Source organism: Castanea sativa, chromosome 4, assembly GCF_040712315.1.
Source record: "Castanea sativa cultivar Marrone di Chiusa Pesio chromosome 4, ASM4071231v1".
Lineage (NCBI taxonomy): Eukaryota > Viridiplantae > Streptophyta > Magnoliopsida > Fagales > Fagaceae > Castanea > Castanea sativa.
This window is the reverse complement of record NC_134016.1, coordinates 1,209,421-1,353,599: the sequence shown is the minus strand read 5'-3', so window position 1 is coordinate 1,353,599 and position 144,179 is coordinate 1,209,421. Positions and strand designations below refer to the sequence as shown.

The 144,179-nt window shown below is 34.1% G+C and overlaps 10 protein-coding genes and 6 pseudogenes across 10 annotated transcripts; 1 reads left to right on the top strand and 15 right to left on the bottom strand.

Annotated features, from left to right (window-relative positions):
- LOC142631414 (probably inactive leucine-rich repeat receptor-like protein kinase At5g48380) overlaps nt 1–2,395 on the bottom strand; it is a 2,464-nt pseudogene extending 69 nt beyond the window's left edge.
- A 511-nt stretch (nt 2,396–2,906) lies between these two features.
- On the bottom strand, nt 2,907–12,249 carry LOC142631413 (probably inactive leucine-rich repeat receptor-like protein kinase At5g48380; annotated as a pseudogene).
- A 2,792-nt stretch (nt 12,250–15,041) lies between these two features.
- LOC142631406 (uncharacterized) lies at nt 15,042–15,988 on the top strand. Its single transcript, XM_075805572.1, has 2 exons — nt 15,042–15,589; nt 15,655–15,988. The coding sequence occupies exons 1-2, from the start codon at nt 15,042–15,044 to the stop codon at nt 15,986–15,988; spliced, it is 882 nt and encodes a 293-aa protein (XP_075661687.1).
- A 4,305-nt stretch (nt 15,989–20,293) lies between these two features.
- LOC142631405 (probably inactive leucine-rich repeat receptor-like protein kinase At5g48380) lies at nt 20,294–21,392 on the bottom strand (annotated as a pseudogene).
- Nucleotides 21,393–31,434: 10,042 nt separating this feature from the next.
- On the bottom strand, nt 31,435–32,039 carry LOC142631404 (probably inactive leucine-rich repeat receptor-like protein kinase At5g48380). The gene is made up of 2 exons (XM_075805571.1): nt 31,654–32,039; nt 31,435–31,582 (listed from the first exon to the last, which is right to left on the bottom strand). Exons 1-2 carry the CDS (start codon nt 32,037–32,039, stop codon nt 31,435–31,437), a joined length of 534 nt encoding a protein of 177 aa, XP_075661686.1.
- Nucleotides 32,040–36,141: 4,102 nt separating this feature from the next.
- On the bottom strand, nt 36,142–39,381 carry LOC142632111 (probably inactive leucine-rich repeat receptor-like protein kinase At5g48380). The gene is made up of 2 exons (XM_075806528.1): nt 38,350–39,381; nt 36,142–37,242 (listed from the first exon to the last, which is right to left on the bottom strand). The coding sequence occupies exons 1-2, from the start codon at nt 39,208–39,210 to the stop codon at nt 36,232–36,234; spliced, it is 1,872 nt and encodes a 623-aa protein (XP_075662643.1). The 5' UTR covers nt 39,211–39,381; the 3' UTR covers nt 36,142–36,231.
- A 10,159-nt stretch (nt 39,382–49,540) lies between these two features.
- On the bottom strand, nt 49,541–51,104 carry LOC142631403 (uncharacterized). Its single transcript, XM_075805569.1, has 2 exons — nt 50,009–51,104; nt 49,541–49,661 (listed from the first exon to the last, which is right to left on the bottom strand). The coding sequence occupies exons 1-2, from the start codon at nt 51,102–51,104 to the stop codon at nt 49,627–49,629; spliced, it is 1,131 nt and encodes a 376-aa protein (XP_075661684.1). The 3' UTR covers nt 49,541–49,626.
- Nucleotides 51,105–55,932: 4,828 nt separating this feature from the next.
- On the bottom strand, nt 55,933–76,051 carry LOC142631402 (probably inactive leucine-rich repeat receptor-like protein kinase At5g48380; annotated as a pseudogene).
- A 724-nt stretch (nt 76,052–76,775) lies between these two features.
- On the bottom strand, nt 76,776–79,634 carry LOC142632229 (putative inactive receptor kinase At1g27190). The gene is made up of 2 exons (XM_075806654.1): nt 78,667–79,634; nt 76,776–78,047 (listed from the first exon to the last, which is right to left on the bottom strand). The coding sequence occupies exons 1-2, from the start codon at nt 79,558–79,560 to the stop codon at nt 76,941–76,943; spliced, it is 2,001 nt and encodes a 666-aa protein (XP_075662769.1). The 5' UTR covers nt 79,561–79,634; the 3' UTR covers nt 76,776–76,940.
- A 4,745-nt stretch (nt 79,635–84,379) lies between these two features.
- Nucleotides 84,380–93,702, bottom strand: LOC142632080 (probably inactive leucine-rich repeat receptor-like protein kinase At5g48380; annotated as a pseudogene).
- A 5,289-nt stretch (nt 93,703–98,991) lies between these two features.
- On the bottom strand, nt 98,992–100,417 carry LOC142631401 (uncharacterized). The gene is made up of 4 exons (XM_075805568.1): nt 100,010–100,417; nt 99,803–99,883; nt 99,409–99,624; nt 98,992–99,300 (listed from the first exon to the last, which is right to left on the bottom strand). Exons 1-4 carry the CDS (start codon nt 100,415–100,417, stop codon nt 98,992–98,994), a joined length of 1,014 nt encoding a protein of 337 aa, XP_075661683.1.
- A 4,903-nt stretch (nt 100,418–105,320) lies between these two features.
- LOC142632214 (probably inactive leucine-rich repeat receptor-like protein kinase At5g48380) lies at nt 105,321–110,083 on the bottom strand. The gene is made up of 2 exons (XM_075806635.1): nt 109,184–110,083; nt 105,321–106,325 (listed from the first exon to the last, which is right to left on the bottom strand). Exons 1-2 carry the CDS (start codon nt 110,081–110,083, stop codon nt 105,321–105,323), a joined length of 1,905 nt encoding a protein of 634 aa, XP_075662750.1.
- Nucleotides 110,084–113,831: 3,748 nt separating this feature from the next.
- LOC142631399 (probably inactive leucine-rich repeat receptor-like protein kinase At5g48380) lies at nt 113,832–115,216 on the bottom strand. Its single transcript, XM_075805567.1, has 2 exons — nt 115,054–115,216; nt 113,832–114,379 (listed from the first exon to the last, which is right to left on the bottom strand). The coding sequence occupies exons 1-2, from the start codon at nt 115,214–115,216 to the stop codon at nt 113,832–113,834; spliced, it is 711 nt and encodes a 236-aa protein (XP_075661682.1).
- Nucleotides 115,217–116,323: 1,107 nt separating this feature from the next.
- On the bottom strand, nt 116,324–116,803 carry LOC142631397 (uncharacterized). Its single transcript, XM_075805565.1, has one exon. It carries the CDS (start codon nt 116,801–116,803, stop codon nt 116,324–116,326), a length of 480 nt encoding a protein of 159 aa, XP_075661680.1.
- A 4,712-nt stretch (nt 116,804–121,515) lies between these two features.
- LOC142632117 (probably inactive leucine-rich repeat receptor-like protein kinase At5g48380) lies at nt 121,516–126,523 on the bottom strand. Its single transcript, XM_075806534.1, has 2 exons — nt 125,578–126,523; nt 121,516–122,687 (listed from the first exon to the last, which is right to left on the bottom strand). Exons 1-2 carry the CDS (start codon nt 126,475–126,477, stop codon nt 121,683–121,685), a joined length of 1,905 nt encoding a protein of 634 aa, XP_075662649.1. The 5' UTR covers nt 126,478–126,523; the 3' UTR covers nt 121,516–121,682.
- Nucleotides 126,524–138,145: 11,622 nt separating this feature from the next.
- Nucleotides 138,146–143,214, bottom strand: LOC142631396 (probably inactive leucine-rich repeat receptor-like protein kinase At5g48380; annotated as a pseudogene).
- Between the last annotated feature and the right edge of the window lie 965 nt (nt 143,215–144,179).

Here is a 144,179-nt window from a genome sequence, read left to right as displayed (position 1 = left end):
CTCAGTATCATTATTTATGAGGCCATAATTCTCTCCAAGGATGCTTATCGCATGGTACAATCCAAGGGTTGTGGGTCTTTGACAAGATAAGGGCTTAATGCATGCACTGGCAGTCTGGCAATTCTGAGCAACTGAAAATTTTCATTATCAAAACCTAACCCAATCAGAGATTTATCAATGAAATTGCACATTAAAGAAGGGCAAGTCAAAAGACAAGTAATCCAATCAACGTAACTCCCATCCAAACGGTTCGAATAATTATATATTTGAATGGGTGTCTTTCCTATAATTAGCTCAAGAAGCAGAATGCCAAAATCATAGACATCCTTTTTTTTAAAATCCAACTCCCTAACCCCACTGCCATCAAAAACTCTATTGCTCAAGTCATTGTCACTTGAGTTCACAAACATTAGCCCTCCAGGTTTCAATATTATTGCCTCTCCAAAATTTGATATCTTGGCCACAAAATTCTGATCAAGTAAGATTGCATTCGAACTCAAGTTGAGATGGACTACTGAGAAATGACAGTTATGGTGAAGGCAGGCTATGCCTCTTGCTATCCCAATGGCAATTTTAATCCTTGAAGTCCAATCCAAGATCTTATCCTCGTCTTTCCCAATATGTAGCCAGTCATATAGGTTACCATTTGATATATATTGGTATATTAGAAGCATTTCCTCCCTATCTCTACTGTAACTCGAGGGAAATTATGTTATTGTGTCTCAATCTAGCCAAAACCGATAGCTCGGATTTGAATCGTTTCTCAAAAGACTGAGAGCCATATATCCTCTTATTGCAAGGGGACAACCATTTGGAAGCACTGCCTTGTACATTATCCCAATCTTTCCCAACCCAATTTAATTGTGTCTGCTGAAATTGCCTGTTGCTTCTTTAAGTTCCACAAAGCTCACTCTTAACTTTTCTGCCCAACTGAGAAATCTATGGATCAATAATCATTTGCCACTCTGGGTTAGTACTAATCAGAAATTACAACAGTATTTAACAACATTTATATTGTTATTTAGGTGGCAATATTGCTTGCCCACAACTGACACATTGAGAGAGGAAGAGAAATTGGGTTTCTTTTGAACTGTACTCTAAATTAGTGGATTAGTATTCAATGAAAATATTCTTAGTGGATTAGTATTCAATATTTTCAGTTTTTAATTTTCAGTAATAAGTTCTATCTAAACGGACCACAAATATGAAGCAATTATTCTTGGCTATAAAAGAGAAAGGGCGTGGTCCCTCGCATCTAGAAAAAAGGACAAGCCTCTTACATGACGGGGTATATCCTGTACCCGGCATATATACATATATGCTCATCCTACATACTCTAACAACATTTTCTTCTAAAGAATAGTCAATTACAGAGTCAATGTGGGTCACAATCTTTATAGTTACAAAGAAATGAAGCCGGCGTATAACAAAAAGATCCGTGTGGACTGCAGAGTTTGCATATCAAACACGCCCTCAATCAAGGAATCAACGTGGGTCACAATCTTAATTTTTCTTTGATGAATTTGAGCCACAATCATTGAATGGCTACTCTAAATCTAGATTTCCTATCTTTTTCCACTGCTAAAACAGTCATTCTTGTTGGGCCATGCTACTGTTTGTGTAGTTGAGCATTTTTTGTGTTATTTGTTGGTGGTTAGCCTTATTTTTATAGTTACAAAGAAATGTAGCCCGAGTCTAACAAAAAGATCAGTATGGGCTCAAGTTTCTCCTCATTAGGTGGAGCCCAATACATTTTTAGAAAAAATATCTATTTTCGAGCCCAACACATATAAAGTTGTTAACTTTTTTTTTTTTATTATTATTAAAAAAAAAAACCCATAAAGTTGTTAACTTTAAATGGGTATACTATATCTTTTTTTTTTTAAATTTTTTTTTATATAAGATAGAATTCTACTCTAGCCTAATCTAAGTATATATGTGTGTGAAACTCCCTCCTAGAGACTTGAACCTGACCCTTACCCCCAACACTCCACAAACACTTATACTTGTATAGTGACCATCGCACTAAGGGTGTGCGGTGGTTAAATGGATATACTATATCAAAAACCTAAGCACATTTCATACTTTTTCAGTAATAAAAATTTATTATTGTATTTATGCTTTTTTTTTCTTTTTACTATAATTTATCATTATATTTCTTTGATGAATAATTTATTATTATTATTATTTATGCTTAATAGTATATTTTTATGTCCATGGCATTTTTGAAACTTTGGGATGCAATCTTTAAACGGATGTTTCTTTTGTCAAGACCAATTGCAAATAAAAAATTACTAGGTTCCAGATTTTTTAATCTTACAACAAACATAGTGCTTTCCTTGCAATGTTGTAGCAATATCTTCTTCTTCTTCTTCTTTTTAAATAACAACGCCATTATGATATATGAGATAATAATCATATAGTTACAAAAGAGCTCGGCATTGTCAAAGGCCAGCAAATTCCCCATCATAGATAGTGTGTTACCAAATAATTAGTACATTGAGAGGCGCCGAGCTTAGTGAGTGGGTTAGTACATTGGTTAGCATCAACAAAAGAAACATGTAGCAATTTCACTAACTCGCTTGTGCTTATATCAATTAAACGTACATTTCCGAATATAATAATTAACAGCGTATTCCTTCCTTCAGATAATGAAACTCACATTTTATATATAAAAAAGTACATTATTATTGCACTCCTAAAATTTTATATAATTTTTCTTAACATAACTAATGCCTTAATTATAATGTATAGATAGAATATAACTTTATTTCCCCATTTTTACAAAGTCACAGATTACCCTCAAATAAAAAAATAAAACCAGTAAAGGACAATAAAAAATTATTATAGAAAACAATCATAAATCCACATCTATTACAGACTTTGGATGCCATGCTATAATCCACCTATGTAATTTCAGCCTCTACGATTTCACCGAAGTTACTTGCAGTGGCAATTTCAGATTGACTCAATATCTCAGAGTTGCGTGTGAGGCGATCTCTCTCCCCAAAAATACGAATTGTATTGTATAGTTCAAGCGTCGTTGGCCTTTGACTAGGAAAGAGCTTAAGACAAGTATATGCAATTCTAAGTAACTCAAAGATTTCATCTTCAAATCCTCAGCCAATCAAAGATTCATCAATCACATTGTAGAGATAAGAAGAGCTAGTTAAAAGATGAGCAGTCCAATCAACCAAACTCCCATTTGAATTGTTGGCAAAATTATTTAATTTCAATGGATTCCTTCCCTATAATTAGCTCAAGAAGCAAAATTCCAAAGTCGTAGACATCCTTTTTTACAAGCCCCAACTCCCAAACATCACTGCCTATAAAAATGTTATTGCCTCTTGGGTTCTTGAACATTTCCCCTCCAAAATTCGATATTATTGATTTACCAAAATTCGATATCTTATGCTTAAATTATGATAAAGTAAGATAGAGTTTGAACTCAAGTTGAGATGGACTGCATGGAAATTGCAATCATGGTGAAGCCATGCTAGGCCTCTTGCTATTCTGATGGCAATTTTAATCCTCGAAGGCCATTCGAAGATCTTAGTCCTAACTTTTGCTGCATGTAACCAATCATAAAGGCTACCATTCGATGTATATTTGTACTCCAAAAGTTTTTCCTTCCTTTCTCTGCAATATCCTAACAGGGGAACTATGTTATTGTGTTTCAATATACCTAGAGCCAAAAGCTCAAACACATTGTTTCTCAAAAGATTTAGACTCATGTGACCTCTTAATCGCATGGGGCCAACCATTTGGAAGCACCGTTTTGTACATCATTCGAACTTTCCCAATCCAATGACATTGCCTCTGTTAAAATTGCCAGTTGCCTCGTGAAGTTTTGTAAGGCTCATTCTAGTAACCATTTTCTCCAACTTGAAATCTGTGGATCAAAATAATTTGTCATGATGTTTTTACCTATCACTAGTAAGGGATGTATGGCATCATAAGGGTGTAAATTTTATTTTCTTATTTTAATGTTCTTCGTACTTAATATAGAGTTCATATATATATGCAGTGGTGAAGCCTGGAATTCGTCTTTGTAGGAGTTGAATAAAAAATGAGCGTGTAGATTTTTTTAGCTATACATATATATATATATATATATATATATATATATATATATATACATATATATATATATATATTGTATTAATACCATATACAATGGTCTAAAGTAGTATTAGAAATTTAGAACCAAAAATATATTATATTCTAAATTATCAAATTTCTTTCTTTTAAATAATGAATTAATAGTTTTTTTTATTTTAATTTTCTCCTAGATTTTCAACTTAAATTATAAGCCATCAAGTAAGGACTAGGATAAAAGAAATTACTAAATAGGTTAATGATTGCTAATGGATAGATTAATAATCATTGAATTAATTAAAAAAATCAAATCAAATCAAATAACAAAATACATATTACATTATATTATTTATAATATATTATAATTAATTTTAATGATTTATTATGTCTATATCTTATAATATATATATATATATATGTTAGAAATACCGAATGATTGTATTGTATTTCTCACTAAAAAAATATACATGAGTGCCTTTATATAGGAGGCATATGAGTGCAGTATAAGTAAATATGAGTGTAGTACAAGTAAGAGTGCTATACAAGTAAACTAGTTAGGCCTAAAGCCCACAACATTATACATTTTAACAGCCCCCTCAAACTCAAGGTGGATGTGAGACCAATTTGAGGTTGTCAACCAAAGTACGAAGGCGTCCCGTAAGATGTGACTTGGTGAAGATATCTGCAAGTTGATTTGTAGAGGAGACTGATATTAGCTTGAGAGCACCATAGACAAGATGATAACGGATAAAATGACAATCGATCTCGATGTGTTTAGTCCGTTCATGAAAGACATCATTATGATCAATATGAATGGCACTCTTATTGTCACAATAAAGAGGAGTAGCAGAGGATGTAGACACACCTAAGTCTTTGAAAAGCCATCGTAGCCAAAGAACCTCAAATGTGGTATTAGCAAAGGCACAATATTCTACTTCAGTACTGGAACGTGCCACATGAGTTTGTTTCTTGCTTCGCCAAGAAATCAGAGAAGAACCAAGAAAAATATAATAACCAGTGGTGGACCTGTGATCAGTGGGATCTCCTGCCCAATCAGCATCATAAAATGCACGGAGAATAAAAGGAGACTGAGCAGAGTAGAAAAGACCATGGAAGAGAGTGCCCTTTAGGTACCGAAGAATACGCAGAATAGCAGCATAGTGAGTTGATCATGGAGCAGACAGATATTGGCTCACCTGCTGAACAGCATAGGAAATGTCTGGACGAGTAACAGTGAGATAAACTAGGCTGCCAACTAAGCATTTGTAAAGCGAGGGATTAGACAATGGTTTCCCCTCTGAAGGAGTCAGATGCGCATTAAGCTCAACTGAGTGTCAACAGTCTTGCTATCAGTGAGTCCAGCTTTAGACAAAAGTTCAGAGGCATACTTGGCTTGAGTAATGTAAAATCCATCTGTAGAATGAATGATTTCAAGACCCAAGAAGTAGCTGAAATGTCCAAGATCTTTCATCTCAAACTGCTGACAGAGAAAATTCTTAAGTTCTTGAATGCCACTGAGGTCATCACCAGTTATGATCATATCATCCACATACAGGAGAAGTAAAATAGTGTATTTGTCAGTGTGATGAAGAAATAAAGTAGAATCATAATGACTGGCCATGTAACCCAAGCGAGAGATGGTAGAGCTGAATTTGGCAAACCAAGCTCATGGAGCTTGTTTAAGGCCATAAAGTGCATGTCGAAGGTGACAAACCTTGTTTGATTCAACAGAAAGACCAGGAGGAGGTTGCATATAAACTTCTTCACTTAAATTCCCATTAAGGAATGCATTTTTAACATCCATCTGGAAAAAATCCCATTTACTGACAGTAGTAACAGCTAAGAGGGCACAAACAGATGAGATACGATCAACCGGAGCAAAGGTCTCTTCATAATCAATCCCATACTCCTGTGTAAAACCTTTTGCAACAAGACGAGCTTTGTAGCGCTCGATGGACCCATCAGAGTGAGTCTTAATCTTGTAGATCTACTTATAACTAACCACAGATTTTCCAGGGGGGGGAGTGATTAAGTCCCAAGTATGATTTTTAGAAAATGCATCAAGTTCCTCTTTCATTGCAATCTGCCATAAAAGGTCAGTGGAAGCCTCACGATAGGTGTAAGGCTCGTGCAGTGTATTAAGGATAGTGTAACAATGATAGTCAAGTAAATGTACAGGAATGGACCTTACCCGAGTTGAGTGATTAGGTGGAATGTCTTGTGCATGATCTTCAGGCGGAGCAGGAGCAGGGGACCCAAGATCAGGGTTAGGTAGCTCGTCTTCGACCTATTCATCTTCCACTTGTTCATTAAAGGGGGAACAAGGAAAGGGATCAAAGATATCTGGTGGTTGGACAGAAAAGTCAATAGGAGAATCAGGAGCAGCTACAGGAGGATCAAGATCAGTTATAGAAGGGTTAGGAGAAGCTATAGAAGAAATATGTGTCTCATCTGGAAATAAATCTAAGATAGAAGAGGAAGATAGAGAAGCACGGAAGTGAGAGAGCTCGACAAAGAGGCGATGTTCCCAAAAGACAACATTGCGGGAGATACAAAGACGATGAGAAATAGGATCATAACACCGATACCCCTTTTGAGTTTCGCCATAACCAAGAAAACAACAAAGTCTTGACTTAGGCTCAAGTTTGTTATGCTCATATGGCTGAAGAAGAACGAAACAAGCAGAGCAGAGCAGAATGAGCAAAGGTGGTGATAGTCTGGAGGTGACCCAAAAAGGCGCTCATATGGAGTTTGATTTTGGATGACAGGACTGGAAATGCGATTAATAGCATGAATAGCATAAAGAGCAGCTTCGCCCCAAAAAGGAGCAAGAACTTTGGCAGAGAGAAGAAGAGCACGAATAGTGTCAAGAATATGACGAAGTTTTCATTCGGCTCTATTATTTTGCTGAGAGGTACCTGGACAAGTTAGTTGATGAACAGTGCCATAGGAATGCAAAACAACTTGGAAAGCATATTGAGTGTACTCAAGAGCATTATCAAATCGAAAATTTTTGATACGTTTGGAAAATTGAGTTTCAACCATTTTTACAAAATTAGAATATACTTGCAATAATTCAGAACGATGTTTCATATTAAAAATCCAGCTATAGCGAGAGTAATCATCAACAAAGACAACAAAATATCGAGATCCACCAATATTAGAGACAGAGAAAGGTCCCCAAACATCAGAATGAATAAGGTCAAAGATATCAGTGGATATTGATTCACTAGTATTAAAAGGCAAAGCTGATTGTTTTCTTAATTGACATGAAACATAATCAAAATTTTCTGTAGACATTGAACCTAACAGACCTCTAGAAGCCAATTTTTGTACACAAGAAGAAGATGTGTAACCAAGATAAGCATGCCAAAGTGCAAGGGAAGGAATAGAAGAAACTGCAGCAGCTGTGGCAATAGAAACATGAGCAATAAGTGGAAGATGAAGGTTGTCCACGGGAACATACGCCCAACTCTGGGACCGGTCCCTAGCTCCTGTCCCGTCCTTGGATCTTGCACAGTACACCCAGAATAATAAAATATAATTTGATAACCCAACTTAGCTAATTGTCCCACAGAAAACAAATTGTAAGAAAGGTCATGAACATTAAAGACCCTAGAAACTGAGAGGTTGGAGGTTGAAACGGAACCTATATTATGACCAGACATTGTGGAACCATTTGCTGTGCAAATAATAAGAGGGTGTGGTGCAGGTTTAAGTTCAGAAAATAAGGACGAGTGAGATGTTAGGTGATTGCAACAAGCAGAATCCATAAGCCAAGAGAAAAGAGACATACCAGATAAAGCTGAGAGAGAAGAGGAATAAGATGCATTACCAACCATACGAATGACATTGGCGATGATGCTTTTAAGGTCATCTGTGGACATGGTGAAAGTGCGACCTGAAAACTTAGACTATGCAGAGACGGGAGCCATTGGTTGGACACTCTCAATGTTAGTAATAGTGGCAGCAGAAATTAAAACAGCTGATTTATTGCGTTGATAGCAAGTCTCAATATTATGGCCAAAACGTTTGTAAAAATTGCAAAAACGTTTGCTGGATTGTCAGCGGCGATTGTTGCAAAAGGAAGAAGACCTGTTCTTATTCTTCATTTATTGGAGCAAGATGCATGGCAGAGATAGGAAGTGCAGTAGTCTGTGTGGTGCGGTACTCCTCAACGATGGCGGCTGCAGGTCCGGAACCCAAGGACAACGACTGGAAGACGTCGGAGGTTCTATGGCAAAAAACTGCGTTGGTTGCTGTGATGGTAGAAGCGATGTTGAGAATATAGTACGACCAATAAAGACAAGATTGCTAAGAAAAGGTCAGAGCAGTGGCTCTGATACCATGTTAGAAATACTGAATGATTGTATTGTATTTCTCACTAAAAGAATATACATGAGTGTCTTTATATAGGAGGCATATGAGTGCAGTACAAGTAAATATGAGTGTAGTACAAGTAAATATGAGTGTAGTACAAGTAAGAGTGTTATACAAGTAAACTAGTTGGGCCTAAAGCCTACAGCATTATACATGTTAACAATATATATATATATATATATATATATATATATATATATATATATATTAATTTGATAGAAAATTAAGAAGAGAAGAAAAGTCATCCCTAGAGAGTAGTACTTTACTTTTGCTTTCAAATACCATACACGCGGTAGAACCAAGAGCAAACCATATCATGCTAAGAAACAACTACTTGACATGTACACCATACTGTCTTGGACTAAAAAGAAAAGAAGAAAAGTCATAAACAACTGAAGTGGGAAGAAGAAGTAAAGAAGGTAAACAAAATTAGAAGAGATTGGCCTAACCCTTGGTCTACCGAAATTGCCAAAACAGTAGAGAATTCAAATACAAATGTTCTTCTTGTTCCAGCCTTTACCCATTCTTTATAAGCCACATTTTCTACAAAATTAAACGCTCAATTCTCATCTAAAAATTGAGAAAAACTCAGTTAATTTTGAGAGTTATACACCTAGCCTTTCTCTCTAATTTCTCCATCTCACCATAGCCAAATTCTTGAGAGGAGATCAATTTCTTCGATCCTATCACTATCTTTGTGTTATAACTTATAAGGGTTGGTTGAAGTTCTTAGAATCGTTAAAGCACTACATTTTCAGCCAAGGAAACTTCGAGATTGCAATTGGAGTTCAATTTTAGATCCAATAACTAGATTAAAGAAGGGGTCAAGGAGGCAATCACTAGTAGGATTTTGAAGGGCTTGAGTACATAAATACTGCTGGACTTGGAGGGTTTTGTGTGTATTATATACTAAAATTATTCATTCTAATGGATTATTTTGACAATAGTTTTACAAAGATTTTTTGCTGCTCAGTTTTTGGGTTTTCCTCTTTGATAGCATATCAGGTGCTATTTTGTGTTATTGTATCTTTCATTTTATACTGCTTGCTATTTTTATATGATCTAATGTGTTTACCCATGCATATGTCCATGCTTATATCAATTGGTTAATGTTGGTGCAAACACAATGATAATGAAAATAGCATAAAGAGAAACTGAATAATAAGTCTGAATTTAATTTTTTTAAAGAGAGGAAGTACACGACACTATATGGACTGAGGCGTGACACTCGCTCTCTTTAAGGAGATTCAAGCTCATAGTTGGCTAAACTTTGTAACTGGTGCAGACCGTCTGTAACTTGTCTCTCCCAAGATACAACAGCCCAACAAGTATTGTATGTCTAGAACAACCTCTGCATAAGGTATTCAAACCCAAAACTCCACCAGAAAGAACACCCTTCCTTGCCAAGAACCTCTCAAAATTTTTTGTTTTTGTTTTTGTTTTTAGTGTATATTGCAGTAACTTGAATTAGGTCTGAATGAGTCTATTTATAGGCTCAATGAGCCTAACGAAATTAGTACCCAAATTAATCTAATCAATTAGGTACATTATTTTGATGTAGTGGGTATTACAAGATTAATTGTTGGATATTAATCTGATGGGCTGGAGTTACACAATTAATGGTGAGATAAGGAGTTTCTGAAGAATGAAAAATGCCCAAACAGATAGTCCATTAAGTGGGTTAATGGCTCTTCATTTTCCATAATAAAAATGGAATATTAATTCGGGTCATTTACTCACCTACGGATATGGTAATTATTCTGAATGGGTTGTCAAGTAGAAGGATCCAAGAGGCTGATTCATTTCCATTTTTAATACCTCCACCCTCCACCTCCCCTTTACGCACGTATCTAACCCAATATCTGAGACAATTTATGTCAGCCCATTAATCACTACAATTAAAAAGAATAAAATAGTCTCTCTCATTTTCAATGTGAGACTAAACATTTTCACTAATTCCTCATCTTCCATATTCACTTCCATATTTTTATATTTATATTGTAACATTTATTCATTTTAATTATTTAATATTAAAATGCTCCAACAATTCCCCAATCATTTTAATATTAAATTTTAGTTAAAGAGAGATTACCAGGAAAAGATGGGTCACTATGCATCATGAAGGCGTACTCTACATTGAACCTTCACTTAGTAAAATAGTGATCTCAACTCCAGAGTCGTAGTGATCAATGACTTGAACTAGGACTGCTTTAGGGAAATTAAGCGTCACTGCTTACACATAACAACCTAGGTGTTGACATAAGCTTTTATAGCTAGCACTTTACAGCCGTGTGCTGATTCCGGTTTCATGAGTGTATTTGAGATTAAGTCCATATCTCATAGGGAGCAGCCCCACCCCCACACTCACATAGGTGAAATTTTGTCAAAGGTGCTCTTGTAATTCTGACACCCCACTCATATGAGTTACAAATTTCATTAAGAATTTTTTACTCAACCTCTCCACATTACAATATAAATGCACTTACATCATAGGAATGATCAATTAAAAAATTATTTACAAAACAAATAATCAAAAAAAATTGTGCATTTCTTACAACCATCGTATGATTCGTCCCATTGAACCCAATTTTCAGGATCTCTAGTCCTTGGGTTGGATATTCTCATACATGGCTCATGATTCTATGGACTTTAGTCCCATCCCCTTCGATGTATTCCAAACTCTATCTTTTGCCAAGGTCTTGGTAAATGGATCTGCAAGATTATCATTAGATTTAATATAATCCACTGTTATGATGCCACTACTCAAATAAGATCGCACGGTACTGTGCTTTCTTCTTATAGGCCTGGATTTGCCGTTGTAGTAACGATTTTTAACTCTACCAATTGTGGCAATGCTATCACAATGAATTAATATAGGAGGAATTGACTTTTCCCAAAGTGGAATTTCATATAACAAATCTCTAAGTCAATTTGTCTCTTCACTAGCTGAAGCAAATGCTATTAATTTAGCTTCCATTGTTAAATTAGCACTTATTGTTTGCCTTTTAAATTTTCAACAAATAGCATTACTACCTAAGGTAAAAATATAACTAGTGGTAGAGAGAGAATCACCTGACAAAGTATTTCAATCGACATCACTAAAAGCTTCAATCACAGTAGGGTACTTTTTATAAAATAAGCCATAGTTTTTTGTACCAATTAAGTATCTTATGACTCGCTTAATAGCTAGTCAATGATCTTTACTAGGCTTGCTAGTAAATCTGCTTATTACTCCTACTGCATATGTAATGTCAGGTTTAGTACAATCAATAGCATAACGCAAACTATCAATGATGCTAATATAATCATTTTGATTAAAAATCTCATCATCGTTATTCACAGGAAATAAATGAACACTAGAATCAAAAGGAGTAGCTACACTTTTATAATTATGAAAATGATATTTTCTCAATATTTTCTCAACATAATGTGATTGATCAAAATATATTCCATCACATGCTTTTGTAATTTTCATGCCCAAAATAAAATTAGCCTCAACAAGATCTTTCATATCAAAATAGCTTTTAAGCATATTTTTTGTCTCATTTATAACATGCATATTTGAGTCAAAAATCAACATATCATCCACATAGAGGCTAATAATAACATGTAAATTATTCCATGATTTAGAATAAATATATTTATCACATTCATTTGATTTATAACCATTCTCAGTCATGCCGGAATCAAACTTTTCATGCCACTGCTTAGATGCTTGTTTTAAGCCATACATGGATTTAATTAGCTTACATACCTTGCTTTCTTGTCCATGCTCTATAAAGCATTTGAGTTGATCCATATAAATCTCTTCCTCTAGGTCTCCATTTAGAAAAGCAATTTTTATATCCTCTAGAAGAACTAGGTTGTGACAAAATATTTTCTTCACCCCCATTATCTTTAAATTTAAAAGGAAATTCGTCTTTATGAAAAATTGCATCACCAAATTTTAAAAAAAATTGTTTTCAAGATAAAAAATTCTATATGTTGCACTGTTAATTGCATAACCAAGAAAAGCACATGTTGTAGTTCTTCTACCTAATTTAGGCATTTTAGGGTCAGTAAGCCTTGCATAAGCAAGACAACCCCATACTCTCAAATATCCCAAATTTAGCTTATGTCCTTTCCACATCTCAAAAGGTGTGGTATGTGACTTTTTATGTGGCACTCAATTCAAAACATGACATGTAGTTAAAATAGCTTCACCTAAAAAATGTAAAGGTGCACCAGATTCAATTAACATGGCATTTGTTAACTCAATTAAAGTTCTATTTTTTCTTTCAACCACACCATTAGAAGCAGGTAAATGTGGTGCAGTAGTTTTATGGATAATTTCCAAAGACTAAACAAATGAGTTGAATGTACTTGATTCATACTCACGGCCTCTATCACTTCTTATTCTTTATATTTTTCTATCCAATTGATTTTCAACTTCTTTTAAAAAATCTTGAAATTTTTCAAAAGCATTACTTTTATTTTTCAACAAATAAATAGTTGTATATTTTGAGAAATCATCAATAAAAAATGATAATATATTTATTTCCTCCACGAGTTAAAATTCCCTTAAATTCACATAAATCAGAGTGAATTAACTCAATCAATTCGGTATTTCTTACAACACTTTTATGAGGCCTTTTTGTAATCTTAGCTCGACTACAAGTTTCAAAATTTTCAAAATCTTTTAACAATCTTAGAATTAATCATAAACTATTCATGATTCTCACATATCTACTATTTATATGACACAAATGAGCATGCCAAAAATTAATAGAAGAAAGCATATAAATTGAACTAGTAGATACTTTATTATTCTCAACATTCAATTTAAACATTCCATCACAAGCATAACCCTTACCCACAAATAATTCCTTTTTAGTAATTACATAATTATCAGATTCCATAGTTTGCTTAAAACCAACCTTGTTAAGCAAAAATTTTGACATCAAATTTCTCCTCATAGATGGAGTGTAAAGTACATCTTTCAATGTTAGCACACATTCAGAATTGAATTTCAATTCAACCTCACCACTCCCAAGAACATTGGTTTTGCTAGAGTCACCAAGCTTAACAGTTTTTTCTTCTTCAAAAGGAGCGTACAATTTGAACCAATTTTTTCCATAACAGACGTGCCTATTAGCACCGAAGTCTGCCCACCACCCTTCAACATATTGCACCATATTGATGTTTGTAATCATGCCATTAAAGGCTCTTCGGTTACGTTAGCCTGCGGGATAGATTTACGTTTTCGAAATTTGCAAAATCAAGTAATATGCCAACTCTTGCCACAAACAAAACAGGATCTATTAAATTGATCTTGTGAAGGGGGTCATTGGTTCTTATTGTAATTTTTATTCGGGTTTCCATCCAAAGCACCGGGACTGATGGTATGTCACCCTTCTTTTTTCAAAAATTCTGGCATATTGTAGGACATAATGTAACTACGGCTATATTATTTGTTTTACACTCAGGGAGATATCTTAAAAAATGAACTATGCACATATTGTACTCATCCACCAAAAAAATGAGCCAGAATACATTACGGAGTTCCGACCCATTAGTTTGGGTAATATTGTATCACGGATTATATCTAAGGTGCTAGCCAACCGGCTAAAACCAATACTACCTAATGTAATTTTTGATTCACAGAGTGCTTTTGTGCCTGGTAGAATCATTATAGATAATACTACAGTTGCTTTTGAAATGCTCCATTGTATGAGAAATAAGACCAAAGGAAAAAAGGGCCACATGGCGGTGAAATTTGACATCAGCTAGGCATATGACAGAGTGGAGTGGGAATTCCTCCAACGAATAATGCAAAAGATTGGCTTCCCTGATAAGTGTGTCAACCTAGCCATGGAAATTGTGCACACTGCATCATTCTCGACCCTCATTAATGGAGAACCAAGAGGCTTCATCACACTGACCCGTGAAATTAAGTAAGGGGACCCTTTATCTCCTCTACTGTGTGCAGAAGGGCTTTCCTCCCTCATACAACGAGCAGTAGATAGCCATCTTTTGAAAGGAGTGGTGTCATGCCGTGGAGGAGTAAGGGTTTCAGACTTATTGTTTGCCGATGATAGCCTTCTATTTTGTGAGGCAACAACTGAAGTATGCCAAAATCTACTAAACATACTAGCAATGTATAAGAGAGCATCGGGTCAAGCTCTCAATAAACAAAAAACAACACTTTTCTTTAGCCTGAACACAAAACAACTGGTAAAGCTAGCTATTGGATATATGCTTGGTGCTCAAATCATGACAAGCTGTGAGAAGTATCTTAGTTTACCAATGGTGGGAGGCAAGTCCAAGGTGAGTACTTTCAGGGAGGTGTAGGAGCGAGTAACAAAAAAAGTGATGGGATGGAAGGAAAAAAATATCTCCAAAGCCGGCAAGAAGGTCCTAATCAAGACAATGACACAAGGTATCCTAACTTACTCCATGAGCATGTTCAAAATCCCTAAAAGGATTTGTGATGACATTAACTCGGTATTAGCAAAATATTGGTGGGGCCAAACTTGAGATGAGAAAAAGTTCACTAGATCAATATTCATGCCTTCAATCTTGCTATGCTAGCCAAACAAGCATGGCGTTTGATCCAAGGAGGCCACTCATTATTTTTCGGAGTGTACAAGGCTCGCTATTTTCCTACTTGCTTTTTCATGGAAGCTGGTTTAGGCTCCAACCTATCATTTGTATGGCACAGTTTGCTAGAAGCCAGGGAATTGATTAAAGCAGCTATGGTTTGGAAGGTGGGTGATGGGAAGAGTATCAAACTGGAGGACCACAGATGGCCACCCCACCCCTCTAAATTCCAACCCAATGCAAATATGAGTTTGAGGGTGAGCGACCTCTTTGACCCATGCACAAAGCAGTGGCACACACATGTCCTTCACACGAACTTCATGCACTCTACTGTGGAGGATATTCAACGGATCAATCTCAAGGATACACACACCAAGGATGAACTACTCTGGAAGGAAAATAAGAAAGGCATTTTCTCGGTTAAAACGGTGTACCGGTCCACCCAAAACAATAGGAACAAGGGGAGCATTCATCAGCTCGGGATGATAGGAAGATGTGGAATCGTATATGGCAGCTACACATACCCCCTAAGGTACAAAATTTTGTTTGACGGGCATGCTCTGATATACTCCCTACCCGCACAAATCTTTGTCGTAGAAAGGTGCGATTGGACCCAGTCTGTGGAATATGTCAGAAACAGAATGAGACAGTGACCCATGCACTTTGGAGTTGTCCTATGGCTAGGAATGTGTGGGCGCTGGTGGCAGGAAAACTACAGAAGCGTAGCTCGAAGGCGGAGGACATCTACGTACTGGTGCGAGAATTGATGGCTGTGCTCTCGACCAAAGAACTGGAGGTATGGGCTATAGTTTCCTGGTCCATATGGAATAATAGAAACAGGTGCCTTTTTGACAAAAAACAAATTCAACCTTGCGAGATCCTGAGAGGTGCGATGACTCTGTTACAAGACTACCAGCGACTCTGTCAATGACTGCGTACAATTGAGAAACAACGCCAACGGAAAGGTCCTGTAGTTTTAGACAAGTACTTTAAGCCTAAATTGTGTTCGTTGGGGTCTACACGTGACCACGGTGTGTTGTTTAGTCGGGGGACATGGAGCTGCATACATAGGCCCACGTATCTCCCACTAGTGTGCTCTGGTGGATGGTTATGTAATACCTATACTAATAGCTTGAATAAAATTCTATCTTTTACGTTCAACAAAAAATAATTATAGTTAAATTTTCAACTTGAATTGTTTAATATAGCCGTGACATTAGATAATCAGTTACCTCCACCTAAACCGATACCCTTGCTAACATGCTATAAATAAATATGACCTTTTATATGTTTGCATGTACGATACTAGAACCAAGGCAGCATATCTTGCAGATTTTAATTATTTAGGGAGGTAAATTTTCCTATAACCCCAACTATTTTTGTTTTTTGTTTTTATTATAAATTTGCTTATAATGTATGCACTATTAGTCAAATATTTTCCTTTGACAACCTCCTGAATCTTCATATGGATTTTGACATAAAGATGCGTTAGTTGATAGCTACCCTACATTTTTTGGGAACCCATCCTTCAGTCAAAATCGGCACAAGGCAACCGCTGATATCTCTTAAAAGTATGCCTTTTGCGCTGAGGGACATAGGCATAATTAATTAATATATCTTGTCTGGGATCTGAAAGACATGTAAACAGGAAGGTTCACATTTGCTTTAAACTTACAACTGCATGGATATATATATATATATATGCAAGATTCAACCCATGAATTTATGATGTCCCTGTGCAATCACTCATTTTTAATTTTATTTGTTGAATTATTAGTTATTGATTTATTAATGATTCTTGTTGGGAAGCCTAATCCTGCATTATTTTTTATGTTTATCATAGATTACGTGACTTCATCCTTCGGCCATCGTTAGACATGGCCTTCATTCAGTTTATATTCCTCGCTAATTACGTTCAACAAAAAAAATTGTGTAACGTTTATGAACAAAGAAGGAATTTTTTTTTTTGATTTTACATCTCCTTTTTTTCCCTAAAATCAATATTTATGTCATAAAGAAATAAAAAAAATTGAAGTTTATATGATGTGCCAAAACATTAGTATTTTACTAATCCTACCAATCCTTGCACCAATGAAAAGATGGAACAAAATCCACCTAGGTTTATGATTAGCAGAATATGACGCTTGTGCTAGATGGAAGCATAAATGCATTGCGCTCATTTTTCCTGAAACCAAACCATTAAAATTGGGAGATTTTTTTTTTCAATAATATTTTGGTCACAACTTAATTTAAAACACAAAAAAACAACCACCAGCCAATTAAAATTTGAACCTTGATAAATCATTCAACCACAAAGTCTCTATAAAATTTTGGACTAATAACGGGAATTAGAAAAACTTACCCCACGCTAAGCAATATAGAAATAACACAAAACATGGTTAGTTTTGCTTAGAGAAATTAAGCTTTATGTATGGGAAATCAATATTAGGAAAGTAAGATAAAAGGGCCTTTTCATTTTCATTGATATATATAATGGGTATGACATGTGAGAATAAATTATAATAAAAAAGTAATTTAAGAAAAGAGAGAGAGAAAAAAAAAGAAAAAAGAATTAGCAAGGATTTGGTAGGACGTGTGGGCTTCAATTGTTTGATTCCACTCGCCACTGCCATGCCTCCAAACCACCCAAATTAGAAAAGAGCAAATAGTTTGTTTGGGGCTTTAATTGTGGAGAGAAAGATTTAAGTGTAAAATTTTAGACCCCTTAACACAGTATAATTAAGCAAAGTTGATTAACAAGTTTGTTAATTAACACTAGATTAAACCAAAATGTGTAAAGCAAATATAATGCAGAAATATAAAGAACATAAAGACTTGATGACCCAAGAAAACCAAACTTGTAAAAAACCTAAAGAGGATTTAACCTAAGTATCCTTAAGGTAAAACAGATCCACTCTGAAAGAATTGAAGTTTATATAATAAGACTTAGACCAATAACATTCTATTGCTACCTCGAGTAGAAAACTTACTATCATGACCACGTGACAGCTCCGAGTCCACAGACTACTTTTTTCTTTGATTTACTACAATCACAAGGTCTCCTACTTGTGAATCTTGATTTTCTTGAATGTTCTTTGTGCAACAATTGAAATGATCACCAAACTCTTGACATCAATCTCGATCTTGATAACTCTAAGTGCGTATGAAGGTAAACACTTTTAAATCTCACAAGAGATTCAAACACACAGCATATCAAAAGCCTAAGAGAGCTTTTGGGTACAAAACCCTAGATCTACAAAAGAGGCACAAGATGCACTCTAATCTCTCTCTTAAAAGCCCTATAAAAACATGCTTATGATTTCCTTTATATACTAGAAGAAGTAGATTTAAAACTCAAATCCTTAATGGGCTTGAACTGTTGTTTGGGTTTAATTAAAATTCTGCAGATACAAATCTTGATCGATCAAGCTTGTCTTTCGATCGATTGAACCAGACAAAGTTTCTGAACTCTTCTTTCTGTAGCATTGTCTAATAATACCTATAGACAATGTATCACCTTCAGCATTGTCTAATAATAACTATAGACTCTAGGATCTATATCTAGACAAGTTTGTGTTCACGATTTGCCAATTGTTCTAAACTTTTAGAACCTAACATTAAGGCTATAAACTTTTAAGATGGTGCAAAAGAAATATGAGTTACGTTTGGTTGGTTAGTCCATGTAGAAAAAAAAAAAAATTAAATATTGTTGCAAGCAGCCAAAGGCACACACCCAAACAACATTTCAATATATCAGAAGAAATAGAAGAGAGATAAAAAGATAGAAAAAAATGCCACTTACGGTTGCTGCCTGAAAATCAGTCAATGAGTGGGAGAGATCTTGGACCTTGCCATAGGTAAACAAATGTCACAAAATAGAACAAAGAATTAGAATTGGGTTTTAATTTTTAGGTAAATATAGTGGTATATTTTTGTTTTTAGCATTACAGAAATGAGTTTCTTATTCAGAAGGAAACCAAACTCCCCATTCTTCTAGATCATAATTTGTGCAAGCAAGCATGTGAAAAATAGCTATGAAGAGCCATTTGCTAGTCAGTGCTTCGCAAGAAAACGAAGGCGTAAAAAGCCATATATGTAACTACTTAGAAAGAGACATTGAAACAAAATCCTTTCCAGGAAATTTCAGATTGGAAAATGGATCATTTCCATTAATTCTTGAAGCGTCAATGAATGTCTAAAAATTGGATCCAAATCTGTACGACTAGATAAGTAATGAGGGTTTTTAATTACCGTGTACTAAAGTGGTTGCTGAGTCAAATTTTCCAAGTCTTTGTTAAGAGTGAAATGTTAGGGACACACACTTTTGCATAATTTTGTGCCACAACTCGTCACATGGTGAGTTGTGATTGAGGCCAAAGTTGTGTAAAAGTGTGTCCCTAGCATTTTCACCATTAAGAACGCTAGTTGAGACTCCAGAGAATGGAAAACGAAGTGCTTAAACAACACCGTCAAATTAATGTATGTAAACGCAATTCCTATGTGCTTGTCCAATAATTGTGTGAGTGCATACACTGAAAGGACGGTTGGTTTCGTGCAATTTGGGTAGAGGATATGTCTCCACCAATTGTTTTCTTTTGTTCCTATTCGTTTTTATCCTCGAAAGTTTTTAATCTACAGAACTTCGTAGGCAGAGTTAAGTTTCTTTAAAAGGGGCTTTATGTTCAAATCCTTTTTGTGATTTATAATGTTGAAAAAATCTTATTGATTCCATATGGAAAATTCTATTTTGACCTCAAATAATAATATAGCGGATTTATTGATAGATCACACAAATTTATTAGGAATTCCACACACAAAAAGATAATTAAAAAAGAAAAAGAAAAAGACTGCACCTAGTGCACAAAGCAATAACTATAACCAAGCACAACGTTTTGGTAAATGGAAATCCAATGAAGAATTCTTTCAAAGAAAAACCACTCCAGATTCTCCAATTGGAATTGGATAGAAAATTCACTGGAAGAACCAATTACAATAGTCTACTTGCAAAACATTTATACAACTAGTCTCTCTATGTAACCTCAACAAATGTCCGGTTTCCCCTTTCCACTGCAGTGGCTCCAAAACCTCTAGAATCCTTATTACATAAAGATAACAAAAAGACAGTGAAGGGCAGAAAAAATATTACATTAAGAAAACGTAACCTAAATAACGTTTGGGACAGCAAATATGTTACATATATTTCGAAATGTGAAAGCTACACTTTGTATATCAGGCTTCAATTGGTCTGGGCAATTTCTAGCTCAACAATTTCATTTGAGCTACTTGCAATAGCAATTTCAGATTGCATCAATATCTCAGAGTCATTTGTGATGTCATATCTCTCCTCAAAAGTACATATTGTATTAATTTCAATTGAGCTACTTGCAATAGCAATTTCAAGTTACATCAATATCTCAGAGTCATTTGTGATGCCATCTCTCTCCCCAAAAGTACTTATTGTATTGTACAATTCAAGCCTTGTTGGCCTTTAACTTGGGAAGGGGTTAAGACAGGTACATGCAATTCTAAGTAACACAAAGATTTCACCATCAAATCCTTTGCCAATCAGAGAATTATCAATAACACTGCAATGATCAGATGAATTGCTCAAAAGGTGAGTTATCCAATCAAGTAAAATCCCATTACAACCGTATGAAAAGCTGTTAATTTCAATGGGTTCCTTTCTTGTAATTAGCTCAAGAAGCAAAATTCCAAAGTCATAGACATCCTTTTTAACAAAACCCAACTCCCATACGCCACTGTCTACGAAAGAGCTATTGCTTGTGTCGATGAGATTTGAATTCATGAACATTAACCCTCCAGAACTTGATATTTTTGCCCCACCAAAATTTGATATCTTGGGCTCAAAATTCGTATCGAGTTTGAACCCAAGTTGAGATGGACCACCCGGAAATCATACTTATGGTGAAGCCATGCTAGGCCTCTTGCTACCCCAATCGCAATTTTAGTCCTCAAAGGCCATTCCAAGATCTTATCCTTGAGTGCTCCTTCTCCAACATGTAGCCAATCATAAAGGTTGCCATGCAATATATATTTGTACACTAAAAGTTTCTTGTTCTGTTCACTGCAGTATCCCAAGAGGGGAACTAGGTTATTGTGTCTCAATATACCCAGAGCTGATAGCTCAGATAGGAATTGTGTCTCATAAGATTGACAATTATTTAGCCTCTTAACTGCAAGAGGCCAGCAATTTGGGAGCACTGCCTTGTACATCATCCCAATTTTTCCCATTCCAATGACATTGTTTGTGTTGACGCCTCACTAATTTCTGTAAAGCTCATTCTAGTAACCATTCTCTCCACGTGTGAATCAAATCATTTGCCATTTTTGCATTAGGGCTAATCAGAATTTATAAAACAAAATTCAACACAAATGTTTCTTTTAAGTAGTTGTATGAACTGTCTACTCATGACAAATTGAGGAGAAAGCATCTCATTGGAGATCATTTCCTAGAGGTGGTATATTGTATTACAATTGCATACAATACACCTCTCACATACAGATGCGTCCCATTCTTGCAGGGTCTATGCCCATGTGAGAGGAGCATTATTTGCAAGTATTAAACAAGTAATAAATCTCATCTCATGAGGCACCCGTCTCGTATTTGGTTCTTCCCTAAATATCTATGGCATCCAAATGTGAGAGGGGCTCTCATAACATAATTTTTCAAAGGGCGAGAAGCAGAGAGTAAGGATGATCATTTAATGTTGAATCGAAAGGATCACGAACATGCAAGTAAAGCTTTCTCTGTGGCAGCGTAAGAGGGTTTCTTTGATATTTTAACATTGTTTTGGATTGTAATTAGGAGACAAATATATTTGTCATTTTTTCGTTTGAAAATAGTCTATTGCAATCATGTATTGGACAAAAAGAAAAATGAAAATGGAAACAAACAGTCTCTAAGAGATTACCATCATGTTCTTGCTTCTTTCATCAATCTCTAATATATATTTAGCAAAATATATATTCGAGCCCAGCACATAAAGTTGTTAACTTTAAATTGGAATTATAAAATAAAGTATAATATATCAAAGACCTAAGCTCATTCATATCTTTTCAGTAATAAAAAATTTATTATTGTATTTATGCTTTTTTCTTTTTGCTATAATTTATCATTATATTTCTTTGATGAATAATTTATTATTATAATTTATGCTTAATATTATATTTTTATGTCTATGGCATTTTAGAAACTTTGGGATGCAATCTTGCAACGGATGTTTCTTTTGTGAAGACTACTTGCAAATAAAAATAACTAAGTTCCAGATTTTTTAATCTTATAACTAGCATAGTGCTTTTCTTGCAATGTTGTAGAATTTTTTTTTTTTAATTTACAAAAACAACTCCATTATGATATATGAGATAATAATTATATAGTTTCAAAAGAGCTTGGCATTGTCAAAGGCTAGCAAGTTCCCCATCATAGATAGTGGGTTTTCAAATAGTTTGTACATTGAGAGGCCGAGCTTAGCCAGTGGGTTAGTACATTCTCACTCGTGCTTATGTCAATCAAACGTAAACAGCGTATTCCTTTCTTCAGATAATGAAGCTCTCATTTTATATAAAAAAAGGTACATTATTATTGTACTCTCGGCCCATCATGTGCAGCCCAGCCCGCCTCTTGCCCTTTATCTACATCTGATCAGGATCACGCCTCCTCACAGTTTAACGCTGAGACATCTATTTTGGATCTTCCTTCTCTCAGTTAGCCCTCTGCTTCTTCACACCCAGATTTGCCTTCTCATCCTATGACTACTCGCTCCAAGAATCACATCTCCAAACCTAAGTCCTTCACTGATGGGACTGTTCGATACCCGCTGCCTCGTGCTCTCCTCGCAAATGGTGTTGATGTGAGTGTCTCGGCTGAACCAACTTGCTACACCTCGGCGATGAAGGATCCAAAATGGCGTGTTGCAATGAATCTTGAATTTGATGCATTACTCAAGAATCAGACTTGGGATCTTGTTCCTTCTCATCTTGCTCGGAATATTGTTGGCTGCAAGTGGGTGTTTCGGATTAAAAGGCTTGCCGATGGCTCAATTGACCGATACAAAGCCCGTCTCGTTGCCAAGGGCTTCCATCAAGTTCTTGGCGTTGATTATGGTGAGACTTTCGGCCCTGTGATCAAGCCCACTATGGTACGCACCGTCTTGTCTCTTGCTGTGTCTAGAGGTTGGGTTTTACGTCAATTTGATGTTCAAAATGCCTTTTTACATGGAGAGCTGTATGAGAATGTTTACGTGTCTCAACCTCCGAGGTTTTCTCATCCTCAATTCCCTAATCATGTCTGCAAATTGAAAAAGGCGCTCTATGGGTTAAAGCAATCTCCTCGGGTGTGGTTTTCTCGCCTCAGCTCTCGGTTACTTGCATTGGGTTTTCAGGGTTCACGGTCTGATTCATCCCTATTTATTTATCATAGTGCTGCTGTCACTATTTACTTTCTAATATATGTGGATGATTTAATTGTTACTGCATCTCACCCTTCAGCCATTGATACTCTGCTTCGTCACTTGCAACTTGATTTTGCTATTAAAGATTTGGGCAATTTGAATTTCTTTCTTGGTGTTGAAGTCTTGCCTAGTACCAATTGATTGTTGTTATCTCATAAATGATATATCATGGATCTTTTAGGCAAAACAAAGATGCTGGAAGCAAAGCCCCTTAGTTCTCCAATGGCTTCCTCCACTAACCTCTCTGCCTTTGAAGGGGATCCTCTTCCTGATGCTACCTTATACAGAAGCACTGTTGGAGCCTTGCAATACTTGTCTCTCACTCACCCTGACATTAATTTCACTGTCAACAAACTTTCACAATTTATGCATCGTCCAACTACCATTCACTGGCAAGCTGTCAAGCTGTCAAGCGACTTCTACGTTACTTCAAGCAAACCATTCATTTTGGTTTACAGTTGAAGCGATCAAAATTTCACTCTCTTCAGGTTTACTTTGACGCGGATTGGGCTGGATGCCGAGATGATCGACGTTCAACTAGGGGCTTCTGTGTATTTCTTGGTGAAAATCTCATTTCTTGGGGCTGCAAAAAACAAAAGACCATTGCTCAGTCTAGTACAGAGGCAGAATATAAAGCTCTTGCTAATGCTGGTGCAGAAACTAAGTGGCTGTGTGCTCTTCTATTTGAGCTTCGTGTTCCTGTTACTTCCTCTCCGATGCTATGGTGTGACAACATTGGTGCCACTTATTTGTCCTCAAATCTAGTTTTCCATGCTCGTACAAAGCATGTTGAGATTGATTTCCATTTTGTTGAGATATGGTTGGTGATGGTTCTCTTGTGGTTCGCTTTCTGTCTAGCAAAGATCAATTAGCTGACATCTTTACAAAGCCTCTCTCTTCTTCACGGTTTGCTCTGCTTTGGACCAATCTCAACATTCTTCCAGCACGGTTGAGCTTGCGGGGGGGTGTTAAGGATAAGGTTGCCAGCCAAAATAGTGGTGCCGTGTAGCTGTGATGCAGCTGCATAATTTCAAATTGAAATCAGATCCGTGTGACCAGTTGTAGATAGATATTTCAGTTTTGATTTAAATTGTAACAAGTTCTAGTTTGAGATATGATAAGATAGGATAGGGTAGAGTTACCTATATTTTGAACTTCCTTTGTATTTGAATTTGTATAGTTGTTTAACTCTATAAATGATAAGTCCCAAATCAAATTGGATTGAGTTTTGCAAATCACATAAGATAATATTGCTTTTACACCGGAGAGGTCTAACTCTTGTTAAAACTAAAAATTATCTTAAATTCTCACAATTTTTAATCTGAAGTTTTAAAATTTAGATTTTACCCCCTAACATTAGGGATATTTGGATTTTACCCCCTATATTTCAAGAGTAATTGGATTTTACTCCCTAAAGTAATAGGAGATTATGGAATTTGACACCGTATACACGGGGGTTTGTTCTTGATGTTATGAAATTGTTGAAGGTACTAAAAACTCTAGTTTTATTAGTTTGCAAGTCATATTCTTTAAGCGTGAAAAGTTTACACTAGAAAACTTTTATGTTCCTACAATAAATGTTTTGGAGAAAAAAATGTTAGCCCCCTCATCCCATTGGAACCCTCCTATTTATACAAAGGAAAAATGGTCCAATATTCCTAAGTGTGACTTAGTTTCAAGGAATTTTTGTGTAATTGCGCCTATATTTATTTTAAAATTTTAATTATAATTTTATACTCTAATTTGGTGATTTTTATTTGATTTTTGTGGTTTGCTTTTGAAAACATCACATTTTTAAGGAATAATTTTACTTTTACACAATAGATAAATTAAATTGAAATAAATACGTTCATATCTAAATACGCAATAAATAAGTAATGAAATGAACATAAGCCCTAAGCAATTTTTAGGAATCAAGAGTCTTATAAAGCCAATGCAAGGTCCCATTTGAACAATAAACCATACATACTTTTTCAAAAGCACAAAGAAAAAAGGGGAAGCTAGTCTAACTTTGTTGCTCAGATGGACCGCGTTGAAAGTTGAAAGCCTTTGGTTGGCTTCGTGGGAATTGGGAGATTGTTGGAGACTTGGAGTACTGGTCATTGAAGAAACACTACCAAATTATATGCAAAGACTATTACAGCTAGAAACTTCATAGTAAGATCATGTTCCTATACCTATCCGAACCGCTTGTGAAGTTCAAATCTTTTGGGCTTTGTTTTCGTTTGGGCCTAAATAGTGAATGAGTAGGCTGAATTATGCCAGATTAATTCAAGGCTTTTGACCCAGAAAAGCAGCCCATTAGATATCTTTGGCATAAAAAATAATAGTAATCATAATAAATAGAGCATGTGGTCTAGTAATGGATTATCGGACCCATCAAAATATTAAGGAAGAATTTTTTTTTTTTAGAAACAAAATATTAAGGAAGAATAATCAGTCTAAAATGACCCTATAATTTAGTTAATGATATTTTTTTTGTTAAAGGCAAAAATAAAGTGAGAAGACTTATAATTTAGTGGCATGATTTAATCTCATTTATTATAAGAAGAATTCGAATTAAATCATCTATCTCTCTTATTGTAACAATTGAATATAAAAATAAAAATAAAAAGTTAAAAAACTAATCTAATGTTTTCGAAGATTAAGTGAAATACTTGCATTATTGAAATACACATTTCTCAATTTGAGAATTTAATATTAAAACACTCAAAAGCAGAATGCTTTATAAGAAAACAATAATTTAAAACTCAAAATATTTAAAAAAAATCCACTAACACATGTCAGCCACACTTTGTATGTGAGTTATCATCATTTTTTTAAACCAAAAAAAAAAAAAATTTCAAGTAAAAACAAAGGACTCTAACACTGAATGTCTATTAAAAATGTATAAAAAGTATTACATCAATGAAACCTTCTGCGGTGTTGCTGAAGTTCCATGAATCTTTTAAGTGGTTGTAAGGGTCTTCTAGTGCAGGGATGGAACTATATGTTGATTAGGGGGCCAATGGCTCCCCTAAATTTTTTTTAATATTAATATATTAATAGGTATTAATTTTAGCAATTTTATTCAATAAAATTACATTTTGCCCCCTTAATAATGCTATCAATTCTTTTAAGAGTGATGTTATAGTCACCCAATTTTTTTAACAATATTTTTACAAATTATTGAGGTAGTAAATTCTTATTGGCTTGCACACTTATATTACTTTTTACTTACCAATAATCACTTACCACATTAGCAATTTGAAATTTTTTTGTAGATTTAGCATTTTCCACCTTTTAGAGCTCATAAAAATTAATAGATTAAATCTAAAACAAAATATACAAGTTCAAAAAAATTGGCCTAACAACAAAAATTACCAATAATAAAGCTAAAAAAAATTAAGCCCAATCAATTTATTTTTCTCAAAACAAATAACATGGCCATATAAAAAGTTTTAAACAAAAATCCTTATTGATAAAGTAGTAGAGTTAAAAGCCGAAACTGCCAGCAAACAACAAAGTTGCCCCCCTACCTCCAACTCCAACCTCCGTCCCTGTTTTAGTGACTCTTAAATGGGCCTTAAGCAGTATATATCACTCTCAATGCCATTGCTAACTTGAAGAAGGTCCAGAAACGACCAAGCAAATATGTGAAGAAGAGCTGTGAAGACTCTGATACTATGAGCCATTTGTATGTGAGTGCTTATCAAGAAAAGACAGAATTAGAAAGATTAATATGTAATTAGTTAGAAAGCAAAAGATAAAAACAAAGCCTAATATTCAAAAAAAAAAACATTTTAAGAAAACTGGTTTGGAAGACATGGCTGTCTAAGTATTACGAAAGTGTAAAAAAAAATGACAATCGGACCTAGTATCAGTAAAGTGGTTGGTACGGCTGAGTCAAACAGACATACCAGTCAAGAACGCAAGCTAGTAATCTACTAATGGACCATCAGACCTAATTTTACATTTAAGGCTTTCGACCCAGAAAAGTAGCCCATTAGAAAACCTTGGCATAAAATTGAAAAAAGGAAAAAAAGAAAAAGAAAAAAAAAAGAGCCTAGACTCTAGAGAAGTGGAGCATGTAATCTACAAATGGACTATCGGACCCATAAAAATATGAAAGGAAGAATAATTTCAATAGTGAAGGATCTAAAATAACCCTATAATTTAGTTAAAGATATTTTTTCTTAATGGGTTAAAAAAAGGAAGAAGCAAAAAGTCTTGTAATTTATTGTAACAATTGATTTATTAAAAAGAAAAAAAGAAATATACAGATTGTAAGAGTAATTTAATGTGTTTCAAGACTAACTTGAATACTTGGATTATCCAAATACACATTTTCAATTTTAGAATTTAAAACACTCACAATCACAGCCATGTGTATTTCAAGAAAGAAAAAATTTTAATTCGAAAAATATTAAAAATCTGCTAACACATCTCAGTCACATTTTGTAGCTAGATATTCATCATTCATTTTTTTTTTAATCTATAGATAAAAGAGAAAGATTTAAACGCTAAACATATTTATTAAAAGCATTAAAAAAATATTACTATATTATTGGGGCCATGAAGTAACTGTAAACCATTATATTCGTTGACTAAATCTAATGGCAGTGGGGGGGAGGAGATGGGGGTGTGGTTGGAGGGGGAAGGGCAACAGTTTTTTGTAGTGAGTTGTGCAGCACGCTAGTATCACCAATATTACACTGGAGGGTATAGGAAAATGAGTACGAGATCGTTTCCTCGTGTTCTTGGCTTCTTGCTCCTTTTATATGATTTTATGTTCTGTTTTTTGATAAGAATAAAGAATAATAAAAAGTACTTAAAATTCATATTTAATTGATTTTTTGAATGATTTTATGGATCTATTTGACCTTAATAATGCTATACATAGATATAATTTCTAATTTTCTTGAACGGTACAAGAAGAAAACCGCTTATACTCTTCTAGGGGTATTTATTCATCTATATCTATCTCATTGGGTGATTTATTGAATTGTTGACGGTTATCTAAAGTACAAATGTAGTGGCTCAAAAGGAAGTCTTGCATTCTATGGAATCCCACATCGTCTAAGGAAGTACAACGTGCTTAAAAGGAGTGACCTCTCTTTAATATGTAGAGGTATTTTTCCCAACTGCAATGTACTTTAAAGAGAACAAAATTGTGAGGGATATGGGCCTTAAAACAGACAATATCTACACAATTGGGGTGGATTTGTTACATTAAATGTCACCATAACAAATTGACTTGTTATCAAAAAAAAAAAAAAACTTTGTTTCTTTGAAGTTTGAACATCCCTTGTGAGAAAATTGCTAGCACATGATTTGGTTTGTTGGGCTTTCGTTTGAAATTGAAGAGGCCTATGAAGATCCCCAATCTCTCACATATAGGCCGATGTAATAGTGAAGCGGTGTTGTGTCTTATACTTTACAAAAATGAGGTCTTGTCTGAGGGCGGTTAGGGGGTGCCACTGTCAATTTCTAACCATTTTTTGGTTACCAAAAAGAGGGGGGAAATTTTTTTAGTGGAGAACATCAAATAAATTACAAAAGTTAGTATTATGTCATTGATATTTACATGTGCTAGTATGTCACCGTGTGATGTACAAGATTTTTATTTATAACAATTTCATAAATAATCTATAAATTTAATTTTAAGTATTTATTTGTTTCTAGAAATAGATGAATAATGTAGTTGTTGTAAGTAAACAATAACTAAAAAATATTTTTCAGGTTATATTAACACCTAATACAAATTAAATAGGTGTTATAAAGCTATTATAATAAAACTAGTCGTAGACCCACACAATGTGTGAAAATAAATAATTATTTTTTAATTGTAATATATAATGTATAATTTTTTATCTATAATTTGTTGAAAATAATTTTTTCTTCCTAAAAATTAAACAATATCTATTCAGTTCAATTAGATCTACTTTGGTTTCATTCAGCTCAATTTAGTACACTTGGTCCACTGAGTCAATTTCGGTCCCCATTGGTCCATTTTGGACTAATTGTTCCTTTAATTGATTCCTTTTGTAGGTTGACTTTTCAAGTTTAGCTCAAAAATTCATTTTTTGTATTAATTTTTGGGTTAAAAAGCTGAATATTTTTAATATTTGGGCTAAAATCTTTAGTTCTAAGTTAAAAAATACAAAAAAGAAGAAGAAACATTAGAAATTAGAAATATCAGCCTTAAAAATGAAATAAAAGTTATATTTATTCAAAAATACTATTTGGTCCATTTTGGTCCCATTCAATCCACTTTGGTTCTATTCGGTCCACTTTGGTTATATTTGCTCTACAATGGTCCTAATGTATTCACTTCAGTCCTATTTAGTCCACTTTCGTACTATTCAGTCCACTTTGGTTCTATTCGGTTCACTTTACTCCTATTAAGTCTACATTGGTCCTAATGTATTCACTTCAGTCCTATTCGGTCTACATTAGTCCTCTTTAGTCCAAACTGTCTACTTTAGTCCACTTTAGTCCTATTAAAGCCATTCAATCCACTTCGGTCAATTCTGTCCACTTTGGTCCCATTCAATAAATACTGGTCCTATTCGGTTCACTTTAATCCTATTTGGTCCACTCTGTCCTATTTGGTCCAATTCTGTCCACCTTGCATTCAATAACTTCAAAAAAATGCAAATCAAAAGGAATTAAAGAAAACAATTACGAATAGAGAAATTTACATGTACATATTGAGGATCATCTACCCTTTTGAATCTCCAACAAACCTTTTGAAATTACTGACTTTTTAGAGAAAAAGTAGAAAGGAAAACCTGGCAATAAAGATAAGATTATCCCAGTCCAAGACTCAATGTCAGCTCTTTGGTGTATAGTAACTAAATTCGAAAGTGCTAATGAATTTTGATTGTGTATCAAGAGAAAATTAAGTGCATGATGATGAAGTCCGGGCAAGACCTGCCTATCAAAATTTTGATGTCTACCATCAAAGGCCTTATAAATATTCCAAATGAACACGTGTGTTCATTTGAATTATTTGCCCCAAAAGAACACTGGTTATTTTAGTTAAGATCAACCAAAGAACTGGTCATTGGTCAATTAAGAAAAGTACAAATTAACTACCATGACGCATCATGATTAAATAAATACACAAACCTTCCTTCACTAAATAGAATGCATGGAATGATTAATTATTAAAATTGTTTGCTTGACTACAACAAGGATAACTATTATGTCCCCATCCATAAGAGCCAATTTCTTTGTTTTGTTCGGAAAATTATGTTACCAATGGTTATAGCCTTACAAAAAGAATGTTGTAGATAGAAATGGTCATCCATATGCAAATGTACAAAGTGTGAGGTCACTCTGTATCGACACAATGGTTGACTGTTTTGTATTAGTTATAAAATGAAAGGTTCTTGCTGACAGCAGCCTATACAATTTGTTCATCAACAAAACATCAAGATGTATGGAGTTCAGGTGATAGTCCAATGGTAATGTTATTCATTGTGGTGCCTCATGTTTGTGATTCAAACCCTACATTCCACCTATCCCACTATTTATATATATATATATATATATATATATATATATATATATATATATATATATATCAAGATGTACCTGATTTCTGCAAGAACTACAACATTTTTTTTGGGGGGAAATTTGAACGATTATTCTAAACCCTCATCTCATCATGACTAGAATAACAAACACGGATAAAAATGAAGAACATTTTTTTTTCAATGGACCATGCATTCACAAACATAGAAATTTCCAGTTTTTTATATATTTTTTTAAGGGGGAAAACGGTGAAAAAAGACCATGGTTGACAGAAAAAGATTATAGCTAGCAAACTGCAAACATAAACCCAAAAGCAATTCTGTCTACAGTCTACATATATTTCTCAAGGAAAAAGATACACTTTCTATGTCATACATCAATGGGTCTATGCAATTTCTACCGAAACAATTTCATTTGAGGTACTTGCAGTAGCAATTTCTGTTTGCCTCAATAACTCAGAGTCATTTGTGATGCCATATCTCTTCCCAAGAGTACTTATTGTATTGTACAATTCAAACATTGTTGGCCTTTGACTAGGAAAGAAGGTAAGACAGGTAAAATAGAGTTTGAACTCAAATTAAGATGCACTACTCTGAAATCCCACTTGTGGTGAAGCCATGCCAAGCCTCTTGCTATCCCGATCACAATTTTAATCCTCAAAGGCCATTCCAAGATCTTATCATTATCTTCCTTTGCATGTAGCCAATCATAAAGATTGCTATTCGATATATATTGGTACACTAGAAGTTTTTCTGTCTTTTCCCTGCAGACTCCCAAGAGGGGAATTATGTTATCGTGTCTCAATCTACCCAATGCCAATAGCTCACATATGAAGTTTTTTTCAAATGATTGACAACCATGCAACCTCTTAACTGCAAGGGGTGAACCATTTGGAAGCACTGCTTTGTACATCACCCCCATCTTTCCTAGCCCAATGGCGTTATCTGTGCTGAAATTGTTAGTTGCCTCGCTGAGTTCCCGAAAGTTCATTTTAGTAACCATTCCTTCCAAGTGAGAATTCTTTGACAATTTTTCTTTGATTCCTTTTTAATTTCTATATTGTGTTGGTTTAAATGATTTTTTTTTTCCTGAAGTTTTAAAGGATGTACTTTAGAAAAGATGTTTAACTTTTGTATGCCAAGCATTAACTGTGAGTCTTATATATGGAACAAATCGAGATAAGAAATTAAGAATATAGTCAATTTTGGTCGGGCTTAACTTGATTTGTTTAGAGGTAAATTTTCTCTCCTGCCAAAAGTCCAACTTATTTTAGGTGGAAATTTCATTGATTAATACTTTTATACAAAATTCAAGGATCATAAAATTGGAATAAGCCCCTTGCTGACCTAATTAATTGCAATATGATGAAATTTCTTCCCATCCACACTAAATGCTTTGTACACTCCAAAATTTTTCTATATCTCAAAATGATACGTTGTGGAAATGTGTCATCCAAGTCCAACATGATTGAGAGTTGTAGTTGAGACTATGGCCCAGAAGCTTTACTATTCAATACTTTGCGAGAAAAATTAAACACTCATTCTTGATGTTGTGAAATTGTTGTAAATACTAAAAACTCTAGTTTTATTAGTTTACAAGTCATGTTCTTTAAGCGTGAAAAGTCTACAATAGAAAACTTTTATGTTCCTACAATAAATGTTTTAGAGAGAAAATTGTTAATCGCTCATCCCATTGGAACCCTCCTATTTATACAAAGGAAAAAATGGTATAATATTCCTGAGTGTGACTTAGTTACACGGAATTTTTGTGAAATTGTGCCTAGATTTCTTTTAAAAATTTAATTATAATTTTAAACTCTAATTTGGTGATTTTTATTTGATTTTTGTGGTTTGCTTTTAAAAACATCACATTTTTAAGGAATAATTTTACTTTTACACAATAGATAAAATAAATTGATATAAATACGTTCATATCTAAATACTCAATAAATAAGTAATGAAATGAACATAAGCCCTAAGCAATTTTCATGAATCATGAGTCTTATAAAGCCAATGCAAGTTCCCATTTGAATAATAAACCATACTTTTTAAAAGCAAAAAAAGAGGGGAATCCAGTCTAACTTTGTTGTTCATATGGACCGCGTTGAAAGTTGAAGGACTTTGGTTGGCTTCGTGGGAATTGGGAGATTGTTGGAGACTTGGAGTACTGGTCATTGAAGAAACTACGAAATCATATGCAAAGACCAGTACAGCTAGAAACTTCATAGTAAGGTCACGTTCTGTTCCTATCCGAACTGCTTGTTAAATTCAAATCTTTTGGGCTTTGTTTTTGTTTGGGCCTTAATAATGAATGAGTAGGCTGATTATGAAAGATTCATTCAAGACTTTTGACTCAGAAAAGCAACCCATTAAATATCTTTGGCACACAAAATAATAATAATAACTAGAGTACGTGTCCAGATGTTCTTCTATTTTTTTGATAAAATTTAATAATTTGTATCAATTATAATTTGAAATTACTATATTTTTCAATCACAAAATACATAAGGGTATGATGAATAAAATTATTTTAAATAATTTCTTTTAAGTCATCAATTTTCTAATGAAGATTTATGTGCAGTGAAGCTGTCAAATGAAGTAACCGTGTTTGGGACATATTCCTATTAAGTTATAATTCTTTTTCTCATGACACAGCTCCAATAATTGATTCTAAGAAATGTTGTGTGATGCATGAACCTCTTAACTGCCATGGAAGTACCGTCCACATGGTTTTGAAACACGGACCGAACCATATGGTCCGACTAGGTTAACCGAAAACTGGACCATATATTCCTAATAAGTAAATAATTCTTTGTCTCTCTTTCTTTCTTTCTTTCTTTTTTTCTGCGTTTTTGCTGTTTCTGCATTTTTGCTCTTTCTGAAGTCTGCTATTCTTTGCCCGTTTGTCGATGATGAAGATGAACTTTCTACTTTTTTCCATCAGTCTTCCACAAGTCAATAGATGATTGGTTGTCAAAGTGTAAAGTATCAACCCTTTCTTCTTTTACTTGTACCAGATGCTTGGCTGTCAACCATTTACTTGGGTCTTGTATTAATATTTATTATTTAACTAAATTTTTAATGGGCAAGTTTGCCACTCTTCTGGTTTTAGTTTTACGGTTTATTTTTTAAAAATTTAATACATAGTTGACCATTTAAATGGACTTGGGCTGTTGGGCATAACATAAGATTAATTTAAAATGAGCTGAATGTTTCAGTCATGACTTCTTTTTAAGCTTTGAGTAACCTTGAGCCCAACGTGATGTGACATGATATAATATATGTGTATAGCCAATTTGCCACAAGCCCACAAAGTTCTTATATAATAATAATAATAATAATAATTCGTTTGTTAGCACATGATTTGGTTTGTTGGGCCTTCGTTTGTTATTGAAGTGAGCCTAAGCTCATCCCCAAACTCTCAGATATAATGTTGCTCGACTTTGTAGGAGATGGACACGAATATAGGCCTATGTAAAATGTTCCCCTCCCCCTTATTAGCTGCTTTTGTTTTTTGTTTTTTTCATCTTCCATTCAAGCATGCTTTATATTATCAACAATTTTTTTGTCAGACTCAGATAAATTACAGAGGTTGGTGTTATGTCATTGGTATTATATATGGTAGCTTGTATCCAGAGTGATGTACAAGATTTTTATTCATAACAAATTTCATAGCATTATAAATTTTAGTATTAAGTTTTTTTTTTTTCCAGAAATAAATGAGTAATATAGTTGTTGTAAGAGAGCTCAAATAAATTGTTTGTAGAATAAAAAAATAAGTAAACAATAATGCATTAATACTCAAAAGGTTTTAAGATGCATAATTGTAGTAAATAATTTGTTTAAAAAAAAACTTAGTTAAATAGATTATATTAAACATGTATGTTGCTATTGTAATCAAATTTATGAGTTAAAACATTCTAAAAAATATTAACACTTAATACAAATTGAAAATTAAATGGGTATAAAGCTATTATAATCAAAACCATAAAATTATTTATAGTATTTTTTAGGTTAGATTATTTATTTTGTACTTAAAATATTTCACAAAGGTGCTTATCATCATCTAGTGGAGGAAATATTACGGCATAGAAAACAAAGTTCATGAAGTTGAGGTCATTTTGATTACGTGGAGCCTATGGTATGGATTGATTTTTCTTTGATAACAATATTTTCCATTCATCAAATGACGACAATGACTTTTTGAAATAATTTTGTAAGTACAAGTTAAGGACCACATATATTATGGTTGTTAAAACTCAACTTCAATATGGTTGCGAGAGCAGAAACCTAGTCTACAGAAAAAGAAAATACATCCTCTATCTTGATGAACCCGTGAGCACAAAAAAAGATATTTATATTGGGTGTGACTTGCGAGCCTAAACTTGTAATCATAGAGCTTCAAATTAAACCATATCATAGCAAAGTTTATTGCGGCAAATTTTCACAGAGGTGCCTAAGAGTTGAGCAGAGGTTCTGGTTGTTAACGTGAATGAGTCATTTGTGAAAGGGTCCATGTACAAGAAGTTCAAAAGTGCCGAAGCTAGGTTCATCTATTGAGAGTATCTATTTAGTAACAAAGGTTTATTTGTGGTGTGTCACCCTTATAATATGTTTTCCTTTGGAGACATTAATTCTCCATTGGCTTTTAAGTTATAATGTAAAAGACTGACTGTGATTAATAACTTTTTGTAATGTCCAATTGTCCTTTACAACAAAACAACTTGATCTATTCTCAACAACAACAACAAATAAACACAACTTGATCAATTAATCCGCTTCATAGTTGTTTGGGCCCTTTGGGGTTTTTTTTTTTTTTTTTTTTTTTTTTTTTCAGTTATGAACTGAAAGACTAGCTCACAGCAGCCATACAAGTTGTCCACCAATAGAATGTCAAGATGAATGTACTTTATTTCCACAAGAAATATCAATATTTTTGGCAATTTGAAAAAATTTGCTAAACACTCATATCCTTGTGAATATAATAATCGATGACAGATAAACATTGTGAACAATTTATTTAGTCGTAATAAATAAATCTAATATAACTTTCTTTTATTTCTGTTTCTCAGGGGCAATGATGTCAAAAAGACAGGAAAAGATTATAGCAAGCAAACATAGCCCAAAAGAAAATCAGTTTCCTGATTTTTCTCAACATAATTTTGCACGTCGTATGAAATGCTTCAATTGGTTTTGGTAATTTCTACCTCAACAATTTCATTTGACGTACTTGCAGTAGCAATTTCAGACTGTCTTAGTATCTCAGAGTCATTGGTGATGCCATATCTCTCCCCCAAAATACTTATTGTATTGTACAATTCAAGCATTGTTGGTCTTTGAGCAGGAGAAGGCTTAAGACAAGTACATACAATTCTGAGGAACTGAAAGATTTCACCATCAAATCCTCGGCCAATCAAAGATTTATCAATAACACTATAGACGTCATAAGAACTTGTCAAAAGATGAGTAATCCAATCAACCAAACTCTCACACAAACTGTTTGGATAATTATCGATTTGAATGAGTTCATTCCCTGTAATTAACTCAAGAAGCAAAACTCCAAAGTCATAGACATCCTTTTTGACAAAACCCAACTCCCAAACCCCATGGTCTACAAAAGAGCTATTGCTTGAGTCAGTATCATTTGAATCCATGAACATTGCCCCTTCAAAAGTTGATATTTTTGCCCCTCCAAAATTTGATATCTTGGGCTCAAAATTGCTATCAAGTAAGATATAGTTTGAACTCAAGTTAAGATGGACTACTCGAAAATCGCACTTATGGTGAAGCCATGCTAAGCATCTTGCTATCCCCATGGCAATTTTGATCCTCAAAGGCCATTCCAAGATCTTATCATTGTCTTCCCTTACATGTAGCCAATCATAAAGACTGCCATTCGATATATATTGGTACACTAGAAGCTTTTCCTTCCTCTCTCTGCAGAATCCCAAAAGGGGAACTATGTTATTGTGTCTCATTGTACCCAGTGTCAATAGCTCACATATGAATTGTTTTTCCAATGATTGACAACCATGTAACCTCTTAATTGCAAGAAGTGAACCATTTGGAAGCATTCCTTTGTACATCACCCCAATCTTTCCCGGCCCAATGGCATTGTTTGGGCTGAAATTGTTAGATGCCTCACTGAGTTCTGTAAAGTTCAATCTAGTAACTTTTCCTTCCAATTGAGAATTCTGTGGATCAAACAATTTGCCACTCTGGATTAGTACTAAATTGAAATTCCAACCAAATTTATCACATGGATACTTCTTTTTAAGGGGCTGTATGATTGCATTATTTTGATCATTGTTGCAGTTACCATTTTGTGTAACGTGCTACACATTCATGAAAACAAACACTAGGTTATGCATATGATCACAACTTTGCATGCTATTTTCATATAAAATAGTACAAAATGAGGTGTTAGACTCAAAACCTGTACATAGGGGTGGTTTTAGGATTTTTTTTCTTTCTATGGTGGCCATTAAAAAACTTAAATTATACAAAATCTAATAGAAAGAGAACTTTATATATTGACAAAAAAAGAAAAAAAAGAAAAAACACCACACGCACATGTAAAGTCCTACAATATTCTTATTTTGAAATTGTTGTATGATATTCTCATTATCAATTATATAAGCTATATCTCTTTCAAAATTCTTAGTTCAATAAAATTTTCCTTGACTTTTTTTTTTTTTTTTTGGTAAGGGCTTAATGTATTAAGAGGACCGAAATTTAAGGACAAAGTTTAATTACAAACAGAGTTGTAGTCTAAGACTACACCTCTTACTAAACAAATTAACATGACTACATATTTGAAAATCTAATTATTAAATTGCATATTCTTAAAACACGTGTCAAATTTCATGTCAATCAGGTGTAATTTAAAATTAGATCCATAAAATTATTTTTTATGTATAATTTTAGACTACAAAAACTCAAAATTTAAACAGTTGATTAATGACATAACTATTAACTATTAATTTTTTATCTTCTTGAAATTTTGCGAGTATAAAGAATATAAGAAGAAAATATGATTCAATAATGAATTCGTTTGAATTTAAATCCAATAAAAAAAAAGTAAGTGGAATTGTAGCTTTAGGCCCTTAAAGAATATTTGTGGCCACCTTAAACTTTTTTAGGGTGGTTACAAATTTTTTTTTTAATGGTAAAAATATCATAAAAGGGATTCTGTGTGGCTCGTTCCTATGTTTTAAGGAAAACCCATTTATATTTTTCCAAAAAATATTTGAAACCAAAGAATTGAAAGAAGTTTCTTAATTTTCGTAGTGAGAGAGTACCTTTTTGCTCCCTTCTAGCAGGAGCCCTTCAGTTGGCGGCTGGTTAACTTGATCAGCTTCTTCGTTCTTGTTCTTAGCACGTCGCTTGTCATTCATGCAAGCCACATAATGGGACCGGAACATAAAAATAGTTATTACTGAAACTGCAGAAACCGCGTAACCAACTTGAAACCCACCTTTGAATGAACTTTGCTTTGGAGTTGGACAGGATTCCAAAGGCACTCCACAAAGTTTCGCGTTGTTAGCATAGCTATCGGCTGTAATAGAGGAATTGGGACCAAAGTAAGGGACAGGCCCTGACAACATATTGTTAGAAACATCGAATTGTTTCATACGAGCGAGGAGGGATAATTCTGCAGGGATTTCACCAGTTAGACGGTTGTGGTCAAGTTTAAGGACATTTAGATAAGTGCAATTGGATAAGAGCACTGGAATTTCACCAGAAAAATTGTTGCTGGAAAGGTCGAGGCTTGTGAGAAACCCAACTAACAAATATATGTCAAATGGGAGGGGTCCTGAAAGTTTATTATTGGAGAGGTCTAACCCTGTTAGACTAGTGCAGTTTTTGATGCCCCGAGGGAACTGGCCCCTGAGCCCCATGTCGCTTAGTCTGAGATTTAAGACCTTATTCTCATCGGGGTGCCAGCATTCGACCCCTGTAAATTTGCAGATGAAACCTTCGGTGTTGTTATTGAAGTTCCATGAAGTATTAAGATAGCCGTATGGGTCTTCAAGCGAATGTTTAATTGACTTCAAGCAGTCGATATCACTCTGTACGCCATTGCTTATTTCAAGAATATCTAGAAATAAGCAAGCAAATATGTGGAAAAGAGCTGCGAATACTCTGGCATTAAGAGTCATTTGCTTGTGAGTGCTTAGCAAGAAAAGCCAGAACTAAATAGCCATATATGTAACTATTTAGAAATAGAAAGATCGAAACAAAATTTAGAGTTGCGACATATTTTCACAAAAAATTTCAATAGTTCTTGAATCTTCAAATAACATATTAACTGTTTTTGGAAGACTTGGCTGTGTATCAAAATAAGTTAAGAGTTGCAACATATTTCACAACCACAAAATAGGGTAAAAAGAAGAGAATTAATGGCCCTACATTAAAGTAGCTGGCTGTCTAATTTTCCAAGTCATGTAGTCATGCCCCGTGAAGAACGTTAGTAGAAAATTTAAAGCCTGCAAAGCAAAGTCAAATGGGTTTAACTTTATTTATGCCCTGTATCATACGTCAAGAAAAGAGTATTGGGCCTATTGTGTTATTGTACTTGCCCTGCACTCACATTGCTTGTACCATATAATACACACATAATGTGCCTATATAAAGGCATTCCCTAGTACTAGTAGAGTTTTATATACAGTAATACACTTAAGACATACAAAATTCAGTCTTCGACACTCGCAAATGGGCATTATGTTCAACTCATTTTATAATTTATAATGGGTAAAATGAACGATCCTATAGTAAAATAGTTGGCTGATTAATTTTTCGAAAACACATCATGTTTTCGTAACACTATGCAAATGCAGCACTATTTCAGCTAGAACCTTCATAGTAAGATTACGTTCAGATACTTATCCGAACGTTTTGTGAAATTCAAAACTTTTGGGCTTTGTTTTTGCTTGGCCTAAAAAATAAATGAGTAGGCTGAATTATGAAAGATTAATTCAAGGCTTTCGACCCAGAAAAAAAGGCCATTAGATATCTTTGGCATAAAAATAATAATAAAAAAAAAAAATTATAAGCATAGATTTTTTTTTTTGCCTTCATTTATTTTTTTAAATATAAAAATGGTTATTGCTACTATGTTCATCTTTATTTACGCACATATTAAATTTTCATTATTTTTGACAATTTTTCATTGATTCCTTTTTAATTTCTATATTGTGTTGGTTTAAATGAATTTTTTTTTTCAAGTTTTCAGAGAATGGACTTTAGAAAAGTTGTTCAACTTTTATATGCCAAGCATTGACTTTAAGTCTTGTACATGGAAAGGCCCCTTACTGACCTAACCGATTGGAATATAATGAAATTTCTTCCCATCCACACTAAACGTTGTGTACACTCCAAATTTTTTCTACACCTCATATTGATACTTTGTGGAAAGGTGTCATCCAAGTTCAACATAATTGAGAGTTGTAGTTGAGACTAAGGCCCAGAAGCTTTACTATTCAATACTTTGCAAGAAAAATTAAACACTCATTTGATGTAACAAGAGACTATGAAATTTGACACTGTATACACTAGGGTTTGTTTTTTTTGTTGTGAAATTACTGTAAGTACTAAAAACTCTAGTTTTATTAGTTTGCAAATCATTTTTTTTAAGCGTGAAAAGTCTACAATAGAAAACTTTTATGTTCCTACAATAAATGTTTTGGAGTAAAAATTGTTAACCCGCTCATCCCAATAGAACCCTCCTATTTATACAAATGAAAATGGGCCCAATATTCTTGAGTGTGACTTAGTTACATGGAATTTTTGTGCAATTGTGCCCAAATTTCTTTTAAAAAATTAATTATAATTTTAAACTCTAATTTGGTGATTTTTATTTGATTTTTGTGGTTTGCTTTTGAAAACATCACATATTTAAGGAATAATTTTACTTTTACACAACAGATAAAATAAATTGATATAAATACGTTCTTATTTAAATACGAAATAAAATAAGTAATGAAATGAACATAAGCCCTAAGCAATTTTCATGAATCGCGTGTCTCATAAAGCCAATGCAAGTTCCCATTGGAACAATAAACCATATATACTTTTTCAAAAGCACAAAGAAAAAAGGGGAAGCTAGTCTAACTTTGTTGTTCACATGGACCGCGTTGAAAGTTTAAAGAATTTGGTTGGCTTCGTGGTAATTGGGAGATTGTTGGAGTACTGGTCATTGAAGAAACTACCAAATCATATGCAAAGACTATTACAGCTAGAAACTTCATAGTGAGATCATGTTCCGATACCTATCCGAAGCATTTGTGAAATTCAAATCTTCTGGGCTTTGTTTTCGTTTGGGCCTAAATAATAAATGAGTAGTCTAAATTATGAAAGATTAAAATTCAAGGCTTTTACCACCGCTCCCCTTGGTGCGGTGGTCACTCTACAAGTATAAATGCTTGTAGGGTGTGAGGGGTAAGGGCCGGGGTTTAAATCTCCAGGAGGGAGTTTCACACACATATACACTTAGATTAGGCTAGAGTAGAAAATTTATCATATAAAAAAAAAAAAATTCAAAGCTTTTGACCATAAAAAGCAGCACATTAGATATCTTTGGCATACAAAATAATAGTAATCATAGTAAAAAGAGCATGTGGTCTATTAATGGATTATCGGACCCATCAAAATATTAAGGAATTTTTTTTTTTTGAGAAACAAAATATTAAGGAAGAATAATCAGTCTAAAATGACCATATAATTTAGTTAAAGATATTTTTTGTTAAAGGCAAAAATAAAGTGAGAAGTCTTATAATTTAGTAGCATGATTTGATCTCATTTATAAGGTGAATTCGAGTTAAATCCTCTACCTCTCTTATTTTAACAATTGAATATAAAAATTTTAAAAATAAAAATAAAAGTTAAAAGAGTAATTTAACCTTTTTCAAGATTAAGTGAAATACTTGCATTATCGAAATACACATTTCTCAAATTAAGAATTTAAAATAAAAACACTAAAAAGCAAAATGCATTACAAGAAAACAATAATTTAAAACTCAATATTAAAAAAATCCACTAACACATGTCAGCCACACTTTGTATGTGTTATCATCATTAAAAAAAAAAAACATTTTAAGTGAAACAGGGGATTCTAACACTATGTTTATTAAAAATATTTAAGAAGTATTTCATTTTAGGGACATCTTGGCCCATTAAAATATTCCAATCCAAAGTAGCTACGAATTATTTATATATTCATTGAAATCACAATGACAATGTAATCTAGTGAGAGCAAAGGCAGGAATTTTTTGTACTGACTCGTGCTGCATAGACTAGTGTCACTGTTCACTAGTATAATTGATATTTGAAAATGAAATATTTGAACTCTGAATGTATTTCTTACAAATAGAAAGGAAGAAAAAAAAAATACTTCATTTGTTAGCACAAGATTTGGTTTGTTGGGCCTTCGTTTGTTATTGAAGTAGACCTAGGCCCATCCGTAAACTCTCAGACATAATGTTGGTCGGTTCTGTAGGAGATGGACACGGATATGGGCCTATGTAAAATGTTCCCTTCCCCCTTATTAGCTACTCTTTTTTTTTTCATCCTCCATTCAAGCATGATTTATGTTATCAACAAATTTTTGTCAGACTCAGATAAATTACAGAGGTTGGTGTTATGTCATTGGTATTATAGATGGTAGCTTGTATCTAGAATGATGTACAAGAGTTTTATTCATAACAAATGTCATAGCATTATAAATTTTAATATTAAGTATTTTTTTTCCTAGAAATAAATGAGTAATGTAGTTGTTGTAACTTCTAAGAGAGCTCAAATAAATTGATTGTAGATAAAAAAAAAAAATACTGCATTAATACTTTAAAAAAACTTAGTTAAATAGATTATATTAATTTATTAAACATGCATGTTGCTGTTGTAATCAAATTTATGTATTAAAACATTTAAAAAAAATTAACTCTTATTAATACAAATTAAAAATTAAATAGGTATAAAGCTATTATAATCAAAACCATATAATTATATATAGTATTTTTTAGGTTAGATTATTTGTTTTGCACTTTAAATATTTCGCAAAGGTCCTTATCATCATCTAGTGGAGGAAATATGATGGCGTAGAAAACAAAGTTCATGAAGTTGAGGTCATTTTGATTACATGGAGCCTATGATATGGATTGATTTCTATTTGATGACAATAACCTCGCTTTGGACAGAGTTCCAAAGGCCCTCCACATAGTTTTTTGTTGTTAGCAAAGCTCTCGGCTATAAGCAGTCCATTGTCAAAGACAGGGACTGACCCTGACAACTGATTGTTCGAAACATTGAGGCGTTTCAAACGTTTGAGTTTGCCCATTTCAGGAGGGATTTCACCGGTGAGCTGGTTGTTGTCAAGTTTAAGAGCATTAAGATAACTGCAATTGCCGATACTCTTTGGGATTTCGCCAGAAAATTTGTTGGCGGAGAGGTCGAGTGATGTGACATACGGTAAAAACTCAGCTATGTCAAATGGAAGGGGTCCTGAAAGTTCATTACCGGAGAGGTCTAAAGTTCATTACCCCCAATATTTCAAGAATAATTAGAATTTACTCCCTAAAGAACAGGAGACCATGGAATTTGACCCCGTATACAATAGGGTTTGTCCTTGATGTTATGAAATTGCTATAGGTACTAAAAATTCTAGTTTTATTAGTTTGCAAGACATGTTCTTTAAACGTGAAAAATCTATAATAGAAAACTTTTATGCTCTTATAATAAATGTTTTGGAGAGAAAATTATTAGTCCCCGCTTCTCATTGGAACCCTCATATTTATACAAAGGAAAAAGGGTCTAATATTCCTGGGTGTGACTTAGTTACATAGAATTTTTGTGCAATTGCCCCTGGATTTATTTTAAAATTTTAATTATAATTTTAAACTCTAATTTAGTGATTTTTATTTAATTTTTGTGGTTTGCTTTTGAAAACATCACATTTTTAAGGAATAATTTTACTTTTACAGAATAGATAAATTAAATTGAAATAAATACGTTCGTATCTAAATACGCAATAAATAAGTAATGAAATGAACATAAGCCCTAAGCAATTTTCAGGAATCAAGAGTCTTATAAAGCCAATGCAAGGTCCCATTTGAACAATAAACCATACATACTTTTTCAAAAGCACAAAGAAAAAAGGGAAAGCTAGTCTAACTTTGTTGCTCAGATGGACCGTGTTGAAAGTTGAAAGCCTTTGGTAGGCTTCGTGGGAATTGGGAGATTGTTGGAGACTTGGAGTACTGGTCATTGAAGAAACTACCAAATCATATGCAAAGACTATTACAACTAGAAACTTCATAGTAAGATCATGTTCCGATACCTATCCGAACCGCTTGTGAAGTTCAAATCTTTTGGGCTTTGTTTTCGTTTGGGCCTAAATAGTGAATGAGTAGGCTGAATTATGCAAGATTAATTCAAGGCTTTTGACCCAGAAAAGCAGCCCATTAGATATCTTAGGCATAAAAAATAATAGTAATCATAATAAATAGAGCATGTGGTCTAGTAATGGATTATCGGACCCATCAAAATATTAAGGAAGAATTTTTTTTTTTTTTTTAGAAACAAAATATTAAGGAAGAATAATCAGTCTAAAATGACCCTATAATTTAGTTAATGATATTTTTTTGTTAAAGGCAAAAATAAAGTGAGAAGACTTATAATTTAGTGGCATGATTTAATCTCATTTATTATAAGAAGAATTCGAATTAAATCATCTATCTCTCTTATTGTAACAATTGAATATAAAAATAAAAATAAAAAGTTAAAAGAGTAATCTAATGTTTTCCAAGATTAAGTGAAATACTTGTATTATTGAAATACACATTTCTCAATTTGAGAATTTAATATTAAAACACTCAAAAGCAGAATGCTTTATAAGAAAACAATAATTTAAAACTCAAAATATTTTAAAAAAATCCACTAACACATGTCAGCCACACTTTGTATGTGATTTATCATCATTTTTTAAACAAAAAAAAAAAAAACATTTCAAGTAAAAACAGAGGATTCTAACACTAAATGTCTATTAAAAATGTATAAGAAGTATTACATCAATGAAACCTTCTGCGGTGTTGTTGAAGTTCCATGAATCTTTTAAGTGGTTGTAAGGGTCTTCTAGTGCAGGGATGGAACTATATGTTGATTAGGGGGCCAATGGCTCCCCTAAATTTTTTTTAATATTAATATATTAATAGGTATTAATTTTAGCAATTTTATTCAATAAAATTACATTTTGCCCCCCTTAATAATGCCATCAATTCTTTTAAGAGTGATGTTATAGTCACACAATTTCTTTTACAACATTTTTATAAATTATTGAGGTAGTAAATTCTTATTGGTTTGCACACTTATATTACTTTTTACTTACTAATAATCACTTACCGCATTAACAATTTGAAATTTTTTTGTAGATTTAGCATTTTCCACCTTTTAGAGCTCATAAAAATTAATAGATTAAATCTAAAACAAAATATACAAGTTCAAAAAAATTGGCCTAACAACAAAAATTACCAATAATAAAGCTAAAAAAAAATTAAGCCCAATCAATTTATTTTGCTCAAAACAAATAACATGGCCATATAAAAAGTTTTAAACAAAAATCCTTACTGATAAAGAGGGCGTTTGGATCCAAGTTTTTGCGTCCACGTCCGCATTTTGCTTTTTTTTTTTTTAACCCAGCCGCAAGGTTTGACTTTTCAGCCATGAACAGTGCACAAATGCACTGTTCATGGGTCCTACAAATTTTACTTTTCAGCAACTTTTTCATTAAAAATGGGTCCCACGGTACTATTCACACATTTAAAAATTATTTTGCTACAGTGTTTTCAGTTTTCAGTTTCAGCAAAATAAGTTCTATCCAAACGGACTCTTAAATGGGCCTCAAGCAGTAGAGTTAAAAGCCGAAACTGCGACACACAGCAAACAACAAAGTTGCCCCCTACCTCCAACTCCAAGCTCCGTCCCTGTTTTAGTGACTCTTAAATGGGCCTCAAGCAGTATATATCACTCTCAATGCCATTGCTAACTTGAAGAAGGTCCAGAAACGACCAAGCAAATATGTGAAGAAGAGCTGTGAAGACTCTGATACTTTGAGCCATTTGTATGTGAGTGCTTATCAAGAAAAGACAGAATTAGAAAGATTTATATGTAATTAGTTAGAAAGCAATGTTGAAATCAAGATGCAAGCTCGAAGGTTCATCAATGGAGGAAATGACAGACATGCAGAGAAAGAAAGAATGAACATTACGGAGCTTGAAAAGAATGATTTCTATATCTCTTAAATATCTGGCTCTGTTTCTTTATATACCAGAAACAGAGTAACAAACAAGTCAACCTATACAACCAATACAAACATGACAAGTGGCAGTAAACAACTAACTGACTATGCTCTGTAAACTACACCGTATATTGCATTATAAGCCTATGCTACTGTAGCTTAGTCAACTAAACAGAACAAATAAACAAGTATCTAGATATTCTACCCTTTAACAAATATCTACAAGTCTCAAATATCTACAATTTACAAGATATTTAACACTCCCCCTCAAGATGAACTATATATGTTGACTAAGTTCATCTTGGATAACAAATAGTGAAATTGTTTATACCCGAGTGCCTTAGTAAAAAAATCTGCAATCTGGTGTCTAGTAGGTACATGGAAGGTCTTTATCACTCCATCTTGAATCTTTTCTCGGATGAAGTGGCAGTCTATTTCTATATGCTTTGTTCTCTCGTGGAAAACTGGATTGGCAGCAATATAGATAGCTGCCTTGCTATCACAGTAAAGAGATGCTGCATGATTATGCTCTAGTCCAAAAGTCTTGAGCAAAGCTATCAACCAAACAACTTCACTTGTGACTGCAGCCATTGATCTATACTCTGATTCTGCTGAAGATCTTGATACAATTTGTTGCTTTTTACATTTCCAAGAAATCAAGGATTCACCAAGAAAAACACAAAAACCTGATATAGACCTTCTAGTATCTGGACATGCAGCCCAGTCAGCATCACAGTAGGCCTTAAGTTTCAATTCTGAGCTGGCAGAAAGAAATAAACCCTGACCTGGTGTCTTCTTTAGGTACTTAAGAATTCTATAGGCTGCTTGCAAGTGAGGCACCTTGGGAGAGCTCATGAACTGACTAAGTTTGTGTACTGAGTAGCATATGTCTGGTCTGGTGAGTGTCAAATAGAGTAATTTACCTATCAACCTTCTATACAAAGAAGGATCAGGAACATCCTCACCCATTGAACTACTGAATTTGGCAGATTGCTCCATTGGCACATTAGTAGGCTTGCTAGCTAGCAAACCTGTATCAGACAATAGCTCCAAGGTAAATTTCCTTTGACATAAACTAATACCCTTCTCAGTTCTAGCAACTTCAAGGCCTAAGAAATACTTCAAAGTGCCAAGATCTTTTAGCTTGAACTTGTTGTCCAGAAAAAGCTTAAAGATATTCACAGCATCCACATTATTGCTAGCTATGAGAATGTCATCAACATACACCAACAAAATGATGATTGAACCTTTGTGGACCTTGGTGAAGACAGAATAATCAGATTTAGATTGAATAAAACCCTCAGCAATGATAGTAGCAGACAACTTAGCAAACCACTGTCTACTAGCTTGTTTGAGACCATAAAGAGACTTTGTGAGTTTACACACCTCCCCCTTGCTGCCAAATCCAGGTGGAGGAACCATGTACACTTCCTCATCTAAATCCCCATGAAGGAAGGCATTGTTGACATCCAATTGAGAGAGATGCCAACCATAAACAGCAGCAAGAGCCAACAATGTTCTAACAGTGACAAACTTCACCACAGGAGAGAAAGTCTCATAATAATCAATGCCCTCAGCTTGAGTGAACCCCTTTGCAACCAATCTTGCTTTGTACCTCTCAACAGACCCATCTGACTTGAGTTTAATTTTGTAGACCCACTTGCAGCCAATGGGAACCTTGCCAGGAGGAAGTTTGGTCATAACCCAAGTGTTGTTAGCTTGAAGAGCATCAATCTCAGCCTTCATGGCAGCTTGCCACAAAGGGTCAGTCAAGGCTTGAGCATAAGAAGTAGGTTCTTTGGCAACAGTTAAAGCAATGGCAAAAGCCTTATGTGAAGTAGACAATCTATTATATGAAAGAGTAGAAGATAGAGGGTAAAGAATACCTGGACTGTCAGAAACAGAAGAATCATGAGATTGAGGTAAAGAAGCAGTGGCCAACACATGAGCAGATGCAAGATTACAATGGTAGTCATGAAGATATGAAGGAGGTTTATGAGACCGAGAAGATCGTCTAACAAGTGGGAACTCAGGCATAGGAGAAGCAACAGGGTCAAGAAGATTAGGAGGATCAGAATAAGCAAGAACAGAAGGAAAAGGAGCTGAATCAGAAGGCACAAGGTCAGGAAATTCATCTGGAGGAACAGATGGTTCAGCAGAAGAAAAAGGAAAAGAAAATTCTGCAGAAACAGAAGAAATAGGATCTGGAACAAAATTCTGAGGTGGAAAAATAAGAGAAGAATGGGAAGTAGGGGCTGTGACAGATTTAGAGGTCCAATGTTTAAAAGGAAAAATGAACTCCTTAAAAATAACATCCCTAGACAAGAAAACAGTCTTGGAAGCCAAATCATACAATTTATAACCCTTGGTACCAAAAGGATAACCAATGAAAATGCATGCCTTAGCCCTAGGATCAAATTTTGTTCTATGTCTAGTTAAGGTTGAAGCATAGCACAAACAGCCAAAGGATTTAAGATGACTATAGGTAGGTGGATGACCCAAGAGTTTCTCATAAGGAGTAAGATTTTGTAACAGTGGACTAGGAAGCCTATTAATGAGATATGTTGCTGTCAAAACACAATCTCCCCAAAATTTCAAAGGCAAATTAGCTTGAAATCTTAAGGCTCTAGCAACATTTAAAAGATGCCTATGTTTTCTTTCAACCACAGCATTTTGCTGTGGTGTTTCAACACATGACAATTGATGAATGATACCCTTAGACGCATAAAAAGAAGAAAGGGCAAATTCAGGTCCATTATCTGATCTAAGCACTTTGATAGGAACATTAAATTGTGTTAAAATCATGTGAAAGAAGGATTGAATCAAGGCAGAAGCATCAGACTTATGCTTCAACAAATATACCCAAGTACACCTGCTGTGATCATCAACCAAGGTAAGAAAATACTTTGATCCATTCAGGGAAGGAGTGGAATATGGTCCCCAAATGTCAGCATGAACCAAATCAAAGCAAGATAAAGAAGTGTTAGAAGAATGAGTAAAAGGCAATCTATGTTGTTTAGCTAAAGGACAAATGTGACAATCAAAAAGCTTTGTTTTATTGCAAGAATTGATTTCAGGTACAATATTATTCAACAAAGTCAATCTTTGTGCAGATGGATGACCTAATCTATAGTGCCATAGTCTAAAAGCACTATCAGAAGAATCAAGACTACAAGAATTAACAATTTTGCCATGAAAACAGGATGACAACATTGACAAAGCTTCAGAAACAGAATTTGGTAGAATGACCTGTGGAGTGCACTGCAGTGTGTAAAGACCTCCTTGCTTTTTACCCAACCCAATCATCTTCCAATGCTGTAAGTCCTGGAGAAAACAATAATTGGAGAGAAAGATACAGCAACAAGAAGGATTTTGGGTTAGTTTGCTAATAGAAATAAGATTGAAGGAAAAACTAGGAATGCAAAGAACATTCTCTAAGATTAAAGAGGCAGAAACTTGAACAGTGCCTATATGAGTCACCTTGACCATATCACCATTGGGTAATCTAACAGAAATCTGAACTGAAGATGTAATGGACTTAAAAAAATGAAGAGAGTGAACAATGTGATCAGTAGCTCCACTGTCAAGAATCCAATCAGTGGAGCCTATATGTGAAGTATTGACACTTGAAGAAAAAACGGAATACTCAAAGGATGGATAGAACCAACTACCTGACAGCTCTTGACCTTGAGAACCAAATGGAAGCCGAGAACCAAGAGTAGGCTGAGTTATGATATTAGCAACCTGGTGAGTAGTGGTCAAACTTGCTTCTGGTGGGGCTTGAGTACCAAAATGACATTGTGAATTCAGCAAACCAACCAACTGTTGATACTCAGCTCTAGTGAGGGAGACAGATTCATTGGAACTATCTTCAGTTGCAACTAGATTGCTTGCAAAGGTGTGAGACTTAGACTTGAATTTGTACCCAGGAGGATAACCATGTAGCTTGTAACACTTATCAACTACATGTCCCATAGCACCACAGTGAGTGCATTGAGGTCTGCCACCAGCCTTTTTATTGAAATTCTTAGCATAACCACCAGATTTGGATCCCAATGCTGCCAATGCAGCTGCTGTCTCATGCATAACACTCTTACCAGAACCAACCTTTCTTTGCTTCTCATCTTGAAGTAAAAGAGAGAAAACCTTACTCAAAGGAGGTATAGGATCCATAAGAAGAATCTGACTTCTGACAGCTGCATAAGTCTCATTTAACCCCATTAGGAAAGACATAGTACAATCCTCTACTTGATGTCCACAAGTACATGTCCTATAATTGGTAAATTCATCCCAAAGACCCTTAAATTTTGTGTAGTATGCATTTATGGTGAAATCATCTTGAGTAAAAAAACTAATTTCCTTCCTCAACTCAAAGATTTTAGGCCCATTGCCCTGCCCATACCTGTGCTGCAAGTCAATCCAGACATCTCTAGCAGTCTTGAAATACACTATACTTGGTTGTAAATCCTTAGAAACAGAATTAAACAGCCAGGCTAGGACTGTGCTGTTGCATTTACACCAGGCTGTGTAATAGGGGTGATTAACAGATTGAGGTTTAGGAATGGAGCCATCAATAAATCCTAATTTGGTCTTGGCATCCAAAGAGATGAGGATTGCCCTACTCCAAGTGTTGTAATTCTCCTCAGTAAGGGGTTGAACTACCAATGAAACACCAGGATTATCTCCACTGGATAGAAAATATGGACTGGATGAATTTTCCCAAGGTTGTGCAGTAGGAACACTTGCACTGGATGTACTTTCAGTCATACTGAATGCAATGATGAAGATACAGAATCCCAAACAAGGATTAACAAAAGTAAAGAAAACCAGAATTGACTTCCAGAGAGCCTTTTTACGAACAAGTAATGAAATTAACAATCTTGATGTGCAACCAAATCAAATCAAGATTCAATATACAATCTTGATGAATTCACAATCAGAGGTGTGAATTGAAACCCTAAGATTGAAGAAAAAAACAGATCAAGTTTCAATTTACAATCTTGATGAACTCAATGCAAAATGGGAATTGAAACCCTAAAATTGGAAAGAAATCAATGTCCAATTATGAAGAAAGAAATCTAGGTTTCAAAATGTTAAAGAGATCAAAACCTAGAAGAAGAAGATCTTAGTGCAAGAATCAATCAGGACACAATGAAGAAAAAAATTCTAATTGATCCGAAAGAAACACCAAGGAACACGGAAGAAAAAATTGAACTAGGAAGAATCAGAGAATACCAGACTTGAACGATTCCCTGATCTAGTTCAGCTCTGATACCATGTTGAAATCAAGATGCAAGCTCGAAGGTTCATCAATGGAGGAAATGACAGACATGCAGAGAAAGAAAGAATGAACATTACGGAGCTTGAAAAGAATGATTTCTATATCTCTTAAATATCTGGCTCTGTTTCTTTATATACCAGAAACAGAGTAACAAACAAGTCAACCTATACAACCAATACAAACATGACAAGTGGCAGTAAACAACTAACTGACTATGCTCTGTAAACTACACCGTATATTGCATTATAAGCCTATGCTACTGTAGCTTAGTCAACTAAACAGAACAAATAAACAAGTATCTAGATATTCTACCCTTTAACAAATATCTACAAGTCTCAAATATCTACAATTTACAAGATATTTAACAAGCAAAAGATAAAAACAAAGCCTAAGATTCAAAAAAAAACATTGTAAGAAAACTGGTTTGGAAGACGTGGTTGTCTAAGTATTACGAAAGTGTAAAAAAAAATGACCATCGGACCTAGTATCAGTAAAGTGGTTGGTACGGCTGAGTCAAACAGACATGCCAGTCAAGAACGCAAGCTAGTAATCTACTAATGGACCATGAGACCTAATTTTACATTTAAGGCTTTGGACCCAGAAAAGTAGCCCATTAGAAAACCTTGGCATAAAATTGAAAAAAGGAAAAAAAGAAAAAGAGCCTAGGCTCTAGAGAAGTGGAGCATGTAATCTACAAATGGACTATCGGACCCATAAAAATATGAAAGGAAGAATAATTTCAATAGTGAAGGATCTAAAATAACCCTATAATTTAGTTAAAGATATTTTTTCTTAATAGGTTAAAAAAAGAAGAAGCAAAAAGTCTTGTAATTTATTGTAACAATTGATTTATTAAAAAGAAATATAAGATTGTAAGAGTAATTTAATGTGTTTCAAGACTAACTTGAATACTTGGATTATCCAAATACACATTTTCAATTTTAGAATTGAAAACACTCACAATCACAGCCATATGTATTTCAAGAAAGAAAAAATAATTTAAAATCTGCTAACACATCTCAGTCACATTTGTAGCTAGATATTCATCATTCATTTTTTTTTAATTTATAGATAAAAGAGATAGATTTAAACGCTAAACATCTTTATTAAAAGCATCAAAAAAATATTACTATATTATTGGGGCCATGAAGTAACTGTAAACCATTATATTCCTTGACTAAATCTAATGGCAGTGTGTGGGAGGGGGGGGGTGGTTGGAGGGGGGAAGGGCAACAGTTTTTGGTAGTGAGTTGTGCAGCACGCTAGTATCACCAATATTACACTGGAGGGTATAGGAAAATGAGTACGAGATCGTTTCCTCGTGTTCTTGGCTTCTTGCTCCTTTTATATGATTTTATGTTCTGTTTTTTGATAAGAATAAGGAATAATAAAAAGTACTTAAAATTCATATTTAATTGATTTTTTGAATGATTTTATGGATCTATTTGACCTTAATAATGCTATACATAGATATAATTTCTAATTTTCTTGAACGGTACAAGAAGAAAACTGCTTATACTCTTCTAGGGGTATTTGTTCATCTATATCTATCCCATTGGGTGATTTATTGAATTGTTGACGGTTATCTAAAGTGCAAATGTAGTGGCTCAAAAGGAAGTCTTGCATTTCATGGAATCTCACATCGTCTAGGGAAGTACAATGTGCTTATAAGGAGTGACCTTTCTTTAATATGTAGAGGCATTTTTCCCCACTGTAATGTACTTTGGAGAGAGAAAAATTGTGAGGGATATGAGCCTTAAAACAGATAATATCTACACAGTTGGGGTGGGTTTGTTACATCAAATGTCACCGTAACAAATATACTTGTTATCAAAACAAGTATTAAAAAAAAAAAAAAAGAACTTTGTTTCTTTGAAGTTTGAACATCCCTTGTGAGAAAATTGCTAGCACATGATTTGGTTTGTTGGGCTTTCGTTTGAAATTGAAGAGGCCTATGAAGATCCCCAATCTCTCAGATATAGGCCTATGTAATAGTGAAGCGGTGTTGTGTCTTATACTTTACAAAAATGAGGTCTTGTCTTAGGGCGGTTAGGGGGTGCCACTGTCAATTTCTAACCATTTTTTGGTTACCAAAAAGAGGGGGGAAATTTTTTTAGTGGAGAACATCAAATAAATTACAAAAGTTAGTATTATGTCATTGATATTTATATGTGCTAGTATGTCACCGTGTGATGTACAAGATTTTTATTTATAACAATTTCATAAATAATCTATAAATTTAATTTTAAGTATTTATTTGTTTCTAGAAATAGATGAATAATGTAGTTGTTGTAAGTAAACAATAACTAAACAATATTTTTCAGGTTATATTAACACCTAATACAAATTAAATAGGTGTTATAAAGCTATTATAATAAAACTAGTCGTAGACCCACACAATGTGTGGGAATAAATAATTATTTTGTAATTGTAATATAATGTATAATTTTTTTCTCTATAATTTGTTGAAAATAATTTTTTCTTCCTAAAAATTAAACAATATCTATTCAGTTAAATTAGATCTACTTTGGTTTCATTCAGTTCAATTTAGTACACTTGGTCTACTGAGTCAATTTTGGTCCCCATTGGTCCATTTTTGACTAATTGTGCCTTTAATTGATTCCTTTTGTAGGTTGAATTTTCAAGTTTAGCTCAAAAATTCATTTTTCGTATTAATTTTTGGGTTAAAAAGCATGAATATTTTTAATATTTGGGCTAAAATCTTTAGTTCTAAGTTAAAAAATACAAAAAAGAAGAAGAAACATTAGAAATTAGAAATATGAGCCTTAAAAATGAAATAAAAGTTATATTTATTCAAAAATACTATTTGGTCCATTTTGGTCCCATTCAATCCACTTTGGTTCTATTCGGTCCACTTTGGTTCTATTTGCTCTACAACGGTCCTAATGTATTCACTTCAGTCCTATTTAGTCCACTTTCGTACTATTCAGTCCACTTTGGTTCTATTCGGTTCACTTTGCTCCTATTAAGTCTACATTAGTCCTAATTTATTCACTTCAGTCCTATTCAGTCTACATTAGTCCTCTTTAGTCCAAACTGTCTACTTTGGTCTACTTTAGTCCTATTAAAGCCATTCAATCGACTTCGGTCAATTCTGTCCACTTTGGTCCCATTCAATTAATACTGGTCCTATTCGGTTCAATTTAATCCTATTTGGTCCACTCTGTCCTATTTGGTCCAATTCTGTCCACCTTGCATTCAATAACTTCAAAAAAATGCAAATCAAAAGGAATTAAAGAAAACAATTACGAATAGAGAAATTTACATGTACATATTGAGGATCATCTACCCTTTTGAAGCTCCAACAAACCTTTTGAAATTACTGACTTTTTAGAGAAAAAGTAGAAAGGGAAACCTGGCAATAAAGATGAGATTATCCTAGTCCAAGACTCAATGTCAGCTCTTTGGTATATAGTAACTAAATTCGAAAGTGCTAATGAATTTTGATTGTGTATCAAGAGAAAATTAAGTGCATGATGATGAAGTCCGGGCAAGACCTGCCTATCAAAGTTTTGATGTCTACCATCAGAGGCCTTATAAATATTCCAAATGAACACGTGTGTTCATTAGAATTATTTGCCCCAAAAGAACACTGGTTATTTTTGTTAAGATCAACCAAAGAACTCGTCATTGGTCAATTAAGAAAAGTACAAATTAACTACCATGATGCTTCATGATTAAATAAATACACAAACCTTCCTTCACTAAATAGAATGCATGGAATGATTAATTATTAGAATTATTAAAATTGTTTGCTTGACTACAACAAGGATAACTATTATGTCCCCATCCATAAGAGCCAATTTCTTTGTTTTGTTCGGAAAATCATGTTACCAATGGTTATAGCCTTACAAAAAGAATGTTGTAGATAGAAATGGTCATCCATATGCAAATGTACAAAGTGTGAGGTCACTCTGTATCGACACAATGGTTGACTGTTTTGTATTAGTTATAAAATGAAAGGTTCTTGCTGACAGCAGCCTATACAATTTGTTCATCAACAAATCATCAAGATGTATGGAGTTCAGGTGATAGTCCAATGGTAATATTATTCATTGTGGTGCCTCATGTTTGTGATTCAAACCCTACATTCCACCTATCCCACTATTTATATATATATATATATCAAGATGTACCTGATTTCTGCAAGAACTATAACATTTTTTTTGGGGGGAAATTTGAACAATTATTCTAAACCCTCATCTCATCATGACTAGAATAACAAAGACGGATAAAAATGAAGAACATTTTTTTTTTCAATGGACCATGCATTCACAAACATAGAAATTTCCATTTTTTTATATCTTTTTTTAAGGGGGAAAACGGTGAAAAAAGACCATGGTTGACAGAAAAAGATTATAGCTAGCAAACTGCAAACATAAACCCAAAGGCAATTCTGTCTACAGTCTACATATATTTCTCGAGGAAAAAGATACACTTTCTATGTCATACATCAATGGGTCTATGCAATTTCTACCGAAACAATTTCATTTGAGGTACTTGCAGTAGCAATTTCTGTTTGCCTCAATAACTCATAGTCATTTGTGATGCCATATCTCTCCCCAAGAGTACTTACTGTATTGTACAATTCAAACATTGTTGGCCTTTGACTAGGAAAGAAGTTAAGACAGGTACATGCAATTCTAAGAAATTGAAAGATTTCACCATCAAATCCTCGACCAATCAGAGATTTATCAATGACACTATAGAGATCGGAAGAACTACTCAAAAGATGAGTAATCCAATCAGCCAAACTCCCATTCAAGCTGTTCGAAAAATTGTTGATTTGAACGGGTTCCTTCCCTATGATTAACTCAAGAAGCAGAATTCCAAAGTCATACACATCCTTTTTAACAAAACCCAACTCCCAAACACCACTGTCTACAAAAGAGCTATTGCTTGAGTTAGTGTCATTTGAATCAATGAACATCATCCCTTCAGAACTATATATTTTTGCCCCTCCAAAATTTGATATCTTGGGCCCAAAATTCTTATCAAGTAAAATAGAGTTTGAACTCAAATTAAGATGCACTACTCTGAAATCCCACTTGTGGTGAAGCCATGCCAAGCCTCTCGCTATCCCGATCACAATTTTAATCCTCAAAGGCCATTCCAAGATCTTACCATTGTCTTCCTTTGCATGTAGCCAATCATAAAGATTGCTATTCGATATATATTGGTAAGTTTTCCGTCTTTTCTCTGCAGAATCCCAAGAGAGGAATTATATATTGGGTCTCAATCTACCCAATGCCAATAGCTCACATATGAAGTTTTTTTCAAATGATTGACAACCATGCAACCTCTTAACTGCAAGGGGTGAACCATTTGGAAGCACTGCTTTGTACATCACCCCCATCTTTCCTAGCCCAATGGCGTTATCTGTGCTGAAACTGTTAGTTGCCTCGCTGAGTTCCCGAAAGTTCATTTTAGTAACCATTCCTTCCAAGTGAGAATTCTTTGACAATTTTTCTTTGATTCCTTTTTAATTTCTATATTGTATTGGTTTAAATGAATTTTTTTTTCCCTTAAGTTTTAGAGGATGTACTTTAGAAAAGATGTTCAACTTTTGTATGCCAAGCATTAACTGTAAGTCTTATAGATGGAACAAATCGAGATAAGAAATTAAGAATATAGTCCATTTTGGTCGGGCTTAACTTGATTTGTCTAGAGGTAATTTTTCTCTCCTGCCAATAGTCCAACTTATTTTAGGTGGAAATTTCATTGATTAATACTTTTATACAAAATTCAAGGATCATAAAATTGGAATAAGCCCCTTACTGACCTAATTAATTGGAATATGATGAAATTTCTTCCCATCCACACTAAACGCTTTGTATACTCCAAAATTTTTCTATATCTCATAATGATACGTTGTGGAAATGTGTCATCCAAGTTCAACATGATTGAGAGTTGTAGTTGAGACTATGGCCCAGAAGCTTTACTATTCAATTCTTTGTGAGAAAAATTAAACACTTATTCGATATAACAAGAGACTATGGAATTTGACACCGTATACACTAGGGTTTGTTCTTGATGTTGTGAAATTGTTGTAAATACTAAAAACTCTAGTTTTATTAGTTTGCAAGTCATGTTCTTTAAGCGTGAAAAGTCTACAATAGAAAACTTTTATGTTCCTACAATAAATGTTTTAGAGAGAAAATTGTTAGTCGCTCATCCCATTGGGGCCCTCCTATTTATACAAAGGAAAAAATGGTCCAATATTCCTGAGTGCGACTTAGTTACATGGAATTTTTGTGAAATTGTGCCTAGATTTCTTTTAAAAATTTAATTATAATTTTAAACTCTAATTTGGTAATTTTTATTTGATATTTGTGGTTTGCTTTTAAAAACATCACATTTTTAAGGAATAATTTTACTTTTACACAATAGATAAAATAAATTGATATAAATACGTTCATAATTAAATACTCAATAAATAAGTAATGAAATGAACATAAGCCCTAATCAATTTTCATGAATCATGAGTCTTATAAAGCCAATGCAAGTTCCCATTTGAACAATAAACCATACTTTTTAAAAGCAAAAAAAGAGGGGAATCCAGTCTAACTTTGTTGTTCATATGGACCGCGTTGAAAGTTGAAAGACTTTGGTTGGCTTCATGGGAATTGGGAGATTGTTGGAGACTTGGAGTACTGGTCATTGAAGAAACTAGGAAATCATATGCAAAGATCAGTACAGCTAGAAACTTCGTAGTGAGGTCACGTTCTGATTCCTATCCGAACTGTTTGTTAAATTCAAATCTTTTGGGCTTTGTTTTTGTTTGGGCCTAAATAATGAATGACTAGATGCTCTTGGCGCACAAAATAATAATAATAACTAGAGTACGTGCCTAAATGTTCTTCTATTTTTTGGATAAAATTAAATAATTTGTATCAATTATAATTTAGAATTACTACATTTTTCAATCACAAAATACATAGGGGTGTGATGAATAAAATTATTTCAAATAATTTCTTTTAAGTCATCAATTTTCTAATGAAGATTTATGTGCAATGAAGCTGTCAAATGAAGTAACCATGTTCAGGACATATTCCGATTAAGTAAATAATTCTTTTTCTCATGACACAGCTCCAATAATTGATTCTAAGAAATGTTGTGTGATGCATGAACCTCTTAACTGCCATGGAAGTACCGTCCACATGGTTTTGAAACATGGACCGAACCATATGGTCCTACCAGGTTAACCGAAAACCGGACCATATATTCCTAATAAGTAAATAATTATTTGTCTCTCTTTCTTTCTTTTTCTTTTTTTTTTTCTGCGTTTTTGCTGTTTCTGCATTTTTGCTCTTTCTGAAGTCTGCTATTCTTTGCCCGTTTGTCGATGATGAAGATGAACTTTCTACTTTTTTCCATCAATCTTCCACAAGTCAATAGATGATTGGTTGTCAAAGTGTAAAGTATCAACCCTTTCTTCTTTTACTTGTACCAGATGCTTGGCTGTCAACCATTTACTTGGGCCTTGTATTAATATTTATTATTTAACTAATTTTTTTATGGGCAAGTTTGCCGCTCTTCTGGTTTTAGTTTTACGGTTTATTTTTTTGAAATTTAATACATAGTTGACCATTTAAATGGACTTGGGTTGTTGGGCATAACATAAGATTAATTTAAATGAGCTGAATGTTTCAGTCATGACTTCTTTTTAAGCTTTGAGTAACCTTGAGCCCAACGTGATGTGACATGATATAATATATGTGTATAGCCAATTTGCCACAAGCCCACAAAGTTCTTATATACTAATAATAATAATAATTCGTTTGTTAGCACATGATTTGGTTTGTTGGGCCTTCGTTTGTTATTGAAGTGAGCCTAAGCTCATCCCCAAACTCTCAGATACTTTGTAGGAGATGGACACGAATATAGGCCTATGTAAAATGTTCCCCTCCCCCTTATTAGCTGCTTTTGTTTTTTTTTTTTTCATCTTCCATTCAAGCATGCTTTGTAAGAGAGCTCAAATAAATTGTTTGTAGAATAAAAAAATTAGTAAACAATAATGCATTAATACTCAAAAGGTTTTAAGATGCGTAATTGTAGTAAATAATTTGTTTAAAAAAACTTAGTTAAATAGATTATATTAAACACGTACGTTGCTATTGTAATCAAATTTATGAATTAAAACATTCTAAAAAAAAATTAACACTTAATACAAATTGAAAATTAAATGGGTATAAAGCTATTATAATCAAACCATAAAATTATTTTTAGTATTTTTTAGGTTAGATTATTTATTTTGTACTTTAAATATTTCACAAAGTTCCTTATCATCATCTAGTGGAGGAAATATTACGATAGAAAACAAAGTTCATGAAGTTGAGGTCATTTTGATTACGTGGAGCCTATGGTATGGATTGATTTTTCTTTGATAACAATATTTTCCATTCATCAAATGACGACAATGACTTTTTGAAATAATTTTGGAAGTACAAGTTAAGGACCACATATATTATGGTTGTTAAAACTCAACTTCAATATGGTTGCGAGAGCAGAAACCTAGCCTACAGAAAAAGAAAATACATCCTCTATCTTGATGAACCCGTGAGCACAAAAAAAGATATTTATATTGGGTGTGACATGTGAGCCTAAACTTGTAATCATAGAGCTTCAAATTAAACCATATCATAGCAAAGTTTATTGCGGCAAATTTTCACAGAGGTGCCTAAGAGTTGAGCAGAGGTTCTGGTTGTTAATGTGAATGAGTCATTTGTGAAAGGGTCCATGTACAAGAAGTTCAAAAGTGCCGAAGCTAGGTTCATCTATTGAGAGTATCTATTTAGTAACAAAGGTTTATTTAGGGTTTGTTCTTGATGTTGTGAAATTGTTGTAAATACTAAAAACTCTAGTTTTATTAGTTTACAAATTATTTTTTTTAAGCGTGAAAAGTCTACAATAGAAAACTTTTATGTTCCTACAATAAATGTTTTGGAGTGAAAATTGTTAGCCTGCTCATCCCATTAGAACCCTCCTATTTATACAAATGAAAATGGGTCTAATATTCCTGAGTGTGACTTAGTTACATGGAATTTTTGTGCAATTGTGCCCAAATTTCTTTTAAAAAATTAATTATAATTTTAAACTCTAATTTGGTGATTTTTATTTGATTTTTGTGGTTTGCTTTTGAAAACATCACATTTTTAAGGAATAATTTTACTTTTACACAACAGATAATATAAATTGATACAAATACGTTCTTATCTAAATACGAAATAAAATAAGTAATGAAATGAACATAAGCCCTAAGCAATTTTCATGAATCGCGTGTCTCATAAAGCCAATGCAAGTTCCCATTGGAACAATAAACCATATATACTTTTTCAAAAGCACAAAGAAAAAAGGGGAAGCTAGTCTAAACCATATAGCTAGTATATAAACCATATATACTTTGTTGTTCACATGGACCGCGTTGAAAGTTTAAAGACTTTGGTTGGCTTCGTGGTAATTGGGAGATTGTTGAAGTACTGGTCATTGAAGAAACTACCAAATCATATGCAAAGACTATTACAGCTGGAAACTTCATAGTAAGATCATGTTCCAATACCTATCCGAACTGTTTGTGAAATTCAAATCTTTTGGGCTTTGTTTTCGTTTGGGCCTAAATAATAAATGAGCAGTCTAAATTATGAAAGATTAAAATTCAAGGCTTTTATCACCGCTCTCCCTTGGTGCGGTGGTCACTTTACAAGTATAAATGCTTATGGGGTGTGGGGCGTAAGGGTCGGGGTTCAAATCTCCCGGAAGGAGCTTCACACACATATATACTTAGATTAGGCTAGAGTATAAATTCTATCTTGTATTAAAAAAAAAAAAATTCAAGACTTTTGACCATAAAAAGCAGCACATTAGATATCTTTGGCATAAAAAATAATAGTAATCATAGTAAAAAGAGCATGTGGTCTATTAATGGATTATCGGACCCATCAAAATATTAAGGAATTTTTTTTTTTTTTTGAGAAACAAAATATTAAGGAAGAATAATTAGTCTAAAATGACCATATAATTTAGTTAAAGATATTTTTTGTTAAAGGCAAAAATAAAGTGAGAAGTCTTATAATTTAGTAGCATGATTTTATCTCATTTATAAGGGGAATTTGAGTTAATCCTCTACCTCTCTTATTTTAACAATTGAATATAAAAATTAAAAAAATAAAAATAAAAGTTAAAAGAGTAATTTAATCTTTTTCAAGATTAAGTGATTTACTTGCATTATCGAAATACACATTTCTCAAATTGAGAATTTAAAATAAAAAACACTCAAAAGCAAAATGCATTACAAGAAAACAATAATTTAAAATTCAATATTAAAAAAAACCACTAACACATGTCAGCCACACTTTGTATGTGTTATCATCATTAAAAATAAAAAATAAAAACATTTTAAGTGAAACAGGGGATTCTAACACTGTGTTTATTAAAAAATATTTAAGAAGTATTTCATTTTAGGGACATCTTGTCCCATTAAAATATTCCAATCCAAAGTAGCTACGAATCATTTATATATTCATCAAAATAACAATGACAATGTAATCTAGTGGGAGCAAAGGTAGGAATTTTTTGTGCTGACTCGTGCTGCATAGACTAGTATCACTATTCACTAGTATAATTGATATTTGAAAATGAAAGATTTGAACTCTGAATGTATTTCTTACAAATAGAAATGAAGAAAAAAAAAATACTTCGTTTGTTAGCACAAGATTTGGTTTGTTGGGCCTTCGTTTGTTATTGAAGTGGGCCTAGGCCCATCCCTAAACTCTCAGATATAATGTTGGTCGGTTCTGTAGGAGATGGACACGGATATGGGCCTATGTAAAATGTTCCCCTACCCCTTATTAGCTACTTCTTTTTTTTCATCTTCCATTCAAGCATGATTTATATTATCAACAAATTTTTGTCAGACTCAGATAAATTACAGAGGTTGGTGTTATGTCATTGGTTTAGTCATCGTAAAGAAGAGAATTAATGGCCCTATAGTAAAGTAGTTGGCTGTCTAATTTTCCAAGTCATGTAGCCATACCCCGTGAAGAACGTTAGTAGAAAATTTAAAGCCTGCAAAGCAAAGTCAAATGGGTTTAAGCCAAGACAGATAAAGGACTGTTGAGTATTGTTTCCTAATAATTTCAGCGAAAGATGTGTCCGGCAACCCCTATTGCATCGTCATTTTGCCCATTGCACATTGATCCAAAAATATGAAACCCGTGAGGAACTATAATCAAATGTGTGCCGTGGATACTAATGCTTATTTGCAAGTTTATATTTATGAATTATCAAATATTTTTAGAAAATATTTTATTAACATTAATGTTATTGTAGCTTGTGGAGTATGTTTGTTTGATTTATTTTTTGAACTAAATTTTGAAAAGATAGAGCTATATAATATGGAAATAACGAAACTTTTACTTGAATTATTGATGATGGGAAAATTATTTATAATTTTTTTTAAAAGAGAAAAAATTACAAATAATTTGAAGCTGATCATAGAACATTGCCTCTAGTGATAATGTTCCAATTCATGAAAATTTTCAAACAAAATTCCAAAAAATTACCACCAATTAAGTTAGTATTCGGTCCAAATTGTGAAAATAGGAGATTATAACGTTAATGAATGTGATAAAATTCAACAAAACTTGAGCAGATGTTAGTTTTGATTTTTATAAACTTTTTTGGGTTTATACTTTGGCCTCCAACTTCAAATTCTGGTTTCGTCCCTGCACTTAAGACATATAGAATTCAGTCTTCAACACTCGCAAATAGGCATTATGTTCAACTCATTTTATAATTTATAATGGGTAAAATGAATGATCCTGCAATAAAATAGTTGGAAATTTCATAGTAAGATCACATTCCGATACTTATCCAAACCGTTTATGAAATTCAAAACTTTTGGGCTTTGTTTTTGCTTGGGCTTAAAAAATAAATGAGTAGGCTGAATTATGAAAGATTAATTCAAGGCTTTCGACCCAAGAAAAAAGGCCATTAGATATCGTTGGCATAAAAATAAAAATAATAAAATATATATTTTTTATAAGCATAGATTTTTTTTTTTACCTTCATTTATTTATTTTTATATATAAAAATAGCTATTGCTACTGTGTTCATCCTTATAAGAATTTATGCACAAATTAAATTTTCATTATTTTTGACAATTTTTTTTATTCCTTTTTAATTTCTATATTGTGTTGGTTTAAATAATTTTTTTCTCAAACTTTTAGTGGATGGACTTTAGAAAAGATATTCAACTTTTATATGCCAAGTATTAATTGAAAGTCTTGTACATGGAACAAATTGAGATAAGAAATTAAAAATATGATCTATTTTGGTCGAGTTTGGCTTGATTTTCAAGGCTTTTGTGTAACAACGTAGAAAGCGAATTAAAAGATACAAACAAAATCAATTTCCAGGAAATTTCATTAGTTCTTGAATCTTGATACTGGTTGGAAGATGTAGTTGGCTAAGTACTACAGAGTTAGTATAGTAGTTGGCTCAGTGTACTGTGTAACTTGCCAAGTCAAGCAGAGATACCAGTCAAAGAACGCAAGTAGATAAATTCAAATGCTGCATACGAAGTCAATCGGTTTGAAAAGGAGACAAAGACATGGGCAGCCGCGGAGCCAGAGGGGAGCCAGACTTTTTGAAAATTCCTACTAACAGTGCTATTAAAACTAAAAATTATCTTAAATTCTCACTAATTTTGACTTTGAAGTTTTAAAATTTAGATTTTACTTTCTAACGTTTAGGGTATTTGAATTTTACACATTGACGTTTTAAAATTTAAATTTTACCCCCTATATTTCAAGAGTAATTGGATTTTACTCTTTGAAGTAACAGGAGACTATAGAATTTGACACTGTATACACTGAGGGGTTTGTTCTTAATGTTATGAAATTGTTGTAGGTACTAAAAACTCTAGTTTTATTAGTTTGCAAGTCATGTTCTTTAAGCGTGAAAAGTTTACAATAAAAAACTTTTATGTTCCTACAATAAATGTTTTGGAGAAAAACTTGTTAGTCCCCTTATCCCATTGGGACCCTCCTATTTATACAAAGGAAAAAGAGTCCAATATTCTTAAGTGTGACTTAATTACATTGAATTTTTGTGCAATTGCGCCTAGATTTATTTTTAAATTTTAATTATAATTTAAACTCTAATTTGGTGATTTTTATTTGATTTTTGTGGTTTGCTTTTGGAAACATCACATTTTTAAAGAATAATTTTACTTTTACACAATAGATAAATTAAATTGAAATAAATATGTTCATATCTAAATACGCAATAAATAAGTAATGAAATGAACATAAGCCCTAAGCAATTTTCATGAATAATGAGTCTTATAAAGCCAATGCAAGTTCCCATTTGAACAATAAACCATATATACTTTTTCAAAAGCACGAAGAAAAAAGGGGAAGCTAGTCTAACTTTGTTGTTCAGATGGACCGCGTTGAAAGTTGAAAGACTTCGGTTGGCTTCGTGGGAATTGGGAGATTGTTGGAGTACTGGTCATTGAAGAAACTACCAAATCATATGCAAAGACTATTATAGCTAGAAACTTCATAGTAAGATCGTGTTTCGATACCTATCCGAACCGTTTGTGAAATTCAAATCTTTTGGGCTTTGTTTTTGTTTGGGCCTAAATAATAAATGAGTAGTTTGAATTATGAAAGATTAATTCAAAACTTTTTACCCAGAAAAGCAGCACATTAGATATCTTTGGCATAAAAAATAATAGTAATCATAGTAAAAAGAGCATGTGGTCTATTAATGGATTATCGGACCCATCAAAATATTAAGGAATAATTTTTTTTTTTTGAGAAACAAAATATTAAGGAAGAATAATTAGTCTAAAATGACCCTATAATTTATTTAATGATATTTTTTGTTAAAGGCAAAAATAAAGTAAGAAGTCTTATAATTTAGTGGCATGATTTGATCTCATTTATAAGGAGAATTCGAGTTAAATTATCTATCTCTCTTATTTTAACAATTGAATATAAAAATTTAAAAATAAAAAGTTAAAAGAGTAATTTAATGTTTTTCAAGATTAAGTGAAATACTTGCATTATCGAAATACACATTTCTCAAATTGAGAAATGAAAATAAAAACACTCAAAAGCAGAATGCATTACAAGAAAACAATAATTTAAAACTCAAAATTAAAAAAATCCACTAACACATGTCAACCACACTTTATATGTGTTATCATCATTAAAAAAAAAAAAAAAAACATTTTAAGTGAAACAGGGGATTCTAACACTATCTTTATTAAAAATATTTAAGAAGTATTTCATTTTAGGGACATCTTGTCCCATTAAAATATTCCAATCCAAATTAGCAACGAATCATTTATATATTCATCGACTAAATTTAATGACAATGACAATGTAATCTAGTGGGAGCAAAGGCAGGAATTTTTTGTACTGACTTATGCTGCATAGACTAGAATCACTATTCACTAGTATAATTGATAGTTGAAAATGAAAGATTTGAACTCTAAATATATTCATTACCAATAGAAAGGAGGGGAAAAAAAAATACTTCGTTTGTTAGCACAAGATTTGGTTTGTTGGGCCTTCGTTTGTTATTGAAGTGAGCCTAGGCCCATCCCCAAACTCTCAGATATAATGTTGCTCGACTCTGTAGGAGATGGACACAGATATGGGCCTATCTAAAATGTTCCCCTCCTCTTTAGAGCATCTCCAATAGCTTAGATAAAGGCAAAATATTGTCTATAATAGAGAATGAGACCATAAAAATGGTCTCCAATGGATTCTCTATACATGATTTTTTTTTTTGCTAATGAATAGTAGCCCATCAATTATTCTTCAAATGTTTTTTTCTATTATAATAATCAGATATTGAATAAAAAATGTTGGAAGATGTGTAGTTGTTAAAAAAAGAATAAAGAATGAATGAAGGAATAATATTTAAATGAGATAAAGAATGTGATAGATAATCGGTTGGAAAGTGTATTTGAAAAAGTGGGTTGGTAATAGCTAAATGTTACTGTTCATTCTCCAAACAGTACAAAAATTTGGAGAATTTGCTGGAGATGCTCTTATTAGCTACTTTTGTTTTTTTTCATCTTCCATTCAAGCATGATTTATATTATCAACAATTTTTTGTCAGACTCAGATAAATTACAGAGGTTGGTGTTATGTCATTGGTATTATATATGGTAGCTTGTATCCAAAATGATGTACAAGAGTTTTATTCATAACAAATTTCATAGCATTATAAATTTTAATATTAAGTATTTTTTTTTTCTAGAAATAAATGAGTAATGTAGTTGTTGTAACTTGTAAGAGAGCTCAAATAAATTGATTGTAGATAAAAAAAATTAAATAATACTGCATTAATACTTAAAAAAAACTTAGTTAAATAGATTATATTAATTTATTAAACATGCATGTTGCTGTTGTAATCAAATTTATGAATTAAAACATTTAAAAAAAATTAACTCTTATAAATACAAATTACAAATTAAATAGGTATAAAGCTATTATAATCAAAACCATATAATTATTTATAGTATTTTTTAGGTTAGATTATTTATTTTGTACTTTAAATATTTCGCAAAGGTCTTTATCATCATCTAGTGGAGGAAATATGATGGCGTATAAAACAAAGTTCATGAAGTTGAGGTCATTTTGATTACATGGAGCCTATGATATGGATTGATTTCTATTTGATGACAATAACCTCGCTTTGGACAGAGTTCCAAAGGCCCTCCACATGGTTTTTTGTTGTTAGCAAAGCTCTCGGCTATAATCAGTCCACTGTCAAAGACAGGGACTGACCCTGACAACTGATTGTTAGAAATATTGAGGCGTTTCAAACGTTTGAGTTTGCTCATTTCGGGAGGGATTTCACCGATGAGCTGGTTGTTGTCAAGTTTAAGAACATTAAGATAACTGCAATTGCCGATACTCTTTGGGATTTCGCCAGAAAATTTGTTGGCGGAGAGGTCGAGTGATGTGGCATACGGTAAAAACTCAGCTATGTCAAATGGAAGGGGTCTTAAAAGTTTTACCAGAGAGGTCTAAAGTTCATTACCCCCGATATTTCAAGAATAATTAAAATTTACTCCCTAAAGAAATAGGAGACCATAGAATTTGACATTCTTAATGTTATGAAATTGTTGTAGGTACTAAAAATTCTAGTTTTATTAGTTTGCAAGACATGTTCTTTATTTATGAAAAGTCTATAATAGAAAACTTTTATGTTCCTACAATAAATGTTTTGGAGAGAAAATTGTTAATCTCCTCTTTTCATTGGAACCCTCTTATTTATACAAAAGAAAAATGGTCCAATATTCCTGAGTGTGACTTCATTACATAGAATTTTTGTGCGATTGCGCCTGGATTTATTTAAAAATTTTAATTATAATTTTAAACTCTAATTTAGTGATTTTTATTTGATTTTTGTGGTTTGCTTTTGAAAACATCACATTTTACTTTTACACAATAGATAAATTAAATTGAAATTAATACGTTCATATCAAAATACGCAATAAATAAGTACTGAAATGAACATAAGCCCTAAGCAATTTTCATGAATCATGAGCCTTATAAAGCCAATGCAAGTTCCATTTGAGCAATAAACCACATATATTTTTTCAAAAGCACAGAGAAAAAAGGGGACGCTAGTCTAACTTTGTTGTTCAGATGGACCGCATTGAAAGTTGAAAGACTTTGGTTGGCTTCGTGGGAATTGGGAGATTGTTGGAGACTTGGAGTACTTATCATTGAAGAAACTATCAAATCATATGCAAAGACTATTACAGCTAGAAACTTCATAGTATGATCATGTTTCGATACCTATCCGAACCGCTTGTGAAATTCAAATCTTTTGGGCTTTGTTTTCTTTTGGGCCTAAATAGTGAATGAATAGGCTGAATTATGCAAGATTAATTCAAGGCTTTTGACCCAAAAAAGCAGCCCATTAGATATCTTTGGCATAAAAATTAATAGTAATCATAATATATAGAGCGTGTGGTCTAGTAATGGATTATCGGACCCATCAAAATATTAAGGAAGAATTTTTTTTTTTGGAAACAAATAATTAAGGAAGAATAATCAGTCTAAAATGACCCTATAATTTAGTTAATGATATTTTTTTGTTAAAGGCAAAAATAAAGTGAGAAGACTTATAATTTAGTGGCATGATTTAATCTCATTTATTATAAGAAGAATTTGAATTAAATCATCTATCTCTCTTATTGTAACTGTGGGGGGTAAAAACTATTGAATAAACGTTTGGGTCTTGGGCTTGATCGGTAGGTACCAGTTTATTTTTATCAGGGGGCCTCTAGGCCCACAAGTCAGTTTACACTGCAGAGATCCGAGGAGTTGTCCGAGGAGGAATGTCTCCTCGAACAAGCTTGGCAATGATCCTGGGACTTGCTAAAGGAATTAGAGGCAAACTTCTGGAAAAACTGATGGGTAAGAGGGTGATTCAAGCACCCTTTAGAAGTAAGAATGTGTGAGAAATATCTAAGGAAAAAACTGCTACCATCACATTAAAGACCCTGCATCTACCTCCTTGGCCCATTAATGGGGAAGTGATCTCTGAATAATAGAATTCAGCCTTTCTGCCATTGTTTAAAAACTTCAAGAAGATGCGGATGGGACAAGTATTCAAGGGAAAGATTTATATGACACGTGGATGAACCAGTAAAGAAGAAGTATATAAGGAAACGAGAGAAGAAAGAGAAAGGGGACTGGACTTTCTGTTGAGAAAAATAGGAATTAAGAATTGTAAACTTTGGTATAAAAAGAGAGTATTTATATAACTCGTCCTCGGCTTATGTCCGAGGAGGTCTCTTTGACATATTCGTTTATCATTTGCATAGTTTGTGGCATTCTAGTTTGTTAACCAAACTTCTAACATCCCGAACTTAGGTTTCAAACTCATTTTCTACAAATTTTATTGTATAAGGCTTGTTGGGCCTGAGCCCAACACTCGTTTTTGGGTCCGGGTACAATTGTGCGCTTACAATTGGCATTGTTTGTGGAAAATCTAGTGTAGAAGGAGTTGGAACATCACAAAAAAGCATAGATATATGAATTCAAAGATTTTTTTTTTTTTTTTAAATGATTCCATAAACAAGTTTGTAACAATATCACAGAAAAGCATGTCAAGGAATAAGAAAAAATAATAATAAAAAAACAAAACAAAACAAAAATAGCAGAAAATAAATGATGCTATACAAACATTGCAAAGTCACTGCTGCATGCCAGGGAGACCGGTCCATAAAAGCAGTCTTCAAGGCCGATCCAGAAATCTGGCTTGCCAGGCAGGCTCATCATTTTCATATACAAAACTACTAATCTCCAAATAAAACAATATTTATAATATAGGGTTTCTAATTCAAATTCTTAATCAAATTTGGGGTTGGAATATAATGGGCTGGGTTAGACATGACTTGAAAACATGGGAAATAATGTGTTTGGGTCGATGGCTTGTTGATTGCAATTTTTGGGTTGGGCTACGTTGACTTGGGGCTTCACAAATGTATGTGGGCTGGTGTGTATTAAGGTGAAGTGGTTTGGACTCTATACTTTTTCGGATTGGGCCATTAACTGAGTTGGGTTCGGATTGGGATTAGGCCTTTGGAAAACTGGGTTGGAATTCTACATGAAGTGGGCTTAAGTGAACCAGGTCAATTCTTCAGTGGATTGGACTGACCCACCCAACAAATAATCAGCAACATATTCTGGTATCTTTCTCTCAATCTCACTCTCTCTCTAAATCCAAGTCCTCCATGGCCAAACTCCAATAGCTCAGCTTCTCACCGGCCATCACCACCTTCACAGTGGAGATCCCTGAGATGAGCCTCTCCTCTCTCATGATTCTCATGAAGGTAGTTCACTCAACAAGACTACCTACTAACCAATTTGTCACACAAATCAAACAGAAATAGGCATTCACAGACGTTAAATTACTAAGTGTATACTTGGTTTGGTAGTAAGATAATCTAGATGTCCTTCAAGAAGGTCAAGATATCATCTTTGAGGTCCTTTAGAAAAGATAAATAATATTCAAATATTATCCGGCATAACTAATTATAATATTTTCAGGCCATTAGATATCTTCGGCATAAAAATAATAATAATAAAATATATTTTTTATAAGCATAGATTTTTTTTTTTACCTTCATTTAACTTTTTTATATAAAAAAATGGCTATTGCTACTGTGTTCATCTTTATAAGTATTTATGCACATATTTAATTTTCATTATTTTTGACAATTTTTCTTTGATTCCTTTTTAATTTGTATATTGTGTTGGACCGTTTGTGAAATTCAAAATTTTTGGGCTTTGTTTTTCCTTGGGCCTAGAAAATAAATGAGTTGGCTGAATTATGAAAGATTAATTCAAGGATTTCGACCCAGAAAAAAAGGCCATTAGATATCTTTGGCATAAAAATAATAATAATAATAATAAAATATATATTTTTTATAAGCATAGTTTTTATTTTTACCCTCATTTAATTTTTTTATATAAAAAAATGGTTATTGCTACTGTGTTCATCTTTATAAGTATTTATGCACATATTTAATTTTCATTATTTTTGACAATTTTTCTTTAATTCCTTTTTAATTTCTATATTGCGTTGGTTTAAATGAATTTTTTCTCAAGTTTTCAGAGGGTGAACTTTAAAAAAGATGTTCAACTTTTATATATCAAGCATTAACTGTAAGTCTTGTACATGGAACAAATCGAGATAAGAAATTAAGAATATAGTCCATTTTGGTCGGGTTTAGCTTGATTTGTCTAGAGGTCAATTTTCTCTCCTGCCAAAAGTCCAACTTATTTTAGGTGGAAATTTCATTGATTAATACTTTTATATAAAATTCAAGGATCATAAATTGGAATAAGCCCCTTACTAACCTAATTAATTGGAATTTGATGAAATTTCTTCCCATCCACACTAAACGTTGTGTACACTCTAAATTTTTTCTGCATCTCATAATGATATGTTGTGGAAAGGTGTTATCCAATTCCAACATGATTGAGAGTCGTAGTTGAGACTATGACTCAGAAACTTTACTATTCAATATTTTGCGAGAAAAATTAAACACTCATTTGATATAACAGGAGACTATGGAATTTCACACCGTATACACCGGGATTTGTTCTTGATGTTGTGAAATTGCTATAGGTACTAAAAACTCTAATTTTATTAGTTTGCAAATCATGTTCTTTAAGCTTTTATGTTCCTACAATAAATGTTTTGGAGAGAAAATTGTTAGCCCCTCATCCCATTGAGACCTTCCTATTTATACAAAGGAAAAAGAGTCCAATATTCCTGAGTGTGACTTAGTTACATGAAATTTTTGTGAAATTGTGCCTAGATTTCTTTTAAAAATTTAATTATAATTTTAAACTCTAATTTGGTGATTTTTAGTTGATTTTTGTGGTTTGCTTTTGAAAACATCACATTTTTAAGGAGTAATTTTACTTTTACACAATAGATAAAATAAATTGATACAAATACGTTCATATACGCAATAAATAAGTAATGAAATGAACATAAGTCCTAAGCAATTTTCATGAATTATGAGTATTATAAAGCCCATGCAAGTTCCTATTTGAACAATAAACCATACTTTTTAAAAGCAAAAAAAGAGGGGAATCCAGTCTAACTTTGTTGTTCATATGGACCGCGTTGAAAGTTGAAAGACTTTGGTTGGCTTCGTGGGAATTGGGAGATTGTTGGAGACTTGGAGTACTGGTCATTGAAGAAAGTAATAGAGGCATTGACTAAGAAAATGGAAACAACACTTGTCCAAAGTAATAGAGGCATTGACTAAGAAAATGTAAACAACACTCTCAGTGAATTGTTAGAAACACTATAGACTTTTATACAACTGAGGAGACCTAATTCAGGAGGGATTTCACCAGTTAGTTGGTTGTGGTCAAGTCTAAGGACATTTAGATAACTTCAATTGGAAAAGCTCATCGGGATATTGCCAGAAACTTTGTTGTGAGAGAGGTCGAGTTTTGGGAAAATGGGACTAACTTAGCCATGTCAAATGAGAGGGGTCCTGAAAGTCCATTAGCCAAGAGGTCTAACCCTGTAAATCGTGTGCAGCTTTTAATGCCCCGAGGGAACTGGCCCCTGAGCATCATGCCACTGAGTCGGATATTTAAGACTTCATTCCCATCAGGGTTCCAGCATCCCTTCGGCATTGTTGTTGAAGCTACATGAATATTTAAGGTAGTTGTAAGGGTCTTCATGTGAATGTTCAATTGATTTCCAGCAGTCACTAAGCCAGTGCTTATGTCAAGAATATCCAAAAATGAGCAAGCAAACATGTGAAAAACAGCTATGAAGAGCCATTTGCTAGTCAGTGCTTTGCAAGAAAACGCAGGCGTAAAAAGCCATATATGTAACCACTTAGAAAGAGACACATTGAAACAAAATCCTTTCCAGGATCCTTTCAGATCGGAAAATGGATCATTTCCACTAATTCTTGAAGCGTTAAAGAATGTATAAAAAATTGGATCCAAATCTGTACTACTAGATAAGTAAAGAGGGTTTTTAATTACCGTGTACCAATGTGGTTGCTGAGTCAAATTTTCCAACTCATTGCACCTTTAAGAACGCTAGTTGAGACTCCAGAGCATAATGCCTTACAATTGCGCGTTAATCAAGACCCTACATGTATTGATGTCAGGAGTTTAGTTCCTTCACGACGGCTACGGCTGGGAGGGTTGAAGCCTAAAGGTTCATCTAACACTTCTCACACTAACCGAATACAAGTCCCTTGGACCCTTATGTATAAAAGGAGATTTGTATCAAAGACTCAAGCGAAGTGAAAAATATCGGATCATTCTAGTAAAGATAGACCTTGTATCATTTTCCACAAGCTTGTGTCACCGAGGTCTCGGCATAGTATGTCCAAAAATCTTTCCTGACGTATACAGATCAATTGAATTGATACGTATATAGAATTATATGTCTTAAATCAAAATATATCCAACATATTTTTTTATTCTAATTTCAGGGGATAGAGATAACAAAAAAACAGTGAAGGACAGAAAAAAGATTACATTAAGAAAACATGACCCAAATAACGTTTGGGACAGCAAATATGTTACATTTTTTTCAAAATGTGAAAGCTACACTTTGTATGTCCTGCTTCAATTGGTCTGTGCAATTTCTACCCCAACAATTTCATTTGAGCTACTTGCAATGGCAATTTCAGATTGTATCAATATCTCAGAGTCATTTGTGATGCCATATCTCTCCCCAAAAGTACTTATTGTATTGATTTCAATTGAGCTACTTGCAATAGCAATTTCAGGTTGCACCAATATATCAGAGTCATTTGTGATTCCATCTTTCTCCCCAAAAGTACTTATTGTATTGTACAATTCAAGCATTGTTGGCCTTTGACTACGGAAGGGGTTAAGACAGGTACATGCAATTCTAAGTAACTCAAAGATTTCACCATCAAATCCTCTATGACTTTGGAAAAACCTGTCTTAACAAGTTAGCAAGAAAATGCAGGCGTAAAGAGCCGTACGTGTAACCACTTAGAAACAGACATATTGAAACAATATCCTTTCCAGGAAATTTCAGATTGGAAAAAAGACCATTTCCATTAATTCTTGGAGCTTCAAAGAATATATAAAAATTGAAGCCTAGTCAAAACTACTAGATTAAGTAATTTTCCAAAAGTGGTTGCCGAGTCTAATTTTACAAGTCATTGCACCGTCAAAAACGCTAGTTGAGACCCCAGAGCATGGAACACGAAGTCAATAAACAATGCTGTCAAATTAATGCATTTAAACGAAATTTCTATGAGCTTGTCCAATAATTGCGTGAATGCATTCACTGAAAGGACGGTTGGTTTCGTGCAATTTGGGTGGACGATATGTCTCTACCAATTGTTTTCTTTTGTACCTATTCGTATTTATCCTCGAAGTTTTTAATCTACAGAACTTCGTAGGCAGAGTTAAGTTTTATTGAAAAGGGGCTTTATGTTCAAATCCTTTAAGGGATTTATAATGTTGAAAAATCTTATTTAATACCAAATGGAAAATTCTATTTTCACCTCAAATAATAATATAGCGGATTTATTGATAGATCACACAAATTTATTAGGAATTCCATACACTAGAAGATAAATTAAAAAAAAAAAAAAAAGCTGTACACAGTGCACAAAGCAATAAACAATAACCAAGCACAACGTTTTGGAAAATGGAAAACCAATGAAGAATTCTTTCAAAGAAAAACCACTCCAGTATCCAATTGCATAAAAAATTCACTGGAAGACCCAATTACGATAGTCTACTTGAAAAACATTTATACAACTAGTCTCTCTTTGTAACCTCAACAAATGTCCGGTTTCCCCTTCCCACTGCAGCAGCTCCAAAACCTCTAGAATCCTTATTTTTTTTAAGGCATAAATGCACTTTTAGTCCCCACATTTTGACATTTTTTCATTTTAATCCCTACATTTTAATTTTATCACTTTTAGTCCCTAAACCAATTAACGTGTATTATTTTCCTCCTTTCCGTCAGTTAACCGACGGAAATAGCTAAGGTAGCAACCGGAGACATTAAAATATTATTAAAAATACCACATTAGCATCTAATTTTTAAAAAAAAAATAATTTATCAATTTTAACTTAATAAAAAAAAAACAGAATTAAAAACAATAAGAACACAAAAACAAACCCGGAACCAACTCAGAACCAAACACAAACTCAAATTTAAAAACACAAAAACAAACAAAAATGATTGCAGCTCCGCACAAACCCAAAAAAATCATATAAACCTAGAAATCAAACTCTGATCCGTGCTTCCACAGTCTGCAAACTCTGGTACTCCATCATCTCCTCCCCAACCTTCTCTTCTTCTTCCTCTTCTCTTCATCCATGGTTCTTCCCTTACGGCCTCCACAACACCTCCTCCAAGAACCACCAATCCTTCGCCTTCGACCCCATCTCCAACCTCTGGTTCCGCCTCCCTTCCAACACTTCCTTCTCCAACAACAACACTACTTCCGCCGCCGGCTTCCTCTTCACCACCGCACCCACCTTCTCCTTCTCCCCAGTCCTCTCTCGCTACATTTCCACCACTTCCCCTTTACACTAATCTCACCTCAACCCTCTCCTCGGAGTCTTCTATTCTAGCCACAACCACAACCGACCCAGTTTCATTATTTTGGGCGGTGTCAGATTCATCGGCAACCTCGTCGACATCGAGGACCGTTTAGCCATCGAGATGTACAACCCCGATCTTGATTCCTGGGACATCTGTCCTCCCTTACTCCCCTCTTCGCTGTCGCACATGTCGCTCCATCCTCAACCCCTTTGCCATTGTTGACTTCGCCGCCAAGATCTGGATCTGCCCTTTCTGCTTCCAGCGCAACCACTTCCCTCATTACACCACCATCGAGTACTCCTAAGACAACCAAATCGACCAGTTGTCGCAATCGCCACTTGTTTTCTTGTTCGTGATCGATTCCTATCTCATTGAGGAAGAGATGGGGTTTCTGAAGTCTCCGATCTACAAGCTAAGAGCATCTTGAACGGCGCTTGATCCACAAAAATGAGATGTGGAGGTTAAAGGGCAAAACAGAGGGATTGAGCTGGGTTTGTGGTTGACCAATGATTATAATATTACAATATTCTGGGTTTGTGTTTGGTTCTGGGGTTGTGGTTGAGCTGGGTTTGTGTTGAGCAATCAAGTTTTATTACAATATTCTTTTTATGATTTTTTTGTGTTTGATTTCTGGGTTTATATGATTTTTTTGGGTTTGTGGGGAGCTGCAATCATTTTTGTTTGTTTTTGTCTTCTTTGTGTTTTTAAATTTGAGTTTGTATTTGGTTCCGGGTTTGTTTTTGTGTTCTTATTGTTTTTAGTTCTGTTTTTTCTATTTTTATTTAGTTAAAATTGATAAATTTTTTTTAAAAAAAATTAGATGTTGATGTGGCATTTTTAATAGTATTTTAATATCTTCGGCTACCACCTCAGCTATATCCGTCGGTTGACCGACAGAAAGGACGAAAATAACACGTGTTAATTAGTTTAGGGATTAAAAGTGGTAAAATTAAAATGTAGGGACTAAAATGAAAAAACGTCAGAATGTAGGGATTAAAAGTGCATTTACGCATTTTTTTAATTCTTATTTCGTGGGATAAAGATAACAAAAAGACAGTGAAGGGCAGAAAAAATATTACAATAAGAAAACGTAACCCAAATAACGTTTGGGACAGCAAATATGTTACATATATTTTGAAATGTGAAAGCTACACTTTTTATATCATGCTTCAATTGGTCTCTGCAATTTCTAGCTCAACAATTTCATTTGAGCTACTTGCAATAGCAGTTTCAGATTGCATCAATATCTCAGAGTCATTTTTGATGCCATATCTCTCCCCAAAAGTACTTGCTGTATCGATGTCAATTGAACTACTTGCAATAGCAATTTCAGGTTGCATTAATATCTCAGAGTCATTTGTGATGCCATCTCTCTCCCCAAAAGTACTTATTGTATTGTACAATTCAAGCATTGTTGGCCTTTGACTAGGGAAGGGGTTAAGACAGGTACATGTAATTCTAAGTAACTCAAAGATTTCACCATCAAATCCTCTGCCAATCAGAGAATTATCAATAACACTGTAAATATCAGATGAATTGCTCAAAAGGTGAGTTATCCAATCAAACAAACTCCCATTAAAACCGTTTGAAAAACTATTAATTTCAGTGGGCTCTTTTCTTGTAATTAGCTCAAGAAGCAGAATTCCAAAGTCATAGACATCCTTTTTAACAAAACCCAACTCCCATACCCCACTGTCTACAAAAGAACTATTTCTTGTGTCGATGACATTTGAATTCCTGAACATTAACCCTCCAGAACTTGATATTTTTGCCCCCCAAAAATTTGATATCTTGGGCTCAAAATTCATATCTAATAAGATAGAGTTTGAACCCAAGTTGAGATGGACCACTCGGAAGTCATACTTATGGTGAAGCCATGCTAGGCCTCTTGCTATCCCAATCGCAATTTTAGTCCTCAAAGGCCATTCCAAGATCTTATCCTGGAGTTCTCCTTCTCCTACATGTAGCCAATCATAGAGGTTGCCATGCAACATATATTTGTACACTAGAAGTTTCACATTTTGTTCACTGCAGTATCCCAAAAGGGGAACCAGGTTATCATGTCTCAATATACCCAGAGCTGATAGCTCAGATAGGAATTGTGTCTCATATGATTGACAATTATTTAGCCTCTTAACTGCAAGAGACCAGCAATTTGGAATCACTGCCTTGTACATCATCCCAATCTTTCCTATTCCAATGACATTGTTTGTGTTGAAATAGCCTGTCGCCTCACTAATTTCTGCAAAGCTCATTCTAGTAACCATTCTCTCCATCTGAGACATCTGTGGATCAAATCATTTGCAATTTTTACATTAGTGCTAATCAGAATTTATATAACAAAATTTAACACAGATGTTTCTTTTAAGTGGTTGTATAAACTATCTACTCATGACAAATTGAGGAGAAAGTATCTCATTGGAGATCATTTCACGGAGGTGGTATATTGTATAACAGTTGCATACAATACGCCTCTCACATACAGATGCGTCCCATTCTTGCAGGGTCTATGCCCATGTGAGAGGAGCATTCTTTGCAAGTATTAAACAAGTAATAAATCTCATCTCATGAGGCACCCCTCTCGTATTTGGTTCTTCCCTAAATATCTATGGCACCCAAAAGTGAGAGGGGCTCTAATAACATAATTTTTCAAAGGGCGAGAAGCAGAGAGTAAGGATGATCATTTAATGTTGAATTGAAAGGATCTAGAATATGCAAGTAAAGCTTGCTCTGTGACAGTGTAAGAGGGCTTCTTCGATATTTCTAACATTGTTTTGGATTGTAATTAGGAGACAAATATATTTGTCATTTTTTCTTTTGAAAATAGTCTATTGCAATCATGTATTAGACAAAAAGAAACATGAAGATGGAAACAAACAGGCTCTAAGAGATTACCATCATGTTCTTGCTTCTTTCATCAGTGGAACACCATCGGGTTCCTGCTTTCATTAATTTCTTTTTCTTCTTGGTTATTGCCTTCTTCACAAGCAATATTGCCGTATTACGAAACATAACAACTCCCACCGTGACCATAGCGACAATCCAGCCTACCAAAAATCCTTCTTTGAATAGAACAATAAACTTCTTAGGAGAAGGTTTGCAAGGTTCCAACGGAGCCCCACAAAGTCCCAGATTATTCGCATAGCTCTCTGCAGGAAAGGTACAATGTTTCAGAATAGTTGCATCGCTCTCTGCAGGAATGGAAAGATGGGAACACACTGGCCCTGATAAGAGATTGTTAGCAACACTAAAATTGCTGAGTCTATGAAGCTGGTAAATTTCTGGAGGGATAAATCCCGTTAGCTGGTTGTTGTCAAGTCGAAGGACATTTAGATAGGCGCAATTCACTATGCTCTTAGGGATTTCACCAGAAAAATTGTTGGATGAGAGATCAAGGGAGGTCACGTTCTGGAGCAACAAAGATATGTCAGATGGTATGGTGCCTGTAAGCTTATTACCTGACAGGTCCAGACCCATTATCGATGTGCAGTTCTCGATTTCCCGAGGAAAGTGGCCCTTTAGCCCCATGTTCGACAGCCGGATATTTAGTACCTTGCTTTCGTCAGAGTCCCAGCATTCGACCCCAACAAATTTACAGATGAAACCTTCTCTGTTGTTGCTGAAATTCCATGAATACTTGAAGTAGTTGTAAGGGTCTTCAAGTGACTCTTTAATCTTCCTCAAGCAGTAGATATCAGTATCTGTGCCATTGCTTATTTCAAGAATGTCCAGAAATGACCAAGCAAATATGTGAAGTAGAGCTATGACGAGTTTGGCACTATGAGCCATTTGCTTCTGAGTGTTTAGTAAGCTAGAATACTCAAGAGGTAGAAAGCATTGTAGGTAACTAGTTATAGAGAAATATCGAAACAATCATTTTCAAGAAATTTCAAACTGGAAAATTGATAACACGCGTTAATTATTTAATTCTCGAAGAACATATAAGAAAAAGTGGTTCGGAAGAAATGGCTGAAATTTGAGCCTTTGTTTTTTTGGAGGAACGTAAAAAAGTAATTGCCGAGTCAGAAGTCAAAAACAAAATGTGAATGCTGAGTCTATTTTTTCAAAAAAAATGATATGTTCACAATAGTTTTATAATAAATTCTAAGTGACAGGTTGTTATTACTAGAACAAAAAAGTCATTTTAGTTGTAAAAATATTATAAAAATATTGTGAATGTAACCTCACTTATTTTTTTCAAGTCATGCACCATAAAGAACGGTGGTTGAAAGTCAAGAGCATGGAAGCCGAAGTCAATGCCCCTTCAAAAGACTAGTAGCAACTTCAGCGCATTGAAAAAGAAGTCAATAAACAATGCTCAGTCAAATTAGTCATTTAAGCTGATATAAGATTATCCAATAATTGTCTGAGTGCTTAAAAATGACCAAGCAAATATGTGAAGTAGACCTAGAAACAAGTCAGGTCAGGTTGGATTTAAGTCAGGTTTATTAGGTTACGGATCATATCAGGTTTGGGCAGCGCCGGCTTAAACCCTAGGTTAGGCCCCCAATTTGTCCCAATTTTTTTATGAAGATTTAAGGCCTCTATTAAAGTAAGAAAAGGCTCCAGATTTTTTAATTTTTTTAAAAAAAATCTGCTAAGAATGTAAAATGATAACTAATTTTTTAAAAAGAAAAAAATGTGCATGTTTTGCATTTTTTCCAAGTTCAAGAATGCCCCAAAATATTGAATCAATGGAGATCCAACACAATTGAAACCCTAAATTATTATTTTTTATCAAAATATTAATTTAGCAAAATATCCCGTATGTTAATCTTGGGTATAAAATAAGAACAAGAAAAGGGTGGTTCCTTACATTTTCCGAGAAGAACATGCCTGTTTTCATTTTCTTTTGGCCATGTAAAAGCAACAACCTTCTTTTGTTTTGTTACCCCAACTTTTTATTTTTTCTAACAAAGAGTCAATCACGGAGTCAATGTAGACATCAATTATTACTTATTTGGTGGGTTTTAGTTAACTTAATTGGTAAAGTCTCTCATAGTTGAATAAGAAATTTGGAATTTAATTTTTGTCTATACAAAAAATTGATTAGTGTCTTGATTTGATGATAAAGAACACAATCATTAGAAGCGGACGCCATACGTTAAACTCTATAATAATAAAATTATCATTCGTTAGATTACCTAAAAGGCTAAAACGACATTTTCTTCTTACAAACAATCAATTATTGAGTTAGTGTTGGCCACAATCCTAAAAAGTGAAAACGACTACGTCTAGATTTGATTCGTTTTATTTTTCTGAAGAGTAGTCATGTGTGTTGGGCCAAGCTGCTGTTTATGGTTAGCCTTTTAAGACTCCAATTTAATTCTGGATGTCAAGTTTGGATTTTAGAATTCAACATCAGCCTAAACTTAAAACAGATGGCTACTAATATATTCTCGGCCAAAGTTTAGCTATGAACTAGTTTGTAAGGAGATTATCATAATAATTAAAACTTATCATATAGTTACAATTGATATTACTCAAATAATTGATAGTACTCTCAATGTAAACTTTTCTTTTCCCATTCTTAGAGCATTCACCTCAGCTCATGCAAAATTTTTTGTCTATTTTAGCATAAAAACCTACTTTTACTATTTTACATATTTTCTTTTCAAAACACTCATCATCAGATTATTTATTTTACATTACATTTCATTAAAATATTAATTTTCCTCTCTTTTTTTATTGTTTCTATTTCTTCACACACAATAACCACAATACGCTCACTTCTTTCATCCTCAAGATACATAAAAACATAATAAACAACTAAATACAAAATGAATAATGTTAATTAGTATAAATTTACATGATTACTGTAGCAAACTTGTAAATTTACACAATTTTATCCATGTATTGGCGTGAGTAATTTTTTAGCAAAACTATGTAAATTCTACACTTTTTTCTATTATACACGGACTGATGTGAATGCTCTTAAGTAAGTACAACGAAGTAGACTAAATTAGACAGAAGTGTATTGAATGGAGCGAAATGGACTGGAATGGACTGAAATTGATAGAATTGGATCAAATTAAACTGAAATGGACCAAATTGGACCAATGCCAAACCATAATGGGTAAGCATAACTCAGAAAATTAATAATAATTATAATAAGGGTCATGTTAACAAGTGTTTTAGGATAATTGTTAATAAACCATATTATAAAAGTTTTAAAATCACTTTAATGAGAAATATAAAAAGTTGTCAAAAAAATTAATTTTTTTTATCATTTTCTCATAAAAATGTTTCTAAAAATAGTTCTTAAACCAATTCCTTTAGGATATCCATTAACATTTTTCTTATGATAATAAAATGATGTAAAACCATAATCAAGTCAACATTTTTCAAACCTAGTTTATTGCAAAACACATTAAAAAAAAAAAATACACCAACAAACTTGTTACAAAACAAAGCACAAATACCAAGCACGTTAAAACAAATACCATAATAGTTTTTAGAGAGAGTTTGCAGTCCTTTTCGTGCTGAATTGGCAACTTTGACTAGTAGTACCGCAGCTGCAAGCTACAAGGAAAGAACAACTTAGATATTTTCTTCCAATTTATTTTTTATTCCAGAGGATGGGAAACAAAATAAATAAACAAAGATATATTGCAAGTAAACGAAACTTTCTATGATAATATAATTGTATCAGTGCACAGAGCCACAGAGAAAAAACGAATGGTTTCATGCAAATTTGGGTCGAGGATGTCTCCTGCAATTGTTTTCTATTGTTCTTTTTTGTTTCGCTTTCTCTATCTACGAATGTTACTTCTAAGGCAGAGTCAAGTACACATTCTTCAAACTCGTGTTTTCTGGGACATTATACCCAAACCATTTTTTTACAAGTAAAAATTTTGTGATGGCATGGCCGTCAAAGCATTTAGAAGATTATTACTTCAATAATCTAAGGCTTACATGGACTTATATACTTGGTAATTGGTTAGATATGAATTCAACAAATTATCCCTTATCTTAGGGCTCATTTAGATTGAGGAGGAAAGGAGGCAAAGTGGAAAAGAGTAGAATAGAATTGACTGAAAATAAATTAATTTTGAATTAATTATATTCTACTTTATTCTACTTTATTCTACTCTCCCTCCCTTCCTCCCAATTCAAATTGACCATTAAGAACCTAAGCTATATCTTAAGAACCTAAACTATTAAAAGTTAATAGAGATGTCTACTGTAACTCAACTTGCAACTAGTAAGTGGGTTTCAGTTAACTCAATTGGTAAAGTCTTCAATGGTTGTATAAGGGATCTGGAGTTCAATCACCGCCTACACCAAAAATAATTGGTGTTTTGGTCTGATAATAAAGAGCTATTATCAGGAGCGAATGTTATAGGTTGAAACTCTCTCAAAAACCTTGCAACTAGTAACATTTTTTTTTTTCTTATCGAGTTCACGTTTTCTATTACCATTATTTCGGATTGGCAACAATTTGTGTACCCAAAATACGTGTGTTTCTTTAGAGGTAGAAAATTGTGGTGTTATGTTTTTTTATGAAATTCCATGACAATTGACATGTCATCAAAGAAAGTGAGAGACTGTTTGGTAATGTATTTTAAACAACAGTTTCAGTGTTTAAACAACACTATACATATTTTTACACACTTTTTTACCCACACGTATTTTCAAAAAATACAAACAACGTTACTAGAACAACATTACTAAACGGGCTCTAAATTTACGGGTGTTTTGCAAAATGTTATCTTTTTATGCATAATTTAAATAATTTTAAAATCCATTTACCTCTCCCTTGTTTGTATGTGTTTATTTCTCCAAAAAAAAACAAAAGAAATGCTTGAAAACATATCTAAAATTAATTATTTATGTGATGTCAAGGAGGTTTGGAGTAATTTTATAATTATTATTATTATTTTTGACTGATAGTTTTTTTTTTTTTTTTTTTTTTTGAGTTAGGCTGTTGCTATATTTTTGTTGTGGGCTTGGCTTGAGTTGGGATATATTTCAACCTGGGCTTTAGTGTGATTGGGTTGGGTTGCTGGCTCATGTCTATTCAGGCTTGGTTGTTTGGGTTTAAAGGTAAATAGAACTGAACCAACGAACATTCTCTCCACTCTCTCTCTCTCTCTCTCTCTCTCTCTCTCTCTCGCCGAAGGCCATGGCAGAATGCTATGACCGCTGTCTATCGCTTTCCCTCTATCAACCCTGCCTTCTCTCTCTTGATTGATCTTCCGTCTCATTTTCTCTATCTATCACGACTCAATCCCCAAAATCTATTCAAATTTTAAAGCTTACCGGCAGAACTTTGGCAAGGGTGGAATGGCTTTGGAAGAGCGAGAACTCAGAGAACAGCGTAAGAGAGGCTGAATAAAACTTTTTTTTAAAAATTATTCTCAGAAAATAGCATACAACCCAAAAGAAAAAAGAGCATCAATATTGTGGCAATCTGGACCATGCACTCTTAAATCATAACCTAAAGGTGCGAAATATATATATATATATATATATATATATATTTATATAAAGCACCTTTTCACACAAGTGACAAAAAGATGCTGCGGACAACAAAAGATTACAAGAAGCAAACAACCTCCGAGTCTGGAGGAATTCTGACTTAATGCTCCACTTTGTTTGTCATGCTTCAGTAGTTCTATGTACTTTCAACCTCAACAATTTCATTTGAAGTACTGGCAGTAACAATTTCAGATTGCCTCAATATCTCAGTATCATTATTTATGAGGCCATAATTCTCTCCAAGGATGCTTATGGCATGGTACAATTCAAGGGTTGTGGGTCTTTGACAAGATAAGGGTTTAATGCAGGCACTGGCAATTCTGAGCAACTGAAAGATTTCATTATCAAAACCTAACCCAATAAGAGATTTATCAATGAAATTGCACATTAAAGAAGGGCAAGTCAAAAGACAAGTAATCCAATCAACGTAACTGAAGAAAAGCAAGCTTGATGGTTTTAATAATGGCGGATTGGTTGAAACAGAGAGAGAGAGAACAAAGAGTTAAAAGATGGAATTCTATTAAGCTTGCATGAATCAATTACATAACGTATCCTCTGTTTATATATTACACATCACGTACTACTCTAGAAGGTTCTATCTAACAAACTCTAACAAACTCCTAACCGACGGACCATACAGCTGTACAAATATCTATAAATATCTCCCATCAAAATATCTGAATTTGGAAGCTTGAGAGAACAGAGCAAGTCAACAATAGTAGGCTGAATTCTGATCAGATGGAGCACCACACTAAACATACGGGAGTCAATATAAAAGTCTCATTTAGTTAAATGCCACCTCAGCTCTCTTTTTAAACAAAAGTTACCGTTGGAAGTGTTGGAACTTCCTGTTGATTCTTCTTCTTTCGGTCAGATTCAATGACTCCATTTTCATCCCCCCTCAAAACCAAGGGGTCAACAGAGACCATGGTTTTGGAGCGCAAATAGAGGAAACGAGAAGAGGAGAGACTCTTTGTAAATACATCAGCAAGTTGGTCACCAGTGGCAATATAACGTACTTGAAGATCTTTGCGAAGCACTTTCTCACGCACAAAATGATAGTCCACCTCCACATGCTTGGTGCGAGCATGGAAAACAGGATTAGAAGCAATGGCGAGGGCAGAGACATTATCACACCAGAGTTTAGGAGCAAATGAGAGAAAAATGCCAAGATCTTTCAACACTTGGTGAATCCAACATAACTCAGCAGCAGTGGTAGCTAGAGCGCGATACTCTGACTCGGTGGAAGAGCGAGAGACAGTGTCCTGTTTCTTAGCACTCCAGGTGATGGGATTGAAGCCAAGATAGACCAAAAAACCAGTAGTAGACCGACGATCAAACGGATCACCGGCCCAATCAGAATCAGAGAAGGCAGAGAGGGACAAAGGACCAGGCTGAAAGAAAATTCCCAAATTGGGAGTCCCATTTACATACCTCAAAATACTCTTAGCTGCAACCAAATGAGTATCACAAGGAGCGGACATGAACTGACAAACTTGATGCACAGCAAAACTGAGATCCGGTCTGGTGAAGGTTAAATAGTGAAGAGACCCAACAATGCTCCGATACTCGTGAGGATTGGCAAGCAAGGAATCTGTGGCAGGAACCAATCGGAGATTGGGGGCACAAGGAGTCTTAGCAGGCTTAGCAGAGAGCATATTGTGCTCTGGAGAAGATCATGAGCATATTTGGTCTGAGTAAGAAAAAGACCATTATGAGAACGTGTAATTTGTAACCCAAGAAAGTAGTGGAGATTACCAAGGTCCTTGAGTTCAAATTCAGAGCTCAACTGAAGAATTAGAGATTGCAAGAAGGAAGGACTATTGCCAGTAAGCACAATATCATCAACATATACCAACAAATAGACCAAGAACTTCCCATGCCTTAGAATGAAAAGAGAAGAGTCAGCAACAGAAGCTATGAAGCCCAAATGAAGAAGATGGGAAGAAAACCTCTCAAACCAAGCCCTTGGTGCCTGTTTAAGACCATAGAGGGATTTTTGCAACTTGCAAACATGATTGGGAAATGCTTGATCCACATAACCCTGTGGCTGAACCATGAAAACTTCCTCCTTCAATAGACCATGAAGAAATGCATTTCGAACATCTAATTGCCTAAGAGGCCAATTGAATTGAACAGCAAGAGATAAGATCAGTCTGACAGTGGGAGGTTTGATGACAGGGCTGAAGGTTTCATCAAAATCAATACCATACTGTTGATGAAACCCTTTAGCCACAAGTCTTGCCTTGTATCTGTTGATGCTACCATCACTGTTATGTTTCAATTTGAAGACCCATTTACAGCCCACAACATTCTGTGAAGGTGAAGGAGGAACCAAAACCCAAGTGCCTTGCCTGGTGAGAGCATCAAACTCCTCATTCATGGCATTGCACCATTGTTGATACTTAGCAGCAACCTTATAGGTGGGAGGCTCAGTAACAGTGTAATCAATCGGAGCCTGCTTAGAGGAAGAAGCACCAAATGCCTTAGGCTTGAAAATACCTGCCTTAGATCTGGTGGTCATAGGATGAACATTCTGAGCAGTCACAGAAGGGACAGGCACAGCCACAGAAGGAATGGGAACAAGAGGAATAGGGTCAAGTAAAGGTGATGGATTAGGTGCAGGTACAGGCAAAGTTACAGACACAGGTGCAGGGGAAGATGACATTGAGGAAGATACTAAGTTAGATGAAGAAGAAGTGGAAGTAGGACAATGATTAGGCGAGGAAGAACAAGTATGTGATTGGGAGAGAAAAGATAACCAAAGGTTGAGAGAACAAGAATTGGAGGATAAAGAAGTGGGATAAGAAGGTTCTGAAACTGATATAGAAGAGGGAAAGGAAAGAAATTCAGTTTCATTAAAAAGGACATGTCTAGAAATATAAAATCTATGAGTGCTAGGTTCAAGGCAAATATAACCCTTAGAATGGGTAGGATAACCAAGAAATATACACGGCTTGGTATGAGGTTGAAGTTTGTGTTTGTTGTAGGGTCTAAGAAGAGGGAAGCAAGTGCAACCAAAGGATCTAAGATGAAGTAGGTCAGGTTTAGACTGGAACAACACTTCCCATGGTGATTTGTGATTGAGTAAAGGTGTGGGAAGTCTATTAATAATATGGGTGGCTGTAGACACTGCATAAGACCAGTAAGATAAGGGTAAGGAGGAGTGGGAAAGCATTGTGAGAGAACACTCTACAAGGTGCCTATGTTTCCTCTCAGCTGTGCCGTTTTGTTGAGGAGTATGAGGGCAAGAAAGTTGATGTATTATACCATGATTAGAACAAAATTTATGAAAAGCAGTGGAAGTAAACTCACCCCCTCCATCAGTTCTTAAAATTTGAATAGAGGTATGTAGTTGATTCTCAACATAAGCTTTGAAATACTTGAAAACATCAAACACATCAGATTTATGCTTAAGGAGATACAACCAAGTGAATTTAGAAAATTCATCAACAAAAACAAGATAGTATTTGAAGTCATTGACAGAAGTAATAGGAGTTGGTCCCCATACATCACTGTGCACAAGTTGAAGAGGTTTAGAAGCAACAAAATCAGATTTATTGAAAGGTAACTGGTGCATTTTACCACTAAGGCAATGCTTACAATGAATATCTGAAACAGAAGCAGGTTTATTACAAATATCAGATGCTGAAAGAGAAGAAAGTGCACTTCTAAGTACACTGTCACTAGGATGTCCTAGCCTGTGGTGCCATAGCAACCACTTATGTGCTTTCTGTACATGAAAAGATTTAGTAGTAGAGTTATGTTGCTGTGAAGTGGAATGACTGAATTGTGAAGATGGAGAAGACACAGACTGGGAAGAAGAATTGTTGAAGAGCTTTGGATAGATTGGGTAAACCCCATTCTCACTCAATCCCTTGTAAAGGATTCTCCCCGTAGGAACATCCTAAATAGTGAGCTTGTTAGCATCAAAATGACAGGAACAATTATTGTGCAAGCAAAATTTGTGAACAGATAGGAGGTTCATTGCTATTCTAGGAACATGCAACACATCTTTAAGCAAGAAATTATGGTATTTGGTAGATAGAGAAGCATTACCAATATGATTAATAGGAAGGTTTTGCCCATTCCCAACTGTGACCTGTTCTGATCCTTTGTACTGTGACTGGACAGACAGATTGTTCAAGTTTGCAGTGAGATGATCTGAGGTTCCTGAGTCAGCCAACCAAGGATCTTGACAATTGGTTAAAGCTGCATTGGATGCTGAAGCCATAGCAGCTAGTTTGGTTGGTGGATGCTTGCCTTGATAGGCAAAATCCATTCTATGATAGCAGTCAGTTGCAATGTGACCTGCCTTTCCACAGATTTGGCAAATAGGTCTTTCATTCTTGAAGGCTTGACCTCCAAATTGAGCTGCCCCCAATTGTGCAGTCTGAGATGTATTATAATTCTGATGAGGTTGAGATGTGTAGAATTGGTGTGGACCTCCACCACTGCCATTGAACCTAACTCCACCCCTACCTCTATTACTGTTGTTCCTTCCTCTTCCTCTATTAGAACCACCATGATGATGTGGTTGAGGATTGTTGGAATTCTTGTTACCAGATGCAAACATAGCCAGAGAATGTGAAACACTGTCAAGATTCTCTGATATGGCCTGTTCTTCACTTTGCAACATGATTGAAAGTTGCTCATAAGTAATAGGTTCACTTCTGGTACGGATTGCTGAACAAAAATGAGCAAAATCCTTTGGCAAGCCACGAAGAACAATACAAATGAGTTCTTCATTATCCACAACCACTCCAACTGCAAGAAGCTTATCACGAGCAACCTTAATCTTCTGCAAAAAGGTGTTAACTGAATCAGAACCTTTCTTGAGGCTTTGAAGTTCTAATTTCAGATTGAGGATATTTGCTCTTGAGGTTGATGTAAACCTCTGCTCCAGAGTGTTCCACACCTCTCTTGAAGTGGTGATTCCAACCACGAGAGAGAAAACTTGTGGAGTAAGAGTGGAATTAATCAGAGAAAGAAGAGCTTTATCTCTGATTCTCCAGGTATGAAACTCTGGATTCACACTTGAGGATAGGTACCCTTGAGTATTAAGAAGAAATTGATTTGGTTGTGGAGTTGATCCATCAATATGTTCAACTAGAGAGTAAGCTTCCAGAATTGTGATTAACTGGTGCTTCCATGGAATATAGTTTGTGTAATCAAGCTTGATTGACATCAAGTTTGACATATTTGAGAGTAGCAACAATGGTGAAGGAATTTGAGTAGTGATCTGTGGTGATGATGGTGAAGGAGTAGCACTTGTAGGAGTAGGTGAGTCCATGGATTCAGGCTCTGATACCATGAAGAAAAGCAAGCTTGATGGTTTTAATAATGGCGGATTGGTTGAAACAGAGAGAGAGAGAGAACAAAGAGTTAAAAGATGGAATTCTATTAAGCTTGCATGAATCAATTACATAACGTATCCTCTGTTTATATATTACACATCACGTACTACTCTAGAAGGTTCTATCTAACAAACTCTAACAAACTCCTAACCGACGGACCATACAGCTGTACAAATATCTATAAATATCTCCCATCAAAATATCTGAATTTGGAAGCTTGAGAGAACAGAGCAAGTCAACAATAGTAGGCTGAATTCTGATCAGATGGAGCACCACACTAAACATACGGGAGTCAATATAAAAGTCTCATTTAGTTAAATGCCACCTCAGCTCTCTTTTTAAACAAAAGTTACCGTTGGAAGTGTTGGAACTTCCTGTTGATTCTTCTTCTTTCGGTCAGATTCAATGACTCCATTTTCAGTAACTCCCATCCAAACGGTTTGAATAATTATTTATTTGAATGGGTGCCTTTCCTGTAATTAGCTCAAGAAGCAGAATACCAAAATCATAGACGTCCTTTTTGAAATAATCCAACTCCCTAACCCCACTGCTATCAAAAACTCTATTGCTCATGTCATTATCACTTGAGTTCACAAACATTAGCCTTCCAGGTTTCAAGATTATTGCCTCTCCAAAATTTGATATCTTGCCCTCAAAATTCTAATCAAGTAGGATAACATTCGAACTCAAGCTGAGATGGACTACGGAGAAATGACAGTTATGGTGAAGGCATGCTAGGCCTCTTGCTATCCCAACGGCAATTTTAATCCTTGAAGGCCAGTCCAAGATCTTATTCTTGTCTTTCCCAGCATGTAGCCAGCCATAAAGGTTACCATTCGATATATATTGGTATACTAGAAGCATTTCCTTTCTTTCTCTACAGTAACCCAAGAGGGAAATTATGTTATTGTGTCTCAATCTAGCCAGAGCTGATAGCTCAGATTTGAATTGTGTCTCAAAAGATTGAGACTCATATAGCCTCTTAACTGCAAGGGGATAACCATTTGGAAGCACTTCCTTGTACATTATCCCAATCTTTCCCAACCCAATGTAATTGTGTCTGCTGAAATTGCCTGCTGCTTCTTTAAGTTCTGCAAAGCTCACTCTAATAACTTTTCTGCCCAACTGAGAAATCTGTGGATCAATAATCATTTGCCATTCTGGGTTAGTGCTAATCAGAAATTACAACAGTATTTAACTACATTTATATTGTTTTTTAGGTGGCAATATTGCTTGCCTACAACTGACACATTGTGAGAGGAAGAGAAATTGGGCTTCTATTGAGAGTGAGAGAAAACAAAAGGTGAAAAAGAATAAAATATAATTTTTTTGGTTTACAATTGAGCTACATTGTCATCATACATTTAAGATGACACTGTAGCACAATTGCTTTTTTTTTTTTTTGCAATTCGAAGATTTTACATGACCGAGTAATGCGCAATTTTTGTGCCTTGATGCTAAAATATATCAACATATAGCATATATGAGACAGGATGTGAATGCTCTTAGAGATCAAACATAAAATTTGATGACTTGGGGGCACAAATAGGGCTGGCCCTAAGCCTAGGCCATTTGGGTCATGGCCTTAGGCCCCCAAATATGGGGGTAGTAATTTTTTTTTTTTTTTTAAATTAAAGAAGAATGTGAGTTAAGTGTACATTTTTCCCAAGGTCTAAAATATTGGAGTTATGCTAGTATATTATAAGTTTTATTATATAACTCATATAAATTGACATGTCACCAATCACATAATATAATTTAGTACTCATTTATTCTTTTGTTGAAGTGTCACCTCATTGCCACATCATCAGTTTGTAAGTTTTTTATAATAAAATTTACAGTAAGTTTAGTATTTTCTCCACAAAAAAAAAATTAATAGAAATGAAACCTAATCTCCATTAAGTATATGAAAAATACTAAAGCTAATACAAATTTTACAACAAAAATCTTGCAAACTAATGTAACAGTAATATGATCGGTGTCACTTAAACTATATAATAAATAAATGTTTGAATAACTTTTTTTTTTAAATTGATAATATGATAGTTTATAAAACCTATATAGTATCATTAGCTCACTTTGGGTGAATTATCCATATTAATAAGTATGAATTAGTAATAAATATGAAATAAAAAATATAATAAAAAATAAACTAAATATTATTTAAGTAATATTTAGATATAAAAGACCTTTTTATAATTTTTTCCTTAGGCCTCAAATTATCTTGAGTTGGCCCTAGGCACAAAGGAAATGCTTTCAAAACCATTACATTTAAAGTCTGCAACAACTATTTTTCTCACATCTCAACTAATTGTAAACACACTTCGACCGGTCAAATTCATAACTATACCGATCGACTTGCAATCGAGCACTAATCCACTAAGAATATTTTCATTGAATACTAATCCACTAAGAATATTTTCATTATATACTAATCCACTAAGGATTGGACCGGTCGACTAAAGCTTTCGGGACCTTCCTACAACGGCTCTTTAAGGATTCACATAAAATCTTTAATTGAATTCTCTCCACTTTCAAATATTATATATTATATATTTTGTATATAGCAATATATACTACACACACATACACGTTCATATGTAGTTAACTATTCTTTTGCTATTTTGCTTGAAAAAGGTGAGCAAATTTTTTATATTTTGTGAGGAAACTAACTTAAATTTATAGAAAAATTGTTAATCAATTTTTTTACAGGTTATAACATCATAAATTTATATCCTCATTTCTTTTATATAAAATTAAATGTGTCATAAGTAATTAACAGTTTTATATAAAAACCTATAAAAAAGTAGTATGTATAAAATATTAAATTTAAGTTGAACATATTTGTAATGTATTTTTAGTTCTGTTCACGTGTCATGAGATAATTTTTGCTTTAGTAATATTTTAAGCATTTGTTTATTACTTCAAAGAAATAATTTCATTTATCACTAACAATATTAACAAATTCGTGGAATAGACTAAATGCCATTTATATATAACAATTATTTGACCCACAACAAATAACAAAGCAATACACCAATCACGAATCAATATTGTAAGAAACTGTCATCAACTAATTTCTCAAAAAAAAAAAAACTGATTTTTCTCTACAATCAATATCTCATGTTACTTTGCACTCTTCCTTATTATATAACGGAGTGAGAAAAAGTACCTTCATCAATTGGGTAACTTGATCAACTTTTTCAGCGATGTTCTTCCTGGTCGCTGTCAATTCTGTAGTATTTGTTGGCATTATCTTATTCCTCTTGTTTGATCCCACGCAAAGATTAAAATAGTAGGTAAAAAAAGCTGTATATGAAAAGGCAAAAACCACAAAACCAACTACAAACCCACTCCTGAAAGAAATTTCAAAGCTCCATCTATGCTTTTTACGGCAATATTCCAAAGGCCCTCCACATAGTCCACTATTATTTACATAGCTCTCAGGCTTGATTGTAGTGATGTTGACAAAGTCTGGCACTGGCCCTGACAACAAATTATTAACAACACTAAAGACTTCTAGACGGATGAGCTGGTTGAGTTGCTGAGGTATTTGACCCGTTAGCCTGTTGTTGTCGAGTATAAGAACCTCCAGATTAGAGCAATTACCCATACTCGATGGAATTTCTCCAGACAAGTTATTGTTTGAGAGTTTGAGCACTTCTACAGCCGGCAGTATTTCACTGATATAAGGTGGGATTGATCCTGAAATTTCATTGCCTGAAAGGTCTAAAATTATAAGCTCGCTGCAGTCCACAAGGCCCCTAGGGAACTTGCCCTTGAGCCCCATGTTGGCCAGTTGTACACCTCGAACCCTATTCTCAGTTGTACAACTGACCCCAACATATCCACAGATAGAACCTTCTGTGAGGTTGTTGAAGGTCCAAGAAGTGGCTATGTGATTTAGAGGATCTTCCAAGGAATCTCTAATAGATTTCAAGCAAGAGATATCGCTCTGGGTACCAGAACTCAGGGTAAGTGTACTTGGCAATGACCAGACAAGAATGTGGAGCAAAACCAGAGCTCTTGAATTAAGAACCATTTGGGTTTGAGATTTTAGCAGCATGAGTATTGACACGAACGAAATAAGACGACAGGAACTGGATGGAATAAAAAAGAAACTTAGATTGTAAAATCTTTTGCTTATGTAATTAGTACTCAAAGGAGTAAGACCAAATGCGAACCACTTTACACTTGTGGCTAAAAAAGAGAAAGCGCGTGGTCCCTTGCATCTAGAAAAAAGGACAAGCCTCTTACATAAGCTAACAACGTTTTCTTCTATCCATTACAGAGCCAATGTCAAACGTTTTGTAGTTGAATGGACACTTCTCCATGTACAAAGTACTTGAAGTTTAAAAGAAAAAAAGCTTGAATTACGAAATTAGCAACATATTGTAATTATTTTTCAAAAAAGAAAATTATAGAGTCAATGCGGGTCACAACCTTTATAGTTACAAAGAAATGAAGCGGGCGTCTAACAAAAAGATCCATATGGACCCAAATTTCTCTTTATTGAGTGAAGCCCAACACAAAAAAGTTGTTAACTGTTTGTTTATTTATTTATTTTAAAAAATAAAAATCATAAAGTTATTAACTTTGAAAGGGAATTATAAAATAAAGTGTAAAATATCAAAGAGCGAAGCTAGTAAAAAAAAATTGATACTTTGAACACTTTAACCAATATTTCAACTGCTGACCACATTGATGGTCCATTGGCACCTAAGCACCTAGGAGTTGAAAGGGAGGGGAGGGGTTTGGGTTGTGATAGAAATTTCCAATGGTTTGTTTTGTTTAGACCCTTACAAACTAGACTTGTGTAACATAATTAATTTGCTAAGAAGTTACTCAGATTAATTATTCAAATTTAGGTTAAACTCATACAGGGACGAAGAAAAGACTTGAAGTTTTTTGGGGGGGGGGGGGGGGCTCTGACAGTAGACTTTGCTACTTCTAAGCTAAGTTTTTTTTTTTTTTTTTTGAGTTTTTGATGCATGTGTTTTTTGCTAGGTAGAGATACAATTATTTTGTTTAAAACTTTTTAAAGGACTGGTTGTTTGTTTTGAGTAAAATTTGTTAATTAGGCTTAATTATTTTTAACTTTATTATTGGTAATTTTTGTTATTGCACTAGTTTTTTTGGAGATTGTATATTTTGTTTTAGATTTTAGATCTATAAATTTTTTAATGGCCTTTAAATGAGGTAAATGTTAGAGTTACAATTTTTTTTACAAATTGCTAATATGGTGAGTGGTTATTGACAAGTAAAAAAGTGATGTAAGTGGTTGGCCCAAATGCAAACCAATAAGACTTTGTACCTCAACGGTTTGTAAAAATGTTGTAGATGAGTTTGTGCATGTAACATGACTCTAAAAAATCAATGATATTGTTAAGGGGGGAAAATTTTATTGAAAAAAATTGCTAAAATTAGTGTGTGTGTGTGTATTTTAATAAAAAATTTGGATCCCTAAACTCATGCAATCATATTACTGTTGGAAACATGCATGTACGCAGCGAAAAAATAACGGATCTACTTCATTCGTAAAAGTTAACATGTACTATATAAGTTTCAGAATTTGGGAACAAGAGAGTGTACCTTGGAGCGGTGAATTTCAAAATTTTCTAGATCAGAAGCACTTGAGAACACTTTCAATCTTCACTCAAATTCCACTAATGCCCAAGATGTGTGGTCTCTCAATCAGTTTACAAAGAGAGAATGTCAAAGTATCTAACACTTGCATACACCACTTCACAATGATGTTCTTGCAATTCTCTACAGGAAATTTTGTATATTTCTCCCTTTTGTTTCTAACTGATTATCTAATTGGGCTGGTCTTTTGGGCCTTTCCAATTAGGCTTAAGTGTGTGGCTTGGAGTGGGACCAAAAGGGACCAATAAGACACTAGCTCCAATGGGCCTTGGGTTTTTCTGTCAACTCTTGACAAGTCCAAAGTTACCATTAACAATATTTAATACCACTATAAAAATATAGTTGCACTCTAGGCCTTATTTATAAATTATATCCCAAGACTTTATTGTACATACAACCCCTTCATAAAATATTCGTAGTAATACAAAGTCATGAGACTATGAATTCCATCTTGAGAATATATGTTCCATCAATACTAAATGTGGTCGCCTAACATACTGAGGTTTTGACCGTTACTTTAGATCTCACTTCTGATATATCAAAACAACTTACACCTTATGATCAAGTCCATTATTCTCTCAGGATTAAGAGTTTATGCAAATATAAGTCGTGAGTTTATTATTCATTTGACAGTCGTTAGAAGAATAATAAATCTCACAGCGGTCCAGTTCAATATGTCTTAACTCTTAAAACATATCAACATACCAATTAGAAATCTCCATTTCCATGATCAAGACAAATCATCTTAGTTGATATGTTATAGTCTTCACAAATGAAATGCCCAATTGCATCACCGACTACGAACTAAAATTCTAAATTTACAAAGAACTTGTGATTTATATCTTCTGTGACTAAATCACATAAATCACATACTATGCATCTCATGGACTATATGATAATATCTCAATATTCATGTTACCATTATTTTAGATAATAATAAAACAATTTTATTAAACACAACATTAAGTCATACATAATGTCATACATAATAACATACATAGTATCATACAATAGGATTTAAGGGCACTAATCCTAACAATTACTTAGTGCAGAAAAGTAAAGAAGATAGTAATATGATGACTCAGGAAAACTAATGAAACCAACCGTTTTAAGGTAAAAAACTTGAAGAGGATTTAACCTAGCTAGAAGAAATTGGGGGACAAGTATACGACCAAAAGTGTGGAGAATTGTCTCTACTTGAAGAAGAAGCTCTTTCATTTCCGATATCATCCAGGTATTTCTATGTTTGAGCACTTGAATGATTACAATAAAATACTTGCTGATTTACAAAATTTGGAAGTTGATGATAGGAGTGAATATAAAGCTCTCTTGTTGTTGAATTCATTGTCTGATACTTATGATCACCTAATTACTACACTGTTGTATGGAAAAGATGAGATAAAGTTTGATGATGTGTTAAATGCTTTGACTAATAATGAGTATTGTAAGAAAGATAAGCAAGCTCAAAGGGACACGATGACTGAGGCTTTGATTGTTAAGGGCATTTCTAATGATAAGAAACTTGAGAAAGATGAGTGAACCTATTGTCACAAAAAAAGGGTATTGAAAGAACGATTGTCCTTTGTTGCGGAACAAGGACAAGAGGGATTCTAATGCAAATGTAGCACATGATAGTAATGAGGATTTTAATTTTGCATTGACTAGTTCATCATTTGTTTGCCATTCAAATGAGTGGGTTTTGGATTCAGTTTGCACCTTTCATATATGTTTGAAGAAGGAATGGTTTTACAACCTAGTGATGATGGCCCCATGTCGAAGGAACATGTATTTCCTTAAAGGGAGTACTGTTGTAGGTGGAGTAACTGCAATATTTGATACAATTTGTCCATAAGGCCTTTTTTGGAGGTAATAGAGAAGTTTCATTTGTGGTGATATGCACTTTGTTTGGACTCTAATTTTGGATTTAGCACCATCTTTAGGTGCATTTGGCATTCATTGGCAAGTTTGGAAGCTGTTTTTTGATAATTTGCACTTTGTTCTTTTGGTTAGGCTCTAATTTGATTAACACTTTGCATCTGTGGCTTAAGAAATGTCTTGTCAACATGGAGACATGTTAAGGATTTGTATTTGGTAGTCTGCAAATTTCGTTTGCGAGGCTTGACGGGATCTAAGCCAAGGTGGAGATTTGTATAATATGGCTTAAATTAGGAGTTCAACTCCTTGTTGAAATTGGATAAGAAAGGAATTTTGTGCTTATTAAGTAAGATAGCATTTGAACTCAAGCTGAGATGGCCCATTGAGAAATGACCGTTATGGTGAAGGCATGCTAGGCCTCTTCCTATCCAAATGACCATTTTAATCCTCGAAGGCTAGTCCAAGATCTTATCCTTGTCTTTCCCAGCATGTAGCAAGCCATAAAGGTTACCATTTGATATATATTGGTATACTAGAAGCATTTCCTTCCTTTCTTTATAGTAACCCAAGAGGGAAATCATGTTATTGTGTCTCAATCTAGCCAGAGCTAATAGCTTAGATTTGAATTGTTTCCCAAAATATTGAGACTCATATAGCCTCTTAATTACAAGGGGATAACCATTTGGAAGCACTGCCTTGTACATTATCCCGATCTTTCCCAACCCAATGGAATTGTGTGTGTTAAAATTGCCTGTTGCTTCTTTAAGTTTTGCAAAGCTCACTCTAGTAACTTTTCTACCCAATAGAGAAATCTGCGAATCAATAATCATTTTCCATTCTGAGTTAGTGCTAATCAGAAATTACGACAGCATTTAAAAGCATTTATATTGTTTCTTAGGTGGCAATATTGCTTGTCTACGACTGACACGTTGAGAGAGAAAAAGAAATTGAGCTTCTTTTGAACTGTACTCTAAATTAGTTTCTTGTTTTGTAAACTAGAATTATAAATAAATCAAAATCAAAAACTAAAAAAATACATTGTTGGTCTCTAAAATTATGAACATGAGCAATTTTAGTACTCCAAGTTTAAAGTTATCACTTCTAGTCCCTTAGATAATATGATTAAACTAAAAAATGACACATCATCACTCCACAAAGACTATAGGATGTCATTCTTAAGGAAGGATACTATAGGATCTATCCAACTAGGCCCCTTCCTAATCTGGTGAGTCTGAATGGCATTGCCACCCATTACTGTAGGTTTCAATAAGCCTTCAACAAGAATGACTCGAGGTAGATTTTGCGTCGAGGATGTTGCAAGGGTAGCTAATGAATCAACGTGTGTATTTACACTCCTAGGTATGTGCACTAAGGTAAAAGAATCAAATTTAGATTGTAAATACCTGACTTGGGATAAATACTCTTACATCCTCGGATCTCTTGCCTCTAACTTTCCATCAACTTGGCCTACTATTAGTTGCAAATCTGAGAACATTTGCACTTCCTTTCCACCCATCTTCTGAACCATATCCATCCCGACTAGTACAGCTTCATACTCCGCTTCATTATTGGTGGCAGTGAACCCTAACCTCAAGGATTTTTCAAAAGTTATTCCCTCAGGAGATTCCAGCACCAGTCCCACTCCAAATCCTCTTTGATTCGCTGCCCCGTCAACATATAGCTTCCACATCGGGAGTTCCTTGCCCAAGATCATGCGAACAAATTTTTCATCAATGTGCATCTCTATAGCACTTTCTTCTAACGAAGGCTCAGCAAACTTTTCCACTAAATCGGCAAGGACCTGGCCTTTTACAGAAGTGCGAGACATATATTTGATGTCAAAAGCCCCCAAAATAGTTCCCTATTTGACTATCCTTCCCAAGTAGTTAGCACTCCGCAATACCACCTTTAGAGGGAGTTGAGTTAAAACAACAACAGTATGGGACTGAAAGTAATGAAGAAGCTTACGCGTAGCATGCACCACAGCCAGAATGGCTTTCTCCAATGGTAAATAACGCACCTCGGCTTCTTGTAGCGACTTACTTACATAGTAGACAGGTTTCTGCACACCATTATCATCTCGTACCAAAACCAAACTAACAGCATGAATGGCCACAGCTATATAGGCAAATAGGGTTTCATCAACCTTTGGCCAAGACATGATAGGTGGCTAAGAAAGATACTCTTTAAGCTGCTGAAAAGCTAAGGCACACTCCTCGTTCCACTCAAATCCCTTCCATTTATTTAGCAACTAGAAGAAAGGCCTACATCTATATACAGATCGAGAGATAAACCTGTTAAGGGCAGCAGTCATTCTAATAAGCTTTTGGACCTCCTTCGGGTTCCGAGGTGGTTGCAAGCTGTTGATTGCCCTGACTTGCGCAGGATTGACTTTAATTCCTTTGTGAGTCACCATGTAGACGAGGAATTTACCTGATCCCACACCGAAGGAGCATTTAGAGGCATTAAGACGCAATTTGTATTTCCTCAGCATCTGAAATGTGTCATTTAGATCTTCTACATGCGTGTGTACCATCTTGCTCTTCACTACCATGTCATCCACGTATACTTCAATTGTGCCCCCCAATTGTGCTCCCCAATTGTGCTTCAAACATCCTGGTCATCATCTTCTAATAGGTAGCCCCTGTGTTCTTCAAACCAAAAGGCATCACCTTATAATGATAATTTCCTGTAGGTGTAATGAAGTCTGTCTTCTCTTGATCACCCAGAGCCAAAGGTATCTGATGATAACCCTGGAAAGCATCCAAAAAACTCATCCGAGGATGCCCAACTGTATCGTCCGCTAGCTGATCTATACGAGGCATTGGAAATGAATCTTTAGGACAGGCCTTGTTCAAGTCCGTGAAGTACACACACACTCTCCATTTCCCGTTCTTCTTCTTCATGATTACTATGTGGGCCAACCATTCCGGATAAAACACCTCCTTAATTGCACCAGCCTTCTTGAGCTTGAGCACCTCCTCCTTGACAGCTTCAGAGTGTTCCTTAGAAGAACGCCAAGGTGGTTGCCTCCTCGGAACGGCGGCCGGATTGACATTTAAGTGATGGCAGATGAAGCTAAGATCAACCCTAGGGGCCTCATAAGCGTCCCAAGCAAATACATCTATATTGTTCTTTAAAAACACAACCAACTCCAACTTCTCCTGAACTGGCAACTGAGCTCCCACCTGAAAGAACTTCTCAGGGTCATCGTTTATAAGAACTTTCTCTAACTCCTCACATGTAGCTTCCTCTACTACCACGACATTAGGTGTTGCCAAAGACATTAATTGCTATGAAGCCCCAGCAACCGAGGCAGAGGACTCTGGCCTAGGTTGATGCATAATTGCTGCCGATATACACTGTCTTGCCACAGATTGGCTCCCAATAATTTCCTTTCGGTATCACAGCCCTTCCTTCGAAGCTTATCAACGACGAATCATAAGCCGTAAGATCCTTAAGTCTCAAGTTGAGCCCCTTAAATAAGTTAGAATACATAATATCTGCACCGCTACCCTCATCAATCATTACCCTTCTTACATCGTAGCCCCCTATCCTCACCGTAACAACCAAGGCATCATCATGCGGTTGGATAGTCCCAACCTTGTCTTCTTCTGAGAAACCCAAAATAAGCAGAGTATTTCCCTTCGCCTTTGCCTTGTCTTTCATTAGGGATAACCTTCGCCTTTCCCTTTCCTTGCTGTTGATCTTCCTCAACTCGCTTATACTCATCAATTCGGTCCACGAGCCAACGTACACTCCTTACGGGCTTTTTGGTCAGAGACTTGCGTAAATCATGCTCAGTAAGGAGACCAACTTTAAAAGTCCGTACAACTACATCATCAAAGTCACCATCAATCTCATTGAACATCTCCCAGTATCTGTCAGAATATGTTTTGAGGGTTTCGCCTTCTCGCATGGCCATGGACAACAACGAATCCAAAGGTTGAGGAACCTTACTACAGGTGACGAAGATTGAGCCGAATGCCTTAATGAGTTCCATGAAAGAATCAATAGAACCCACCTTCAGCCCGTTAAACCACCTCATCGCAACAGGTCCTAAGCTAGAAGGGAAAACTTTGCACATCAAAGTTTCATTCTTAGAGTGTACTGTCATTCTTTGATTAAAATGACTCACATGCTCCACATGGTCTATTCGACCATTATAGATAGTGAAAGTTGGTTGAGTGAACCGTTGTGGGAGCTTCCCTTTCTCCACCCTACGTGTGAAAGGTGACTTGGAGATCTGACGCAGCGCCCTGCTCATAGCGTCACTTCCCAAGCCCCTAGAAGAAGTCTTCCTGCTACCACGAACATGAGGGTATTCCTCTTCAAAAGAGAACGACTCGCTAGGGGGAGTCCTTGACCTAGGCCGATAACTACCACCCTAGGAACCTTCAGAAGAAAGGTTAGAAGAAGAAGGAGTTCGCCTCTACCTCTCGTGACGCAGCTTCTTCTTCAGATAGTCAATCTCCATTTGCATGGCCTTCTCATTCTCCTCATGAGGAATTTTGCTTCCACTTCGTGAATGGCTCCTCCCGGTGTGCTCCGTATGCACGTTGCCTTCCCTATCTCTTTCCCGCTCAAGATGCAAGAAATGGTCCTCACGCTAGGACCCCATGAACTCTGCACGTTGTGGGCCTGAGCCTACCATAGTGCTAGACGTCCTCAAACACAAGATTTTCCACAGACGGCGCCAATTGTAAGTGCACAATTTGTACCTAGACCCAAACGTGTACATGGAACAGGCCCAAAAGGCCTAAAATAATGAATTTTGTAGAAAGTGGGCTTAAAACCTAGGTTTTTTGGGCGTCTAAAGAACAAAGATAAAGGGCTAAATTCCCAACTCACAAGCGAAAAGCCGATTTCCTATAAAATCTCTCCTCGGACATAAGGATGATATACAGTGCTTCTCTTATTATTAAATATCAATTACAACTGATAATAGTGTGTACAGTGTTTTTCTCTTCCGTTTCTCCTCCCCCTCCTTGTTGATCTTTCTTTATCTTTTATATCATCCTGTCCTCCCTTTCCCGTCCTCTATGTGTGAATCAGATCATCATAAAATAGATACTTGTCCCATCCACCATCTTCTTGGAGTCTTCAAACAATAGTTGTAAGGCTGATCACTACTATTCAGAGGTCACTTCCCTATTAATGCGGCCAGAGAGGTAGGTGCAGAGTCTTTAATGCGGGGGTAGCAGCTTTTTTCCTGATATTTCTCATACGTTCTTCCTCTCTATACTTTTGTAGAATGTACTTCCATCCAACAAACCTTCCAGAACTTCCTCCCAAACATCCTGAGGCATTACACAATCTTCACCTAACTTGGCCGAGGAGATGCCCCTCCTCAGACAACCCTAGCAACCTTTCAAGCAATGGTTTGCCTGTGGGCTCCAAAGCCCTACTTGAACATGCAAATACCCCTACATCAGGCCCAAGGCCCAAAAGCGTATTTTAACCATTCTGTCCCTACAGTTACAATTGATATTACTCAGATAATTGATAGTACTCTCAACCTAAACTTTTCTTTTCCCATTCTTAGAGCATTCACATCAACTCATGCAAAAGTTCTTGTCTATTTTAGCATAAAAACTTACTTTTTCTATTTTACATACTTACTTTTCAAAACACCCCACATTAGATTATTTATTTTACATTACATTTCATTAAAATATCAATTTTCCTTAGTTTTTTTATTTTTTTATTTTATCGTTTCTCTTTCTTTACACACAATAACCACAATACTCTCTCTTCTTTCATCTTTGAGATACATAAAGAAATAATAGACAACTAAATACAAAATGAATAATGTTAAAAAGTGTAAATTTATATGGTTACTGTAGCAAAATTGTAAATTTACACAATTATATACATGTACTAATGTGAGTAATTTTTAATCAAAACTATGTAAATTCTACACTTTTTTCTATTATACATGGACTGATGAAAATACTCTTAAGTAGGTACATCGAAGTGGACTAAATTAGTCAAAAGTGTATCGAATGGAGCGAAGTGGACTGGAATGGACTAAAATTGATAGATTTGGATCAAATTAAACTGAAATGGACCAAACTAGACCAAATGCCGAACTGTAATTGGTAAGCATAACTCAGAAAATTAATAATAATTATAATAAGGATCATGTTAACAAGTGCTTTAATGAACCATATTATGAAAGTTTTAAAACCACTTTAATGAGAAATATAAAAAGTTGTCAAAAAAATTAATTTTTTATTTATCATTTTCCATAAAAATATTTCTAAAAATAGTTCCTAAACCAATGCGTTTAGGATATCCATTAACATTTTTCTTATAATAATAAAATGATAAAACCATAATCAAGTCAACATTTTTCAAACCTGGTTTATTGCAAAACACATTAAAAAAAAATATAACAAAATACACCAACAAACTTGTTAGGAATGTTATTGCAGTGATATATTGAGTGGTATGGCAGCAATTGTATTGTATAAGAATTAGTTAGTTACAGTTGGTGAGTGTGACAACAGTTAGTGAGTGTGACGGTTAGAGAGTTAGTTAGTGAGTGAGTTGGTTAGTGGCAGTTATGCAGTAGTTATGCCAGGACAGAGGGTGTGTATAAAGGAAAGGTTGCTGTTGTATAGGGAATTAAGGAATAAGAATGTTGTAAATTCAATTCCAATTCTTTTCTTCCTTTCCTCTCTCTCTCTCTCTCTCTCTCTCTTGGAGGACCAGCTGACCTCGAATACAGCTAGAAACATACACTTTTTGATTTCCACACTTAACAACTGGTTACAAAACAAAGCACAAATACCAAGCACGTTAAAACAAATACCATGATAGTTTTTAGAGAGAGTTTTCAGAGTCCTTTTCGTGCTGAATTGGCAACTTTGACTGGTAGTACCGCAGCTGCAAGCTACAAGGAAAGAACAACTTAGATATTTTCTTCCAATTTATTTTTTTATTCCAGAGGATGGGAAACAAAATAAATAAACAAAGATTTATTGCAACAAAACGAAACTTTCTATGATAATGTAATTGTATCAGTGCACAGAGCCACAGAGAAAAGACGAATGGTTTCATGCAAATGTGGGCGGAGGATGTCTCCCGCAATTGTTTTCTATTGTTCTTTTTCGTTTCGCTTTCTCTATCTACGAATATTACTTCTAAGGCAGAGTCAAGTCAACATTCTTCAAACTCGTGTTTTTGGGGACATTATACCCAAACCATTTTTTTACAAGTAAAAATATTGTGATGGCATGGCCGTCAAAACATTTAGAAGATTACTTCAATAATCTAAGGCTTACATGGACTTATATACTTGGTTAGATATGAATTCGACAAATCATCCCTTATCTAAGAGCCCATCTGGATTGAGGGGGAAGGAAGGCAGAGTGGAAAAGAGTAGAATAAAGTTAAATGGAACTAGGCTAATTTTGAGTCAATTCAATTCAATTTAATTCTACTCCTCCTTCCTTCCTCTTAATTCAATTGACCATTAAGAACCTAAGCTATATCTTAAAAACCTAAATTGTTGAGAATTTTGTAATTCAACTTGCATCTTTGATGTTTTTAATAAAGATGTCCACTGTAACTCAACTTGCAACTTTGTAACATTTTTTTTTCCTATCGTACGGCTCAAACCAATGAGTTCACGTTTTCTATTACCATTATTTTGGATTGGCAACAATTTGTGTACCCAAAATACGTGTGTTTCTTTCAAGGTAGAAAATTGTGGTGTTATGTTTTTTGTGAAATTCCTTGACAATTGACATGTCATCAAAGAAAGTGAATCTACAGGTGTTTTGCAAAAAAGTTTTCCTGCTCATCAACACTTCTGGTCATTTCATTTCATCAACCGCAAAAAGCTTAGGAATGCCAAAATTATCTGCCAAGTTGCACGGACTCGAGTACGAGTACGTGAGTACAACATTTCTTGAAAAATTAGGGTATATGTCTATAGAACGGCCAATAGCATACAACCCAAAAGAAAAAAGAGCATCAATATTGTGGCAATCTGGACCATGCACTCTTAAATCATAACTTATGGATGCGAAAAAAAAAATTAAAAAAAATAAAACACCTTTTCCCACAAGTGACAAAGATGCTGAGGACAACAAAAGATTACAAGAAGCAAACAACCTCCACGACTGGAGGAATTCTGACTTAATGCTCCACTTGTTTGTCATGCTTCAGTAGTTCTATCATCTATGTACTTTCAACCTCAACAATTTCATTTGAAGTACTGGCAGTAGCAATTTCAGATAGCCTCAATATCTCAGTATCATTATTTATGAGGCCATAATTCTCTCCAAGGATGCTTATCGCATGGTACAATTCAAGGGTTGTGGGCCTTTGACAGGATAAGGGCTTAATGCAGGCACTGGCAATTCTGAGCAACTGAAAATTTTCATTATCAAAACCTAACCCAATAAGAGATTTATCAATAAAATTGCACATTAAAGAAGGGCAAGTCAAAAGACAAGTAATCCAATCAATGCAACTCCCATCCAAACAGCTTGAATAACTATTTATTTGAATGGGTGCCTTTCCTGTAATTAGCTCAAGAAGCAGAATGCCAAAATCATAGACATCCTTTTTGAAATAATCCAACTCCCTAACCCCACTGCCATCAAAAACTCTATTGCTCATGTCATTATCACTTGAGTTCACAAACATTAGCCCTCCAGGTTTCAATATTATTGCCTCTCCAAAATTTGATATCTTGGCCTCAAAATTCTGATCAAGTAAGATAGCCTTCGAACTCAAGTTGAGATGGACTACGGAGAAATGACAGTTATGGTGAAGGCATGCTAGGCCTCTTGCTATCCCAACGGCAATTTTAATCCTTGAAGGCCAGTCCAAGATCTTATTCTTGTCTTTCCCAGCATGTAGCCAGCCATAAAGGTTACCATTCGATATATATTGGTATACTAGAAGCATTTCCTTTCTTTCTCTACAGTAACCCAAGAGGGAAATTACGTTATTGTGTCTCAATCTAGCCAGAGCTGATAGCTCAGATTTGAATTGTTTCTCAAAAGATTGAGACTCATATAGCCTCTTAACTGCAAGGGGATAACCATTTGGAAGCACTGCCTTGTACATTATCCCAATCTTTCCCAACCCAATGTAATTGTGTCTGCTGAAATTGCCTGCTGCTTCTTTAAGTTCTGCAGAGCTCACTCTAATAACTTTTCTGCCCAACTGAGAAATCTGTGTATCAATAATCATTTGCCATTCTGGGTTAGTGCTAATCAGAAATTACAATAGTATTTAACTACATTTATATTGTTTTTTAGGTGGCAATATTGCTTGCCTACGACTGACACATTGTGAGAGGAAGAGAAATTGGGCTTCTATTGAGAGTGAGAGAAAACAAAAGGTGAAAAAGAATAAAATATAATTTTTTTGGTTTACAATTGAGCTACATTGTCATCATACATTTAAGATGACACTGTAGCACAATTGCATTTTTTTTTTTTTTGGCAATTCAAAGATTTTACAAGACCGAGTAATGCGCAATTTTTGTGCCTTGATGCTAAAATATATCAACATGTAGCATATATGAGATAGGATGTGAATGCTCTTAGAGATCAAACATAAAATTTGATGACTTGGGGGCACAAATAGGGCTGGCCCTAAGCCTAGGCCATTTGGGTCATGGCCTAAGGCCCCCAAATATGGGGGTAGTAAGGTTTTTTTTTTTTTTTTTTTTTAATTAAAGAAAAATGTGAGTTAAGTGTACATTTTTTCCAAGGTCTAAAATATTGGAGTTATGCTAGTATATTATAAGTTTTATTATATAACTCATATAAATTAACTTGTCACCAATCACATGAAATAATTCAGTACTCTTTATTCTTTTGTTGAAGTGTTTCCTAGTTTGTAAGCTTTTTGTAATAAAATTTATAGTAAATTTAGTATTTTCTCAAAAAAAAAAAAAAAAGAAATGAAACCTAATCTCCATTAAGTATATGAAAAATACTAAAGCTAATACAAATTTTACAACAAAAATCTTGCAAACTGATGTAACAGTAATATGATCGGTGTCACTTAAACTATATAATAAATGAATGTTTGAATAACTTTTTTTTTAAAATTGATAATATGCTAGTTTATAAAACCTATATAGTATCATTAGCTCACTTTGGGTGAATTATTTATATTAATAAGTATGAATTAGTAATAAATATGAAATAAAAAATAAACTAAATATTATTTAAGTAATATTTAGATATAAAAGACCCTTTTATAATTTTTGCCTTAGGTCTCAAATTATCTTGACTTGGCCCTAGGCACAAAGGAAATGCTTTCAAAACCATTACATTTAAAGTCTGCAAAAACTATTTTTCTCACATCTTAACTAATTGTAAACACACTTCGACCGGTCAAATTCATAACTATACCGATCGACTTGCAATCGAGCACTAATCCACTAAGAATATTTTCATTGAATACTAATCCACTAAGAATATTTTCATTGTATACTAATCCACTAAGGATTGGACCGGTCGACTAAAGCTTTTGGGACCTTCCTACAACGGCTCTTTAAGGATTCACATAAGTATTCACATTGTATATTGGAGTTATGCTAGTATATTATAAGTTTTATTATATAACTCATATAAGTTGACATGTCACCAATCACATAAAATAATTTAGTACTCATTTATTCTTTTGTTGAAGTGTCACATCATTGCCATATCATCAGTTTATAAGCTTTTTGTAATAAAATTTATAGTAAGTTTAGTATTTTCTCCACAAAAAAAAAAAAAAAAAAATTAATAGAAATGAAACCTAATCTCTATTAAGTATATGAAAAAAACTAAAGCTAATACAAATTTTACAACAAAAATCTTGCAAACTGATGTAACAGCAATATGATCGGTGTCACTTAAACTATATAATAAATGAATGTTTGAATAACTTTTTTTTTTTAAATTGATAATATGCTAGTTTATAAAACCTATATAGTATCATTAGCTCACTTTGGGTGAATTATTTATATTAATAAGTATGAATTAGTAATAAATATGAAATAAAAAATAAACTAAATATTATTTAAGTAATATTTAGATATAAAAGACCCTTTTATAATTTTTGCCTTAGGCCTCAAATTATCTTGACTTGGCCCTAGGCACAAAGGAAATGCTTTCAAAACCATTACATTTAAAGTCTGCAAAAACTATTTTTCTCACATCTCAACTAATTGTAAACACACTTCGACCGGTCAAATTCATAACTATACTGATCGACTTGCAATCGAGCACTAATCCACCAAGAATATTTTCATTGAATACTAATCCACTAAGAATATTTTCATTGTATACTAATCCACTAAGGATTGGACCGGTCGACTAAAGCTTTCGGGACCTTCCTACAACGGCTCTTTAAGGATTCACATAAAATCTTTAATTGAATTCTCTCCACTTTCAAATATTATATATTACATATTTTGTATATAGCAATATATACTACACATACATACACGTTCATATGTAGTTAACTATTCTTTTGCTATTTTGCTTGAAAAAGGTGAGCAAATTTTTTATATTTTGTGAGGAAACTAACTTAAATTTATAGAAAAATTGTTAACAATTTTTTTACAGGTTATAACATCATAAATTTATATACTCATTTCTTTTATATAAAATTAAATGTGTCATAAGTAATTAACAGTTTTATATAAAAACCTATAAAAAAAAGTAGTATATATAAAATATTAAATTTAAGTTGAACATATTTGTAATGTATTTTTAGTTCTGTTCACGTGTCATGAGATAATTTTTGCTTAAGTAATATTTTAAGCATTTGTTTATTACTTCAAAGAAATAATTTCATTTATCACTAACAATATTAACAAATTCGTGGAATAGACTAAATGCCATTTATATATAACAATTATTTGACCCACAACAAATAACAAAGCAATACACCAATCACGAATCAATATTGTAAGAAACTGTCATCAACTAATTTCTCAAAAAAAAAAAAACTGATTTTTCTCTACAATCAATATCTCATGTTACTTTGCACTCTTCCTTATTATATAACGGAGTGAGAAAAAGTACCTTCATCAATTGGGTAACTTGATCAACTTTTTCAGCGATGTTCTTCCTGGTCGCTGTCAATTCTGTAGTATTTGTTGGCATTATCTTATTCCTCTTGTTTGATCCCACGCAAAGATTAAAATAGTAGGTAAAAAAAGCTGTATATGAAAAGGCAAAAACCACAAAACCAACTACAAACCCACTCCTGAAAGAAATTTCAAAGCTCCATCTATGCTTTTTACGGCAATATTCCAAAGGCCCTCCACATAGTCCACTATTATTTACATAGCTCTCAGGCTTGATTGTAGTGATGTTGACAAAGTCTGGCACTGGCCCTGACAACAAATTATTAACAACACTAAAGACTTCTAGACGGATGAGCTGGTTGAGTTGCTGAGGTATTTGACCCGTTAGCCTGTTGTTGTCGAGTATAAGAACCTCCAGATTAGAGCAATTACCCATACTCGATGGAATTTCTCCAGACAAGTTATTGTTTGAGAGTTTGAGCACTTCTACAGCCGGCAGTATTTCACTGATATAAGGTGGGATTGATCCTGAAATTTCATTGCCTGAAAGGTCTAAGATTATAAGTTCGCTGCAGTCCACAAGGCCCCTAGGGAACTTGCCCTTGAGCCCCATGTTGGCCAATTGTAGACCTCGAACCCTATTCTCAGATATGTACCAACAACTGACCCCAACATATCCACAGATAGAACCTTCTGTGAGGTTGTTGAAGGTCCAAGAAGTGGCTATGTGATTTAGAGGATCTTCCAAGGAATCTCTAATAGATTTCAAGCAAGAGATATCGCTCTGGGTACCAGAACTCAGGGTAAGTGTACTTGGCAATGACCAGACAAGAATGTGGAGCAAAACCAGAGCTCTTGAATTAAGAACCATTTGGGTTTGAGATTTTAGCAGCATGAGTATTGACACGAACGAAATAAGACGACAGGAACTGGATGGAATAAAAAAGAAACTTAGATTGTAAAATCTTTTGCTTATGTAATTAGTACTCAAAGGAGTAAGACCAAATGCGAACCACTTTACACTTGTGGCTAAAAAAGAGAAAGCGCGTGGTCCCTTGCATCTAGAAAAAAGGACAAGCCTCTTACATAAGCTAACAACGTTTTCTTCTATCCATTACAGAGCCAATGTCAAACGTTTTGTAGTTGAATGGACACTTCTCCATGTACAAAGTACTTGAAGTTTAAAAGAAAAAAAGCTTGAATTACGAAATTAGCAACATATTGTAATTATTTTTCAAAAAAGAAAATTATAGAGTCAATGTGGGTCACAACCTTTATAGTTACAAAGAAATGAAGCGGGCGTCTAACAAAAAGATCCATATGGACCCAAATTTCTCTTTATTGAGTGAAGCCCAACACAAAAAAGTTGTTAACTGTTTGTTTATTTATTTATTTTAAAAAATAAAAATCATAAAGTTATTAACTTTGAAAGGGAATTATAAAATAAAGTGTAAAATATCAAAGAGCGAAGCTAGTAAAAAAAAATTGATACTTTGAACACTTTAACCAATATTTCAACTGCTGACCACATTGATGGTCCATTGGCACCTAAGCACCTAGGAGTTGAAAGGGAGGGGAGGGGTTTGGGTTGTGATAGAAATTTCCAATGGTTTGTTTTGTTTAGACCCTTACAAACTAGACTTGTGTAACATAATTAATTTGCTAAGAAGTTACTCAGATTAATTATTCAAATTTAGGTTAAACTCATACAGGGACGAAGAAAAGACTTGAAGTTTTTTGGGGGGGGGGGGGGGGCGCTGACAGTAGACTTTGTTGCTTCTTAGCTAAGTTTTTTTTTTTTTTTTTTTTTTTTTTTTTTTGAGTTTTTGATGCATTTGTTTTTTGCTAGGTACAGATACAATTATTTTGTTTAAAACTTTTTAAAGGACTGGTTGTTTGTTTTGAGTAAAATTTGTTAATTAGGCTTAATTATTTTTAACTTTACTATTGGTAATTTTTGTTATTGCACTAGTTTTTTTGGAGATTGTATATTTTGTTTTAGATTTTAGATCTATAAATTTTTTAATGGCCTTTAACTGAGGTAAATGTTAGAGTTACAAATTTTTTTACAAATTGCTAATATGGTGAGTAGTTATTGACAAGTAAAAAAGTGATGTAAGTGGTGAGCTCAAATGCGAACCAATAAGACTTTGTACCTCAACGGTTTGGAAAAATGTTGTAGATAAGTTTGTGCAAGTAACATTACTCTAAAAAATCAATGATATTGTTAAGGGGGGAAAATTTTATTGAACAAAATTGCTAAAATTAGTGTGTGTGTGTGTGTATTTTAATAAAAAATTTGGATCCCTAAACTCATGCAATCATATTACTGTTGGAAACATGCATGTACGCAGCGAAAAAATAACGGATCTACTTCATTCGTAAAAGTTAACATGTACTATATAAGTTTCAGAATTTGGGAACAAGAGAGTGTACCTTGGAGCGGTGAATTTCAAAATTTTCTAGATCAGAAGCACTTGAGAACACTTTCAATCTTCACTCAAATTCCACTAATGCCCAAGATGTGTGGTCTCTCAATCAGTTTACAAAGAGAGAATGTCAAAGTATCTAACACTTGCATACACCACTTCACAATGATGTTCTTGCAATTCTCTACAGGAAATTTTGTATATTTCTCCCTTTTGTTTCTAACTGATTATCTAATTGGGCTGGTCTTTTGGGCCTTTCCAATTAGGCTTAAGTGTGTGGCTTGGAGTGGGACCAAAAGGGACCAATAAGACACTAGCTCCAATGGGCCTTGGGTTTTTCTGTCAACTCTTGACAAGTCCAAAGTTACCATTAACAATATTTAATACCACTATAAAAATATAGTTGCACTCTAGGCCTTATTTATAAATTATATCCCAAGACTTTATTGTACATACAACCCCTTCATAAAATATTCGTAGTAATACAAAGTCATGAGACTATGAATTCCATCTTGAGAATATATGTTCCATCAATACTAAATGTGGTCGCCTAACATACTGAGGTTTTGACCGTTACTTTAGATCTCACTTCTGATATATCAAAACAACTTACACCTTATGATCAAGTCCATTATTCTCTCAGGATTAAGAGTTTATGCAAATATAAGTCGTGAGTTTATTATTCATTTGACAGTCGTTAGAAGAATAATAAATCTCACAAATGTCGATTCAATATGTCTTAACTCTTAAAACATATCAACATACCAATTAGAAATCTCCATTTCCATGATCAAGACAAATCATCTTAGTTGATATGTTATAGTCTTCACAAATGAAATGCCCAATTGCATCACCGACTATGAACTAAAATTTTGAATTTATAAAGAACTTGTGATTTATATCTTCTGTGACTAAATCACATAAATCACATACTATGCATCTCATGGATTATATGATAATATCTCAATATTCATGTTACCATTATTTTAGATAATAATAAAAACAACTTTATTAAACACAACATTAAGTCATACATAATAACATACATAGCATCATACGATAGGATTTAAGGGCACTATTCCTAACAATTACTTAGTGCAGAAAAGTAAAGAAGATAGTAATATGATGACTCAGGAAAACTAATGAAACCAACCGTTTTAAAGTAAAAAACCTGAATAGGATTTAACCTAGCTAGAAGAAATTGGAGGACAAGTATATGACCAAAAGTGTGGAGAATTGTCTCTACTTGAAGAAGAAGCTCTTTCATTTCCGATATCATCAAGGTATTTCTATGTCCGAACACTTGAATGATTACAATAAAATACTTGCTGATTTACAAAATTTGGAAGTTGATGATAGGAGTGAATACAAAGCTCTCTTGTTGTTGAATTCATTGTCTGATACTTATGATCACCTAATTACTACATTGTTGTATGGAAAAGATGAGATAAAGTTTGATGATGTGTTAAATGCTTTGACTAATAATGAGTATTGTAAGAAAGATAAGCAAGCTCAAAGGGACATGATGACTGAGGCTTTGATTGTTAAGGGCATTTCTAATGATAAGAAACTTGAGAAAGATGACTGAACCTATTGTCACAAAAAAAGGGTATTGAAAGAAAGATTGTCCTTTGTTGCGGAACAAGGACAAGAGGGATTCTAATCCAAATGTAGCACATGATAGTAATGAGGATTTTAATTTTGCATTGACTAGTTCATCATTTGTTTGCCATTCAAGTGAGTGGGTTTTGGATTTAGTTTGCACCTTTCATACATGTTTGAAGAAGGAATGGTTTTACAACCTAGTGATGATGGCCCCATGTCGAAGGAACATGTACTTCCTTAAAGGGAGTACTGTTGTAGGTGGAGTAACTGCAATATTTGATACAATTTGTCCATAAGGCCTTTTTTGGAGGTAATAGAGAAGTTTCATTTGTGGTGATATGCACTTTGTTTGGACTCTAATTTTGGATTTAGCACCATCTTTAGGTGCATTTGGCATTCATTGGCAAGTTTGGAAGCTGTTTTTTGATAATTTGCACTTTGTTCTTTTGGTTAGGCTCTAATTTGATTAACACTTTGCATCTGTGGCTTAAGAGATGTCTTGTCAACGTGGAGACATGTTAAGTATTTGTATTTGGTAGTCTGCAAATTTCGTTTGTGAGGCTTGACGGGATCTAAGCCAAGGTGGAGATTTGTATAATATGGCTTAAATTAGGAGTTCAACTCCTTGTTGAAATTGGATAAGAAAGGAATTTTATGCTTATTAAGTAAGACAGCATTCGAACTCAAGCTGAGATGGACTATTGAGAAATGACAGTTATGGTGGAGGCATGCTAGGCCTCTTCCTATCCCAATGACCATTTTAATCCTCGAAGGCCAGTCCAAGATCTTATCCTTGTCTTTCCCAGCATGTAGCAAGCCATAAAGGTTACCATTTGATATATATTGGTATACTAGAAGCATTTCCTTCCTTTCTTTATAGTAACCCAAGAGGGAAATTATGTTATTGTGTCTCAATCTAGCCAGAGCTAATAGCTTAGATTTGAATTGTTTCCCAAAAGATTGAGACTCATATAGCCTCTTAATTACAAGGGGATAACCATTTGGAAGCACTGCCTTATACATTATCCCAATCTTTCCTGACCCAATGGAATTGTGTGTATTGAAATTGCCTGTTGCTTCTTTAAGTTTTGCAAAGCTCACTCTAGTAACTTTTCTGCCCAATAGAGAAATCTGCGGATCAATAATCATTTGCCATTCTGAGTTAGTGCTAATCAGAAATTACGATAGCATTTAAAAGCATGTATATTGTTTCTTAGGTGGCAATATTGCTTGTCTACGACTGACACGTTGAGAGAGAAAAAGAAATTGAGCTTCTTTTGAACTGTACTCTAAATTAGTTTCTTGTTTTGTAAACTAGAATTATAAATAAATCAAAATCAAAAACTAAAAAAATACATTGTTGGTCTCTAAAATTATGAACATGAGCAATTTTAGTACTCCAAGTTTAAAGTTATCACTTCTAGTCCCTTAGATAATATGATTAAACTAAAAAATGACACATCATCACTCCACAAAGACTATAGGATGTCATTCTTAAGGAAGGATACTATAGGATCTATCCAACTAGGCCCCTCCCTAATCTGATGAGTCCGAATGGCATTGCCACCCATTACTGTAGGTTTCAATAAGCCTTCAACGAGAATGACTCGAGGTAGATTTTGCGTTGAGGACGTTGCAAGGGTAGCTAATGAATTAGCGTGTGTATTTCCACTCCCAGGTATGTGCACCAAGGTAAAAGAATCAAATTTAGATTGTAAATACCTGACCTAGGATAAATACTCTTGAATCCTCGAATCTTTTGCCTCTAACTTTCCATCAACTTGGCCTGCTATTAGTTGCAAATCCGAGAACATTTGCACTTCCTTTCAACCCATCTTCTGAACCATATCTATCCCGACTAGTACAGCTTCATACTCCGCTTCATTATTGGTGGCAGTGAACCCCAACCTCAAGGATTTTTCAAAAGTTATTCCCTCAAGAGATCCAGCACCAGTCCCACTCCAGATCCTCTTTGATTCACTGCCCGTTAACATATATCTTCCACATCGGGAGTTCCTTGCCCAAGATCATCCCAACTGATTTTTCCTCCATGTGCATCTCTATAGCACTTTCTTCTAATGAAGGCTTAGCAAACTCTGCCACTAAATCGGCGAGGACCTAGCCCTTTACAGAAGTGCGAGATATATATTTGATGTCAAAAGCCCCCAAAATAGTTCCTCATTTGGCTGTGCTTCCTGAGTAGTCAACACTCCGCAATACCACCTTTAGAGGGAGTTGAGTTAAAACAACGACAGTATGGGACTGAAAGTAATGAGGAAGCTTACGCGTAGCATGCACCACAGCCAGACTGGCTTTCTCCAATGGTAAATAATGCACCTCGGCTTCTTGTAGAGACTTACTTACATAGTAGACAGGTCTCTACACACCATTATCATCTCGTACCAAAACCAAACTGACAACATGAATGGCCATAGCTATATAGGCAAACAGGGTTTCATCAACCTCTGGCCGAGACATGATAGGTGGCCGAGAAAGATACTCTTTAAGCTGTTGAAAAGCTAAGGCACACTCCTCGTTCCACTCAAATCCCTTCCATTTATTTAGCAACTGGAAGAAAGGCCTACATTTATCTATAGATCGAGAGATAAACCTGTTAAGGGCAGCAGTCATTCCAGTAAGCTTTTGGACCTATTTCGGGTTCTGAGGTGGTTGCAAGCTGTTGATTGCCCTGACCTGTGCAGGATTAACTTCAATTCCTCTGTGAGTCACCATGTAGCTGAGGAATTTACCTAATCCCACACCAAAGGAGCATTTAGAGGCATTAAGACGCAATTTGTATTTCGTCAGCATCTGAAATGTGTCATTTAGATCTTCTACATTCGTGTGTACCATTTTGTTCTTCACCACCATGTCATCCACGTATACTTCAATTGTGCTCCCCAATTATGCTTCAAACATAATCATCCTCTGATAGGTAGCCCTTGTGTTCTTCAAACTAAAAGACATCACCTTATAATGATAATTTCCTGTAGGTATAATAAAGGTTGTCTTCTCTTGATCACCCAGAGCCAAAGGTATCTGATGATAACCCTGGAAAGCATCCAAAAAACTTATCCGAGGATGTCCAACCGTAGCGTCCATTAGCTGATACGAGGCATTGGAAATGAATCTTTAGGACAGGCCTTGTTCAAGTCCGTGAAGTACACACACACTCTCCATTTCCCATTCTTCTTCTTCATGATTACTATGTGGGCCAACCATTCCGGATAAAACACCTCCTTAATTGCACCAGCCTTCTTGAGCTTGAGCCCCTCTTCCTTGATAGCTTTAGAGTGTTCCTTAGAAGAACGCCGAGGTGGTTGCCTCCTTGGAATGGCGGCAAAATTGACATTTAAGTGATAGCAGATGAAGCTAATATCAACCCTAGGGACCTCATAAGCGTCCCAAGCAAATACGTCTATATTGTTCTTTAAAAACGCAACCAACTCCAACTTCTCCTCAACTAGCAACTGAGCTCCCACCTGAAAGAACTTCTCAAGGTCATCGTCTATAAGAACTTTCTCTAACTCCTCACATGTAGCTTCCTCTGCTACCGCGACATTAGGTGTTGCCAAAGACATTAATTGTTATGAAGCCCCAACAGCCGAGGCAGAGGACTCTGGCCCAGGCTGATGCATAATTGCTGCCAATATACACTATCTTGCCACATATTGGCTCTCAATAATTTCCTTTCAGTATCACAGCCCTTCCTTCGAAGCTTATCAACGGCGAATCATAAGCCGTAAGATCCTCAAGTCTCAAGTTGAGCCCCTTAAACAAGTCAGAATACATAATATCTGCATTGCTACCCTCATTAATCATTACCCTTCTTACATCGTAGCCCCCTATCCTCACCGTAACAACCAAGGCATCATCATGTGGTTGGATAGTCCTAACCTTGTCTTCTTCTGAGAAACCCAAAATAAGCAGAGTATTTCCCTTCGCCTTTGCCTTGTCTTTCATGAGGGATAACCTTCGCCTTTCCCTTTCCTTGTTGTTGATCTTCCTCAACTCGCTTATACTCATCAATTCGGTCCATGAGCCGACGTACACTCTTTACGGGCTTTTTGGTTAGAGACTTGCGTAAATCATGCTCAGTAGGGAGACCAACTTTAAAAGTCCGTACAACTACATCATCAAAGTCACCATCAATCTCATTGAACATCTCCCAGTATCTGTTAGAATATGTTCTGAGGGTTTCGCCTTCTCGCATGACCATGGACAACAACGAATCCAGAGGCTGAGGAACCTTACTACAGGTGACGAAGTAGGAGCCGAATGCCTTAGTGAGTTCCATGAAAGGATCAATAGAACCCACCTTCAGCCCGTTAAACCACCTCATTGCAACAGGTCCCAAGCTAGAAGGGAAAACTTTGCACATCAAAGTTTCATTCTTAGAGTGTACTGCCATTCTTTAATTAAAATGACTCACATGCTCCACAGGGTCTGTTCGACCATTATAGATAGTGAAAGTTGGCTAAGTGAACCGTCGTGGGAGCTTCCCTTTCTCCACCCTACATGTGAAAGGTGACTTGGAGATTTGACGCAGCGTCTTGCTCATAGCATCACTTCCCAAGCCCCTAGAAGAAGTCTTCTTGCCACCATGAACATGAGGGTATTCCTCTTCAAAAGAGAACGACTCGCTAGGGGGAATCCTTGACCTAGGCCGATAACTACCACCCTGGGAACCTTCAGAAGAAAGGTCAGAAGAAGAAGGAGTTCGCCTCTGCCTCCCGCAACGCAGCTTCTTCTTCAAATGGTCAATCTCCTTTTGCATGGCCTTCTCATTCTCCTCATGAGGAATTTTGCTTCCACTTCATGAATGGCTCATCCCGGTGTGCTCCATATGCACACCGCCTTCCCTATCTCTTTCCCGCTCAAGATGCAAGAAATGGTCCTCACGTTGGGACCCCATGGACTCTGCACATTGCAGACCTGAGCCTACCATAGTGCTAGACGTCCTCAAACACAAGATTTCTCACAGACGGTGCCAATTGTAAGTGCACAATTTGTACCTAGACCCAAACGTGTACAAGGAACAGGCCCAAAAGGCCTAAAATAATGAATTTTGTAGAAAGTGGGCTTAAAACCTAGGTTTTTGGACGTCTAAAGAACAAAGATAAAGGGCTAAATTCCCAACTCACAAGCGAAAAGCCAATTTCCTATAAAATCTCTCCTCGGACATAAGCTGAGGATGATATACAGTGCTTCTCTTATTATTAAATATCAATTACAACTGATAATGGTGTGTACAGTGTTTTTCTCTTCCGTTTCTCCTCCCCCTCCTTGTTGATCTTTCTTTATCTTTTATATCATCCTCTCCTCCCTTTCCCGTCCTCCACGTGTGAATCAGATCAACATAAAACAGATAATTGTCCCATCCACCATCTTCTTGGAGTCTTCAAACAATAGCTATAAGACTGATCACTACTGTTCAGAGGTCACTTCCCCATTAATGCGGCCAGAGAGGTAGGTGCAGAGTCTTTAATGCGGTAGTAGCAGCTTTTTCCCTAATATTTCTCATACGTTCTTCCTCTCTATACTTTTGTAGAATGTACTTCCATCCAACAAACCTTCCAGAACTTCCTCCCAAACATCCTGAGGCGTTACACAATCTTCACCTAACTTGGCCGAGGAGATGCCCCTCCTCGGACAACCCCAGCAACCTTTCAAGCAATGGTTTGCCTGTGGGCTCCAAAGCCCTACTCGGACATGCAAATACCCCTACATCAGGCCCAAGGCCCAAAAGCGTATTTTAACCATCCTGTCCCTACAGTTACAATTGATATTACTCAGATAATTGATAGTACTCTCAACCTAAACTTTTCTTTTCCCATTCTTACAGCATTCACATCAACTCATGTAAAAGTTCTTGTCTATTTTAGCATAAAACTTACTTTTTCTATTTTACATACTTACTTTTCAAAACACCCCACATTAGATTATTTATTTTACATTACATATCATTAAAATATCAATTTTCCTTGGTTTTTTTATTTTTTATTTTTTATTTTTTATTTTTTATCGTTTCTCTTTCTTTACACACAATAACCACAATACTCTCTCTTCTTTCATCTTTAAGATACATAAAGAAATAATAGACAACTAAATACAAAATGAATAATGTTAAAAAGTGTAAATTTATATGGTTATTGTAGCAAAATTGTAAATTTACACAATTATATACATGTACTAATGTGAGTAATTTTTAATCAAAACTATGTAAATTCTACACTTTTTTCTATTATACACGGACTGATGTGAATACTCTTAAGTAGGTACATCGAAGTGGACTAAATTAGACAAAAGTGTATTGAATGGAGTGAAGTGGACTGGAATGGACTGAAATTGATAGATTTGGATCAAATTAAACTAAAATGGACCAAATTGGACCAAATGCCGAACAGTAATTGGTAAGCATAACTCAGAAAATTAATAATAATTATAATAAGGATCATGTTAACAAGTGCTTTAATGAACCATATTATGAAAGTTTTAAAACCACTTTAATGAGAAATATAAAAAGTTGTCAAAAAAATTAATTTTTTATTTATCATTTTCCATAAAAATATTTCTAAAAATAGTTCCTAAACCAATGCGTTTAGGATATCCATTAACATTTTTCTTATAATAATAAAATGATATAAAACCATAATCAAGTCAACATTTTTCAAACCTGGTTTATTGCAAAACACATTAAAAAAAATATAAAAAAATACACCAACAAACTTGTTAGGAATGTTATTGCAGTGATATATTGAGTGGTATGGCAGCAATTGTATTGTATAAGAATCAGTTAGTTACAGTTAGTGAGTGTGACAGTTAGAGAGTTAGTTAGTGAGTGAGTTGGTTAGTGGCAGTTATGCAGTAGTTATGCCAGGACAGAGGGTGTGTATAAAGGAAAGGTTGCTGTTGTATAGGGAATTAAGGAATAAGAATGTTGTAAATTCAATTCCAATTCTTTTCTTCCTTTCCTATCTCTCTCTCTCTCTCTCTTGGAGGACCAGCTGACCTCGAAAACAGCTAGAAACATACACTTTTTGATTTCCACACTTAACAACTGGTTACAAAACAAAGCACAAATACCAAGCACGTTAAAACAAATACCATAATAGTTTTTAGAGAGAGTTTTCAGAGTCCTTTTCGTGCTGAATTGGCAACTTTGACTGGAAGTACCGCAGCTGCAAGCTACAAGGAAAGAACAACTAAGATATTTTCTTCCAATTTTTTTATTTAATTCCAGAGGATGGGAAACAAAACAAATAAACAAAGATTTATTGCAAGTAAACGAAACTTTCTATGATAATATAATTGTATCAGTGCACAGAGCCACAGAGAAAAGACGAATGGTTTCATGCAAATTTGGGTGGAGGATGTCTCCCGCAATTGTTTTCTATTGTTCTTTTTCGTTCGCTTTCTCTATCTACGAATATTACTTCTAAGGCAGAGTCAAGTCAACATTCTTCAAACTCGTGTTTTTGGGGACATTATACCCAAACCATTTTTTTACAAGTAAAAATATTGTGATGGCATGGCCGTCAAAACATTTAGAAGATTACTTCAATAATCTAAGGCTTACATGGACTTATATACTTGGTTAGATATGAATTCGACAAATTATCCTAGAGCCCATTTGGATTGAGGGGAAGGAAGGCATAGTGGAAAAGAGTATAATAAAATTAACTGAAAATAAGCTAATTTTAAGTCAATTCTATTCTACTCCCCCTTTCTTCCTCTTAATTCAAATTGACCGTTAAGAACCTTGGCTATATCTTAAGAACCTAAATTGTTGAGAATTTTGTAACTCAACTTGCATCTTTGACGTTTTTAATAAAAATGTTCACTGTAACTCAACTTGCAACTTGTAACATTTTTTTTTTTCTTATCATACAGCTCAAACCAATGAGTTCACGTTTTCTATTACCATTATTTTGGATTGGCAACAATTTGTGTACCCAAAATACGTGTGTGTTTCTTTCAAGGTAGAAAATTGTGGTGTTATGTTTTTTGTGAAATTCCTTGACAATTGACATGTCATCAAAGAAAGTGAATCTACAGGTGTTTTGCAAAAAATTTTCCTGCTCATCAACACTTCTGTTCATTTCATTTCATCAACCGCAAAAAGCTTAGGAATGCCAAAATCATGTGCTAAGTTGCACGGACTCGAGTACGAGTACGAGTACATGAGTACAACATTTCTTGAAAAATTAAGGTATATGTCTATAGAACGGCCAATAGCATACAACCCAAAAGAAAAAAGAGCATCAATATTGTGGCAATCTGGACCATGCACTCTTAAATCATAACCTATAGATGCGAAAAAAAAAAAAAAAAAAACACCTTTTCCCACAAGTGACAAAAAGATGCTGAGGACAACAAAAGATTACAAGAAGCAAACAACCTCCACGACTGGAGGAATTCTGACTTAATGCTCCACTTTGTTTGTCATGCTTCAGTATTCTATGTACTTTCAACCTCAACAATTTCATTTGAAGTACTGGCAGTAGCAATTTCAGATTGCCTCAATATCTCAGCATCATTATTTATGAGGCCATAATTCTCTCCAAGGATGCTTATGGCATGGTACAATTCAAGGGTTGTGGGTCTTTGACAAGATAAGGGCTTAATGCAGGCACTGGCAATTCTGAGCAACTGAAAGATTTCATTATCAAAACCTAACCCAATAAGAGATTTATCAATTAAATTGCACATTAAAGAAGGGCAAGTCAAAAGACAAGTAATCCAATCAACGTAACTCCCATCCAAACGGTTTGAATAATTATTTATTTGAATGGGTGCCTTTCCTGTAATTAGCTCAAGAAGCAGAATACCAAAATCATAGACGTCCTTTTTGAAATAATCCAACTCCCTAACCCCACTGCCATCAAAAACTCTATTGCTCATGTCATTATCACTTGAGTTCACAAACATTAGCCTTCCAGGTTTCAAGATTATTGCCTCTCCAAAATTTGATATCTTGGCCTCAAAATTCTGATCAAGTAGGATAGCATTCGAACTCAAGCTGAGATGGACTACGGAGAAATGACAGTTATGGTGAAGGCATGCTAGGCCTCTTGCTATCCCAACGGCAATTTTAATCCTTGAAGGCCAGTCCAAGATCTTATTCTTGTCTTTCCCAGCATGTAGCCAGCCATAAAGGTTACCATTCGATATATATTGGTATACTAGAAGCATTTCCTTTCTTTCTCTACAGTAACCCAAGAGGGAAATTACGTTATTGTGTCTCAATCTAGCCAGAGCTGATAGCTCAGATTTGAATTGTTTCTCAAAAGATTGAGACTCATATAGCCTCTTAACTGCAAGGGGATAACCATTTGGAAGCACTGCCTTGTACATTATCCCAATCTTTCCCAACCCAATGTAATTGTGTCTGCTGAAATTGCCTGCTGCTTCTTTAAGTTCTGCAAAGCTCACTCTAATAACTTTTCTGCCCAACTGAGAAATCTGTGGATCAATAATCATTTGCCATTCTGGGTTAGTGCTAATCAGAAATTACAACAGTATTTAACTACATTTATATTGTTTTTTAGGTGGCAATATTGCTTGCCTACGACTGACACATTGTGAGAGGAAGAGAAATTGGGCTTCTATTGAGAGAGAGAAAACAAAAGATGAAAAAGAATAAAATATAATTTTTTTTGGTTTACAATTGAGTTACATTGTCATCATACATTTAAGATGACACTGTAGCACAATTGCATTTTTTTTTTTTTTTGCAATTCGAAGATTTTACAAGACCGAGTAATGCGCAATTTTTGTGCCTTAATGCTAAAATATGTCAACATATAGCATATATGAGACAGGATGTGAATGCTCTTAGAGATCAAACATAAAATTTGATGACTTGGGGGCACAAATAGGGCTGGCCCTAAGCCTAGGCCATTTGGGTCATGGCCTAAGGCCCCCAAATATGGGGGTAGTAAGGTTTTTTTTTTTTTTTTTTTTTTTTTTTAATTAAAGAAAAATGTGAGTTAAGTGTACATTTTTCCCAAAGTCTAAAATATTGGAGTTATGCTAGTATATTATAAGTTTTATTATGTAACTCATATAAGTTGACATGTCACCAATCACATGAAATAATTCAGTACTCATTTATTCTTTTGTTGAAGTGTCACATCATTGCCACATCATCAGTTTATAAGCTTTTTGTAATAAAATTTATAGTAAATTTAGTATTTTCTCCACACAAAAAAAAGAAAAAAAAGAAATGAAACCTAATCTCTATTAAGTATATGAAAAATACTAAAGCTAATACAAATTTTACAACAAAAATCTTGCAAACTGATGTAACAGCAATATGATCGGTGTCACTTAAACTATATAATAAATGAATGTTTGAATAACTTTTTTTTTAAAATTGATAATATGCTAGTTTATAAAACCTATATAGTATCATTAGCTCACTTTGGGTGAATTATTTATATTAATAAGTATGAATTAGTAATAAATATGAAATAAAAAATAAACTAAATATTATTTAAGTAATATTTAGATATAAAAGACCCTTTTATAATTTTTGCCTTAGGTCTCAAATTATCTTGACTTGGCCCTAGGCACAAAGGAAATGCTTTCAAAACCATTACATTTAAAGTCTGCAAAAACTATTTTTCTCACATCTTAACTAATTGTAAACACACTTCGACCGGTCAAATTCATAACTATACCGATCGACTTGCAATCGAGCACTAATCCACTAAGAATATTTTCATTGAATACTAATCCACTAAGAATATTTTCATTGTATACTAATCCACTAAGGATTGGACCGGTCGACTAAAGCTTTTGGGACCTTCCTACAACGGCTCTTTAAGGATTCACATAAGTATTCACATTGTATATTGGAGTTATGCTAGTATATTATAAGTTTTATTATATAACTCATATAAGTTGACATGTCACCAATCACATAAAATAATTTAGTACTCATTTATTCTTTTGTTGAAGTGTCACATCATTGCCATATCATCAGTTTATAAGCTTTTTGTAATAAAATTTATAGTAAGTTTAGTATTTTCTCCACAAAAAAAAAAAAAAAAAAAATTAATAGAAATGAAACCTAATCTCTATTAAGTATATGAAAAAAACTAAAGCTAATACAAATTTTACAACAAAAATCTTGCAAACTGATGTAACAGCAATATGATCGGTGTCACTTAAACTATATAATAAATGAATGTTTGAATAACTTTTTTTTTTTAAATTGATAATATGCTAGTTTATAAAACCTATATAGTATCATTAGCTCACTTTGGGTGAATTATTTATATTAATAAGTATGAATTAGTAATAAATATGAAATAAAAAATAAACTAAATATTATTTAAGTAATATTTAGATATAAAAGACCTCTTTAAAATTTTTACTTTAGGTCTCAAATTATCTTGGGCTGGCCATGGGCACAAAGAAAATGCTTTCAAAACCATTACATTAAAAGTCTGCAAAAACTATTTTTCTCACATCTCAACTAATTGAAAACACACTTCCACAGGTCAAATTCATAACTATCTTGATCGACTTGCAATCGAGCACTAATCCACCAAGAATATTTTCATTGAATACTAATCCACTAAGAATATATTATTTAATTGAATACTAATACACTAAGGACTGGACCGGTCGACTAAAGCTTTCGAGACCTTCCTACGACGGCTCTTTAAGGATTCACATAAAATCTTCAGTTGAATTCTCTCTACTTTCAAATATTATATATTACATATTTTGCATATACCAATATATACATCACACACATAACGGTCATATGTAGTTAACTATTCTTTTGCTATTTTGCTTGAAAAAGGTGAGCAAAATTTTTTATATTTTGCGTGGAAACTAACTAAAATTTATAGAAAAATTGTTAATCAATTTTTTTACAGGCTATAACATCATAAATTTATATACTCATTTCTTTTATATAAAATTAAATGTGTCATAAGTAATTAACAGTTTTATATAAAAACCTATAAAAAAAAGTAGTATATATAAAATATTAAATTTAAGTTGAACATATTTGTAATGTATTTTTAGTTCTGTTCACGTGTCATGAGATAATTTTTGCTTAAGTAATATTTTAAGCATTTGTTTATTACTTCAAAGAAATAATTTCATTTATCACTAACAATATTAACAAATTCGTGGAATAGACTAAATGCCATTTATATATAACAATTATTTGACCCACAACAAATAACAAAGCAATACACCAATCACGAATCAATATTGTAAGAAACTGTCATCAACTAATTTCTCAAAAAAAAAAAACTGATTTTTCTCTACAATCAATATCTCATGTTACTTTGCACTCTTCCTTATTATATAACGGAGTGAGAAAAAGTACCTTCATCAATTGGGTAACTTGATCAACTTTTTCAGCGATGTTCTTCCTGGTCGCTGTCAATTCTGTAGTATTTGTTGGCATTATCTTATTCCTCTTGTTTGATCCCACGCAAAGATTAAAATAGTAGGTAAAAAAAGCTGTATATGAAAAGGCAAAAACCACAAAACCAACTACAAACCCACTCCTGAAAGAAATTTCAAAGCTCCATCTATGCTTTTTACGGCAATATTCCAAAGGCCCTCCACATAGTCCACTATTATTTACATCGCTCTCAGGCTTGATTGTAGTGATGTTGACAAAGTCTGGCACTGGCCCTGACAACAAATTATTAACAACACTAAAGACTTCTAGACGGATGAGCTGGTTGAGTTGCTGAGGTATTTGACCCGTTAGCCTGTTGTTGTCGAGTATAAGAACCTCCAGATTAGAGCAATTACCCATACTCGATGGAATTTCTCCAGACAAGTTATTGTTTGAGAGTTTGAGCACTTCTACAGCCGGCAGTATTTCACTGATATAAGGTGGGATTGATCCTGAAATTTCATTGCCTGAAAGGTCTAAGATTATAAGTTCGCTGCAGTCCACAAGGCCCCTAGGGAACTTGCCCTTGAGCCCCATGTTGGCCAATTGTAGACCTCGAACCCTATTCTCAGATATGTACCAACAACTGACCCCAACATATCCACAGATAGAACCTTCTGTGAGGTTGTTGAAGGTCCAAGAAGTGGCTATGTGATTTAGAGGATCTTCCAAGGAATCTCTAATAGATTTCAAGCAAGAGATATCGCTCTGGGTACCAGAACTCAGGGTAAGTGTATCTGGCAATGACCAGACAAGAATGTGGAGCAAAACCAGAGCTCTTGAATTAAGAACCATTTGGGTTTGAGATTTTAGCAGCATGAGTATTGACACGTACGAAATAAGATGACAGGAACTAGATAGAATAATAAATGAAAGTTAGATTGCAAAATCTTTTGCTTATGTAATCAGTACTCAAAGGAGTAAGACCAAATGTGATCCACCGTTACACTTATTCTTGGCTATAAAAGAGAAAGCGCGTGGTCCCTTGCATCTAGAAATAAGGACAAGCCTCTTACATAAGCTAACAACATTTTCTTCTATCTATTACAGAGTCAATGTCAAACGCCTTGGAGTTGAATTGACACCTCTCATGTACAAAATACTTGAAGTTTAGGAGAAAAAAAGTTTGAATTACAAAGTTAGCAACATGTTGTAATTATTATTTTTTTTAAAAAAATTACAGAGTCAATGCGGGTCACAACCTTTATAGTTACAAAGAAATGAAGTGGGCGTCTAACAAAATGATCCATATGGACCCAAATTTCTCTGTATTGAGTGAAGCCCAACACAAAAAAGTTGTTAACTTTTTGTTTATTTATTTATTTTAAAAAATAAAAATCATAAAGTTGTTAACTTTAAAAGGGAATTATAAAATAAAGTATAAAATATCAAAGAGCGAAGCTAGTAAAAATAAAATTGATACTTTGAACACTAACTAATATTTCAACTGCTGACCACATTGATGGTCCACTGGCACCTAAGCACCTAGGAGTTGAAAGGGAGGGGAGGGGTTTGGGTTGTGATAGAAATTTCCAATTGTTTGTTTTGTTTAGACCCTTACAAACTAGAATTGTGTAACATAATTAATTTGCTAAGAAGTTACTCAGATTAATTATTCAAATTTAGGTTAAACTCATACATGGATGAAGAAAAGACTTGAAGTTTGGAGGGGGGGGGGGAAGGCTCTGACAGTATACTTTGCTGCTTCTTAGCTAAGGTTTTTTTTTTTTTTTTTTTTTTTTTTTTTTTTTTTTTTTTTTTTGAGTTTTTGATGCATGTGTTTTTTGCTAGGTAGAGATACAATTATTTTGTTTAAAACTTTTTAAGGACTGGTTGTTTGTTTTGAGTAAAATTTGTTAATTAGGCTTAATTATTTTTAACTTTACTATTGGTAATTTTTGTTATTGCACTAGTTTTTTTGGGGATTGTATATTTTGTTTTAGATTTTAGATCTATAAATTTTTTAATGGCCTTTAAATGAGGTAAATGTTAGAGTTTCAATTTTTTTTACAAATTGCTAATATGACGAGTGGTTATTGACAAGTAAAAAAGTGATGTAAGTAGTGGGCCCAAACGAGAACCAATAAGACTTTGTACCCTAATGGTTTGTAAAAATGTTGTAGACAAGTTTGTGCATGTAACATTACTCTAAAAAATCAATTATATTGTTAAGGAGGGAAAATTTAATTTTATTGAACAAAATTACTAAAATTAGTGTGTGTGTGTGTGTGTGCGTATTTTAATAAAAAATTTAGATCCCTAAACTCATGCAATCATACTACTGTTGGAAACATGCATGTACGTAGCGAAAAAATAACAAATCTACTTCATTCATAAAAGTTAACATGTACTATATAAGTTTCAGAATTTGAGAACAAAAGAGTGTACCTTGGAGCGGTGAATTTCAAAATTTTCTAGATCAGAAACACTTGGGAACACTTTCAATCTTCACTCCAATTCCACTAATGCCCAAGATGTGTGGTCTCTCAATCAGTTTATAAAGGGAGAATGTCAAAGTATCTAACACTTGCATACACCACTTTACAATGATGTTCTTGCAATTCTCTATAGAAAATTTTGTATATTTCTCCCTTTTGTTTCTAACTGATTATCTAATTGAGCTAGTCTTTTGGGTCTTTCTAATTAGGCTTAAGTGTGTGGTTTGGAGTGGGACCAGAAGGGACCAATAAGACACTAGCTCCAATGAGTCTTGGGCTTTTCTGTCAACTCTTGACAAGTCCAAAGTTACCATTAACGATATTTAATACCACTATAAAAATATAGTTGCACTCTAGGCCTTATTTATAAATTATATTCCAAGACTTTATTGTACATGCAACCTCTTCATAAAATATTCATAGTAATATAAAATCATGAATGTAAACTGCTGCTTTGTAAATTACTACATCTTATCCTTGAGTACCCAGTTTAATCCTTTAAATTATTCATCATATATTTATGAAATCCAATTTCATAAATATATACTTTAGTAAATTCTTATCAAAGTGGTTAAGCCTAATTTTTTGAATAACAAACCCATTAAACTTATCTCAAGGGAATATTTTGTATCTCCATTAAGAGACTATGAATTTCATCTTGAGAATATATGTTCCATCAACACTAAATGTGGTCACCTAACATACTGAGGTTTTGACCGTTACTTTAGATCTCACTCCTGATATATCAAAGCAACTTACACCTAATAATCAAGTCTATTATTCTCTCAGGATTAAGAATTCATGCAAATATAAGTCGTGAGTTTATTATTCATTTGACAGTCGTTAGAAGAATAATAAATCTCAAAGCGGTCCAGTTCAATATGTCTTAATTCTTAAAGCATATCAACATACCAACTAGAAATCTCCATTTCCATGATCAAGACAAATCATCTTAGTTGATATGTTATAGTCTTTGCAGATGAAATGCCCAATTTCATCACCGATTACGAACTAAAATTCTGAATTTACAAAGAACTTGTGATTTATATCTTCTGTGACTAAATCACATAAATCACATACTATACATCTCATGGATTATATGATAATATCCCAATATTCATGTTATCATTATTTTAGATAATAATAAAACAACTTTATTAAACACAACATTAAGTCATACATAATGTCATACATAATAACATATATAGTATCATATAATAGGATTTAAGGGCACTAATCCTAACAATTACTTAGTGCAAAAAAGTAAAGAAGACAGTAATATGATGACTAAGGAAAGCTAATGAAACCAACCGTTTTAAGGTAAAAAACCTGAAGAGGATTTAACCTAACTAGAAGAAATTGGAGGACAAGTATATGACCAAAAGTGTGGAGAATTGTCTCTACTTGAAGAAGAAGCTCTTTCATTTCCGATATCATCCAGGTGTTTCTATGTCCGAGCACTTGAATGATTACAATAAAATACTTGCTGATTTACAAAATTTGGAAGTTGATGATAGGAGTGAATATAAAGCTCTCTTGTTGTTGAATTCATTGTCTGATACTTATGATCACCTAATTACTACATTGTTGTATGGAAAAGATGAGATAAAGTTTGATGATGTGTTAAATGCTTTGACTAATAATGAGTATTGTAAGAAAGATAAGCAAGCTCAAAGGGACATGATGACTGAGGCTTTGATTGTTAAGGGCATTTCTAATGATAAGAAACTTGAGACACATGAGTGAACCTATTGTCACAAAAAAAGGGTATTGAAAGAAAGATTGTCCTTTGTTGCGGAACAAGGACAAGAGGGATTCTAATGCAAATGTAGCACATGATAGTAATGAGGATTTTAATTTTGCATTGACTAGTTCATCATTTGTTTGCCATTCAAATGAGTGGGTTTTGGATTCAGTTTGCACCTTTCATATATGTTTGAAGAAGGAATGGATTTACAACCTAGTGATGATGGCCCCATGTCGAAGGAACATGTATTTCCTTAAAGGGAGTACTGTTGTAGGTGGAGTAACTGCAATATTTGATACAATTTGTCCATAAGGCCTTTTTTGGAGGTAATAGAGAAGTTTCATTTGTGGTGATATGCACTTTGTTTGGACTCTAATTTTGGATTTAGCACCACCTTTAGGTGCATTTGGCATTCATTGGCAAGTTTGGAAGCCGTTTTTTGATAATTTGCACTTTGTTCTTTTGGTTAGGCTCTAATTTGATTAACACTTTGCATCTATGGCTTAAGAGATGTCTTTTAAACGTGGAGACATGTTAAGGATTTGTATTTGGTAGTCTGCAAATTTCGTTTGCGAGGCTTGACGGGATCTAAGCCAAGGTGGAGATTTGTATAGTATGGCTTAAATTAGGAGTTCAACTCCTTGTTGAAATTGGATAAGAAAGGAATTTTATGCTTATTAAGTAAGACAGCATTCGAACTCAAGCTGAGATGGACTATTGAGAAATGACAGTTATGGTGAAGGCATGCTAGGCCTCTTCCTATCCCAATGACCATTTAATCCTCGAAGGCCAATCCAAGATCTTATCCTTGTCTTTCCCAGCATGTAGCAAACCATACAGGTTACCATTTGATATATATTGGTATACTAGAAGCATTTCCTTCCTTTCTTTATAGTAACCCAAGAGGGAAATTATGTTATTGTGTCTTAATCTAGCCAGAGCTAATAGCTTAGATTTGAATTGTTTCCCAAAAGATTGAGACTCATATAGCCTCTTAATTACAAGGGGATAACCATTTGGAAGCACTGCCTTATACATTATCCCAATCTTTCCCAACCCAATGGAATTGTGTGTGTTGAAATTGATTGTTGCTTCTTTAAGTTTTGCAAAGCTCACTCTAGTAACTTTTCTGCCCAATAGAGAAATCTGCAGATCAATAATCATTTTCCATTTTGAGTTAGTGCTAATCAAAAATTACAACAGCATTTAAAAGTATTTATATTGTTTCTTAGGTGGCAATATTGCTTGTCTACGACTGACACGTTGAGAGAGAAAAAGAAATTGGGCTTCTTTTGAACTGTACTCTAAATTAGTTTCTTGTTTTGTAAACTGGAATTATAAATAAATCAAAAATCAAAAACTAAAAGAATACATTGTTGGTCTCTAAAATTATGAACATGAGCAATTTTAGTACTCCAAGTTTAAAGTTATCACTTCTAGTCCCTTAGATAATATGATTAAACTAAAAAATGACACATCATCACTCCACAAAGACTAAAAACAATGACTTTAAGTTTAGTAAGGACTAAAGCAATATTTTAAATTTTTTACATATTACAAGTATTCACTTTAAACTTTATGGATTGAATACAAAATTGCTCATGACCTAAATTTGAAGTGAATAATGTATTTTGGGTTTTGGAAAAAGAATAAAATCATTTGGAAGAACATTTTCTGATTTCTGTTTTCAAAGTGTTCTTAGAACATTATAAACACAATAGGACACTTCAGCTCATTGATGACACTTCACTAAATTAATAGGAAAATTATTGAATACTCCGGAAGTAACATAAATTCATACTCCCCCCCTCTTACATAAATTGTGAGTTCTACCATAAATTTAATTAGTGGGACTCACAATTATGTAAGAGAGGGGTGTACGCATTTGTGGTACTTTGGAAGTACTCAATAATTGCCCCACTAAATATAAGACCATCTTTTCCATCGCTTGTGTATTTTAAGAGAAAATCAACATCTATGAAAGATCAACGTCAAAAAAGTAATGATCATGCACATGCAAGGAAAGTTCTAAGTTCCAACTGGGACAGAGACAGAAATCTTCCCTTGGGAGATTGACTTTTGCACCAAAATGATATGTATAAACCCATATCACAAATTGATATACACACTGTTGTGAAATTTAAATATGAACAATGGAAAGATCATAGTAACTTAGAGATCAAACATAAAATTTGTTGACTTGGGGGCACAAAGGAAATGCTTTCCTTAGACAATATTTTTTCCCCCAAAAGTGTTGCTAACGAGTTACTGCAAATTTTTCTAAGAATACAACCAAGTATATTGGGCTTTACAAACAATAATTTTGAAGAATACCCACAGAATTTTTTGTATTTCTAAGAGAAGAGAGAAGTTCGCTCTTAAAATTAATATATATCACTAATTATTGACAATGGTGAATAGTCCTTCAATAGGCAACTCCGGAGAAATACCTTGGTTGGTTTTAATTTCCAAAACAAATTCCTAGAACTTTAGTTGCCATTTGAAACATTTCAAAACCGTTACATTAAAAGTCTGCAAAAATATTTTTCTTACATCTCAACTAATTGAGAACACACTTCGACCGGTCGAGTTCATGAACTCAACCGATCGACTTGCAATCAAGCAGTAATCCACTAATAATATCTTATCAGAATACTAAATCCACTACGGATTGGACGGGATGACTAAAGCCGACCTTCGCTACAACGGCTCTTTAAGGATTCATATAAAATCTTTAATTGAATTCTCTCCACTTTCAAATATTATATATTACATATATCGTATATACCAATATATACAACACACACATACACGTTCATATGTAGTTAACAATTCTTTTTCTATTTTGCTTGAAAAAGGTGAGAAATTTTTTTTATATTTTGTGGGGAAACTGACTAAAATTTAAAGAAAAATTGTTAATTCAATTTTTTTACAGGTTATAACATCATAAATTTATATACTCATTTCTTTTATAAAATTAAATATGTCATAAGTTATTAACAGTTTTATATAAAAACCTATAAAAAAAGTAGTATATATGAAATATTAAATTTAAATTGAACATATTTGTAATATATATATATATTAAACCGAAACCTCTAAAACTCTCACGATTTTCAACGTCAGCATAATATTTAAATAAAATTATTTTTGTTTAGTCCAAACTTAATAATGAGAAAACTCTATCTCTCTTACAAGTCCAACTTATACTCAAACTCATTATTATCATTTTTTTAAAACAAAATTATTTTTGTTTAATCCAAACTTAACAAGGAGTGGAACTCTATTTCTCTAACAAGTCCAACTTAAACTCAAACTCAAACATTGATAATTTATCTCCAAATTTTTCGGACTAGGTTAATCATGAACGCTATAAAAGCGAAGCAAACCCCAATATATATTTTTTAAAGCCAAATAGAGGTACGAGCTCTTCTAATGTTATTTTTTTCTCCTCTACTTTGTTAAAAGAAATTATTTTATGGTTTTTTATGTATTTTTTAAAAAGTAATTTTCGTACATGGACCACCAAACTCTCTTTAGCCGTTTTTAACAAGATAAAAAAGATTGCAATAAGTGAAATTATTCTTTCGAATATAACCCATCTTTCTCTTATATTTTTCTATTATTTAATCATGTATATTTTATTTTGTTTCAATAATTTTTAAGCAGTGAATCATCTGATTCTTCAATATTTTTTGATCTTTCATAAGTTTTAACATCTGAAACTGTCTAACAAATTTTTTGTAAGCCATTGCACATTCAAGCAATGACTTATTCATTAAATTGTAAGACAAATTGAAGTCATACAAGAGCAAATCATGCAATTGTGTAATTTCTTAAATTTTTTATAAAATTATGTTAGTCTACCTCATAAATAGGTAGGTTCTCGTGCATAGCACGAGTTAGCGATTAGTGTATTTTTAGTTTTGTTCATGTGTCATGAGATAATTTTTGCTTAGTAATATTTTTAAGCATTTGAAATTTTACTTCAAAGAAATAATTTCATTTATTGGGCAAAAGAAACGTGAAAATATAAATAAACAGGCTCTAAAGATTACCATCATGTTCATGTTTCTTTCATCAGTGGCACTCCATCCGGTTCCTGCTTTCATTAATTTCTTTTTCTTCTTGGTTATTGCCTTCTTCACAGTCAATATTGGCGTATTACGAAACATAACAACTACCACCGTGAACATAGCGTCAATCCAGCCTACCACAAATCCTTCTTTGCATAGAATAATAAAACTGTAGCAGCTTCAGGAAATTTTTTCAAGGTGTTCATGAAGAAACTTAAATTAAAAAAATCTAATAAAAAGATAAATTTACATATTGACAACAACAAAAAATAAAAGCAAAAAAGAAGAAGAAACTTTACAATTTTCTTCTACGAATTTTTTTATTTTGAAATCGTTTGCATGATAATCTCATTATCAATGCTGCAAGTTACATCTTTTTCAAAATTTTAGTTAAATAAAAATTTTATTCGATTTTTCTTTTTGTTTGTAAGGGCTCAATATATTGTTAAGGGGAACAAAGTTTGAGGACAAAATTTGACTACAAACTTAGTTATAGCCTAAGACTACAACTTTCACTAAACAAATTAACATAGCTACATATTTTGAAAATCTAATCATTGAATTGAATGTTCTTAAAACACATGTCAAATTTTATGTCAATCGGATGTTATTTATTATTTGATCCATAAACTTATTTTTTGCGTATAATTTTAGACTACAAAAACTAGAAATTTAAACATTTGATTGATAACATAAGCTATTAATCTTTGATCTTTGATCTTCTTGAAGTTTTGCAAGCATGAAAGATATAAGAAAAAAAATATGTAATCTAACCAAGTTAATTTGTTGCTAAACTTTGTCCAAAGTTTAATTATATTGAGCTTATAAAAATTTAGGGTGGTCACACATTCTTTTAAGGGTAAAAAAATCATAAATTTTTTAAATTTTATATATAATAATTTTTTTTCCAGGACAGGGTGGTCTTGTGACTACTTTGGCTCTAACGTGGAGCTGCCAGTGCAAGCAAATATGCAAAGTAGACCTAGAAACAAGTCAGGTCAAGTTAGATTCAAGTCAGGTTTATCAGGTTACGAATCATATCAGGTTTGGGTAGTGCTCGCTTAAACCCTAGGCAACTTAGGCCCCCAATTTGTCCCCATTTTTTTATGAAGATTTTAAGGCCTCTATTAAAGAAAGAAAATACCCCAATTTTTTTTTTAATTTTTAAATTTGCTAAGAATGTAAAATGATAACTATTTTTAAAAAAAGAAAAACATGTGCCTGTTTTGCTTTTTTTTCATGTTCAAGAATGCCCCAAAATATTAAATTAATAGAGATCCAGCACAATCGAAACCCTAAACTATTATTTTTTATTGAAATATTAATTTAGCAAAATATTCAGTATGTTAATCTTGGGTATAAAATAAGAACAAGAAAAGGGTGGTTCCTTGCATTTTCCGAGAAGAACATGCGTGTTTTCGTTTTCTTTTGGCCATGAAAAAGCTACAACCTTTTTTTTGTTTTGTTTTGTTACCCCAACTTTTTATTTTTTCTAACAAAGAGTCAATTTAGACGTCAATTATTACTCATTTGGTGGGTTTTAATTAGCATAATTGATAAAACCTTATGGTTGAATAAGAAATTTGAGATTCAATTCTCGCCTATACAAAAAACTGATTAGTATTTTAGTCTGATGATGAAGAGCACAATCATCAAAACCGAACGCCATATGATAAACTCTATAATGAAAAATTATTATTCATTAGATTACCTAAAAGGCTAAAACGATATTTTCTTCTGACAAACAGTCAATTACTAAGTCAATGTTGGCCACAATCCTAAAAAGCGAATACAACTACGTCTAGATTTGTTCTGTTTTCTGAAGAGCAGTCATGTGTGTTGGACCAAGCTGCTGTTTATGGTTAGCCTTTTAAGACTCCAATTTAATTTTAAATGTCAAGTTTGGATTTTAGAATTGGACATCAACCTAAACTTAAAACAGATGGCTACCGATATATTCTAGGACAAAGGTTAGTTATAAACTAGTTTGTAATCATTGACTATAATTCTTACTAAAATATTAACACAATTACATATTTTAAAATTTTAACTATTAAATTGCATTTTTCTTTCTATTCTTAACACACATGTCAATCAGATTTTATTTACTATGTAATCTATAAACCTATTTTTATGCATAATTTTAAATTGTAAAATATTAAAATTTAAACATTTAATTGATAAAATAACTATTAATCTTTGACTTGTAAATTTGTTAAAATTCATGTTTAATAAAAAAAATTATTAAATGAAGTTATAACCAATCTTTGTCATATATTTTATAGTTACAAGATTTACATCTAATAACAAAATATTAAATAAAGTTATAAGCGATATTTGTCTTATATTTTATAGTTAAAAATAAATATATCTCAAATCCAATAAGAAAAATCATTTCGTTATGCTCGATTTTCAAAAGCGCAAAGGAAAAAGGGGAAGATATCAGTCTAACGTAGTTGTTCAGATGGACCCGGTTTTCTTTGGTTGCTTTGATGGGAAATGGGAACAAAGAAGATACGAGTCTATGAGATTATATTGGACGGTGTCGGTGGAGTTGTTTTTGAAAAACTGTGGATGATGGAGTAGTACTGTACGTACTGGTCATTAGAGAAATCACCAAATCATGTGCAAATGCAAAAACTATTACAGCTAGAAGCTTTGATAGTAAGATCACATTCCGAAACCTATCCGAATCGTTTGTGAAACTCAAAGCTTTTGGTCTTTTTTTTTTTTCTTTTTTTTTTTTTTTGGGTACTTCGGGCTAAATAAGGATAGAGTGAGCTGAATTCAGAAAGTCTCATTCAAGGCTTTCGACCCAAAAAAGCAGTCCATTAGATACACCCTGCCTTGGGCTGTTTGGCATTAAAAACTGAAAAAAAAAGGCCTAGAGCACATGTATAATGGCCATTGTAGATTGGAAAATAGATCATTTCCATTAATTCTTGGAGCTTCAAAGAATATATAAAAATTGAAGCCAAAGTCTAAACTCTAAACTACTAGATACGTAATTTTCCAAAAGTGGTTGCTGAGTCTAATTTTCTAAGTCATTACACCGTCCAGAACGCTAGTTGTGACTCGAGGGCATGGAACACGATGTCAATAAACAATGCTGTCAAATTAATGTTGTCCAAAACTTGTGTGAGTGCATACACTGAAAGGACTGTTGGTTTTGTGCAATTGTTTTCTTTTGTTCCTATTCGTATTTATCCACAAAGTTTTTAATCAACAGAACTTCGAAGGCAGAGTTAAGTTTATTGAAAAGGGACTTTATGTTCAAATCCTTTTTGTGATTTTATAATGTTTAAAAAAATCTTATTTAATACCAAATGAAAAATTCTATTTTCACCTCAAATAATAATATAGCGGATTTATTGATAGATCACACAAATTTATTAGGAATTCCATACACAAGAAGATAATTTTCTTTTCTTTTTAAGTTGTATCCCGTGCACAAAGCAATAAACAATAACCAAGCACAACGTTTTAGTAAATGGAGAACCAATGGAAAATTCCTTCAAAGAAAAACCATTCTAGTATCTAATTGCATAGAAAATTCACTGGAAGAACCAATTACAAAAGTCTACTTGCAAAACATTTATACAGCTAGTCTCTCTTTGTAACCTCAACAAATGTCCGGTTTCCCCTTCCCACTGTAGTGGCTCCAAAACCTCTAGAATCATTATATATATATATATATATATATATATATATATACTTATTTCAGGGGATAAGAGTCCGTTTGGATACTAGTAAAAATTGAAAACTGAAAATATTGTAACAAAATCATTTTTAAATGTATGAATAATACCGTGAGACCCATTTTTAAAAAAAAATTGTTGAAAAGTGAGGTTTGTGGGTCCCGTAAACAGTGCACGGGACCCACTGGTGTGCAGAAAAGTCAAAATCACGGCTAAAAGAAAAAGAAAAAAAAAAAAAAGAAAGGCATGAAACGCCAGCTTGGCACTGTTCATAAGCCTTTTGCACTGTTCATGGACAATGAACAGTGCAAAAAGAGCTGTCCAGGGGAAAAAAAAAAAAAAGGGTGAAACGCGTTTTGAGCAAAATGTGGACGCAATAATCTGAATACAAACAGGTACTAAAGATAACAAAAGACAGTGAGGGGCAGAAAAAATTACATTAAGAAAACGTAACCCAAATAACGTTTGGGACAACAAATATGTTGCATATATTTCCAAATGTGAAAGCTACACTTTGTATGCCATGCTTCAATGGGTCTGTGCAATTTCTTCCTCAACGATTTCATTTAAGCTACTTGCAATAGCAATTTCAGATTGCATCAATATTTTAGAGCCATTTGTGATGCCATATCTCTCCCCATAAGTACTTATTGTATTGATTTCACTTGAGCTACTTGCAATAGCAATTTCAGGTTGCATCAATATCTCAGAGTCATTTGTGATGCCATCTCTCTCCCCAAAAGTACTTATTGTATTGTACAATTCAAGCATTGTTGGCCTTTGTCTAGGGAAGGGGTTAAGACAGGCACTTGCAATTCTTAGTAACTAAAAGATTTCACCATCAAATCCTCTGCTAATTAGAGAATTATCAGTAACACTGTAAATATCTGATGAATTGCTCAAAAGGTTAGTTATCCAATCAAACAAACTCCCATTAAAATCGTATGAAAAGCTGTCAATTTCAATGGGTTCCTTCCTTGTAATTAGCTCAAGAAGCAAAATTCCAAAGTCATAGACATCCTTTTTAACAAAACCCAACTCCCATACCCCACTGTCTACAAAAGAGCTATTGCTTGTGTCAATGACATTTTAATTTGTGAACATCACCCCACCAGAACTTGATATCCCCCCCCCCCCCCCCCCCCCAAAAAAAAAAAAATTGATATCTTGGGCTCAAAATTCTTATCTGATAAGATAGAGTTTGAACCCAAGTTGAGATGGGCCACTCGAAAATCATACTTATAGTGAAGCCATGGTAGGCCTCTTGCTATCACGATCGCAATTTTAGTCCTTGAAGGCCATTCAAGCTCTTATCGTTGTGTTCTCCTTCTTCTACATGTAGCCAATCATAAAGGTTGCCATGCAATATATATTTGTATACCAGAAGTTTCTCATTTTGTTCGCTGTAGTATCCCAAGAAGGGAACCAGGTTATCGTGTCTCAATATATGCAAAGCTGATAGCTCAGATAGGAATTTTGTCTCATAAGATGGACAATTAATTAACCTCTTAACCGCAAGAGGCCAACAATTTGGAATCACTGCCTTGTACATCATCCCAATCTTTCCCAATCCAAAGACATTGTGTGTGTTGAAATTGCCAGTCGCCTGATTAATTTTTGTAAAGCTCATTCTAGTAACCATTCTCTCCATCTAAGACATCTGTGGATCAAATCATTTGCCATTTTGCATTAGTGCTTATCAAAATTTATATAAAAAAAAAAATTTAATTTAACATAGATGTTTCTTTTAAGTGGTTGTACGAATTGCATACTCATGAAAAGTATCTCATTGGAGATCATTTCATGGAGGTGGTATATTGTATAACAGTTGCATACAATACACCTCTCATATACAGATGGGTCCCATTCTTGTAGGGTCTATGCCCATGTGAGGCGAGTATTATTTGCAAGTATTAAACAAGTAATAAATCTCATCTCATGAGGCACCCCTCTCGGATTTGGTTCTTCCCTAAATATCTATGGCACCCAAATGTGAGAGGGGCTCTCATAACATAATTTTTCAAAGGGAGAGTAGCAGAGAGTAAGGATGATCATTTAATGTTGAATCGAAAGGATCATGAATATGCAAGTAAAGCTTTCTCTGTGGCAGTGTAAGTGGCCTTCTTTGATATTTTTAACATTGTTTTGGATTGTAATTAGGAGACAAATATATTTTGTTAAGGACATATTTTATGTAGTTAGCTAATCCTTTGACAAAACGCACTTTACTTGTATTTGGGTAGATCTAGGATATATTTAATACTTTAAAGAATAAGAGTTCAAGTCTAGTATTGAAACCATTCAAATCTGTCCAAGAAACAAGTGAAGAAGTGTTAATTCATTAAAGCTCGACAACTGCTCGACAGATAGCTATCTATCGAGGTATCTATCGAAATTACGGAAATTCAGATTTTCAGATCTGATTTTCAACCTATGCTTATGTATTTGTGTAGGGTTTCTTTTCTCACAACCCTAGACATATATAACGCTTATTTTAGAGGCTGTTACATAAGAGAATACAAAGAGAACATATGCAAAAAGGTGACCGAAGCCTTATTCTTTGCGCTTTAGGGTTTTCTAACCAAGTCCTTCTTGATCTTCATTGTTGATAAAGTGAAGAACTTTACAAAGGAGTGAGTTATGTACTGGGATCTATGCATTAAAAGGTGGCATTCATATATTGAAGAGTTCAGAGGTTCTAAAGTGGTAGAAAGTTTCTACTGTGAGTTCATCTACGGGGATTGTAGAGTCTAAGGAAAAAAGTTTTGCACTAGATCTGAAACTTCTCTTTATTATAGTGAATTGCTTTTCAAGAAGGTTTCCCCCCAAGTTTTTTACTGTGAAACTAGTTGGTTTCATTTGTTTTCTTGGGTCATCAATCTTATCTTATTTACTTTTCTGCTGGACTTATATTTGACATGATGTTGATGTTTGTTTGTTTGTTTTAACAAGTTTTATTCATAATAAATCTAATTAACAATTTGGGTTTAAAACTTATTAATTCTATCAACCAGGGTCTAAATTTCCCAACATATTTTTCATTTCTTCTTTTGAAAATAGTCTATTGCAATCATGTATTGGACAAAAAGAAATGAAAATAGAAACAAACAGGCTCTAAGAGATTACCATCATGTTCTTGCTTCTTTCATCAGTGGAAAACCATCGGGTTCCTGCTTTCATTAATTTCTTGTTCTTCTTGGTTATTGCCTTCTTCACAAGCAATATTGGTGTATTACGAAAAATAACAACTACCACCGTGACCATTTCGACAATCCAACCTACCAAAAATCCTTCTTTGAATAGAACAATAAACTTCTTAGGAGAAGGTTTGCAAGGTTTTAACGGAGCCCCACAAAGTGCCAGATTATTTGCATAGCTCTCTGCAGGAATGGTAAGATAGGAAAACACAGGCACCGGCCCTAATAAGAGATTGTTAGCAACACTAAACGTGCGGAGTCTGTCAAGCTGGTTAATTTCTCGAAGGATAAATCCCGTTAGCTGGTTGTTGTCAAATCGAAGGACATTTAGATAGGCACAATTCACTATGCTCTTAGGGATTTCACCAGAAAATTTGTTGGATGAGAGATCAAGGGAGGTCACGTACGGGAGCAACAAATATATGTCAGATGGTATGGTGCCTGTAAGCTCATTACCTGACAGGTCCAGACCCGTTATCGATGTGCAGTTCTCGATTTCCCGAGGAAATTGGTCCTTTAGCCCCATGTTCTCCAACTTGACATTAAGAACTTTGTTTTCGTCAGGGTGTCAGCATTCGATCCCGAAAAATTTACAGATGAAACCTTCTGTTATGTTGCTGAAATTCCATGAATACTTGAAGTTATTGTAAGGGTCTTCTAATGACTCTTTAATCGACCTCAAGCAGTAGATATCAGTCTCTGTGCCATTGCTCATTTCAAGAATGTCCACAAATGACCAAGCTCTGTGCCATTGCTTAAGCAAATGTGAAGTAGCGCTATGACGGGTTTGGCACTATGAGCCATTTGCTTCTGTGTGTTTAGTAAGAATACTCAGAGGTAGAAACATTGTACGTAAGTACGTAACTAGTTATAGAGAAAAATCAAAGCAATCATTTTCAAGAAATTTCAAACTGGAAAATTACACGCGTTAATTCTTTAATTCTCGAAAATGTGGTTTGGAAGAAATGGCTGAAATTTGAGCATTTTCTTTTTGGAGGATTGAGCCAAGTTTTTTGGAGGAACGTACAAAACGTAATTGCTGAGTCAGAAGTCAAAAAAACAAAAAGAAATTGCTGATTCTATTTTCCAAGTCATGCAACCGTAAAGAGTAGTAGTCGAAAGTCCAGAGTATGTAAGTCGAAGTTAATGAGCCTTCAGCTCATTGAAAACGAAATCAATAAACAATTCTCAGTCATAACCAAAACAATAATGGAAAATGGGTCCAAGAGATTTCACCTTTAACACCTCCATTTCAGCAATCTATGCGAATACTGCTGCCTCCGGTAATTGGCGTGGTGTTAGTGTGGTTTATTTTGCTTTGGTGATGACAATAGGTTGTGGTGAGAAAATGGGGCCTTCAATTGGTTGACCTAGGGGTGGAGCGGTGGAAGAAACAAGAACAGATGCAGAAGAAAATGAGAAAGAGAGGGAGATGGAGAGAATGTGTATTGGTCCATTTGGATTGAGGAGAAGGGAGGGGGAGTAGAGTAGAATGGAGTAAATTTAGCTCAAAATTAGCTTATTTTCGGCTGACTCTACTCTACTTCCCTCCACTCACACTCTTTTCCCCCTTAATCCAAATAGGCTAGTAAACTAGGGGGTGATGGAGCTATAAAGGCCACTTATTAGAAATATCTTGGGGTGGGGATTATAAAAATACCCTCACTTAAATTATAATGCCATAGCCTTTATATATATATATTAATATATAAATGGGCTAGGACGTTACATGACTATAACATGTTGTTATGTATTTCGCCTTATCATATTTGGACCAAAATCGACGAATGGACCAAAGTGGACCAAGTTGACCAAAATTGACCGAATTGACCGAAATAGACCAAAGTGGACCAAATGAATTGAAATGCTACATTAATGTAGCTCAACAGGAGCTAGTATAAACAAATGCAATGCTAATATTATTTTGAGAGGAAAGACAGTGTACTGATATTATTGATTGTTCATAGAATAAATGTCAGCATCTACAAAACCATCAATGTCCGACGGAACATACTTCATCCAAGCAGAAAAAGGAAAAGATAACCTTCCTCTTTGGGCTAAAGCATGTGCTACCGCATTGCTTTGCCTTACAATATGAGCGAAAGAAAAACTCCGCATGGAGCTTACATGACATAAAATGTCTCTAAACAAGTGCCGAAGAGATGAGAATTGCATACCACCTTCCAGCAGCCCTTTGATAACTATTTCGGAGTCACCTTCGAAGTGGAATTGTTGTAACCCAATTTCCTTTGCAAAGATCACCGCAAGCCTTACTGCCAACAACTCCAAGCATTCCCCAGAATGTGGTTTAAAGATTTTTTCTGACATTGCCACCACCACTAAACCTCTTGAATCACGCACCACCACACCCACTCTTGCTTCAGCACATTCATTGAACATGGCGCCATCAAAATTGACTTTGATAACTATTTCGGAGTCACCTTCGAAGTGGAATTGTTATAACCCAATTTCCTTTGCAAAGATCACCGCACGCCTTACTGCCAACAACTCCAAGCATTCCACAAAATGTGGTTTAAAGATTTTTTCCGACATTGCCACCACCACTAAACCTCTTGAATCACGCACCACCACACCCACTCTTGCTTCAGCACATTCATTGAACATAGCGCCATCAAAATTGACTTTGTACTCACTTGGGTCTGGAGGTATCCACCTGCGTTGCCTCACCATCTTAGTTCTAGCAGGTAATTCTGTGAAATGCAATGCTTTAGTTATTAGATATTACTAGGCGTTAACCCACGCAATGCATAGAAATATATAATTATTTTTAGATGTGGTATAATGTGTGATTTATCTTCTAAATTTATTGTAGATAATTTATTCTTCTTATAAATTAAAAAATTTCTAAAAGGAATTTATTTCTTTCTATTTTTACAATTTTTGGTGTTATTGATTGATATTATTCTTTTTTGAAGGGGTACATGTTTTTCTAATTATAGTTAGTTTGCATTATATTTTCCTAATTTCTTTTGGTACAACTAAAGTTTTTAAGTTTCAAAATTTTCATGTTTTTAAGGAGATTATCATGATAATTAAAACTTATCATATAGTTACAATTGATATTACTCAAATAATTGATAGTACTCTCAACCTAAACTTTTCTTTTCCCATTCTTAGAGCATTCACATTAGCTCATGCAAAAGTACTTGTCTATTTTAGCATAAAAACCTACTTTTTCTATTTTACATACTTACTTTTCAAAACACCCCACATTAGATTATTTATTTTACATTACATATCATTAAAATTTCAATTTTCCTTGGTTTTTTTTATTGTTTCTCTTTCTTCACACGCAATAACTACAATACTCTTTCTTCTTTCATCTTTGAGATACATAAAGAAAT

Coding starts and splice junctions, on each gene's coding strand:
- LOC142631406 (XM_075805572.1), top strand. CDS start 15,042: ATGCTAGCCAAACAAGCATGGCGTTTGATCCAAGGAGGCCACTCATTA. Junction 15,590..15,654: donor AGCTACACATACCCCCTAAG/GTACAAAATTTT, acceptor TCTTTGTCGTAG/AAAGGTGCGATTGGACCCAG.
- LOC142632111 (XM_075806528.1), bottom strand. CDS start 39,210: ATGACTCTTAATGCCAGAGTATTCGCAGCTCTTTTCCACATATTTGCT. Junction 37,243..38,349: donor TGCTAGAAGGGAGCAAAAAG/GTACTCTCTCAC, acceptor TTTGATCCACAG/AATTCTCAATTGGAAGGAAA.
- LOC142631399 (XM_075805567.1), bottom strand. CDS start 115,216: ATGTTAACGGGCAGTGAATCAAAGAGGATCTGGAGTGGGACTGGTGCT. Junction 114,380..115,053: donor AGATATGGTTCAGAAGATGG/GTTGAAAGGAAG, acceptor GCACTAACTCAG/AATGGCAAATGATTATTGAT.
- LOC142631397 (XM_075805565.1), bottom strand. CDS start 116,803: ATGTCTTTGGCAACACCTAATGTCGCGGTAGCAGAGGAAGCTACATGT.
- LOC142631404 (XM_075805571.1), bottom strand. CDS start 32,039: ATGAACTTTCGGGAACTCAGCGAGGCAACTAACAATTTCAGCACAGAT. Junction 31,583..31,653: donor TTGGCATGGCTTCACCACAA/GTGGGATTTCAG, acceptor CTTCTTTCCTAG/TCAAAGGCCAACAATGTTTG.
- LOC142631401 (XM_075805568.1), bottom strand. CDS start 100,417: ATGTCTTTGGCAACACCTAATGTCGTGGTAGTAGAGGAAGCTACATGT. Junction 99,884..100,009: donor AGAAGAACGGGAAATGGAGA/GTGTGTGTGTAC, acceptor GATGCTTTCCAG/GGTTATCATCAGATACCTTT. Junction 99,301..99,408: donor ACAGGTTTATCTCTCGATCT/GTATATAGATGT, acceptor TATCTTTCTTAG/CCACCTATCATGTCTTGGCC.
- LOC142632117 (XM_075806534.1), bottom strand. CDS start 126,477: ATGCTGCTAAAATCTCAAACCCAAATGGTTCTTAATTCAAGAGCTCTG. Junction 122,688..125,577: donor AAGTTACCCAATTGATGAAG/GTACTTTTTCTC, acceptor ATTGATCCACAG/ATTTCTCAGTTGGGCAGAAA.
- LOC142631403 (XM_075805569.1), bottom strand. CDS start 51,104: ATGACTGAAAGTACATCCAGTGCAAGTGTTCCTACTGCACAACCTTGG. Junction 49,662..50,008: donor TCAAGGTCAAGAGCTGTCAG/GTAGTTGGTTCT, acceptor TGTTTTCTCCAG/GACTTACAGCATTGGAAGAT.
- LOC142632229 (XM_075806654.1), bottom strand. CDS start 79,560: ATGGCTCATAGTGCCAAACTCGTCATAGCTCTACTTCACATATTTGCT. Junction 78,048..78,666: donor AAAGAAGCAAGAACATGATG/GTAATCTCTTAG, acceptor CAGATGTCTCAG/ATGGAGAGAATGGTTACTAG.
- LOC142632214 (XM_075806635.1), bottom strand. CDS start 110,083: ATGCTGCTAAAATCTCAAACCCAAATGGTTCTTAATTCAAGAGCTCTG. Junction 106,326..109,183: donor AAGTTACCCAATTGATGAAG/GTACTTTTTCTC, acceptor ATTGATACACAG/ATTTCTCAGTTGGGCAGAAA.